The sequence below is a fragment of the Harpia harpyja genome, chromosome Z (assembly GCF_026419915.1).
Source record: "Harpia harpyja isolate bHarHar1 chromosome Z, bHarHar1 primary haplotype, whole genome shotgun sequence".
NCBI lineage: Eukaryota > Metazoa > Chordata > Aves > Accipitriformes > Accipitridae > Harpia > Harpia harpyja.
The window spans coordinates 91,900,034-92,009,568 of record NC_068969.1 but is presented as its reverse complement, the minus strand read 5'-3'; the positions used below and the strand labels follow the sequence as shown (position 1 = coordinate 92,009,568).

Here is a 109,535-nt window from a genome sequence, read left to right as displayed (position 1 = left end):
CCCTCCCCCCTGCCAGCCATGGACGCGCGGGCGCGTGCCAAGCGCTACGAGAAGCTCGACTTCTTAGGAGAGGGGCAGGTGAGCGGCCGTTGGGGCGCGGGGGGGGGGGGGGCGTGGAGGGAAGGCGGGGCGTGTGTGGGAGCCCCCTCGGCTTCCCCCCTGGCCCGCCGGGTGCGGGGGTCCCCTCTGAGAAGTACATCACTTAGAAAGTGGCAGAGGTCCTTTTTTGCATCAATTGCCCCAAGATCTCATTTAGTGGAAAAAATGAAAAAAATTATCCTCCCACATTTCTCTCAGCCTTTCTCTTCTGAGTTTCCCTTGGTCTCACTAGGTCGCAGCAACAATCAGGTTTATTGTTTCACAGGGACATTTCTTAGGCATGTGTTCTCCTTCTTACCATGTCACATTTGCATTGAGGAGTAACACAGATACCCTAGGACCACTGCTAACACTCCAACTACACCTTTTCCCCAGAGCTCCAACCTTTTAGATACTCTGATTTCACAACTCAAGTATTCAGGAGCATGCAATACAGGCTTTGCAAGGCTTCTCAAAAACAAACAAACAAACAAAAAAAAACCCACCTAAGCTTTATACACATTTAGAACTAAAAGAAACAATAGGTGTTCATACATGATTTTATGTCTTGATTTTCTCACCATTTCTCCATGTTTTGCAGGGTTTAAATAAGAGCCCTTTCAAACCCTATCCAAGAACCCCATATCTTCCTGCATATGACTTCTCTTTTCAATCATGAAGTCTCTGGGTTTGGGTCTATTCTTCCTAAGACTTCAGTTTCTCTCTCCTTCTCCTGTCCCTGTAGACTCCAACTTTGCTCTAGTCAATAGTCATTTGTTTTCACCATTCCCTTGAACAATCCTAACCAGTTTCACCAGGTGTTTTTTCTTCTACAATTGTTTTACCTACCTGTCCCCTGTCTTTATAGCAGGGCAGCAGCCATCTATGTGTGCTCCACTTGAATATATGACCATCCACTTTTAACAGCCCTCACAATGACCCTGGCAGGGTCTAGTAATGCATATTTTCACAACTAGTGGAGACATTATATGTTTTCACACATAATAGAGTTCACATGCTGACACCAAGACACCTCTTGGCCAAACCAAATACCACTGCACAAGGCTGACAAGCCAGGGGTGGATTTCCAGTATGTCAAGATCACAGGCAGATCCACTTGCACGTAAGCTCATCTCCTAGGTATGCTTCTGTAGGTACAGGTGAGGCAGGACAGCCGGTGTAGCGGGATACGTGTCCTCCTGGCGGGCTCCTTTGAGCCAGGTGTCCTGCCAGGGTGCACAGCCTGGGCAGGGGTGCCCTTCCACCACTCCAGCCCAGGACACCCAGCACCACCACCAGCCAAGAGGTTGCCACCAGGCACGGCTGCTTGACATCCGTGTTGAGGAGGCGTTCGGTGATGGCCAGCTGAGTAAATTGGCAGGCCAGCGTCTGGGACAACACAAGGCTTGTGCATGCTGTCACCACCCAGGAGTCACAGGCGAGCCACTGCAGGGCGGCAGCCTGCCCCAGCATGCCGCATAGTCCCACCCTTAAAAAGTGCTGAGGATCCATGCCTGCATCCCCCGGTCTTCACAATGCTGTCATTTAATTCACACGTCTATTTTTTGTGCTTCTCCCAGTTTTGGTCCCAGAAAGCTCTCCCCTGTGTCTCTCTAGCCTTCTTCTCTTCCCCCCTCTGCACGAGTCTGACCCAGCAGGTTGATTCTCACCCTCTGCCCGCTCCCACAGCACTCGGTCTCCCTGCTCGGTTCCCGGGCCACCCACCCACCCACCCCTGCCGCTGGTTTGCTGTCCTCTCCCTTGTGCTGTTTGCCAACATCTCCATCTCCCGGACGCAGCGCACACGGCATGTAACTAAACATCTTTTTTTTTCCTGTCTCCAAACGTTATCGACATCTTCTGGTTGATCCATGGGCTTCAGGGAACTTCAGGCTGTGAACTGAGGGCTTTTGGACAGGAGGCAGGACCGGTGGATTAAGCTTTGAAGGGGTCTTCACAAGGCAGCTGAAATAGCAGAGCCGGCATTTCTTTTAATAGGTTTATGCTTGCCATGCAGAGCTCCCCACCTGCACTGGGAACAATTTGCAAATCTCCAAATAAAAAAAAAAAATCTTTGACTTCTGACCAGTGAAATTCTGTGTCCTGGTTTCAGCTGGGACAGAGTTAATTGTCTTCCTAGTAGCTGGTACAGTGCTATGATTTGAGTTCAGTATGCGAAGAATGTTGATAACACTGATGTTTTCAGTTGTTGCTAAGTAGTGTTCAGTCTGAAGGATTTTTCAGCTTCTCAAGCCCAGCCAGCTAGAAAGCTGGAGGGGCACAAGAAGTTGGCACAGGTCACAGCTACGGCAGCTGACCCAAACTGGCCAACAGGGTATTCCATACCATGTGACATCCCATCTAGTATATAAATTGGGGGGAGTGGGGGCGGGGGGAATCGGCACTCAGGGACTAACTGGGTGTCGATTGGCGGGTGGTGAGCAACTGCACTGCGCATCATTTGTACATTCCAATCCTTTTATTATTGCTGTTGTCATTTTATTAGTGTTATCATTATCATTATTAGTTTCTTCTTTTCTGTTCTATTAAACCGTTCTTATCTCAACCCACGAGTTTTATTTCTTTTCCTGATTTTCTCCCCCATCCCACTGCGGGGGGGGGGGGGGGGGATGACTGAGTGGCTGCATGGTGCTTAGTTGCTGGCTGGGGTTAAACCACGACATTCTGAAATTTTCATTTGCCAGCAGCCATACTTCTCTGTGCTCCGACACCTCCACCTCTTCCCACTTAAAAGTTTACCCAAGCTCATTACTTCCAAGAAATCCCAACATGCAGCTGGCCATTGCTGAGACTCATTCAACACATGATGCTAGCAGAAGGGGACTTGAAATAGGCAAGGCCGGTATTTACAGTCCCCCTTCTTCTCACTTGTCCAGTCTCTCCTCTCTGAGACACTTGATCCATATCCCTTTCCCTGTGCCACCCCTCCCCAACTCCACCTCCCTTCAGATCAGTTGATTTCTGATTTCTTTGTCCTGCCTCAGTGCTGAACTAAGGACCAAAATCATGTGTTGGGATGTCCCTAAACCAGGGAGTTTGATACATGGCTAGAAGAAAGCTGCTATCTCACGATATGGGCATTTCCAACCTTCTGCCTCAATGTTGCCACTAGTTTCAGCTGGACATTTTAGTCCCCCATGCTCTTCTGTAGTATCTCCATGAACGGTTACACAGTTTGCATGTCATCCAGGATGTTGTTCCACTTTACCTGTGAGTGAAGCAATCTCTGTGCAGAGACCTTACTGGTACACTGGAGGTGGGGTGAAACCAGCTGGGTGTCAGGCACTTCACTGATAAATACTAAAACTCACCACTGTGGAAGATTTCCCAGCTTCGTGACCATTACCAGAAAATCCTGAGCAACCTAGCGCATGCATGAAGAACCAGCCATATAATAGCTTCACAAGCAAGATCAGGGTTGGGTAGAAGCATGGTCATGTTGATGCCGTCTCCAAGAAGTGGGGGCACGAACAGAGGGAGGCTGACTGTAAACACTGCCACAGGCAGGAGCACCAAGTATTGGTTATTCAAAGCAATGAAAGCTCTCAGGCAACTCACAAGGCACGATCCAAGGTTTCTGGCTCATTCACCAAATCACCAGGCTGCTGGTCTTAAACAAAGAATCTGATCCCAACAATCTGTGTAATTAGAAAATCATCTAGGAAATGAGGACCACACTATGCTTTTGTAGCGCAAGGAAAAAAGAAAAGATACTCGGTGAATGACGGGCAGCAATGGTCCTGAGGAAAAGCAAAAGACTGAATGTAGTTTTGGTGGAAGTACCTGGATGCTTGGAGCCGTCAGCAGGGAAATCCTCTCCTGCTGCTTGATCCTGAGAGTGGTCAGGACAAAAAGGCTTTGCACATAGTAATACAAAACAATACAAAATCGACAGGCTTGCATTAAAAAAAAAAAAAATTACAATTCCACAATTCGCCTCCCCTTCTAATGGAAAGAGGTTGCAATGCTTTACACGTCGAGCAGCTTCTTCAGACGGAAAGGGGTGATGTAACACACTGCAGCCAACTCCTGCTACCGGTTCCACCGGACTGGAACTGCCAGCACAGTGTCCTCCAAAAATGAGTTACTGGTCTATACCATTTTATTAGTGAGGACGGCTGCAGCATACATCTGGTATCAGCCGGCGCGATACAGCCCGGTTTCCAGGGCACCAGGAACACTGAAACCCGCAGAGCCCTGGCAGAGCCTTACCCTACAGCACCGCGTACGAAATTACCGTAAGGCAGGCTGCGTACGTCATGGGCGAGTTTTAAGGACAAACGTGCTTCCTTCACAGCACAGGAACAGTAAAGGAGAAAACTCGAGTATGGGCTGGGAGAGCAAGTCACAGAAAACGCGCGGCACATCCCTCTGTAGCACACATGCGGCGTGTGTTATCATTTTAAGGCTCCGTTTCACCCATGGGCCGTTCGCCCGTGCCCGTGCCCCCCTTGGCTCCCCTCCCACCCCGGCGCCACGCTGCCGGGTCACAGCGCCACGTACCGACAGCGCGGCTCCCTAAAGCGGGCGGGAGCGGGGGGACGGGATGGGACGGACACACGGGGACAGGGCTCGCCGGAACACAATCACCGGTTTTCTTTCCGCATCGGACACCCAAGGCACGCGGACCCAGAGGGGACACGCCCCATCCGCCGACCCCCGCCGGAGACCGACCAGCACGCCCCGCAGCCGGCAGCCCGCTAGGGGCGGAGGCCGCCCCCAGGGCAGCGGAACCCGCCCGGACCGACGGGCCGCGGCCCAAGGCTGGCCCGCCGGGAAAGGCAACGCCGCCGCCCTTCCCGCGTCCCCGCCGCCGCTTCCGGCGCCCGCCGCGGACGTGCCGGCCCACTCCGCTAGGGCGCCTGCGCACGGCGGACGGCGCATGCGCGCGGCGTGGCCTGCCCTCCCGCTCCCTTCCCGCTGCGGCGGCCCTACCGGCCGCGGAGGATGAGGTGCCCCCGCTGCGGGGGAGGCGGGCCGCGCCGCGCCTGAGCGCTCGCACCCCTTCCCTCGCACCTCTCCCCTCGCAGGGGCGTAGGGCCGCGCCCGCTGCCCTGCCCCGGCATGGAGGAGAAGTACAGCGGGCAGGCCTTGGCCGGCGGCGGCGTGCTGGGGCCCGTCGATGTGCCCACCGCCCGGTAACGGCGGCGGGGGGGGGGGGCGGGGGGGGGGAGCGGCCGCCCCGCTGGGTGAGGGGGGCAGCCCGTCGCCGTCCCTCCCTCTGGGGAGCAGCGAGCATCGCCCTTCAGCCTTCCGCGGGCGGCGGGAGCCGGCGGCCTCCTCCGCGTGAGGCGCAGGGCCGCCGGGGAGGGGGAGGGACCGGGACCGGGACCGGGACCGGGGGCGGGGCCTGGGCCTGGGCCTGGGCCTGGGCCTGGGACCGGGGCCTGGCCCGGGAGGCGGCGGCGTGTGCGTGGTGGCAGGCGCGAACGGCCCTTTCCGCTTTTGCAGGCTGACGCGGTACATCGTGCTGCTGTGCTTCACCAAGTTTTTGAAAGCCGTGGGGCTGTTTGAATCCTACGATCTTCTGAAAGCGGTCCACCTCGTGCAGTTTATCTTTATAGTGCAGCCGGGGTGAGTGTGCAGGGGGTGAAGCCCTGTCCGCCGCTGTTCAGGCACACTTTGTCCATGGTGTTCTCTGTCAGCGTCAAGCTTATACCCCGCCTTATGTTGTTATAGATTAATCGAGGAAGAGAAGGTGTACCAGTGGATCCAGGAAATACTCTGTTCATAGCAGTGTTTTTCTCTCATATCTCTGCTCACTATAATTTCAGAAATGTAGAATATCTCTAGTTGGAAGGGACCCATAGGGATCATCAAGTCCATCTCCCTGCTTCTTGCAGGACTACCTAACACAAAGCCACATGACTAAAAGCATCATCCAGACACTCCTTGAACTCTGACAGGCTTGGTGCCATGATCACTTCCCTGGGGAGCCTGTCCCAGTGACCGACCACCCTCTCAATAGAAAACCTTTTCCTAATGTTCAATCTGAACTTCCCCTGACACAGCTTCTTTCCATCTCCTCGTGTCCTATCGCTGGTCACCAGAGAGAGGAGATCAGCACCTCTGCTGCCCCCCTTGAGGAAGCTGTAGGCTGTGATGAGGTCACCCCTCAGCCTTCTCTTCTCCAAGCTGAACAAGGCAAGTGACCTAGGCCACTCCTAAGTCTTGCTCTCAAGGCCTTTCACCATCTTGCTCACCCTCCTCTGGACGCATTTAACAGTTTCCTATCCTTACATTGAGGCACCCAAAACTGCACACAGTACTCAAGGTGGGGCTGCACCAGTGCAGTGGAGAGTGGGACAATCACCTCCCTCGACCAGCTAGCTGTGCTGTGCTTGATGCACCCCAGGACACAGTCGGCCCTTTTGTCTGCCAGGGCACACTGTTGACTCATGTTCAACTTGCCATCAACTCAAACCCCCAGATCTCTTTCCACGGGGCTGCCTTCCAGCCTCTCCTCCCCAAATTTGTACGTGTAACCAGGACTACCCCGTCCCAGGTGCAGAATCAGGCACTTCCTCTTGTTAAATTTCATATGGTTGGTGATTGCTCAGCTCTCCAGGTCTATCCAGATCTTTCCATAAGGCCACTTTAGCCTTGAGAAACTTCAATGTTTTTGCTACTTCAAAATTGATCATGCTATGACAGTACTGATCATAGGAAACTCAGACATGTCCAAATTTTCTTAAGAAGGGTGTAGAAGACAAGCTTTCTTCCTTGTAATTTCTATTCCTCTAGTTCTTGTGAGCTTCAACTGCTGTTTTTCCTTGATTGAGATCTGAAGTGTAGAAACTGATAGCAAATATACAGAAACAATCTTTGCAGACACAATCCTGCTTCATGTTTACCTGATATGATGTGGAAGAGCATTTCTGTAATAAACCGGGCAGAGCTGGAACATTTGGAACCTCATTTTTGTCTTCTATTTCAAATTTGTTTACATTTCACCATAGTGTTTTTCCCCACCACTTACTCTTGATCCCAGTTGAGGAAGATGTGTGCTGTTCCTTACCATTTCTAACATGCTGTGTATTCACCATTCTGTATGTGAGTAAGCCTTCAGGTGTATGTATCTTGCTAATAAAAAACATAGTAGTATTTCTCCTCAAAATTTCTGAGATCAGTATTTTGATTTTTGTAAATCACAGGTAGAGTTCTCATTAGTCATTCTCTGAAGAACTTGCATTTAAAATTGACCAGAACTGAAGTTCACTTGTCATGACCTTTGTACTGATTTCTGACACAATGCAGCAGGGAAAATAAAACCAGTGGGTGTGGTCAGTGTGGCCTTTTAATGAAGAATGTAGAGAAGCCATGTTGTCAACTGAGCCTGATAGGAAAGGCCTAGTTATTTAGAGCTGGTGTGAATAAAAAGCTGACTGCTAATACACAAATAGAGAAAACTTTCTTCTTTTAACAGGTCTGCATTTTTTATGGTTTTGTTTCAAAAACCATTTTCTTCTGGAAAAGTGGTAACCAAGCATCAGGTGAGTTGACACATGTAATAATGATTCACGTCTTTGTAGATATTCTTGACAGCATGGCTCTTGCCAAAAATGAAAGGGGAACAAAGGTTGCTGCACTTGGAAGATGTGATAGCAATTCCCAGAAGCATGTAACTAACTTTGTGTCTAGTGCACTGTAAAAAACAATCAGCATTTTTAGCCATGTATTGTGAAAAGATTGGTCCTTGGCTCCATACAAGCATCTGTTCTGAGGACTGGATTTGCAAGAAGAGCTTAGTCTACTTGGCTGACTTTGACAGTTTCAGAGGGCAGTTTCTGGACTGCCAGAATGTTGAAATGCTCCAGTCATGTTCCCCATGCCAAAAGAGTGCTTTTGCGTGGTGCGTTGTGATGAGGGGCTAGTCTATGCTCTTCAAACCTGTGTTGAGTTCCCAGTATCCTGAGATGTCAGAGTAGGGCCAGGTTGGAACCTGCTGTTTAAGATATTTTCATTTGCTCCATATTCATCTTGGTTTTATGTAATTGTGTGCACAAAAACTTGATCCATGCACGATGTCATCAGTGTATGTGCTAAGTAGAGAGAATCTGAAGGATAGCCTGAGAAATGTTACAAATGTCAACTGCTTTCCTGATTAGACATGTATGGCAGAATTTTAAAGTGTGAACAGGCATAAATTGCATCTTTGATTTGTGTTTGGAAAAATCTGTGTGTGTATTGTTTTGCTCTTGTTTAAAATTTTTAAATTCTGCATTTTGAGGATGTGATGTTTGTTGTAGGTACTTTGTCTTGTTTAATGTATTTCCAAAATGAGTTACTTTTCTTTAAAAATTTGCATTTACAGTTAATAATGTATTGAATAGCTGAATTATAACCTGCATCCTGAAGAAAGAATTTAACACATGCATAAATGTATGTAGACTTAAGGTCTTAGTCTCTTTATCTTGGATGTTTTATCTAGTTCTATATATATTTATCAGATACATAAAATAGATTAGAAAACAAACAGCATCTTTGACAGGTAAATGGACTTGAATTTTTTTCAGCGTTTTTTCAGGCTTCTTATTAAAGAGATCTCAGACTATACTATAGAATCTAGTACTGTGGTAGAAAAGAAATAAGTAATTCTGGTTCATGATATGTCCAAAGAAACCTTAGTTGCCTGGCAAAGTAGTTAAGATAATCGTACTCTAAATTTTGCAGAACTTGCAGAGCGTATGTTTTCCCCTCTATTTCTACAGCTGCTGTGCTAGAAGAATGCTAATAGTGGGGTGTTTATTCTGAAACAGTGGAGAAAATTATAATGAAATACCTTTCTTTTGTAGTGGATCAAAATTTTTAAGCATGCTGTTGTGGGATCTATCATTTCACTCTTGTGGTTTTTTGGCCGTACTCTTTGTGGACCACTGAGGTAAATATATATTAACTGTAAACAATGTGTTATCTTTTTAAGCTAATTTTTGTGATCTTTCCCTGTCTTGTTCCTTTGGTTTTTTGTTTTGTATCCATTAGCTCATGACGCCAGCCTCTTGCTCTATTTTTTGAAATTTTAAATGGATCTTTATGCTTTTTCCAGTGAACTCTGTTGTGCTTGGGAAAAGCTACATGTAATTTTCTGTAGAATTTGTAATTTTCTTCATTCATTCTTTGACAAGATGCCAGTGGAAAGTCTTGATAGTGCTTGAACTATTGATGTGAATGATATGAGATCACTGACTGTGGATTTCATCATTTCCTAGTCTCATTAATGTAACCCCAATTGTTTATGTAACTGTTGGGAGTCCATGGCTTGACAGCTAGTGATAGCAGCTTGTATTCCTGTGCCAGGTAACTAGAATCAATTTCTGCATTTGTTGCAGGGCACTGCTTTATCTAATCATATGCCTGTGCTGTGTTGGAATTGGGTGGCATTAGTGCATATACTCTGAGTAAAATCACTTGTGCTGTTTGTTGGCAGTGCTGACTGAGTAACTAAAAAAGAATAACATTAGACTTCCAGAAATGAAGGTTAATGGATTAGTGTCGTGGTTTAACCCCAGCCAGCAACTAAGCACTGCACAGCCGCTTGCTCACTCCCCGCCGGGTGGGATGGGGAAGAGAATCAGAAGGCTAAAAGTGAGAAAACTCGTGGGTTGCCATAAAGACAGTTTAACAGGTAAAGCAAAAAAAGGAATTCATTCACCACTTCCCATCGGCAGGCAGGTGTTCAGCCATCTCCAGGAAAGCAAGGCTCTATCACGCGTAACGGTTACTTGAGAAGACAGACTCTATCACTCCAAACATCCCTCCCACCTTCTTCCCCCAGCTTTATATGCTGAGCCTGATGTCATATGGTCTGGAATATCCCTTTGGTCAGTTGGGGTCAGCTGTCCCGGCTGTGTCCACTCCCAGCTTCTTGTGCTGCACCCCCAGCCTACTCGCTGGTGGGGTGGTGTGAGAAGCAGAAAAGGCCTTGACTCTGTGTAAGCACTGCTCAGCAGTAACTGAAAGATCTTTGTATTGTTAACACTGTTTTCAGCACAAATTCAAAACGTAGCCCCATACCAGCTACTATGAAGAAAATTAATTCTATCCCAGCCAAAACCAGCACAGTTAGACAGCATCTTTCATTAGAGAGAGGAAGGTAAAGCCTTAAATAATACATTTTATGAAGTTGAAGTTTTATCCTCTACACAGAAGAAGGCACACCCGAGAATAATAGGAGTTCTTAATACTGTAGTGCCTTTCTGGGTGCTGGCAGTCTTCCCAAACAGAACCAGTAACGTGGACCCTAGCAGCCTGGATTGCTGTGTGGAGAATGGCAGAAGCATTTGGTAAACTTGACAGCGATTATTACTGTCATGTTCCACTCTGAAAAGCTGTCAATATAGCTTGTTAGTCAGCCTTTGCTATCTGAAGGAGATAGTGTGCAAGTTAGAATTTCTTATTTTCAGCAATTAAGATGTTCTGAGGTTGCATAAACTACTAGACCATTAACACCTCAATAAACAGGATACAGGACAGGACCTCTTTTTTCTGAGCGCCAGAAACTTTGGTTTAGAGGAGGTATTGTAATGGGAATAATAATTCCATTTTGAGTAAGTTAGTATCTTGTTGTGTTACTAGAAGAAAGTACAATTTAAAGTAATCTATAAATGAATAATTTTAATCTGTTCCTTGATTTAGGAAGTTCTTTGTTTTGTGATGCGTCTAGCTGTCCGCAGCTAGATCTATTGCTGGTGAAGGCAAATAGATTTGCATTTATCCTTTTGAATTGTTTAAACTTGCTATTGAAATCACAGGATAAATCTTTGACTGCTGTGTCATTGAATTTTAGCTGAAATAGTATATATTAAGCTTGTGAGATAAACTTATAAGTGGACATAAGTGTTTATTTCACGTTTTTCTAGGACATTGTTGCTGTTTGAGCACAGTGATGTGGTTGTGCTATCACTCCTTAGTGTCTTGTTCACGAGCTCAGGTGGAGGACCAGCAAAGGTATTTAAAAATTCATTTTACCAAATGTAAAAGATACTGAATGCTATAAATTCAAGTACTTTTCTACCTGGAACAAACAGTGTTTTGGACCTATGTTCATAGAAACTGTGCTTTTTTTAGTTTAATTAGTGGTAAAATTATAAAATGTACTACTTGAAATAATAAATATGACATTAAGAGAGAAACAGTGGGTGAAGCTGCTGGAGATCCATGGCAGATACCTGAGAATTTTTTCTGTTTGAAGGCGGAAAAGAACCTTGAGAATGATTTTTACACTTCAGCATTCTTTGTAACAGGATTTGGGGTCCAAACTGACAAAAGGACATATGTGCATGTCGTGGTCCTGGCCTTTAGGCACTGAAGTCCAGCAATACAGTCTCCAGATCCCTGCCTAGCCTCTTCAATGTCTGTAGCTTTTTCATGTACTTTGTTGGTTTTCTGCCAAAAAGTTCTCTAAGTACTTTAAGGTCTGCATGAGCCTGTGTGTGCTGAATACTTGGGCCCAGTCTTTCACTTAATTAGAGATCTGTACTTGAGACATCCTTTGTCTGAGTCCCATTACACACAATTTCGCAAGGTGTTCTCTAACTGTGCCTAATCAGCCCTAAGTGGAATGAGCTCGTGCCAGCACCTAGGAGTCTTCACCACTTTCACTCAAAAAAGTGGAGCTGGAGGAAGATACCTTATGATGTCATATGCCTGAGGCTAGAATACTTGCTGTGTAGGAGAAGGTCTGGTTTTGGTGCTGCCTCAGGCTGAGAGTTTTGAAAACTCTGAATCATAACTGCTGCTGGAGTCCCTTAATCACTTTTAGGCTGGCCTTAGAGTGAGTAGCACAGTCATCTGCTCTGACTCTCTATGCCCACCCCCCTCAAATTGAGATGCTTAGGGCATCCAGCATGAAGCTCTTCGTCTAGAAGACAAATTTTTTCTCCAGCCAGCCACCCAAGGGGTAGATGCAGAGCTTCAGAGAGGTTCTTTGTCAATCTGTGTTGTGGTGGGCCATGCTTGGCAGTTAAGCTGCATATCTAACGCAGCAGAAACAAGGGAGTGATAACGCTGTCCTTTGAGTATTTCAGCTTTATGAAGTGAACTGTGGCAAAGAGGTCAGCTGACTTTCCAAAACAAGAAGGTGATAGCTGTATTTGGCTTCAGAAGATGAATTGTAATAGTATTTTTTAGCTGTAGAGCTCAGTGTCTTGCCAAGATGATGAATACCAAAATTGCAGTGTCTTAAAACAGGGTGGTGAAAGCTCTGGGCGCTGGGATTTCATAGCTACCTCTGTACCATCCCTATAAAAGCACTGCAGAGCTCTGCTTTCTTAGAGCCTTTGCACAGTGCTCTAGCCTTCGCCTCCCCTAAGACAAAATTCTACAGTTTGTCCACTAGATCTTGTTTATGGCTCCTTGCTGCTACAAAATATTAAATCATCAGGCTAAAGTACCTGTGCACTCTGGCAGGCAGAAACACACCATGAAGAAGGAAGCAATCACACTTGAAGTTTGTAAGATACAGGCTTCTAGCTTGTTACAGTGGTGATTTGCCCTGAGTTATCTGGTAAATCTGAAAACCAGAATAAATATAAAATCATATTGTCCAGGTCAATTTTTTAAAAAAATTAAAAAAAAAAATATTTTTTTCCTCATGTTTTTCTTACTTAACAAAAATATGCTTAGATTGATCAGGAGGAGGGGAGGGAGAGGACTGATTTCCTGGATTTTTTTAGATTAATCTGTTTCAGCACATAAAAATATTTGGGGTGTGTTTTTGTGTTTTGTTTTTTTTACAGACAAGAGGTGCTGCATTTTTCATCACAGCTGTCATCTGCTTACTGCTTTTTGATAATGACGACCTCATGGCTAAGATAGCAGAACATCGTATCCTTTCTTGCTATGTGTAAGAGCAAGAGCAAGTGCCTATTATTACTGGGACAGAGAAAATGTGAAGTTGAGTGCACTGAATTAAATATGCTTGCATTTTTCCTAATAGGAATCTTACCTTTCAAGAATATTATAACATAAGATTTTACTTTTACATCTACATACTGATATTTACAGCGGAATGAATAGCATTGCTTACTTTCAGAACTTAGAACATAGCTATAGATTTTAAATTGTAGTTAAAGGCTCCCTGCCCATTTGCACATCTCAGACCACTTAGGATTGTTAGAAGCTTTTTTGATCAGCTCTCCTTTTTTTTAGAAATTCTAGACATAATGGCTGTAGCCTAAGTCTGTGTATTAAATGGTTGACAGCCTGGCTGGCAGTCTTCTCCATATATCCAGAAAGATTCGTAGAATCACAAAATCATAGAATGGTTTGGGTTGGAAGGGACCTTTAAAGGTCATCTAGTCAAACCCCCCTGCAGTGAGCAGGGACATCTTCAACTAGATCAGGCTCAGAGCCCCATCCAACCTGACCTTGAATGTTTCCAGGGATGGGGCATCTACCACCTCTCTGGGCAACCTGTTCCAGTGTTTCACTACCCTCATCGTAAAAAATTTCCTTATATCTAGTCTGAATCTACCTTCTTTTAGTTTAAAACCATTACCCCTTGTCCTATCACAACAGGCCCTGCTAAAAAGTTTGTCCCCATCTTTCTTATAAGCCCCTTTTAAGTACTGAAAGGCTGCAGTAAGGTATCCCTACAGCCTTTTCTTCTCCAGGCTGAACAACCCCAACTCACTCAGCCTTTCCTCACAGGAGAGGTGTTCCATCCCTCTGATCATTTTTGTGGCCCTCCTCTGGACCCACTCCAACAGGTCCATGTCTTTCCTGTACTGAGGACCCCAGAGCTGGACGCAGTACTCCAGGTGGGGTCTCACCAGAGCGGAGTAGAGGGGCAGAATCAAGTCCCTCAACCTGCAGGCCACGCTTCTTTTGATGCAGCCCAGGATACGGTAGGCTTTCTGGGCTGCGAGTGCACATTGCTGGATCACGTCCAGCTTTTCATCCACCAGTACCTCCAAGTCCTTCTCCGCAGGTCTGCTCTCAATGCCTTCATCCCCCAGCCTGTATTGATACCAGGGGTTGCCCTGACCCAGGTGCAGGACCTTGCACTTGGCCTTGTTGAACCTCCTGAGGTTCACAGGGGCCCACTTCTCAAGCTTGTCTAGGTCCCTCTGCATGACATCCCATCCCTCAGGCATGTCAACTGCACCGCTGAGCTTGGTGGCATCTGCAAACTTGCTGAGGGTGCACTCAATCCCATTGTCTATGTCATCAATGAAGATACTAAACAGTACTGGTCCTAATACAGACCCTTTGAGGGACACCACTCATCACTGATCTCCGTCCGGATAGTGAGCTGTTGACCACTACCTGCTGGATGCAACCATCCAGCCAATTCCTTATCCACTGAACAGTCTACCCATCAAATCCATATCTCTCCAATTCAGAGAGAAGGATGTTGTGGGGGACCATATCAAAGGCCTTACAGAAGTCCAGATGGGTGACATCTTCCCTTGTCCACTGAGGTAGTCACTCCATCATATAATGCCACTAGGTTTGTCAGGCAAGACTTGTCCTTGGTGAAGCCAGGCTGGCTGTCTGGAATCACTTCCCAGTCCTCCGTGTGCCTTAACATGGCTTCTCGGAGGATCTGTTCCATGATCTTCCCAGGCACAGAGGTGAGGCTGACAGGTTGGTAGTTCCCTGGGTTCTCCCTCTGCCCTTTTTAAAAATGTGTGCGATGTTTCCCTTTTTTCAGTCTCTGGGGACTTCACCTGACTGCTGTGACTTTTCAAATACCATGGAGTGGCTTAAAGATTGTTTTGTGCTTTTGCAAATGTGGTAGTCTCAGTTCATCTGCTAGGCTGAAAAGCGGTGTGAAATAGCCTGCGGTAGCTCCAACAACAATGGACTTTAAGCTGCAAGTGGAAGCTGGCTAACATGCTTTCAAAGGCACTGAGTAAATTGAAATTGATCGTGAAGTAAGTTTTCAACAGGTCGTCTCATCATAGTGAAGTGTACTGGCAAAAAGTGGTACATCTTGAGGATGGACAGTAAAAACAAATAAGGTGAAAGTAAACTTTCTCAAGGAGGGATGAAAACATGGAATTACAGATGCAGATGGTATATTCAGGAATAGTATTGATTAACCCACTGAGTTTTCAGTGAGTAAATTCATTGTTAAAGTGCCCTGTAGTAGTTTTCCCAAAAGCTATCATTATTTTAATATTTGCTGCATTATGCTTGTCAATTACTCTTTGTTTTCTAAAGTATAAATATTTAGAAACTGGAAAGATATAGACGATATTTCAGGCAACTTGCTGCTTTAGAGCTTTTAGTGAAAATCAATCTAATTTTTAATGCTGTTGAGTACATTTTTCAAAGTCTCATTGCCAAAATTAACATAAATCCTGTATCATGACTGCTGTACAGTATTTAACAGTGACTATGTGCTCATGTTTTAAAATACTCTTCCCCCTTGTCCTTAATATTTTTAACTATTTTCTGTGGAAATATTTTCATCTTTCCTAAATTTTAAGGATCTGACAAACCTTAAAGCTCAGTTTGCTTACTTCTGCTTTCTGTGGTTGTCTTCTACCTCTGTCTGTTCTTCAGTTAAAAAAAAAAAATCATCAAATGAAACTCTTCCTTAATTTTTTTTTATTTAGCTGAGGGGCATCATGACAGTGCTCTTACCCATGTTCTGTATACAATCATTGCTTTCCTAGGTGTTGCAGATCACAAGGTAAATAACTAAATAACTTGTATTTTAGTAGGTTAATATAAGGTAAGAATTTCACCACCTCAGAGCTAATCAAGCATAAATCAAAACCAAAAAGTTCAACATCTGCACCCCATATTGGAACGGAACTAGCACTTTAATTTTTACATCCTGATTGAGTATGAGCATCTTCAATATAGCAAACCAAACCATACAATATTCAACTTGTATAGCTGAGAAGGACTTTGCTGTAATGCGTAACCTAAAAAGTCTTATTAAAATTATCATAAAGTATTGTGTCATCAGTATCCTGGATGTTCATAATGCTTTGCATATAAGCTGTTTCTTGCTCACTTTTGGGGTCTGTGTTTTGTTGCTGCTTCTTTATCTTTCCCCAGTCTTTCCTTTATATTAGATGCTTGTATTTGAAGACACAGATTCTGATACTTCTCCATAGTATACTCCCATTATAATTGGTGGCATGAATAACTATCAAAATCTTACTATATGGGATTGACCTATCTGATTGATCTGTTCTGTTAGCTTAGTCTTGTTGCTAAAGTGGCTGCATTGAGGACTAAAACAGGAAAAAAAATATATGGAGCAGCTTAGAGAGACTGGTTAACTGTGCAAAGCAAGTGTGTTCTAAGGGAGATGAGATGCTGTGCGTGCATCTTGTTCATTTGTAGAACAATTTTGAAAGAAAATATTGTGAAGAAATATGGTATGGTGCAATTAAAGGTAAGGGAATGAAAAGGTTATGAAAGGCTTAGAGGCCAAGGTGACATCACACTTTGGGGCTTTACATATGCTTTCAGCACTTTTAATAATGGAAGATGGGAAACCAAGTTTTGTGTGATTTTTCTTTTTCTTCGTATGCTGTTTGCTACCTATTCACTGCTGTTGTATGTCAATTAACACTATTGAGAGTTTTAAACTTCAAGTCATAGTAGGCTGTTGTGAGTAGTGCTGAGGTATAACCATGTATACTATGTTACTGGTTTTAACTAGAGTAACAATTACAGGAAATACCTTGTCTTTGGCTTTTGTTGATAAGTTAAGGAAAGCATATTAATCTTTTTTCATGTAAGTGTCACTTTGTTTGGAGTGAGGTATCTGGCTCTTAAGAGATGCTAACGTGATCCTTCTGTGTTTCCAGGGAGGAGTACTGCTTCTGGTACTGGCATTGTGCTGTAAGGTTGGTTTTCACATGGCTTCCCGAAAACTATCTGTAGATGTAGGTGGAGCCAAGCGTCTTCAAGCTTTGTCTCATCTTGTTTCCGTCCTTCTGTTGTGCCCCTGGGTCATTGTCCTTTCTCTGACAACAGAGGTAAGATAGCAAGTACAAAAATACATCATTTTTTGTAATGCTTCTGCTTTTGAAGTACAATTTAAATCTTTCCTTTAAAATACCTTTACAATTACCAAAGTTGCCATCTTTATTTTTGTAGTAAGCTCTGTTTGAAATTTTTCCTCTATATTTTGATGTATATCTGTGTGATACCATAATTTCCTCTTCTGTGTGATAACTTTATTTCATCTTTCTAGCTCAGATATTATATCCTGGATTCATATACTAACATAGCACAAGTATTAATGACTGCATAAATACAGGGCTCTTTTATTCCTGAGGAGTAGATTATTAAAGACATGTTCGTGATGCCTGCATGCTTATGGAGAGTAGACCGTTGCAAACATGGCGTTGCATATGGCATTGCTTTTAAGCACACGAAAGTATTTAAAGTAAGGTACTGTAGTGCATATTAACTGTATGTCTCTTTCTATAGCTAGAGTGTTGGTTTTATGTGATAAATTTGAAGTATAAAAGTATTTATGTTTTGATGGATTGCTGAAAACATTTGTAATGAAAGTGAACTAGATTTAATGCTGTATATACACACCTAATGGTGAACAATCCTGTTTGAAATGTATTTTTTGTTGCAGAGTAAAGTAGAGTCTTGGTCTTCTCTCATCATGCCTTTCATAACAGTCATCTTTTTTGTTGTGATCCTGGATTTCTACGTGGAGTCCATATGCTCTGTCAAGATGGAAGCTTCCACGTGTGCTCGATATGGATCCTTTCTTATTTTCATTAGTGCACTGCTTTTTGGCAACTTTTGGACACATCCAATAACAGACCAGCTTCGAGCTATGAATAAGCCACCACACCATGAAAGCACAGAGCATGTTCTTTCTGGAGGTGTGGTAGTGAGTGCTGTCTTCTTCATTTTATGTACGTATTCTTATTTATCTTTTGATAAATCTATTGTCCGTGTGACTGGGAAGCCAATCAGAAAATGGATGTGTGCAGAATTCTTTTGGATGAGCTTTTACGGATTCTTTTGGATAAAAAGGGCCTGTAACTTTGTGCTCTTACTGTCTGTCTACAAAAAAAAGAATGCAATAGATCTGTTGTGAAAGTGATGATCTAATCTTACATAGCAATGAAATCTAATGATAAACTTCAAGATGAAGTTGACAATAACTTTGCTGCCTGCAGATTTCATGTAAGCTTTGACTGCTGATAAAACACATTATAAAATCACTGTGAAGCTTAGAAACAGCAACAAAAACTTCAATACTTTCCTTGCAGCTGCCAATATCCTGTCCTCCCCCTCCAGGAAAGGGCAGAAGGGTACCCTTATTGGCTATTCCCCTGAAGGCACTCCTCTCTATAACTTCATGGGTGATGCATTACAGCAGAGCTCTCAGTCATTACCCCGGTTTATTAAGGAGTCACTGAAAGAAATCCTTGAGGAGTATGATTCTAGGCAGATCTTCTGTTTCTTGTGCCTAAATCTGGTAAGTGCCTGTTGGTTTTTTTTGTCAAACCCAACCACAGTAGTACATACATAGTACAGTAAGAAGAGTTATTCTTTAAAAGGGCCTCATGATTGATTGTTTTTAAAGTGACCCTTGATAGAGTAGTTTCATTAGATGGAATGTTAAAATAGAAGATTCTTAACACTAATCTTACAGTAAGTGGCAGGTCACTTTGGTTTGTTGTCACACTGCGGCACTGGTTCTATGTGGTAACTATTATACCAGTAAGTAAATACTTGTATGATGGTACGTTTAAGGTGAGGTATCTCAATGTTACCAGCAGATAAGCTGAAACTAGTAAGGCCTTCAAGGATGGGGACAACAGAAGAGTAAGTGTGGGATTGCTTAGTGTCATTTTGGAGTAGGCTAGTTTTATTTCTAGCTTCTCTTTCGAACAGGAAAAGATCATACAGTAAGCAAGATTGATAGAACCTCATTTGCAAAGATCTCTCTTCATTCTTTGGCAATTATTCAATGAAACGGGGAGAAACTTGAAGTATCCGTGATAACTTTAACAAATTCCATTATAGAGTATAAAAGATGGAAAAGAACGCTTATAGGCAGACCAGTTAATAATAGTAAATCATACAGGGAAAATGCATGTATTAAAAATATTTCCTCGTGTACCGTTCTCAAAACTAATTCCTAAGGTTAAACACTCAACTAATTGGTGAAGAAAATTCTTACAGATACATAGACAGCATTGCTTTTACACTAATAATAGATCAGATCAGAGTTGTTACATTGTTTAATGACAAAATGCTGAAAATTTTGTCTGCACAATGTTAGTTTAAAATTCTAAATGAAAACTTAAATTTACTCCTGTGGAGGGTTGTTTTCTTAGGTCTAAGGCTTCTGGGAGTGTAGGTTCAAAAATGTCTCTTCATAGACTTGGAATGTATCGCTTTTGTTTTGTTGGAGGAGAGAGAAAATGGTCTAGAAATACTTCAAACAATACCTTTGAAAACTATCAAGTGTTCTATGATAAGAGTTTCCTGCTAGCTACCAAGACATTAAATTACAAGTTAATCTTTGAGGAAAAATTCAAACTCCCTTTTGTTTTAGGCTTCCACTTTTGTGGAGCTTTTTTATGGAGTATGGACCAATAGCCTTGGTCTCATTTCTGATGGATTTCACATGCTTTTTGATTGTTCTGCCTTAGTGATGGGGCTTTTTGCAGCTCTGATGACAAGATGGAAAGCAACTCGCATATTTTCCTATGGGTATGTATATTAGGTTCTTGAAGGACTATCTGAAAATTATTCTACTTGCTCATTTTCAAAATGTCCTGCTATAAAGATATGTTTGGGAAGTTTTAGTGTTGCATGCTTCTGTGGGGTTTTTGCTATGTCTCTTCCATTTGTGGTCATGCTATTCCCCTCTTACCCCTGCAAAAAAGTGTCTGAAATGTAATTTTCATTTATCTCTACAAATAAAACTTTATCACTGTGAATATTATTTAGAAATTGCCTCACTCTGTATATATATATGTATGTCAAACAAAAATATATGTTCAAAGTCAGTGTTTATATGAGGATTTCAATTCTGCTGACATAATCAAAATTTGTATGGCTAAATTGCATAGCAGTTTAGCAGTTTGAAGCCCTGAATGTGCACTATATATAAAAAAATACTTACATTATTATAGCTTTATACTATTGGTGTTTGGACAGTTGCAAACTAGCTTCCTCCTTGTCAGAAGTAAATAACCCAGAAATTAAGGCACAATTTTGTGGCATTGAGGAAAAAAATCAAAGCAGTCTTAATGCTGTATTAAATGTATTATGATTTTATTTATTATAACTTTGAAATTTGTTCAGAGTACCCATTCTTCACTCTCAAAAGTACATATGTTTGCTTTCAGGTATGGACGTGTAGAAATTCTCTCTGGATTTATTAATGGCCTCTTTCTGATGGTAACTGCTTTCTTTGTCTTCATGGAATCGGTGGCCAGACTGGTGGATCCTCCAGACATCGATACAAATATGCTAACTGTAAGTTTTGTCATTCTGTTTCAGTGTTGTTTGGCAGTTAATGGTTCATTTATGTTTGTCTTAATTAAAAAAAAAAAAAAAGTTAGGAGACTAAAGTTGCATACTCTAATCTAAACTGTGCCTTGACTTTTTAACATATTCTAATTTTAAAGTCCAAACTTCATCTAGTTTTAAAATATGAAAATATATAGGGGTGAATATAATTTAATTGTAACAGTTAAATTGAATTTTTTTCTAAGATGTTACAGCTGTAATCTTTTTAGATGGTTGTCTTTCTACAATAAAAGATACTGAGTAAATAATCTGTACAAGACTAAATTTGGTTCAGCTGTTATGTATACCAATGTCAGTTATTACAGAAGAGATTTTGTGTTAGTCTCTGAGAAACCTCAGAAATCAGGCAGAATTCATAACATAATGCTGAGTGTGTTACTATGGCATAAACAATCCTGAAGCTGTGCATAGCTAATCTTAACTACACCAGCGTCTCTCTACCTTCCACAGCCTCTTCAGGGGCTCCCTACTTAAATTTTCAAGCTTCCATCCATTTCTTTCAAATGCAATAGTTCATTTTCTTCAAACTAAATTTTTTTTGTTATGGAATTCTGCAAATCCATGCCTTCATTTATCACATTTCCAGCTTCACTTGTTTTCTTTCACACGCACACACAAATTTGTGCTCTCCTGCTCTCTTCGGTAACAAAGAGAAAGATTTTTATGTAGGCACAATTAGAAATGGGCACTGCTGGAACTGAGGCCTGATTTTTTTTTTTTTTTCTTTTTAATCTTCAATATTTGCTCCATTTTTACTACTGATTTTGTTTCTTGGTGGGGGGGGAAGGGTTGCCCCCTCTATATGAGCACAGTCTGCATAGCCAAGAAAAGGTCTAATAACACCTGAATAGGACTTGCTTAATTCCTCTATTAGCTGGAATTACTCTTATGCTTTGCTTGTTTTTCAAGAGAAGAGTAGAAAAATAGGCAGACAGATAAAAAGCACAACTCAACCAGTAAAGCAGCAGTTGCTGTCTTCAGTTGAGTACAATTTTAGATGAGTGTGCGTGTCCTACATACAATATAGAATTTGGGGGGGAGGGGGCAATGAAAGCGAAGCAAACCTTGTATTCGAACCACTTTACCTCTTTATGAAAGTAGATAAAATCAATCACCCCTTCTTAAAACTAAATTTGCTATCTTGTCCTAATTTGTGGATACCAGGTTTTGCATTTTGGGTGGGGTTCTTGGGAAGGTTGGGGAGAATTGGATTTTTTTGAGAGGGAAGGAAAATTCCTTTGAAACCAGCTTGTATACTGAAAGGAATATGATGAGGAATCCATATTAGAATAATCCTGTTGATGTTAATGCTTCCACAGTTTTTCTTAATTAGGTGCATAGTGTTTCTGATTACCATGTTCTAGAAAATAAACTTGAACTTCTGGGCAGATGTAGTGAAGTTTAAAACTTCTCTTCCTCTCACAGCCAGTCTCTGTTGGAGGGCTGATCGTAAACCTTGTTGGTATCTGTGCCTTTAGCCACGCGCACTCCCATGGGGTTTCTCGGGGAGGTTGTCACTCACACGATCACAGCCATTCTCACCACGGGCACAGCCACGGCCATGGGCACAGTCATGGACATTCCCACGGGACTTCTGGAGGAGGCATGAATACCAACATGAGAGGCAAGTACAGATTGTTGAATCGTAAATGATGTATGTGATTTCCAGCAGGCTTTGAAGATTCTCAGAATCAGACCCAATACTATGCATCATTCTTAAAATCTGTCTCCAGAAGTGATCTGACAGCCATTTAACACGGTATACATGAATTTCTCAAACTGTTTCTTCGTTAGTGAGTTCAACTTGAAGAAACACAACTTGAAACATTTCTTTGCATGGCTTTGAAGAAACATAACTTGAAACGTTTCTTTGCAAGGCTTTCTTAGGTGTGGGTATTACTTAAGGACCAATAAAAAGCATTAATCTACAGCCTTCACTAAGATTAATAAGTAGTCATTGTAAACCTTACTGAATAAGCTTAAAGTCCTTGTTTCTAAGTTCCATCTGGAAATGAAAGTACAAGGTCTCTATCTATAAAGGTATTACCATGCTTCTAGGTATCACATGATAGCTGGTTGTAAAAACACTGGAGGAGGGGATAAGAAGCAGAACAAATGCAGGCCAGCAACCTAGAATATGCTTCTATTTGTGATTCAGAAGATAACAGTGGTAAAGATGAAACTTTCTTTTTCAAATCTAAATTCAGAAGCTAACTGAGAAGGGCAATATATCTAAAATTTCAGCATAGCTACTTCTTAGAATTTTTTCCCCTAGCAGTTAGAAAGTAGTTATTTACCGACCACCTGGCTTATAAAAAAATCTATAAAGGAATGAGTTGTTCGTGTAAGCTTGTCAGAGCATAAGCATTTTAGCGAATAGTCTCATATTTCATTGGTTATATTACTTCCTAATTCAGTTGGCTATTCTGTTGTCTGGCATTTTTGTGAAGTCTGCCCATACTCTTAGCTGTTTCAGTATTCTTTCAAATCCTGACACTTAACTAGCACTAATCTTACAAAAGGTTAGAGATTATTTTTCTATGCCCGTTGAGTGTACATTGAGAATGCTACCCATCCTTAAAGCAGTATAAAGTATAAAATTCATAGCAGTAGCAGATAGACAGTCTTATAAAATTGGAGCAGAACTGGCATACAAAAACCAAATGATACATTAGTGTCTGTCCACATGAGCAGGCCAATGCATTTGCACTGATCTTATCCTCTGTTACGGATCAATGAGTCCCTCTATACGCAGTTAAATGATTATGCTATACAGTACAAATCCCACTAACAATTTAAAGACTCTTCACGTTTGGTTTAATCTGTGAATGCTTGCCTAGATCATTGCACTGCGGAGTAAAAATGGTTTTTTTTACATTGATTTGTAATTAAATTTTAGAAAAGCTAAATGTTTTGTTTAATTTTGCACCAGGTTAGGCAGCTAATTGCCTCTGTTTAGCTTGAGGGGCGTTTATTACGTTTAATAAACCCTACTGTGTTTCCGCTGTTGAACATGTATGTACATTTTAAACAGAGCTGTTCAACTTAATCACTCAGTTCATTTTGTTTTCAGGTGTGTTTCTGCATGTGTTAGCAGACACTCTTGGCAGTGTTGGTGTTACCGTATCAACGATATTTATTCAGCAATTTGGATGGCTCATAGCTGATCCACTCTGCTCTCTTTTTATTGCTACATTGATTTTTCTTAGTGTTATCCCACTATTGAAAGATGCCTGTCAAGTGCTTTTGTTGAGGATACCTCCAGAACAGGAGAAAGATCTGCATGCAGCTTTAGAAAAGGTCAGAACTACAATTCTAAATGTTTTTATACACAAACATACAAAGCTAAAACTTGTTAATAATTATTAAACTCAAGTAGTTCAGTCTGACAGCTTCCGTTGTCTTAGACAACTTAATGTCTTGGGTTGTTTTAATTCTATTTTGCAGATATGTGACAGGATTAGGAGTTCTACTGATGAAAGTTGTTTTGCAGCTAAAAAAACTTGTACTGTTTTTTGCTTTTATGGGTAGCTCATCATTTCAGACAATTATGGTAACAGTGCAGGAAAAGTACTTAGCACTAAGAAAGTAAGGTAGCAATTCCCAAAAGCTTGCGGCCTTTTTAAACTTGATGTGTACAGTTCAGGCTACAAGATTATATCTTGAGCCTGTAATTGCAGGTTTTCTTATTTGTCCATACCATGAAGGGCATGCTGGTTCACAGTAGGTGAGATGGAAAAAGTACAGCTTTTTTTTCTAATTACTTTTTCATTCTAGTCCATTCTTTTCCTGTCTGCTGCAGTACGGTATCTACTTTGAGGTTGTACTTAGTCTTCACTGTTGGCTCATTTGAAGTTCCTGCCCAGAATCATAGTGCAGACCTCAGTGTGGGAAACACCTCTCTGTCAAAGAACTAGTTACATGTTCGTTGAGGATGCCATCAACTAGAGGCAGCAAGGAACACTATCCTGATGTCCTGTCAGTTAGTAGAGAGGGAGATGTGTTCTTGTCTGCATGAGAAAGAAAAGAATGAATGGAAGTTGGCTGGGAGAGGCTTGCTTAGCGAAAGGAAAGTGAGGTGCAGAGTGGGGTTTCACTTTTTGACAAGGGAAGACAGCAATTCTGGGAGACCGAGGATGAAGAAGGCACTTTTTGAAAACAGTGAAAGAGCAATTCATTGAAAGATAATAGAAAAAGCCTTTTAAAAAATACATCACAGTAAAACAATATGGTTGCTGTAGGTTGACCCCACCCAGCAGCCAGGCATCCACACAGCCACTTGCTTGTTCCCCACTTTACCACCACCACTGCTGGTGGGACAAGGGAGAGAAAAGGAAGAGCAAAAGCAAGAAAAATCTGGGAGCAATACAAAGGCGGTTTAACAAATGAAGGAGAGAGCGAAAAAAAAAAAGCACTGCACCACCTCCCACAAGCACACTGATGCCCAGTCAGTCTCCAGGCAACAGCCACCTTGGAAGCCAAAAAACCCCCTTCTTCCTCTACCCCAGTTTTTACTGCTGAGCATGGCGTTATACAGCATGCAGTTTCCCTCTGGCCAACTTGGGTCAGCTTTCCCAGCTGTTTCCCCTCCCTACTTCTTGCCCACCCCCAGCCTACTCACCAGGGCATGAGCAGAGTGGGAAAAAGAAAGCCTTGACAGTGCCCAAGCACTGTTCAACAATAGCCAAAACATCAGTGTGCTATCAGAACTGTTTTAGGCGCAAATTCAAAACACAGAACCATACGGGTTGTTGTGAAAAGAGTTCACATCATCCCAGCCAGATCCAGTACAAAGATCAATTTAATAAAATGATAAAATTATGGGAAGATACTATGTCTCTGAATTAAGTGCAGCTATGATAACTAAATAGCTGCTTATCCTGGATAGTGAGGTAACAGATGCCCTAGAAATTGTTAAATGCCCAGCCAGCCTCCTGGTTGGTCTATACGTTGATGTTATTGTGATCTGTACACTAAATGACTTTTTTCTCTTCCTATTTAGCATTGCACTGTGCTCGGTTTTTCATTTAGTTTGACTTTTAGCTTCTTGTCTTTGACAGTAATAGCAAGGTGACCTTTCAGTACTACATACTTCTGAATAACAGCTTAGCTGGAAAGCTGCTTTGTTATACAGCTTTGTTTCCCTGTGAAATATTTGCCACCAACATCCATGTACGTACACAAGTTTAAAATGGGTTCTTAAATTAATTGTTGCTAATGTAATTTCTTTACAGATTCAAAAAATAGAAGGAGTCATATCTTAGAGATCCTCATTTTTGGTGTCACTCTGCAAGTGTTGTGGCAGGTACAATACATGTGCAAGTGGTATCAGATGTGATGGAACAGAGAATTGTACAGCAGGTAAGGTACAAGGTTTTTAGACCCTAACGTCTTGATTTCTTACTCTGTAGCCCTTTTTCAGAGGCTGAAGTTTGAAGCTGCTGTTTGTGATTATTTTTGTAGTTTTTAGTTAATGTCTTGGAGCTGGTCTCTAGTGCTGTACTTCCTCTTGCCTGCTAGCTTGGAATTAGCTGCATAAAGAGTTGTTTGCTAAAACATCTACCAAAAAAAAAAAGTATGGGCATTTTTTTCTCACTGTTGAAAGTGGCACTACATGTGCTCTGAGACAAGGAGGAGGAGGTGGATTTCGTGCTACAAAACAGGCACTAAACAGTAGGGATATCGGGATGCTAATCATGGGTTTATAACTGGCTTGCTAGTATCTGCCTGCCTTGGGGTTTTCTTTTCCTTAAAAAGGTGGTTATTTACTTATGCAAGACACTGAGAATTACCCATTATGCAGAAGTTGCAAAGCTATACCCTCTGAAGCTCAATTTTCCAGAAAATTGAATTCTTCATGATGATATTTTTTTAATCTACAGTATTTCAGAGCCAGAATACTACTGCAAGTTACTGTGAGATGCATATTAAGTGTAATACTAATGTTAACCATACTGTTCTATTCAGGTTACAGCAATTCTGAAAGATGCTGGCGTAAACAACCTAACTGTCCAAGTGGAGAAGGAAGCTTATTTTCAACACATGTCTGGACTCAGTACAGGATTTCAGGATGTCCTTGCAATGACTCAGCAACTAGAATCCATGAAATACTACAAAGATGGTACTTATATCATGTGATAGAAAGTTATGTTCACCAAAGGAGGTGCAAACGGTGAAGCTGTAGGATTCCATACTCGTATTTTTGACAGGAGATCTTGCACATACATGTACAGAAACAAATGTACTATATATTTGAATTTTTTTAAGCACTATATTAAAATAGGATCAAGGTGCTTTTATAAAGGAAATAAGGACTTGAATATTTGCTGTATATGTGAAAATAATGGAAATCTGTACTTGGTGTTTATTAAACAGAAGTCTGGATATGTTCCATGCTTAATCTTTTACGAATGGAACATCATGATTATAATTTCATGTTAGCAGTGGGAAATGGAAATAGTTTATATTGGAATGCAAACGTAATTGTTGTGGTTTAAGCCCAGCCAGCAAGAAGGCACCACACAGCTGCTCGCTCACTCCCCCCCCTCCCAGTGGGATGGGGAGGAGAATTGGGGACAAAAAAGTAAAACTAGTGGGTCGAGATAAGAACTATTTAATAACTAAAGTAAAATAAAATATCATAAAAACAATAATAATTAATAATAATAATTGTAATGAAAAGGAATATTAACAAAAAAAAGGGGGGGGGGACACAAGAAAAGACAAGCGATGCACAGTGCAATTGCTCACCCCCTGCTGACCAATGCCTGAGCAGTGATTGGCCCCTCCCGGCCAACTCCCCCCAGTTCATATAGAGAGCATGACGTTCTATGGTATGGAATATCTCTCTGGCTAGTTCAGGTCAGCTGTCCTTGCCATGCTCCCTCAGCAGAGCATGAGAAACTGAAAAAATCCTTAACTTAGGATAAGCGCTACTTAACAACAACTAAAACATCAGTTTGTTATCAACATTATTCTCGCACTAAATCCAAAACACACTGTACCAGCTACTGAGAAGAAAATAACTTTGACCTAGCTGAAATCAGGACAATAATCAATTGAAAAATATTTTTCTTTCTTTCAAATGTAGCTTGAAGACTTCTTGAATGAAAAATAATTACATGCTTATTACAGGGAGTAAAAAACAACATGAAGTCATGTTTTTTGCACACTTTGTTAGATAATAGAAATAAACAGTTTTTATATTATGTCTCAGCATACAAATCTGATTTCTAAACTTAATGAATCAGAGCAAATAGATGTTACTGTTTTAAATTTATGTCAAGTTATTTTTTTAAGGAGAGAAATCCACAGGTTAACAGTGAGAAATAGGGGAAAAAATTGTAGACACTTTTTTGTTTCCTGAGAAGACTTAAAAAACACACTGTAAAATAAATTTTTTGTACTTTTTATATGAATAACTGCAAACGCAATAGTTTGAAGCTTAAAGTAATTAATCAGTGAGCATCCTGGCACACAGGTAAACTTCACTTCTTCAAGATACATTATTCTGTCATTTACTTGATTTTTTTCATAATACCATAACACAGCTGTAGGTGTACTGTAGCCAACTATACCTTTTTGTCTTACCCAAGGAAGCAGTCCAGATTTAGAATGCTAAACTGTGACAGTAGTCTGGGACTTGGCACATTGCTGAAACAAACTGTAAATTGAGACTTCTTGACTGGAAAGAGAAAGAGTGTGTTTAAGAAAGAATTATGCGTGTTGGGGTCTTAATACTGCAAAGAAAACAATCTCTTGTCTTCAGTGAAAACCTGTCAACAAGGTAATAACATAGGTCTTCAGAGATAGTTACCTTACAGCTGTTTACAGTCTTCCTGTGCCCTCTTTTCTTCTTGTCTGAAGCCCTTAAATATTTTCCTTGGAATTCAGCAAATCAATTCAGTAGTTGGCAAGAAATGAGGACATCTTTCATCATTCCATGTATCGTGGCAGTCTTATTTTGTCATACTGTTTTCTCGTTCTGGTATTTAGGATCAGTACCTTTATCAGTATCATGATAAAGACTGGACTTGATGTTGGTGGAATTTGAGGATAGACCGATGTAGGAGTTACATGGTCAGATCAGATTTACCAGCAATGCCGTTTGAAACATCCTTGAGCAATTCTGCTTCTCTTGTGATCAGACTGTTTATGGAAACTGCACAGTTTCTTTTGTAACTGTTAAACAAGTTTGCATTCCATTGTCCCCCCACACTCCCCACGGTGCTGTGTTAAAACACTATCTGCAATACGGGGCTGACTTGAAAAACTGCAGCCAGAAAGTTTCTAGAAGTCGCATTGCTTTTACATACAGTAATGAAGATTGAGTGATCACAGTCCCTCATTTCTCGGGGTAATGCTGCAGAACCAGCAGTGTTCTTAAAGCTTGATCCTGTTTTCTTCCGATTTATGCCTTTGGCGGTGCTTTTCTCACCTTGCCTCCTCCAGAAGGCTCAAGTCACTTGAATAACAGTGCTACAATTACACTTGGCCTATAAGCAGGGTGATCTTTCAGTTTTGAAAACCATACTCGAACAAAAACCTTCAGTTAATATTTACACGTGCCACTCATGTTTGAGGTGATTGTACAGCGTTTCACCAAACCAAGCATTAGCCCCATTGTGATAGGTAGATGAAAACGGGGGTGATTTTTCTTTTCAAATCAAGTTAGCTTAACATAATGGAAAAGCCTTCACGCTTGCCACAACTTTCTGTGAGGAAAGGCTGATTTCCTACTTCAGCTGCTAGCAACAGGACCTGGAACCAGTGAAGGTGGCTGGGACCACGTTAGGTGATCCTGGCAGCGAAGGTGAGCTGGTACCTGGATACTTCAGGCAAGTGCAAACCTGCACCTTAACACGCGTTCAGCAGGTTTTTGTGTGTTGCTCAGCAGACATGCAGGGAGGACAATGGCAATAAGTGTTGTCTATCTTAAATTCGTCGAACAAGAACCGGTATCCGGCAGTAATCCTCCAAAGCAGCGTTCAGGCTTCCCCCCCGGCAAGATCTGTTAGAACCGTGCTGCCAGGGCGGGTTTTCAAATCGCAGGTGTGGGCCAGCTGATTTATGTTTTAATAAATACCGTGGTGGGGGAGTTTTTAGTCTAGTCACTTGATTTGCGTGCAGACAATTGCAACAAAACACTTTCGAAGATGGAACAAAGATGTAAAACGAACTGCAGCTATGTATGGTACATCTGGCGGCAAGCCACGTATCTGTGCATAACGAGTTAAAAAATAAACGCGTTTTTCAGCAACGCTGTAAGTGCATCTCGACTTCTCTGGTTCAAACGTCAGCTGGGATGTAAAGCGCAAAGTTGCCGGGGAAGAGCCTGCGTCAACAGCGCGCTCTGGGTCCACCTCCGGCTGGGAGCGCAGGAGCCGGTCGGGGGCAGGCGCCGCCGAAACAGGGGCTGCCGGGCCCTTCCTTCTCCTGGGCCCGAGCGCCGCCTCCCGGCGGCAGCCGGCCGCGGGGCGGGTGGTGGGCCTGTCACCGGCGGCTCGCCCGCACAGGGGCTCCCCGCCGAGGCCGCCGCCTGCCTGTCGCCCCCCGCGCGGGGAAGAGCCCCAACCGCCTCCGGGGCGCGCACGAGCAGGTGCGCCCGCCGCGGCCGTAGTCCCGCCCCCTTTCCAATGACCTTGGGCGTCCGTTTGGGGTCGCCACGGCAACGGAACGCCGGCAGCCAGCAGGGAGGCAGAGGGCGACCAATCAGCGGCGGCGGCCGAGGTGTTTAAACCCTCGGCGGTGGCACTGAGCTCTGTACTTGGCTTGCTGCTGCTACTGCGGCGGCATGTCGTTCAAGGTACGGACGGGACGGGACTGGGGAGCAGAGCGGAGCGGGGCTTCACGCCGCGGGTTTGGGCATCGCTGCTCGCCCTCATACGGGGCGGTGGGGGAAGCGGCTGTGAGGCCCTACGGCGTCCTGCTCCCCAGTTCCCTTCCCCTCTGCCCAAAAACCATCCAGCTTCGCGGGCGGAAAGGTCTGCGGCGGGGCAGACATCGTGACCTCTCCCACTCACTCCAGTTTCTCCCTGGTGGGGGGGATGGTGATGCGTGTGCACAATTCTCCTGGGGCACCCTTTCCGTTCCCCCCGGCTCCCCTTCAGTACTCAGGTCGGGGCGGGGGGGGGCAGCCGTGCAACCCCCCAGGTCCGCATCTATAACCCTCCAGCGCTGGGGCTATGTAGCCGTGCAACCCCCTGCCCCGGGCCCTCTTCTCCAGGCCACCGCTTTGGGGCATGGGGCGAGTGCCTGCAACACCCCCCGGCCCCTCTTCTCCAGACTGCTGCTTTCAGGTGAGGGGTGAATGCCTGCAACCCACTCCCAGCCCCTCTTCTCCAGGCCACCACTTTCGGGTGACGGGCAAGTGCCTGCAACACCCCCCAGTCCCTCTTCTCCAGGCCACTGCTTTTGGGAGAGGGGCGAGTGCCTGCAACCCCCGCCACCAGCTCTCCTCCTCTAACTCTCCAGTTTCGGGGCTGCAGCTGTGCATTCCCACCTGCGCCCCCCGCCCCCAAAGTCACCACTCGTGGGGTGCAGCAGCAGGCCCAGTGCCCCCCCTGTCATGCTGCTGCTGACCGCCCTCCCCTCTCCCCACAGCACACCCATGGGGCCATCCATACAGTGGCGAAGAGCAGACGGATTCCTGTCATGAAACGCAGGTCAGTGATGGTGGCTCCCAAGCTGGGGCTTTGTACCCGCATCGCCCTGGGAGACATCGGCAACTGCACCTCTGAGCCAAAGACACAGGCTGCCGCCAAAGTGATGGTCCTGGGCTGCAGGTGGAAGCGGGCCATCAGGTCCTTTCTCATGATCTCCCTGGGGAAGATGGCTACCAGGAGGACCATGCTGGGGGCCACCACCAGGCAGGTGCTGCCACCAGCCCTGAAGCCCTCCCAGGTATGGCCCGCCGCCTCCTCCCCAGCACTGCGGGGCTGCTGGATGCAGCTCACCCCACAGGAGCCCTCACTTGGCCTGGGCTGAGCTCTGGAAGGAGGTGCTACCCACACTGATCCCGAATTTCCTTGTAGTTGGCACCTCAGTCTCCAACCCCCATGGAGGTATCTGAATGTTCCCCATCAGACGATGCGCTATGTCAGGCTTTTTCTGATGTCTTGCTTGATATGGAAGACGTAGATGCGGAAGATGCTTCTGACCCAAGCCTCTGCAGCAGCTATGTGAAGGACATCTACAAGTATCTGAGACAGCTTGAGGTTAGTAGGAGTAGGTCAGAAGTGCAAGGGGCATCTGCTGACACTGACAGTGAACCTGTCATAGGCATGGCTTGCAGCTGGTATTCACTTTCACCTATTGATTTTCCTGAGGCACTAATAAGTCATCCCTTAACTTTAAAATACAAGATTAAACTGAGCTGATAACATAAACAGATGCTGGTTGTTAGACCAAACAACTAGTAGTACTAGTATCATGCTCTTTCTAGCCCATCTCTAGTAAACAAAGAAACCTGGTGCCCTATGGCCTACACCTATGGGCTATGCATGTACTGAACTCCTTGATAAGCCTTAAGATGCAACAGAGGCTAGGCATTACAAATCCTTCAGCTAAGTGACGAGATCTAATAACTGTATTCCTTCCACACAGCAAAAAAACCCAGTCAGACCCAAATACCTGGATGGCCAGAAAATCAATGGGTACATGCGTGCCGTGCTAATGGACTGGCTTGTGCAAGTACAGTTAAAATTCAGACTCCAGCAGGAGACCTTGTTCCTGGCAGTTGCTCTCACTGATCGCTTCCTGCAGGTGAGTGTCTCTTGCCCAGTGTCAGGCAATGCTTCTACCCTAAGCTAATGCATAACGAGCACTGATCAGTAACACCCTATGTGGGCATTTGATGTTGAATTGTGTGCACCACATAACCCTCTTAGCTATGAACAGTGACTTGATATATCAAAACTGCTTATGCCTCTCCCCGATTTGATCTCAAAGCCTTCTAAATACCCCTGCAGATACCAATAGAGGTAACAGATGATGTACAGTTATTCCGTATATGCCAGTATGATCATCCTGCTGTAGAACAAACTTCACACTGGCTACCTTTAAAAGCTGTGTTCTGAGCAAAGTCATTCAGATAAATCTCTACTGCTTCTTACTACAGGACAATCTTGTTTCCAAGAAGATGTTGCAGCTGGTTGGTACTACGGCTATGTTCATTGCCAGCAAATACGAAGAGATACTTCCCCCGCATATTGGAGACTTTACCTATATAACTGCTGACACTTATACAAAGCTACAAATCCGCCAGATGGAGGTGAAGATCCTGCAAGCCCTGGACTTTGGTCTGAGCCTCCCTCTCCCTCCGCACTTCCTAAGAAGGATTTCAAAGGTTTCAGAGGTAATGCTGGGAAAATGCATTACTGTAAGCAACACCTGGAAAAGTCAATACTCTACTGTGGCAGCTTGTTAAAATGGTTCAAAACCTTAGAGTACTGCAACCGTTGGCAACTGAGCCTGGTTGAGACCTGTCTCTTGTGTGTTTGTCTGCTTGTGGTCACATGAGCCTAACCCACCCAAAACCAGAGTTAAAATGTGTGCCTGCTACTGCAGGTGACTGCTAGCCTGCCATTGAAAGGAGTGTTCCTAGACTATGAGCAGCCTGTGATTAAGTTACTTGGATTTCAAGCCTATAGCTCCGAAAATGTTCGCTAAGGGAGTATTTCTTTCTGCTTGACTAAACAAAGGCTTGACAGGATGTTCTTGCCTTGGAGATAGCCAATACTTAACTCTGATTTCCTGCAGATGAACTTCCAACAGCACTGTCTGGCTAAGTACCTGATGGAGTTGTCCATTTTGGACTATGATATGGTTCACCTCCTTCCATCCAAGACTGCAGCCGCTGCCTGCTGTTTGGCTCTGCAACTCACTGGATGTGAGTGGGTAAGTCATGCTTGTCAGACCACCTCCTAGTTTGGAATTTGGTGTGCCTGTGCACCAGCTTAAAAGGCCACCCTGGGCCAGGTGCATGCCTTCTGCTTCCTTCACGGTATCTCAGCATGTCGTCTCCCTGTGGCCCATTACAAGGGCACAGCAGTAGAGCAGTAACTGTTAACCCTCCCCTGTGAGACAGGAGACTGCAATTGCCCAAGCCCAACAGAAGACAAAGAACCCAGTGTACTCAGATTGTTCTAGTAGGCTTGTCTAAAGACTTACCTTCGTTTCAGACACCAACTCTGCAATCCTGCATGTCTTACACTGAAAGCGACCTTCTCCCAGTTATGCGGCATATAGCAAAGAACGTAATCCTTGTGAATAAGGGTGTTACCATGCAGATGGTAAGCAGCATCTCACAGGGCAGTCGGGGAGTATGTGTGGTTAAGTGTCAATATGTGGTGCTTTGAAGCTGGCTTAGCTGAGCCACTGCTGTCAGGCTTGGATCAGACTGGCTCACTTCAGCTGAAGATCTCAATCTTGCCCAAGTGGCATGAGCCAGCTGTGAACTGGTGGTGTGTGCTAGGGTGGGCTATGGGCTTGGCTTGACCATCAAGCCTCAATTGAGCTGGAATAGTGTAGGTTTATGAACAGGATAAACTTAATAACACTTATCTCTCTGCAGGCAATCAGGGACAAATATGCCAGCAGCACCAATGGCAACATAAGCACCACTGGACAGCTGAACTCTTCTTGCTTGTGGGATCTAGCTCAGCCTCTGATTAAGTAGCAAATCGTATCTGATATCAAGCAGAATAATGACTCTCTGCTGTTGTGTATATAATGTACCTTATTTGTGTGTTTCAGCCTTTTAATAAAGTATTTCCACTTTGTGTTCTGTGGGGTAGCACAGATGACTTCCTACAGTGGAGGTGTCTGGCAGGGGGGGGCTAGCCCAGCTGGACTGGCTGATCCCCCATCTAGGGCTATAGGCACCTGCTGATGTAGTGGCAGAGACAGCATCTGCCAGGTTAGCCAAATTGGAGTGCAGCTCTATTTAACTTAGTATTTATTTTTTATAGGATATTTTTGTTAGTAGCTGTTGTGGTTTAAGCCCAGCTGGTAAGCCACTCGCTCACCAATCCCCCCTGACCCCCATCCCTGGCCATGGTGGGAGGAGGAGAAAATATAAAGGCAGGCTTGTGGGTCGAGATAAGGATCAGGAGGGATCACTCACCACTTATGGTCACAGGCAAAAGTCAGGCTCAACTTGGGGAAGAAACAAAATCCATTTAATTTACTACACATCAAAACAAGGATATTAGGAAGTAAAACCAAACTTTAGAACACCTTCCCCCCACCCCTGCCTCCTTCCCGGCTCAACTTCTCTCCCTCCTCCCCCACAGCAGTGCAGAGGATGGGGTCAGCTTGCCACACGTCTCTGCTGCTCCTTCCTCCTCAGGGGGAGGACTCCTCACTCATCCCCTGCTCCACCGTGGGGTCCCTCCCATGGGATACGGTCCTTCACGAACATCTCCAACATGGGTCCTTTCCACAGGCTGCAGATCCTCACAAACTTCACTGGTGTGGGTCCTTTCAAGGGGCTGCAGTTCCTCCTGAACTTCCCTGGCGTGGGTCCTTTCTGCAGGCCAATCTTCAGGCACAGACTGCTCCAGCGCGGGCTTTCCCACAGAGTCACGGCCATCTTGGGGGGCATCCCCCTGCTCCGTCGTGGGGTCCTCCCCGGGCTGCAGGTGGGCATCTGCTCCCCTGCTCCCCCCCATGGGCTGGGGGGGACAGCCTGCCGTCTCACCACGGGCTGCAGGGGCATCCCCTCCTCCCCCGCTCCTCCGCCCCCTCCCTCTTCACTGACCTCGCTGTCTGCAGAGGTGTTCCTCTCACATCCCACTCCCCTCTCTGCTGCAGGTTCCCCTTCTTAAATCTGTTCCCCCAGAGGCGCCACCACCGTCGCTGGTGGGCTCAGCCTTGGCCAGAGGCGGGCCCGACTTGGAGCCGGGGAAGCTTCTAGCAGCTTCTCACAGGAGCCAGCCCTGTGGCCCCCTGCCCCACTACCAAAAAAAGCCCCGTGCTGCAGGAACCCGTAACAGTAACTTGTGACTAGTCAGCTCTGCCTCTAGGAGAACACCACTGAGAGAGCTGTATCTGCCTTCACTTGGCAGCAATAACTTTTTTGTCGACCACTTCCCCCGTGGGTTTGTTTTTTTTAAATCTCTGTTACAAGTATTTAACTGTACTTCTCCTTCCCTTCTGTTATTTATCTGAAAAACACCCAGGAGAAGGGACTGCCTCCCTCCCTTCTTGCGCCTGCCACAGGTGAAGGGGCTTTTTACGGGAAGGGCCTGTGTGGGCAATAAGCTCCGCAACCACCACATGCCCTTCTGACGACCGCGGGCAGCCTGGGTCAGACACGGGGCGCTTGTTCGGGCCGGGGTGCCACCGTCCGTGTGCCCGCCCCGCCCCTGGCGGCGGGGCGCGCCCGTCCCCCCCTGGCGGCCGAGCGCCGAAACGCCGATGGGGAAGAAGAGGCGCGGGATTGGCTGGAGCGCCGCCGCACCAGGCAGAAACAACCGCTGGCCGCGCTGCCGAGGGCCGCGCGCGGGATTTTTGAAGAAGAGGCCATGGAGCCGATGCAGTGGGAGCCGGGCGCGGCCGACGTGGACACCGAGGCGGAGGCGGACACAGACACGGACACGGAGGTGGACGCGGACGCGGCGGTGGCGGCCGAGCCCGAGAGGAAGGCGGACGTCCTCATGCTGCTCCGGTCAGTGCCGGCGGGGGGGGGGCCGGGGAGTCGGCGGCGGCGAGCTAGGCCGCGGTGGGGTGGGCGTGAGGGGCGGCGGCTGCGGCCGGGCCCCCGCAGCGCCCGCCGTGCGGGGCCTGACCGGTGTCGCTTTGCTTCTGCTCCTGCTCCAGGCTGAGGGACCAGATCAAGCAGCAGCTCGCGGAGTACAGCACGGCGGTTCATGCCCGTAAGCTTCTCCCTGCTCTGACTCCCCCCGACCACCCCCGGCGCTTCCTCTTAATGTGATGTTACAGTAATACAGCATGTGGCGTGGCTGATAGGTGTATTCTTAAAAACTATTTATCAAAAGCGCTCCTCATAGTAGTGAAATACTTTTCTTGGCTGAGCATCTTACTGCATTTTCTAGACGGCTCTTGGAGACCTGTTTGCATACTTACAAAACTGCCTCGTGACTGTTGCCAGCTGCCCTTTCTCCTCTTGGGTTTTCGCTTTAGACCCAGGACTCTGACACGTGATGGTGGTTTTCAGGAATCTGAGTACTGGGGATGAAGTCGTACCAAAAGTCCGCCAAAGTGTTTGGCAGCAATACTGATGTAAAGTGTTTCTTCTTGTTTCCGTTATTTACGCCTTCTTCCACTGAACCAGGCAGCTGCATATATAGAGCAATGCTGTGAGCCAGCTCTGGCATGTCTAAAACATGCTAATGGAAATATTTTAAAGCCTAATTATTTCTCTGCTGCAGCTGATCGACAGTGTAGTCTCACTAACAGTGGAAGAGATGATAAGGCGTGGAGGTAGGAATAAGAAATACCTTGTTAGTATAGCCATCAAACTGCTAATCCTTTACGCTCTGTAGATAGTATTTAAAAGTCTTTGTTGTGCTTTTTTTAGTGACGTTCTTTCTTTGCAGGTCAAGTAATTTGCTGCGATTACGTCAAGAACCAAAACAAAATCAAGAAGTATGTCATTGCGTAACTTCAAGCTTTTTATGTATTTTAAAGTAAAGAGGAGAAGGGTTAAGAACTGAGCTTGGACGTTCTCTTCTAGTTATTCCTTCTTAGTAAATCTCTGGATTAACGATCAGTACTTTGTAGGAGTCCAGTGAAAATAAAGGAAACGAAGAGAATCATAGAACAGTTTGAGTTGGAAGGGACCTTAAACATCATCTAGTTCCACCCCCCCTGCCATGGGCAGGGACACCTTCCACTAGACCAGGTTGCTCAAAGCCTCAACCAACCTGGTCTTGAACACTTCCAGGGAGGGGGCATCCACAACTTCTCTGGGTGACCTGTTCCCATGCCTCACCACCCTCACAGTGAAGAATTTCTTATGTGTAATCTAAATCTACCCTCATTCAGTTTAAAGCCATGACCCCTTGTCCTATCACTATGTGCCTTTGTAAAAAGTCCCTCTGCAGCTTTCCTGTAGGCCCCCTTTAGGTACTGGAAGGCTGCTATAAGGCCTCCTTGGAGCCTTCTCTTCAGGCTGAACAAGCCCAACTCTCTTAGCCTGTCTTCACAGGAGAGGTGTTTCATTCCTCTGATCATCTTCGTGGCCCTCCTCTGGACTTGCTCCAACAGGTCCATCTTCTATATGGGGAAGAAATATTTTACTCAGTCTCCTAATGTAGTTCTGTATCTGATGTGTCTTCTAAACTTGCAGTCTTTCTTGTGATGGCTAGAATTCACTGATATAGTTCCACATGCTAAAATACTCTTGGCCTTAATAATTTGTGGTTTATAAGAAAAATTCTTGCTTTAGACATGTAGAGAGCCAGTTAAAAGTGTGACATTGCTTTTAAGTTTTTGTTATCTTCACATTGTTTGGGGTTGTGGTGTTTTTGTTTTGTTTTTTTTCCCTTCAGGGACACAGAAGATTGGGAAAGACGTCTGGAGGAAGTAACCATCTCTTTACAGAACAAGACGTTAGCCTTGCAAAGGTAGAATTTTCTTCTTGTTTATTTGGAGGTTTTCTGTTTGTTTATGTGTGCGCACGTACGTGCACATATACATTATTCTGATTAAAATAGGATTTCAAAGTGGTATGGTGTGTGTTACAAACATGAGAGATTTTAGTACCATCTAACCAGTAAGAATGCAGATGGAGATACTGTAGAGAACAAAAAAAATTACAAGTTGAAATGTGTAAATCCAAAGTTTCCTGCAAAATTGTGAAAGTCTGACTGTATAAATCAGAAAACGTATTTCTTGGCAGTATTTTGCCAATGCATATGAAAAGGTGGAAGTTTGATAGGTGTTATACATCTCCTGTGTTACATGGCAGTTCATTTGAATTCCCACCTTTGCCCAGCTTCCTTTCTGCAGACTCTGGGATTAATGGTGTCCGAGCATGTTTGGCAAGAAAGGAAGGAGTTGTCACTCTCACAAATAATCACTGGTACGCCTTTCTTGTCCTGAGAGTTATGCCCCCTTATTTAAGAAGTGTGATATTTAAAAGGTACTGAGTATTTTATACATATAATCCCAATGTGAAAGTGGACATACATACATACATGGAACCTTGGAAATACCTCTTCTGTTACTTAGCTAAATCTGCTTCTCTCAGTTTCTTACCAGTTCTTATCAGTTATATGTTTCTTCCCCACACTATGCAGGATCCAACTTACGTTTGCCCTGAGAAACAAAATGAAGCAAAATGATGATGACTCACGGTAAGGTGTTCTTGGGTAAAGAATGGCTAGAAAGGAATGGACTTTACACAGTTTAATGTGACATGTTTCTACATTACTTCATTGTACCTTGTTTAAAAGCAAGCTTCCTGCTTCTAGTTTTGACTGAATGATATACTGTCCACCTTCTGGCTAGAGTCAGCATGATCAGACCTCTTATACCTAGGGTGGATTTACATTGGGGCTCTGAATTAACCAACCTTTGGTTAAAGAGATCATAATTTTTGATTGACTATTGAGAACTGTTTGTAGTTAAGAGTTTTTTGTCTTTAATGCATGAGTTACCTGCATTTATAATAGCTGAGCACATATTACAGGCTTGTAACAGAGCCTTGCCTCTGCTTTGCTGCCTTCATTAATTAATCATGTAGGAGCTTAATGTCTTTGAAAAAGAACTGAAAGTTTCAAAGATGTTTAAAATTAGCTTTTAATTTCCTGCCCAATATTAATGGGTGTGTGCATGTGAAGTGTTATATGAGAAATTTAATTTCTGCCAGAAATACAGCCGAAAACATTGCATCTCCATGATGTCCCTGCCATGAGCCAGAATTCAGGAGCTTCAGTTCTTAGCCATTCTCAGGTGGCAAGGCTTCCTTGATGCCTTCCAGGCTCTGTGATTTGAAATGTTAAACAGACTTAACTGAAACATTACGGAAACTGAGAGGGAAGTAAGGAGACTCTTTGGCCCCCACAACAATACTTGGTATTAGGAAGGGTGCAGTGTGTCAAAAAAAAAAAAAAAAAAAAAAGGTATACTTTATTTTGGTGTTAGGGGAAATGGGGATTTTTTTCATTTAATACAAATAACCTTGATTAAAATATTTATGCTGGTGACTCATATTAGTGGTCTTAAAGTATGCAACTGTGTTTTCTTCCTTAGACTGATCACGGAAACTGTGAAACGCATAGTAACGCTCAGCCAGAGAATAATTAAATGTCAGCAGGTAAGTGGCAGTTGTAGCTTCTGTTGCAGTCGTGCAGGTCTACCAACCTTAACGTGAGCAGGAGTACAATTTGAAAGTAACAGGATCACACAAGTCATTTGAAGCTAAATGTGTGGCCCAAAGGGTGAGGTTTCTACTAATAGTAAAATTACCAAAATGATTACTGAAAGTGAGTATGTAAGAAAGTCTGCTTCTAGAGCCGCCCTTAACTGCTTTTGTGGATTGAATTAGCATCTTTCAATATTTTTTGGAGCCAAGAGTCTAGGAGATACTTTTTTTTTTTTCTTTCTTTCTTTCAGCAAGCACGTGAGAAGGAGCAGAAATTGATTGACATTAGAAGGAAAAGACTCAGTAAGTGTTAGCTGTATTGACTTTGTTTTATATTTGAATGTACAGTTCATTTTTTAAAGTCCTTGTAGCAATATTAATTTACATCTGAAGTAACTGCAAAACTCTCAACACAGTTATAAAACTTCTGAAAAGAGTAGGAAGTACTGTAAAAATGAGCTGGTGTGTTGTCTACTTGAGCATGAGACTGACGTGTTAGAATGAGAGATGCAAGAAACTCAGAAAGTGTGTGGTGGTGGTTTATTATTTAGTGGAAGCTCCCCAGAAAATTACACATCATTAGTAATTTAATAAGTCCTACAACACCTAAAGGATTTTATTTTTTGTCAGACTGTACCTTTATGAAATGTTTGCAGAATAGGGGAGGGGATTTACTTACAAAGAACTCTTGTAATAGTATATATGTTGGTATTCAGTAAGCTTGTTAAGAGTGGATCAAATTTAGATGTGAAGTCAATCTTCAGAACTTAATAAGGTAAATACGTTTTTTGAATGCTCCTAATGTCATATGACCAGGTTTGCCAACAGTTTTAACTGGTTTTTGTTTCATGCATAGGAAGTGGTGTATATGTTGACAGTAATGAACACAGACAATGAAATACCTGCCTTCATAGGAAAATGAACATCCCTAATATCTTCGGAAATAAAGGAAGAAATGCTCTGTCAGCATTCTTTCAATGTATAAACTGTCCCTAACTGACCTTATTCAGTCTAGTTTTTAGCCTGGTTTCCTATAAAAAACTAGTAATATTCACTGGTGTTGTCCATATGTCCCTTGTATGACTTCAGAATTTGGTTTCAATCAAATTTGAAAAAGGGGAAAGGGTCTTAAACACCACTGACTATACAAGTTGTGACAACTGAAGACAGGGTGTAGGACAGATGTTCAAATTACGGTCCGTGTCTGATGGAAATGCAAAGAGCATACAAAGTACTTTCTGTTTTGCTAGCAGCCAGGGATCAATGAGCTTTGACACCAGGTAGCCACAGCACGTGTTGTCTCTCGTGTGAAAGAATTATCTTGAGGTGTGTTGGAGGGAAGGGACAGAGTGTGAAGTTAGGGTTATTGCAGTGGAAGTGCCTTAGATGTCTCTGAGGAAAAAAGCATATCTTTAGTTCTATGGCTCACCTAACTACTTCTTAACACTTCATTTTCCTGATAATGGAACAGCACTAAAAACAGCTGGAAGGGAGAAACTACTGCAAGTTCATACCGTGATGAAAAAACAGAAGGAGGAACAAGCAAGGGTGAACATGATCGAAACACTGGAGGTGATACGTAATAAGTTGGAAAAAGAGATACAGATGACTACAGTAATTAAAAATGTATTTCAGGTAATGTGTTGTAGGTTTTAGTAGCAAGTTTGCGGTTTTGCATTACAGTCAAGATAACATAGTGTATGGTAAATGTAACTTCAAACAAAATTGTGTTTTCTAAAATCTTTAAGTAACTAGGGTGATGGAAAAACTGCTGTATGAAAGGAAAACTTTAGTGCTTTAAAAGCTAAAAGCATGAAATCATCACAAACTTCTTTGGAATAATTATTTACAGAGTTTAGAGATGGTCTGTCTATCTTTATTCCTTTGTTCCCTTAAAGGTACAAAAATAATCCATTTTCTCAGAGAATATCTGTCACAGAAGTGGCTGTCTTTCCTTATGCTGTCACCCTACACCCCTCCAGATCAGTTTCCCCATCTTATGGTTAGGAAAAATAAGTAGGTCTTAATCCCGTGATACCAGCAAGCCAGACTGCTGCTCTCAGTCTGCCCCTTCCGACCACATGCGCTTCTCTGTTTGCATCGCCCACTGCAGCCTTGTGAAAGCCTTGGCCTGCAGCCATGGCCAGTCTCGAAATACTTTCAGTGGTGTAGCCTTCAACCTTTTGGTTACCCACATATCAGAGGCTGCTGACGAGTGTGTATCCATGGAGCTGGCTGGCAGGTCATGTGGAGTGTGGAGTCATGCAAAGTGAGGAAGAAAACCTCATGATTTGGGGTGGGTGGAAGGGCCTCCTGCAGCATCCTCTGCTCCAAGGGGCTCAAGTAAAGCTCACATACGCTGTGCTGCAGTCTGGTACTCTGCGTCTCACTGTGTGACTTGTCCTGGCTTCCTTCACCTGGGTCCACAGATCAGTGGCTTAAGTAGAAAGATGGGAGGCACAGTGAATGGTAAATTGCAATTGCAGTACTCTTGAGTTTATCTGCAAATGGGTTATGAAATCCCGTTCAGTGCACACTAAGTTTATTTAAAAAATATAGGCTGGGGAAAAGAGAGAACATATTGGACAGCTTCAGGTAGAACACAGGATATAACCATGTCGTGAATTTGAATGATCGGAGAATTTCAAGGACAGAAAGTGAGCCACCGGTTTTCATATTACCTGTTATGTCTACTACTAGTTTGCATTAGTAACAATGTTATATCTCAAATTGAGAACGAGAAATTAAACATTTTAGTGGGTTTTAGATTAGATTCCTAGAATTATCTTCTGGTTTTGTATTCCTGAAATCTTCTGAGCTGTGAGTAGAGCAAATCTTCTTTGGTTAAATTTAGTAATTCCCATTTTCAATCCAGATTGGCAGGGTGAGAACATTAACTGTGTTATCTTGTGTTTGAGGCAAACTTTATTCCATGTGTTTAAAAAACAAAAAAAATATCCTCTAGGAAATTCAAAGCACTGCTTTTGCGGGTTTTTTGCCTATGTATTGACAATAGGATCTAAAACAATACTTCCCTTCCTCCTCTTTCCCTTCATCCCGCCTACTTCAAACACTGCTGTGAATTTCAAGGGCTTCTAAATTAAAAAATGGGCAGCTTTTGAGAGGTTTTACTAGGAATAATCCTTTTTAAGGGCTTTTTTTAACCAATAATCTTTCCTTCTTACAGAGTATCATAATTGCAAGCAGAGTTAACTGGGCAGAAGATCCATCTTTGAAGGCAATTGTTCTACAGCTTGAAGATGATGTCTATTTGCTGTGATTCAGGAGAGATACTGTTTAATCTTATATAGTGTATGTAATCAATGGACTAAACTTGATTGCTTTCATAATGCATATTAATCTCACTTTAGGAATTTGAAAATGTAACCTTTCTGGTAGTTGTTGTTCTCTCAAGAGACTCAGAACGTGGCCATGCAACTCTTTGAAGTGAAATTTAATTCTTGGCACACAATGAATGTTTGAACAGGTAGCGTAGCTGGTGAAACTACCTGAAGAGCCGCTTTGTAGCTGTCCTGTCCCAGGTGCTCATCTCCCTCTGCAAGGCAGCAGAAACACAAGAAGAATAATCCATATATCCACACAAGCTTTTTTGTAAAATTTGGCTTAAACCAAGGCCCTGTCATGTCTGTCCTCACTCCCTGGGCACCAGCAGTCTGCAGAGCTCAGACAAGATCCAGGACCCTGCTCTGCCCCTGGTGGAAAGCTCAGACTGGAAAAGTTAGTTAAGTCACTCTTTGGTGTTTTTTTTTTTTAAGCTTTTTTATTAAAGTATTATGTATAACTTTAAACAGCGAAAAGTTTGTAGTTCTTGATTGTAACAGCCACTTGTGACTGTGCTATATGCTGATTAGTGAAGCAGAGCATCCAGCTGTAGACGCAATCTGTAGGTGCCGTCCCACGTAGCAAAATATGACACCACTAGGGAAAATGCACGTGAAGTGGAAGCATTGAGTTCATGCCATTGAATACTCAGCTAAGCAGTATTCTAAATATGGTTTTGCATTGACAATTGTGTTTTCATTTTTTTGCCTGAAGAAACTCGTTCATGTTTTTATGCGTGTAATGTGTTAAAATATTTTTACTTTTGGCTTGGCACGTGATTATTAGCTTTAAAAAGGTGGATGGCAGGTCTCTTGATGGAATGAAAATAAAACAGGCTATCTTGAAGCGGGTTTTGTTGCCGTTGGTTGTTTTCCTTTTAAGGCGCCGCCCCTCAGGTTTGCCGTAGTCGGTTTTTGACACAGCCCTGCGCCGGGCCACGCCCCCCTGTGGGCGGTGCCGCGCCCTGTGGGCGTGGCCCGGCGCTGCCCCTCAGGCGCGGGTGGCGGGGCGCGGCGCGGCGGCGGGGGGTCACCACGGGCAGTAAGATGGCGGCCGCCACTAGGGTCGTTCAGGTAACGGCGGGGGGCGGACGGCCCGGGGAGGGGGTGGCTGGGGCCGGGAGCCCGGCTGGGGCGGCGGGCCTCGCCTCGCGTGCTGCCGCCCAGGCCTGAGGCGGCCGGGGCCTGAGGCGCCGCTGGGGGGGCCGGTGTCCTTGGCGCGGAGGGAGGAGGCGCGCGGTAGGGCCCGCCCGGTGTCGCCGGTCATTTGATGCCGGTGGCCTGGTTCTCTAGTACCAAAGGATGCTACAGGGCAGCCCGCACCCATCGGTGGGCTGTTCAAGAGGGGAGGGGGCTAGCCGGCAGCTCCTTTCTAAGCCATCCCTCTTCAAGGTGAAGGCGAGACGTGGGGTCTTCTTCAAAAGACGCGCTTGAAAAATAAGCAGTGTGGCTTCGACTCCCAAGCTTTATAATTTACAGTCTTGTCTTACCGGACCTCGTCAGTCCCATCCAGCCAGCTGAACAAACACGTACCGGCAGAGCACAGCTCGCCGTTCTTGTGCTGAAACTTTATAATTGTGTTTATGCCATTGCGGTAGCCGTTTCTGCGCACACACACGCTGACTGCTGTGAGAAAAGGAGGAGAACGCTTGTTCCTGCTCAGGACGTTAGGGTGGAGGACTGCCTTTAAGGGTGAAGTGTCTCTGCAGGTGAACATAGAATGTTAATAGGTAATAAGTTTATCAGAGCGGTGGTGCAGAAAGCAGTGGTATAGAAGTGGTTGTTTAATACGTTGTATGTTCCATTTTATTATTGCAAAGGTAATGTGTGTCTAGAAATATATTTTACTCTCCCTGTTTCTCCTGCTACCTTGCCTTGTTCTAGGTAGTCAAGCCACATACTCCGTTAATTAAGTTCCCGGACAGAAAAAGTAGTCCCAGACCTAAAAGTAAGTTATTTAATCTCTAGATACAACTTGTGCCGCCTTTCTTTGCATTAACTGTTTATATAAGAACCAGCACACAGTTTTTCTGCTTCAGCTACACGACTCAACTGATTTTGAGCAGGGTTTCTGAAACACAGTTGTTCTAGTTTGAAGGCAATGCTTTGACTCTTCAGACTCTATACAGCTGTGGGAATATACATAATACATGCATGGCTTTGTTTCTTGGTCAAGGCAGATTCACAAAGATTTCAAGTGTTGCTTTTCTACTCATATAAAGTCCCATTTTTCTGAATACTAATATTTGCTTGAAAGGATTGTGCCCAAGTCAGTTTGAAGCAGCTTTAGGCATTCGGTGGTACTTGCAGAAATGTTGCTGCATTTTCCTCGTCTCTTCTTTTTTTTAGTTGGAGCGTGTGATGTCTGTGGTATTTAAAACCCAGATTATAGCTGGGAGAGCCATTCCACTGTACATTTTAAGAAGCGTTTCCTTGTGCTACTAGTTAAGGCTGAGAAAAAATCAATTTCATTGCAATCTTTGACATTAATTTTTATACCCATAGCTATGTTGATATTTAGAGGATTCCCAATATGCTTACATTTAGACACCAAAGTTATATGAGTGGTATGTTGATACTCCTTTTGAGTCAACAAAACATTTGAAACTAAAGTAGGAGACATCTTAAGAAGCTGTTATATTATTCTCACTTGTTTAGAAATCGTACTGTACCACATTATTTGCTGCAGCGTTATCTCGTTTGTGATTCAGCTTTAAGTTTAGTTTATCCATTAACATTACAAAGTATCTACAGAGCACATCAGTGCCACTTCTGACTTACCTGTGAACTCTTCAGGAACTATTTTCTGCAATAACTTTCTGTCAGAATTCTGTATGTTGTGTACCGTTCAGCCAAATGCACCACCTCTCATGCCAGTGCTTTCTCAAAGCCTTGAAAACATGTTACTTACCTCGTTTATCTCTGCATCAGAAGATTTTTGTGACTGTATCTTTTAAGCATGTTAGACTTTTCTACCTTAATGAGGTTCTGTCATGTCATTAGTAAATTGCAATCTACCTCATCTTGCTTGAATGCTGTAGCAGTAACTGTGTTTCACTGTGCCAGACTGTTGCTTCTACGTAGCCAAACAGAGCTCTGCAGATCAAGACTAAGCTTTGAGGGGTGTGGGTGCTTGAAAGGCTAGCCAAATTCTTTTACCATATTACTACTGCAACATGACGGGTCTCGAACAGGGAAGGGAAGAATGTAGTAGAGACTGTATCTGAGCTAAAGCAACAGCAGTATTAAGTCTGGTACTTTGGAGTCTTGACTTCTGATGTTTTTAATTGGCTAATGCATCTACTCCAACTACACTTCAGACTAAAACATACAGTAGAGGAAAATCCTTGGCAATCTCTAGACATTTTTGTGGTGTATGAAAAAAACCTGGAGAAACTTTTCACATAGAAGGTGTGTTATTTCTTGAAACAAAAATAGTTTGCTCGCCCTGTTCAGAATATGCTCCTTCCAATGGACTCTCTTCCTCTTCACTCTGCGTGGGACCTTCCATTGTTCCTGAACCACCTGATCAACTTGGGACTTTCAGATACAGTCTTCAGACTGAGAACATCTGAATATGCCTCTCAATGGTGGCGTGGTTTTTTTTTTTTACCAATAAGGTTTGATCACATTGCTGTAGGTGTTTGATGTCCCAATACTGCCATTGACTCAGACTCACTGTGGCCAAAACTGGCTCCTCTCCTTTGTCCTCATTGGTCTTGTTGGAGGCAGGAGGGAGAGAGGCAGGCAATGCTGTGGTATTTTAACTTCTCACATTCTTTGACTCATCCAGTCTTGATGCTGCTTATTTTACAATTATATAGTCCCTCTGTCCCAGACGTTAGATGTTTCATCTGTCTTGCTCGTTTTTCAGGAGCACTGAGAGGGACTTGCTGCGGAAGCATTCTGCTTTATCAGGTGTTTTAACCTTATGTAGAGAGGTCTGAGTGCTCATGAAGTAAACATACTGCTGTGAGACTTGGTCCTGGCTGGTGGGGTAATTGCATACTTCCAGTGTAAAATCAGCCATGGTGGGACAGACCTAAGGTTCAGAATGCTGACTTTGACAACACTGCCCTTTTGTCATCTCTTCTCCTGTCCTCAAACTCAAGGCGACTTCTCTAATGGGAATTCCTTAAGCCTACCTTCTGGGCCTCACGCATAAAGTACTTGATGCACTCCTTGGTCTCTGCATTTCATAAACATTGATTGCTGATGCCCGATATTTGGTGGTCATTTTGCACATCATTAACAAAATTTGATATGGTGCCATTTTGTAATATTAAAAATGGGTACAATACTGCATTGCATGTTGTGATATGTCATAGCTGTGAGCTTTATTGTTCTGTAAGCCTCTACCTCTTTTTCACTTGTCTGTCTTTACAGTCGCAGTACACAAAAAGCATCATCTCAGTGGATCTTAGTGATTTATCTTTGTTTATCTTTCTACATAATTGCCTACACACACACATTTATGGTACTTTATGCTTCTTCTGTAAGTACAGCTTCCCAGTGAAAAAGCCTTTGTTAGGTTATATGCTGATTTATCTTCTGTTTCCACATCAGTATTTCTGCCACTTAAACATGCTTTCTCTCATTGTCAGAATTTTTTCACTTTGCTCTTGATATATTTAAAAACAATAAAAGCAGGTTGTGAGAAGCAGAGTGTCTCAATTCTTTTAGGTATTTGTTATAATGAAGAAAATTGTCAATAACTGGTAACTTTTATTGCCTGCTCATTAATTAATTTTACAGTCTTGTTATATTTCTGTAAATGGTCTTGCAATGTGGGTTTCGGTACAGGAATCTCTACAAGCAAGTGTGCCGTCTCTCCATGCTTCAAAAGCACAGGACTCTGTAGGAGGCAGATCACCGGCCTTTCAAAGTATTTCACCTGTTAGTAGAGTACAAGGTACACCAGACACTTCTGAATTAGCAAGAACCTTACCTCAGAAATACAGAAGGAAACTTATGTCAGACGAAGAGATTGAATATATTCAAGTAAGTTTCATTGATTGGTGTGTATTGTCTGTATTTACCTAGCATTTAGCTTGTATTTCTACACCTTCTTCAAAGTTTCAGACATGGTATTACATTGCAGTTCTTGCTAAGTGTGTGCTCTGAGCTTTCACTGCTTTGATGCACTACACCCAAGCTACAAATTCTTAATACAGAGGGTGCCCAACCCTCACTAATTAGTAGCTTGTGGTATTGCTAAGTAGAGAGATACGGACTTAAAACAGACATGCAGATAGCTTGCGATAGTCATAGCCTATGTTAATCACCGTCACTACCTGTTTTGTAACAGCTGTTTAATGTGTAATTTGAATGCGCTGGACAGGAGCACGGGAGTCTGCTCTTAGATGAGCAAAGGCTATTACCAGGTGATTGAAGTCCAAAATACTTCTCAAACTAGTTTTTATAAGTTATTTATTAGTAAGCTAACTCTTGTATTTCTAGTAGTGGAAACATTTTATTAAACTTCATACAATTTTTTTCTGCAGTATTTGCAAATATGGTATTGTACATGAAAGGCAAGAAGAACCTGCTTTTGTTCTCAACAGTGTTCAGTCATAAACACTGATGCTTTAAAAGGGAGAATGCACAAAATATGAAGAACTCGTGAGATAGTTGTGACCTGAAATGAAAAGACGCTTGCATGGTTTTGTTAAATGATAAGGACACCTAACAGTGTAACCATGTTAGTAGAGGAAAGCAGTTTTCCTGTGTGTGTGTGGGTAGGGTACTATAATTAGAAATAAAATGAGTTATTACCCATAGTAATACCCTTCTTGACCTCTAGCATAAATTTTCTCACGGTGAGGTAAGTTGTAAAATAATTTTCTTGGGAAAATAATGAATTGTGAATACTTTCTGATTTCTCATAAAGATTGTCATAGCTCACCTTGGCTTTGTTTTTACTTTGCACTTTGGAATTTGGGCAGTGAAAATAATTCTAAAACCTGTGTTCGCTACTGCTGCGTTTGTCAGACCTTTCTGAAGTGAGTAAGAGTCAGGTTTCTTCAGAGTGGGAGAGTGGAAGCATCTGTAATTGTAGGTCGCAGGTGTTGATCTTTTCGTATTCTGCCCTGAAAAAAGTAGGAGCTGTTGCTGGTAGATGTTGATACCTGACACTGTGCATGTTCTTGTATGGATTAAAAATCAATGTATAAATCAGAAAATAGAAGTCTCTTAGTCTGTAAAAGTGCAAAAGCAGCTTTGATCTCCATTTCCCTTCCTTTAGTGGAATGTATTTAACTGTCTGCTTGTCTTTTACAGCGTGGAGGTCCAGAATAAGCACGGAAGAGAGTTTGTTGGCCACTGTTGAAGTATTGTGTTCACAATAAAGGCATTTCCTTAATATTAAAAACAATTGCATAGTAATAGCTTTAATAAAAACCCATATGAAGAGTGAGGTTGACACAACACGCTACATACGAGTTTGTGATTGAGAAGGATTTTCTGTTGATGGCTGACTAGCAGTTGAATAGATTTGATGTCCACCCACCCCATTAAAATATTTTTCTAATGAGCCATTTGCAAACTTGACAATCTAACGGAGTCATTTTATTTTTCTACTTTAAAAGATTCGGGTGTCCCACGAGGAGCAATTTTGCGGGCGGGAAAGGGACACTGAAGCATTCTCTGAGACATGATGGAGGCTTTGTGGTTGCGACGCAGCCTCGGCCGGGCAGTTGCGTAGCAGCCTTTCTTCCCCGAATAGCCCATCTGAGGTCGGGAGCAAAAGAAAAACAGGTTCTTCTGGGATAACTTCGGTTGTCAGCTGTTTCAGCAGACAGCCCGTTGCCTCCGGTTGCAGGTAGGCGGCCACGGTACCCCTGATCTGAGCGCCGAGTTTGCAAGGGGCAGGGTAGCGCGTAGGCCTTCGCTACGCCCTCGGGCGTGTCAGAGGGAAGCGAGCCCCTGCGGCCAGAGGGCCCGCGCCGCGGGCAAGTACCGCCGCCGTTGGGGCCGCGCCGGGCAGCCCTCTCGGGCGCGGCGGAGACACCGCCCCGCCGCCCCCGCCCCGCCTCCCGCCGCCCCCGCCCCGCCTCCCGCCGCCCCCGCCCCGCCTCCCGCCGCGGGCTGCGACGACGCCCGCCCTTTCCCCGCCCCCGCCCCCTTCGCACCGCCTACGCGTCCTTGGCAGTGGGGGGCGGGGCCTCAGGCGGCTGCGCGCGCAGGGGGCGGGGCGAGGGGCGCGGTGACGCCGGCGGTTGCCAGGGGCGGGGCTGGCTCGCGCGCCGGAAGCGGCGCGGGGCCCGGCGCGGGCCGTTTTTAAAGCCCCGTCGCCGGCCTCGCTGCTGCTGCCGCTGGTGCTGGTGCTGGTGCCGGTGCCGGTGCCGCTGCTGCTGCTGCTGTCGCTGCCGCGCCAGCCGCCGCTGCCGCCCACACCCTCCCCCCTGCCAGCCATGGACGCGCGGGCGCGTGCCAAGCGCTACGAGAAGCTCGACTTCTTAGGAGAGGGGCAGGTGAGCGGCCGTTGGGGCGCGGGGGGGGGGGGGGCGTGGAGGGAAGGCGGGGCGTGTGTGGGAGCCCCCTCGGCTTCCCCCCTGGCCCGCCGGGTGCGGGGGTCCCCTCTGAGAAGTACATCACTTAGAAAGTGGCAGAGGTCCTTTTTTGCATCAATTGCCCCAAGATCTCATTTAGTGGAAAAAATGAAAAAAATTATCCTCCCACATTTCTCTCAGCCTTTCTCTTCTGAGTTTCCCTTGGTCTCACTAGGTCGCAGCAACAATCAGGTTTATTGTTTCACAGGGACATTTCTTAGGCATGTGTTCTCCTTCTTACCATGTCACATTTGCATTGAGGAGTAACACAGATACCCTAGGACCACTGCTAACACTCCAACTACACTTTTTCCCCAGAGCTCCAACCTTTTAGATACTCTGATTTCACAACTCAAGTATTCAGGAGCATGCAATACAGGCTTTGCAAGGCTTCTCAAAAACAAACAAACAAACAAAAAAAAACCCACCTAAGCTTTATACACATTTAGAACTAAAAGAAACAATAGGTGTTCATACATGATTTTATGTCTTGATTTTCTCACCATTTCTCCATGTTTTGCAGGGTTTAAATAAGAGCCCTTTCAAACCCTATCCAAGAACCCCATATCTTCCTGCATATGACTTCTCTTTTCAATCATGAAGTCTCTGGGTTTGGGTCTATTCTTCCTAAGACTTCAGTTTCTCTCTCCTTCTCCTGTCCCTGTAGACTCCAACTTTGCTCTAGTCAATAGTCATTTGTTTTCACCATTCCCTTGAACAATCCTAACCAGTTTCACCAGGTGTTTTTTCTTCTACAATTGTTTTACCTACCTGTCCCCTGTCTTTATAGCAGGGCAGCAGCCATCTATGTGTGCTCCACTTGAATATATGACCATCCACTTTTAACAGCCCTCACAATGACCCTGGCAGGGTCTAGTAATGCATATTTTCACAACTAGTGGAGACATTATATGTTTTCACACATAATAGAGTTCACATGCTGACACCAAGACACCTCTTGGCCAAACCAAATACCACTGCACAAGGCTGACAAGCCAGGGGTGGATTTCCAGTATGTCAAGATCACAGGCAGATCCACTTGCACGTAAGCTCATCTCCTAGGTATGCTTCTGTAGGTACAGGTGAGGCAGGACAGCCGGTGTAGCGGGATACGTGTCCTCCTGGCGGGCTCCTTTGAGCCAGGTGTCCTGCCAGGGTGCACAGCCTGGGCAGGGGTGCCCTTCCACCACTCCAGCCCAGGACACCCAGCACCACCACCAGCCAAGAGGTTGCCACCAGGCACGGCTGCTTGACATCCGTGTTGAGGAGGCGTTCGGTGATGGCCAGCTGAGTAAATTGGCAGGCCAGCGTCTGGGACAACACAAGGCTTGTGCATGCTGTCACCACCCAGGAGTCACAGGCGAGCCACTGCAGGGCGGCAGCCTGCCCCAGCATGCCGCATAGTCCCACCCTTAAAAAGTGCTGAGGATCCATGCCTGCATCCCCCGGTCTTCACAATGCTGTCATTTAATTCACACGTCTATTTTTTGTGCTTCTCCCAGTTTTGGTCCCAGAAAGCTCTCCCCTGTGTCTCTCTAGCCTTCTTCTCTTCCCCCCTCTGCACGAGTCTGACCCAGCAGGTTGATTCTCACCCTCTGCCCGCTCCCACAGCACTCGGTCTCCCTGCTCGGTTCCCGGGCCACCCACCCACCCACCCCTGCCGCTGGTTTGCTGTCCTCTCCCTTGTGCTGTTTGCCAACATCTCCATCTCCCGGACGCAGCGCACACGGCATGTAACTAAACATCTTTTTTTTTCCTGTCTCCAAACGTTATCGACATCTTCTGGTTGATCCATGGGCTTCAGGGAACTTCAGGCTGTGAACTGAGGGCTTTTGGACAGGAGGCAGGACCGGTGGATTAAGCTTTGAAGGGGTCTTCACAAGGCAGCTGAAATAGCAGAGCCGGCATTTCTTTTAATAGGTTTATGCTTGCCATGCAGAGCTCCCCACCTGCACTGGGAACAATTTGCAAATCTCCAAATAAAAAAAAAAAATCTTTGACTTCTGACCAGTGAAATTCTGTGTCCTGGTTTCAGCTGGGACAGAGTTAATTGTCTTCCTAGTAGCTGGTACAGTGCTATGTTTTGAGTTCAGCATGCGAAGAATGTTGATAACACTGATGTTTTCAGTTGTTGCTAAGTAGTGTTCAGTCTGAAGGATTTTTCAGCTTCTCAAGCCCAGCCAGCTAGAAAGCTGGAGGGGCACAAGAAGTTGGCACAGGTCACAGCTACGGCAGCTGACCCAAACTGGCCAACAGGGTATTCCATACCATGTGACATCCCATCTAGTATATAAATTGGGGGGAGTGGGGGCGGGGGGAATCGGCACTCAGGGACTAACTGGGTGTCGATTGGCGGGTGGTGAGCAACTGCACTGCGCATCATTTGTACATTCCAATCCTTTTATTATTGCTGTTGTCATTTTATTAGTGTTATCATTATCATTATTAGTTTCTTCTTTTCTGTTCTATTAAACCGTTCTTATCTCAACCCACGAGTTTTATTTCTTTTCCTGATTTTCTCCCCCATCCCACTGCGGGGGGGGGGGGGGGGAATGACTGAGTGGCTGCATGGTGCTTAGTTGCTGGCTGGGGTTAAACCACGACATTCTGAAATTTTCATTTGCCAGCAGCCATACTTCTCTGTGCTCCGACACCTCCACCTCTTCCCACTTAAAAGTTTACCCAAGCTCATTACTTCCAAGAAATCCCAACATGCAGCTGGCCATTGCTGAGACTCATTCAACACATGATGCTAGCAGAAGGGGACTTGAAATAGGCAAGGCCGGTATTTACAGTCCCCCTTCTTCTCACTTGTCCAGTCTCTCCTCTCTGAGACACTTGATCCATATCCCTTTCCCTGTGCCACCCCTCCCCAACTCCACCTCCCTTCAGATCAGTTGATTTCTGATTTCTTTGTCCTGCCTCAGTGCTGAACTAAGGACCAAAATCATGTGTTGGGATGTCCCTAAACCAGGGAGTTTGATACATGGCTAGAAGAAAGCTGCTATCTCACGATATGGGCATTTCCAGCCTTCTGCCTCAATGTTCCCACTAGTTTCAGCTGGACATTTTAGTCCCCCATGCTCTTCTGTAGTATCTCCATGAACGGTTACACAGTTTGCATGTCATCCAGGATGTTGTTCCACTTTACCTGTGAGTGAAGCAATCTCTGTGCAGAGACCTTACTGGTACACTGGAGGTGGGGTGAAACCAGCTGGGTGTCAGGCACTTCACTGATAAATACTAAAACTCACCACTGTGGAAGATTTCCCAGCTTCGTGACCATTACCAGAAAATCCTGAGCAACCTAGCGCATGCATGAAGAACCAGCCATATAATAGCTTCACAAGCAAGATCAGGGTTGGGTAGAAGCATGGTCATGTTGATGCCGTCTCCAAGAAGTGGGGGCACGAACAGAGGGAGGCTGACTGTAAACACTGCCACAGGCAGGAGCACCAAGTATTGGTTATTCAAAGCAATGAAAGCTCTCAGGCAACTCACAAGGCACGATCCAAGGTTTCTGGCTCATTCACCAAATCACCAGGCTGCTGGTCTTAAACAAAGAATCTGATCCCAACAATCTGTGTAATTAGAAAATCATCTAGGAAATGAGGACCACACTATGCTTTTGTAGCGCAAGGAAAAAAGAAAAGATACTCGGTGAATGACGGGCAGCAATGGTCCTGAGGAAAAGCAAAAGACTGAATGTAGTTTTGGTGGAAGTACCTGGATGCTTGGAGCCGTCAGCAGGGAAATCCTCTCCTGCTGCTTGATCCTGAGAGTGGTCAGGACAAAAAGGCTTTGCACATAGTAATACAAAACAATACAAAATCGACAGGCTTGCATTAAAAAAAAAAAAAATTACAATTCCACAATTCGCCTCCCCTTCTAATGGAAAGAGGTTGCAATGCTTTACACGTCGAGCAGCTTCTTCAGACGGAAAGGGGTGATGTAACACACTGCAGCCAACTCCTGCTACCGGTTCCACCGGACTGGAACTGCCAGCACAGTGTCCTCCAAAAATGAGTTACTGGTCTATACCATTTTATTAGTGAGGACGGCTGCAGCATACATCTGGTATCAGCCGGCGCGATACAGCCCGGTTTCCAGGGCACCAGGAACACCGAAACCCGCAGAGCCCTGGCAGAGCCTTACCCTACAGCACCGCGTACGAAATTACCGTAAGGCAGGCTGCGTACGTCATGGGCGAGTTTTAAGGACAAACGTGCTTCCTTCACAGCACAGGAACAGTAAAGGAGAAAACTCGAGTATGGGCTGGGAGAGCAAGTCACAGAAAACGCGCGGCACATCCCTCTGTAGCACACATGCGGCGTGTGTTATCATTTTAAGGCTCCGTTTCACCCATGGGCCGTTCGCCCGTGCCCGTGCCCCCCTTGGCTCCCCTCCCACCCCGGCGCCACGCTGCCGGGTCACAGCGCCACGTACCGACAGCGCGGCTCCCTAAAGCGGGCGGGAGCGGGGGGACGGGATGGGACGGACACACGGGGACAGGGCTCGCCGGAACACAATCACCGGTTTTCTTTCCGCATCGGACACCCAAGGCACGCGGACCCAGAGGGGACACGCCCCATCCGCCGACCCCCGCCGGAGACCGACCAGCACGCCCCGCAGCCGGCAGCCCGCTAGGGGCGGAGGCCGCCCCCAGGGCAGCGGAACCCGCCCGGACCGACGGGCCGCGGCCCAAGGCTGGCCCGCCGGGAAAGGCAACGCCGCCGCCCTTCCCGCGTCCCCGCCGCCGCTTCCGGCGCCCGCCGCGGACGTGCCGGCCCACTCCGCTAGGGCGCCTGCGCACGGCGGACGGCGCATGCGCGCGGCGTGGCCTGCCCTCCCGCTCCCTTCCCGCTGCGGCGGCCCTACCGGCCGCGGAGGATGAGGTGCCCCCGCTGCGGGGGAGGCGGGCCGCGCCGCGCCTGAGCGCTCGCACCCCTTCCCTCGCACCTCTCCCCTCGCAGGGGCGTAGGGCCGCGCCCGCTGCCCTGCCCCGGCATGGAGGAGAAGTACAGCGGGCAGGCCTTGGCCGGCGGCGGCGTGCTGGGGCCCGTCGATGTGCCCACCGCCCGGTAACGGCGGCGGGGGGGGGGGGGCGGGGGGGGGAGCGGCCGCCCCGCTGGGTGAGGGGGGCAGCCCGTCGCCGTCCCTCCCTCTGGGGAGCAGCGAGCATCGCCCTTCAGCCTTCCGCGGGCGGCGGGAGCCGGCGGCCTCCTCCGCGTGAGGCGCAGGGCCGCCGGGGAGGGGGAGGGACCGGGACCGGGACCGGGACCGGGACCGGGGGCGGGGCCTGGGCCTGGGCCTGGGCCTGGGACCGGGGCCTGGCCCGGGAGGCGGCGGCGTGTGCGTGGTGGCAGGCGCGAACGGCCCTTTCCGCTTTTGCAGGCTGACGCGGTACATCGTGCTGCTGTGCTTCACCAAGTTTTTGAAAGCCGTGGGGCTGTTTGAATCCTACGATCTTCTGAAAGCGGTCCACCTCGTGCAGTTTATCTTTATAGTGCAGCCGGGGTGAGTGTGCAGGGGGTGAAGCCCTGTCCGCCGCTGTTCAGGCACACTTTGTCCATGGTGTTCTCTGTCAGCGTCAAGCTTATACCCCGCCTTATGTTGTTATAGATTAATCGAGGAAGAGAAGGTGTACCAGTGGATCCAGGAAATACTCTGTTCATAGCAGTGTTTTTCTCTCATATCTCTGCTCACTATAATTTCAGAAATGTAGAATATCTCTAGTTGGAAGGGACCCATAGGGATCATCAAGTCCATCTCCCTGCTTCTTGCAGGACTACCTAACACAAAGCCACATGACTAAAAGCATCATCCAGACACTCCTTGAACTCTGACAGGCTTGGTGCCATGATCACTTCCCTGGGGAGCCTGTCCCAGTGACCGACCACCCTCTCAATAGAAAACCTTTTCCTAATGTTCAGTCTGAACTTCCCCTGACACAGCTTCTTTCCATCTCCTCGTGTCCTATCGCTGGTCACCAGAGAGAGGAGATCAGCACCTCTGCTGCCCCCCTTGAGGAAGCTGTAGGCTGTGATGAGGTCACCCCTCAGCCTTCTCTTCTCCAAGCTGAACAAGGCAAGTGACCTAGGCCACTCCTAAGTCTTGCTCTCAAGGCCTTTCACCATCTTGCTCACCCTCCTCTGGACGCATTTAACAGTTTCCTATCCTTACATTGAGGCACCCAAAACTGCACACAGTACTCAAGGTGGGGCTGCACCAGTGCAGTGGAGAGTGGGACAATCACCTCCCTCGACCAGCTAGCTGTGCTGTGCTTGATGCACCCCAGGACACAGTCGGCCCTTTTGTCTGCCAGGGCACACTGTTGACTCATGTTCAACTTGCCATCAACCCAAACCCCCAGATCTCTTTCCACGGGGCTGCCTTCCAGCCTCTCCTCCCCAAATTTGTACGTGTAACCAGGACTACCCCGTCCCAGGTGCAGAATCAGGCACTTCCTCTTGTTAAATTTCATATGGTTGGTGATTGCTCAGCTCTCCAGGTCTATCCAGATCTTTCCATAAGGCCACTTTAGCCTTGAGAAACTTCAATGTTTTTGCTACTTCAAAATTGATCATGCTATGACAGTACTGATCATAGGAAACTCAGACATGTCCAAATTTTCTTAAGAAGGGTGTAGAAGACAAGCTTTCTTCCTTGTAATTTCTATTCCTCTAGTTCTTGTGAGCTTCAACTGCTGTTTTTCCTTGATTGAGATCTGAAGTGTAGAAACTGATAGCAAATATACAGAAACAATCTTTGCAGACACAATCCTGCTTCATGTTTACCTGATATGATGTGGAAGAGCATTTCTGTAATAAACCGGGCAGAGCTGGAACATTTGGAACCTCATTTTTGTCTTCTATTTCAAATTTGTTTACATTTCACCATAGTGTTTTTCCCCACCACTTACTCTTGATCCCAGTTGAGGAAGATGTGTGCTGTTCCTTACCATTTCTAACATGCTGTGTATTCACCATTCTGTATGTGAGTAAGCCTTCAGGTGTATGTATCTTGCTAATAAAAAACATAGTAGTATTTCTCCTCAAAATTTCTGAGATCAGTATTTTGATTTTTGTAAATCACAGGTAGAGTTCTCATTAGTCATTCTCTGAAGAACTTGCATTTAAAATTGACCAGAACTGAAGTTCACTTGTCATGACCTTTGTACTGATTTCTGACACAATGCAGCAGGGAAAATAAAACCAGTGGGTGTGGTCAGTGTGGCCTTTTAATGAAAAATGTAGAGAAGCCATGTTGTCAACTGAGCCTGATAGGAAAGGCCTAGTTATTTAGAGCTGGTGTGAATAAAAAGCTGACTGCTAATACACAAATAGAGAAAACTTTCTTCTTTTAACAGGTCTGCATTTTTTATGGTTTTGTTTCAAAAACCATTTTCTTCTGGAAAAGTGGTAACCAAGCATCAGGTGAGTTGACACATGTAATAATGATTCACGTCTTTGTAGATATTCTTGACAGCATGGCTCTTGCCAAAAATGAAAGGGGAACAAAGGTTGCTGCACTTGGAAGATGTGATAGCAATTCCCAGAAGCATGTAACTAACTTTGTGTCTAGTGCACTGTAAAAAACAATCAGCATTTTTAGCCATGTATTGTGAAAAGATTGGTCCTTGGCTCCATACAAGCATCTGTTCTGAGGACTGGATTTGCAAGAAGAGCTTAGTCTACTTGGCTGACTTTGACAGTTTCAGAGGGCAGTTTCTGGACTGCCAGAATGTTGAAATGCTCCAGTCATGTTCCCCATGCCAAAAGAGTGCTTTTGCGTGGTGCGTTGTGATGAGGGGCTAGTCTATGCTCTTCAAACCTGTGTTGAGTTCCCAGTATCCTGAGATGTCAGAGTAGGGCCAGGTTGGAAGCTGCTGTTTAAGATATTTTCATTTGCTCCATATTCATCTTGGTTTTATGTAATTGTGTGCACAAAAACTTGATCCATGCACGATGTCATCAGTGTATGTGCTAAGTAGAGAGAATCTGAAGGATAGCCTGAGAAATGTTACAAATGTCAACTGCTTTCCTGATTAGACATGTATGGCAGAATTTTAAAGTGTGAACAGGCATAAATTGCATCTTTGATTTGTGTTTGGAAAAATCTGTGTGTGTATTGTTTTGCTCTTGTTTAAAATTTTTAAATTCTGCATTTTGAGGATGTGATGTTTGTTGTAGGTACTTTGTCTTGTTTAATGTATTTCCAAAATGAGTTACTTTTCTTTAAAAATTTGCATTTACAGTTAATAATGTATTGAATAGCTGAATTATAACCTGCATCCTGAAGAAAGAATTTAACACATGCATAAATGTATGTAGACTTAAGGTCTTAGTCTCTTTATCTTGGATGTTTTATCTAGTTCTATATATATTTATCAGATACATAAAATAGATTAGAAAACAAACAGCATCTTTGACAGGTAAATGGACTTGAATTTTTTTCAGCGTTTTTTCAGGCTTCTTATTAAAGAGATCTCAGACTATACTATAGAATCTAGTACTGTGGTAGAAAAGAAATAAGTAATTCTGGTTCATGATATGTCCAAAGAAACCTTAGTTGCCTGGCAAAGTAGTTAAGATAATCGTACTCTAAATTTTGCAGAACTTGCAGAGCGTATGTTTTCCCCTCTATTTCTACAGCTGCTGTGCTAGAAGAATGCTAATAGTGGGGTGTTTATTCTGAAACAGTGGAGAAAATTATAATGAAATACCTTTCTTTTGTAGTGGATCAAAATTTTTAAGCATGCTGTTGTGGGATCTATCATTTCACTCTTGTGGTTTTTTGGCCTTACTCTTTGTGGACCACTGAGGTAAATATATATTAACTGTAAACAATGTGTTATCTTTTTAAGCTAATTTTTGTGATCTTTCCCTGTCTTGTTCCTTTGGTTTTTTGTTTTGTATCCATTAGCTCATGATGCCAGCCTCTTGCTCTATTTTTTGAAATTTTAAATGGATCTTTATGCTTTTTCCAGTGAACTCTGTTGTGCTTGGGAAAAGCTACATGTAATTTTCTGTAGAATTTGTAATTTTCTTCATTCATTCTTTGACAAGATGCCAGTGGAAAGTCTTGATAGTGCTTGAACTATTGATGTGAATGATATGAGATCACTGACTGTGGATTTCATCATTTCCTAGTCTCATTAATGTAACCCCAGTTGTTTATGTAACTATTGGGAGTCCATGGCTTGACAGCTAGTGATAGCAGCTTGTATTCCTGTGCCAGGTAACTAGAATCAATTTCTGCATTTGTTGCAGGGCACTGCTTTATCTAATCATATGCCTGTGCTGTGTTGGAATTGGGTGGCATTAGTGCATATACTCTGAGTAAAATCACTTGTGCTGTTTGTTGGCAGTGCTGACTGAGTAACTAAAAAAGAATAACATTAGACTTCCAGAAATGAAGGTTAATGGATTAGTGTCGTGGTTTAACCCCAGCCAGCAACTAAGCACTGCACAGCCGCTTGCTCACTCCCCGCCGGGTGGGATGGGGAAGAGAATCAGAAGGCTAAAAGTGAGAAAACTCGTGGGTTGCCATAAAGACAGTTTAACAGGTAAAGCAAAAAAAGGAATTCATTCACCACTTCCCATCGGCAGGCAGGTGTTCAGCCATCTCCAGGAAAGCAAGGCTCTATCACGCGTAACGGTTACTTGAGAAGACAGACTCTATCACTCCAAACATCCCTCCCACCTTCTTCCCCCAGCTTTATATGCTGAGCCTGATGTCATATGGTCTGGAATATCCCTTTGGTCAGTTGGGGTCAGCTGTCCTGGCTGTGTCCACTCCCAGCTTCTTGTGCTGCACCCCCAGCCTACTCGCTGGTGGGGTGGTGTGAGAAGCAGAAAAGGCCTTGACTCTGTGTAAGCACTGCTCAGCAGTAACTGAAAGATCTTTGTATTGTTAACACTGTTTTCAGCACAAATTCAAAACGTAGCCCCATACCAGCTACTATGAAGAAAATTAATTCTATCCCAGCCAAAACCAGCACAGTTAGACAGCATCTTTCATTAGAGAGAGGAAGGTAAAGCCTTAAATAATACATTTTATGAAGTTGAAGTTTTATCCTCTACACAGAAGAAGGCACACCCGAGAATAATAGGAGTTCTTAATACTGTAGTGCCTTTCTGGGTGCTGGCAGTCTTCCCAAACAGAACCAGTAACGTGGACCCTAGCAGCCTGGATTGCTGTGTGGAGAATGGCAGAAGCATTTGGTAAACTTGACAGCGATTATTACTGTCATGTTCCACTCTGAAAAGCTGTCAATATAGCTTGTTAGTCAGCCTTTGCTATCTGAAGGAGATAGTGTGCAAGTTAGAATTTCTTATTTTCAGCAATTAAGATGTTCTGAGGTTGCATAAACTACTAGACCATTAACACCTCAATAAACAGGATACAGGACAGGACCTCTTTTTTCTGAGAGCCAGAAACTTTGGTTTAGAGGAGGTATTGTAATGGGAATAATAATTCCATTTTGAGTAAGTTAGTATCTTGTTGTGTTACTAGAAGAAAGTACAATTTAAAGTAATCTATAAATGAATAATTTTAATCTGTTCCTTGATTTAGGAAGTTCTTTGTTTTGTGATGCGTCTAGCTGTCCGCAGCTAGATCTATTGCTGGTGAAGGCAAATAGATTTGCATTTATCCTTTTGAATTGTTTAAACTTGCTATTGAAATCACAGGATAAATCTTTGACTGCTGTGTCATTGAATTTTAGCTGAAATAGTATATATTAAGCTTGTGAGATAAACTTATAAGTGGACATAAGTGTTTATTTCACGTTTTTCTAGGACATTGTTGCTGTTTGAGCACAGTGATGTGGTTGTGCTATCACTCCTTAGTGTCTTGTTCACGAGCTCAGGTGGAGGACCAGCAAAGGTATTTAAAAATTCATTTTACCAAATGTAAAAGATACTGAATGCTATAAATTCAAGTACTTTTCTACCTGGAACAAACAGTGTTTTGGACCTATGTTCATAGAAACTGTGCTTTTTTTAGTTTAATTAGTGGTAAAATTATAAAATGTACTACTTGAAATAATAAATATGACATTAAGAGAGAAACAGTGGGTGAAGCTGCTGGAGATCCATGGCAGATACCTGAGAATTTTTTCTGTTTGAAGGCGGAAAAGAACCTTGAGAATGATTTTTACACTTCAGCATTCTTTGTAACAGGATTTGGGGTCCAAACTGACAAAAGGACATATGTGCATGTCGTGGTCCTGGCCTTTAGGCACTGAAGTCCAGCAATACAGTCTCCAGATCCCTGCCTAGCCTCTTCAATGTCTGTAGCTTTTTCATGTACTTTGTTGGTTTTCTGCCAAAAAGTTCTCTAAGTACTTTAAGGTCTGCATGAGCCTGTGTGTGCTGAATACTTGGGCCCAGTCTTTCACTTAATTAGAGATCTGTACTTGAGACATCCTTTGTCTGAGTCCCATTACACACAATTTCGCAAGGTGTTCTCTAACTGTGCCTAATCAGCCCTAAGTGGAATGAGCTCGTGCCAGCACCTAGGAGTCTTCACCACTTTCACTCAAAAAAGTGGAGCTGGAGGAAGATACCTTATGATGTCATATGCCTGAGGCTAGAATACTTGCTGTGTAGGAGAAGGTCTGGTTTTGGTGCTGCCTCAGGCTGAGAGTTTTGAAAACTCTGAATCATAACTGCTGCTGGAGTCCCTTAATCACTTTTAGGCTGGCCTTAGAGTGAGTAGCACAGTCATCTGCTCTGACTCTCTATGCCCACCCCCCTCAAATTGAGATGCTTAGGGCATCCAGCATGAAGCTCTTCGTCTAGAAGACAAATTTTTTCTCCAGCCAGCCACCCAAGGGGTAGATGCAGAGCTTCAGAGAGGTTCTTTGTCAATCTGTGTTGTGGTGGGCCATGCTTGGCAGTTAAGCTGCATATCTAACGCAGCAGAAACAAGGGAGTGATAACGCTGTCCTTTGAGTATTTCAGCTTTATGAAGTGAACTGTGGCAAAGAGGTCAGCTGACTTTCCAAAACAAGAAGGTGATAGCTGTATTTGGCTTCAGAAGATGAATTGTAATAGTATTTTTTAGCTGTAGAGCTCAGTGTCTTGCCAAGATGATGAATACCAAAATTGCAGTGTCTTAAAACAGGGTGGTGAAAGCTCTGGGCGCTGGGATTTCATAGCTACCTCTGTACCATCCCTATAAAAGCACTGCAGAGCTCTGCTTTCTTAGAGCCTTTGCACAGTGCTCTAGCCTTCGCCTCCCCTAAGACAAAATTCTACAGTTTGTCCACTAGATCTTGTTTATGGCTCCTTGCTGCTACAAAATATTAAATCATCAGGCTAAAGTACCTGTGCACTCTGGCAGGCAGAAACACACCATGAAGAAGGAAGCAATCACACTTGAAGTTTGTAAGATACAGGCTTCTAGCTTGTTACAGTGGTGATTTGCCCTGAGTTATCTGGTAAATCTGAAAACCAGAATAAATATAAAATCATATTGTCCAGGTCAATTTTTTAAAAAAATTAAAAAAAAAAATATTTTTTTCCTCATGTTTTTCTTACTTAACAAAAATATGCTTAGATTGATCAGGAGGAGGGGAGGGAGAGGACTGATTTCCTGGATTTTTTTAGATTAATCTGTTTCAGCACATAAAAATATTTGGGGTGTGTTTTTGTGTTTTGTTTTTTTTACAGACAAGAGGTGCTGCATTTTTCATCACAGCTGTCATCTGCTTACTGCTTTTTGACAATGACGACCTCATGGCTAAGATAGCAGAACATCGTATCCTTTCTTGCTATGTGTAAGAGCAAGAGCAAGTGCCTATTATTACTGGGACAGAGAAAATGTGAAGTTGAGTGCACTGAATTAAATATGCTTGCATTTTTCCTAATAGGAATCTTACCTTTCAAGAATATTATAACATAAGATTTTACTTTTACATCTACATACTGATATTTACAGCGGAATGAATAGCATTGCTTACTTTCAGAACTTAGAACATAGCTATAGATTTTAAATTGTAGTTCAAGGCTCCCTGCCCATTTGCACATCTCAGACCACTTAGGATTGTTAGAAGCTTTTTTGATCAGCTCTCCTTTTTTTTAGAAATTCTAGACATAATGGCTGTAGCCTAAGTCTGTGTATTAAATGGTTGACAGCCTGGCTGGCAGTCTTCTCCATATATCCAGAAAGATTCGTAGAATCACAAAATCATAGAATGGTTTGGGTTGGAAGGGACCTTTAAAGGTCATCTAGTCAAACCCCCCTGCAGTGAGCAGGGACATCTTCAACTAGATCAGGCTCAGAGCCCCATCCAGCCTGACCTTGAATGTTTCCAGGGATGGGGCATCTACCACCTCTCTGGGCAACCTGTTCCAGTGTTTCACTACCCTCATCGTAAAAAATTTCCTTATATCTAGTCTGAATCTACCTTCTTTTAGTTTAAAACCATTACCCCTTGTCCTATCACAACAGGCCCTGCTAAAAAGTTTGTCCCCATCTTTCTTATAAGCCCCTTTTAAGTACTGAAAGGCTGCAGTAAGGTATCCCTACAGCCTTTTCTTCTCCAGGCTGAACAACCCCAACTCACTCAGCCTTTCCTCACAGGAGAGGTGTTCCATCCCTCTGATCATTTTTGTGGCCCTCCTCTGGACCCACTCCAACAGGTCCATGTCTTTCCTGTACTGAGGACCCCAGAGCTGGACACAGTACTCCAGGTGGGGTCTCACCAGAGCGGAGTAGAGGGGCAGAATCAAGTCCCTCAACCTGCAGGCCACGCTTCTTTTGATGCAGCCCAGGATACGGTAGGCTTTCTGGGCTGCGAGTGCACATTGCTGGATCACGTCCAGCTTTTCATCCACCAGTACCTCCAAGTCCTTCTCCGCAGGTCTGCTCTCAATGCCTTCATCCCCCAGCCTGTATTGATACCAGGGGTTGCCCTGACCCAGGTGCAGGACCTTGCACTTGGCCTTGTTGAACCTCCTGAGGTTCACAGGGGCCCACTTCTCAAGCTTGTCTAGGTCCCTCTGCATGACATCCCATCCCTCAGGCATGTCAACTGCACCGCTGAGCTTGGTGGCATCTGCAAACTTGCTGAGGGTGCACTCAATCCCATTGTCTATGTCATCAATGAAGATACTAAACAGTACTGGTCCTAATACAGACCCTTTGAGGGACACCACTCATCACTGATCTCCGTCCGGATAGTGAGCTGTTGACCACTACCTGCTGGATGCAACCATCCAGCCAATTCCTTATCCACTGAACAGTCTACCCATCAAATCCATATCTCTCCAATTCAGAGAGAAGGATGTTGTGGGGGACCATATCAAAGGCCTTACAGAAGTCCAGATGGGTGACATCTTCCCTTGTCCACTGAGGTAGTCACTCCATCATATAATGCCACTAGGTTTGTCAGGCAAGACTTGTCCTTGGTGAAGCCAGGCTGGCTGTCTGGAATCACTTCCCAGTCCTCCGTGTGCCTTAACATGGCTTCTCGGAGGATCTGTTCCATGATCTTCCCAGGCACAGAGGTGAGGCTGACAGGTTGGTAGTTCCCTGGGTTCTCCCTCTGCCCTTTTTAAAAATGTGTGCGATGTTTCCCTTTTTTCAGTCTCTGGGGACTTCACCTGACTGCTGTGACTTTTCAAATACCATGGAGTGGCTTAAAGATTGTTTTGTGCTTTTGCAAATGTGGTAGTCTCAGTTCATCTGCTAGGCTGAAAAGCGGTGTGAAATAGCCTGCGGTAGCTCCAACAACAATGGACTTTAAGCTGCAAGTGGAAGCTGGCTAACATGCTTTCAAAGGCACTGAGTAAATTGAAATTGATCGTGAAGTAAGTTTTCAACAGGTCGTCTCATCATAGTGAAGTGTACTGGCAAAAAGTGGTACATCTTGAGGATGGACAGTAAAAACAAATAAGGTGAAAGTAAACTTTCTCAAGGAGGGATGAAAACATGGAATTACAGATGCAGATGGTATATTCAGGAATAGTATTGATTAACCCACTGAGTTTTCAGTGAGTAAATTCATTGTTAAAGTGCCCTGTAGTAGTTTTCCCAAAAGCTATCATTATTTTAATATTTGCTGCATTATGCTTGTCAATTACTCTTTGTTTTCTAAAGTATAAATATTTAGAAACTGGAAAGATATAGACGATATTTCAGGCAACTTGCTGCTTTAGGGCTTTTAGTGAAAATCAATCTAATTTTTAATGCTGTTGAGTACATTTTTCAAAGTCTCATTGCCAAAATTAACATAAATCCTGTATCATGACTGCTGTACAGTATTTAACAGTGACTATGTGCTCATGTTTTAAAATACTCTTCCCCCTTGTCCTTAATATTTTTAACTATTTTCTGTGGAAATATTTTCATCTTTCCTAAATTTTAAGGATCTGACAAACCTTAAAGCTCAGTTTGCTTACTTCTGCTTTCTGTGGTTGTCTTCTACCTCTGTCTGTTCTTCAGTTAAAAAAAAAAAATCATCAAATGAAACTCTTCCTTAATTTTTTTTTATTTAGCTGAGGGGCATCATGACAGTGCTCTTACCCATGTTCTGTATACAATCATTGCTTTCCTAGGTGTTGCAGATCACAAGGTAAATAACTAAATAACTTGTATTTTAGTAGGTTAATATAAGGTAAGAATTTCACCACCTCAGAGCTAATCAAGCATAAATCAAAACCAAAAAGTTCAACATCTGCACCCCATATTGGAACGGAACTAGCACTTTAATTTTTACATCCTGATTGAGTATGAGCATCTTCAGTATAGCAAACCAAACCATACAATATTCAACTTGTATAGCTGAGAAGGACTTTGCTGTAATGCGTAACCTAAAAAGTCTTATTAAAATTATCATAAAGTATTGTGTCATCAGTATCCTGGATGTTCATAATGCTTTGCATATAAGCTGTTTCTTGCTCACTTTTGGGGTCTGTGTTTTGTTGCTGCTTCTTTATCTTTCCCCAGTCTTTCCTTTATATTAGATGCTTGTATTTGAAGACACAGATTCTGATACTTCTCCATAGTATACTCCCATTATAATTGGTGGCATGAATAACTATCAAAATCTTACTATATGGGATTGACCTATCTGATTGATCTGTTCTGTTAGCTTAGTCTTGTTGCTAAAGTGGCTGCATTGAGGACTAAAACAGGAAAAAAAATATATGGAGCAGCTTAGAGAGACTGGTTAACTGTGCAAAGCAAGTGTGTTCTAAGGGAGATGAGATGCTGTGCGTGCATCTTGTTCATTTGTAGAACAATTTTGAAAGAAAATATTGTGAAGAAATATGGTATGGTGCAATTAAAGGTAAGGGAATGAAAAGGTTATGAAAGGCTTAGAGGCCAAGGTGACATCACACTTTGGGGGTTTACATATGCTTTCAGCACTTTTAATAATGGAAGATGGGAAACCAAGTTTTGTGTGATTTTTCTTTTTCTTCGTATGCTGTTTGCTACCTATTCACTGCTGTTGTATGTCAATTAACACTATTGAGAGTTTTAAACTTCAAGTCATAGTAGGCTGTTGTGAGTAGTGCTGAGGTATAACCATGTATACTATGTTACTGGTTTTAACTAGAGTAACAATTACAGGAAATACCTTGTCTTTGGCTTTTGTTGATAAGTTAAGGAAAGCATATTAATCTTTTTTCATGTAAGTGTCACTTTGTTTGGAGTGAGGTATCTGGCTCTTAAGAGATGCTAACGTGATCCTTCTGTGTTTCCAGGGAGGAGTACTGCTTCTGGTACTGGCATTGTGCTGTAAGGTTGGTTTTCACATGGCTTCCCGAAAACTATCTGTAGATGTAGGTGGAGCCAAGCGTCTTCAAGCTTTGTCTCATCTTGTTTCCGTCCTTCTGTTGTGCCCCTGGGTCATTGTCCTTTCTCTGACAACAGAGGTAAGATAGCAAGTACAAAAATACATCATTTTTTGTAATGCTTCTGCTTTTGAAGTACAATTTAAATCTTTCCTTTAAAATACCTTTACAATTACCAAAGTTGCCATCTTTATTTTTGTAGTAAGCTCTGTTTGAAATTTTTCCTCTATATTTTGATGTATATCTGTGTGATACCATAATTTCCTCTTCTGTGTGATAACTTTATTTCATCTTTCTAGCTCAGATATTATATCCTGGATTCATATACTAACATAGCACAAGTATTAATGACTGTATAAATACAGGGCTCTTTTATTCCTGAGGAGTAGATTATTAAAGACATGTTCGTGATGCCTGCATGCTTATGGAGAGTAGACCGTTGCAAACATGGCGTTGCATATGGCATTGCTTTTAAGCACACGAAAGTATTTAAAGTAAGGTACTGTAGTGCATATTAACTGTATGTCTCTTTCTATAGCTAGAGTGTTGGTTTTATGTGATAAATTTGAAGTATAAAAGTATTTATGTTTTGATGGATTGCTGAAAACATTTGTAATGAAAGTGAACTAGATTTAATGCTGTATATACACACCTAATGGTGAACAATCCTGTTTGAAATGTATTTTTTGTTGCAGAGTAAAGTAGAGTCTTGGTCTTCTCTCATCATGCCTTTCATAACAGTCATCTTTTTTGTTGTGATCCTGGATTTCTACGTGGAGTCCATATGCTCTGTCAAGATGGAAGCTTCCACGTGTGCTCGATATGGATCCTTTCTTATTTTCATTAGTGCACTGCTTTTTGGCAACTTTTGGACACATCCAATAACAGACCAGCTTCGAGCTATGAATAAGCCACCACACCATGAAAGCACAGAGCATGTTCTTTCTGGAGGTGTGGTAGTGAGTGCTGTCTTCTTCATTTTATGTACGTATTCTTATTTATCTTTTGATAAATCTATTGTCCGTGTGACTGGGAAGCCAATCAGAAAATGGATGTGTGCAGAATTCTTTTGGATGAGCTTTTACGGATTCTTTTGGATAAAAAGGGCCTGTAACTTTGTGCTCTTACTGTCTGTCTACAAAAAAAAGAATGCAATAGATCTGTTGTGAAAGTGATGATCTAATCTTACATAGCAATGAAATCTAATGATAAACTTCAAGATGAAGTTGACAATAACTTTGCTGCCTGCAGATTTCATGTAAGCTTTGACTGCTGATAAAACACATTATAAAATCACTGTGAAGCTTAGAAACAGCAACAAAAACTTCAATACTTTCCTTGCAGCTGCCAATATCCTGTCCTCCCCCTCCAGGAAAGGGCAGAAGGGTACCCTTATTGGCTATTCCCCTGAAGGCACTCCTCTCTATAACTTCATGGGTGATGCATTACAGCAGAGCTCTCAGTCATTACCCCGGTTTATTAAGGAGTCACTGAAAGAAATCCTTGAGGAGTATGATTCTAGGCAGATCTTCTATTTCTTGTGCCTAAATCTGGTAAGTGCCTGTTGGTTTTTTTTGTCAAACCCAACCACAGTAGTACATACATAGTACAGTAAGAAGAGTTATTCTTTAAAAGGGCCTCATGATTGATTGTTTTTAAAGTGACCCTTGATAGAGTAGTTTCATTAGATGGAATGTTAAAATAGAAGATTCTTAACACTAATCTTACAGTAAGTGGCAGGTCACTTTGGTTTGTTGTCACACTGCGGCACTGGTTCTATGTGGTAACTATTATACCAGTAAGTAAATACTTGTATGATGGTACGTTTAAGGTGAGGTATCTCAATGTTACCAGCAGATAAGCTGAAACTAGTAAGGCCTTCAAGGATGGGGACAACAGAAGAGTAAGTGTGGGATTGCTTAGTGTCATTTTGGAGTAGGCTAGTTTTATTTCTAGCTTCTCTTTCGAACAGGAAAAGATCATACAGTAAGCAAGATTGATAGAACCTCATTTGCAAAGATCTCTCTTCATTCTTTGGCAATTATTCAATGAAACGGGGAGAAACTTGAAGTATCCGTGATAACTTTAACAAATTCCATTACAGAGTATAAAAGATGGAAAAGAACGCTTATAGGCAGACCAGTTAATAATAGTAAATCATACAGGGAAAATGCATGTATTAAAAATATTTCCTCGTGTACCGTTCTCAAAACTAATTCCTAAGGTTAAACACTCAACTAATTGGTGAAGAAAATTCTTACAGATACATAGACAGCATTGCTTTTACACTAATAATAGATCAGATCAGAGTTGTTACATTGTTTAATGACAAAATGCTGAAAATTTTGTCTGCACAATGTTAGTTTAAAATTCTAAATGAAAACTTAAATTTACTCCTGTGGAGGGTTGTTTTCTTAGGTCTAAGGCTTCTGGGAGTGTAGGTTCAAAAATGTCTCTTCATAGACTTGGAATGTATCGCTTTTGTTTTGTTGGAGGAGAGAGAAAATGGTCTAGAAATACTTCAAACAATACCTTTGAAAACTATCAAGTGTTCTATGATAAGAGTTTCCTGCTAGCTACCAAGACATTAAATTACAAGTTAATCTTTGAGGAAAAATTCAAACTCCCTTTTGTTTTAGGCTTCCACTTTTGTGGAGCTTTTTTATGGAGTATGGACCAATAGCCTTGGTCTCATTTCTGATGGATTTCACATGCTTTTTGATTGTTCTGCCTTAGTGATGGGGCTGTTTGCAGCTCTGATGACAAGATGGAAAGCAACTCGCATATTTTCCTATGGGTATGTATATTAGGTTCTTGAAGGACTATCTGAAAATTATTCTACTTGCTCATTTTCAAAATGTCCTGCTATAAAGATATGTTTGGGAAGTTTTAGTGTTGCATGCTTCTGTGGGGTTTTTGCTATGTCTCTTCCATTTGTGGTCATGCTATTCCCCTCTTACCCCTGCAAAAAAGTGTCTGAAATGTAATTTTCATTTATCTCTACAAATAAAACTTTATCACTGTGAATATTATTTAGAAATTGCCTCACTCTGTATATATATATGTATGTCAAACAAAAATATATGTTCAAAGTCAGTGTTTATATGAGGATTTCAATTCTGCTGACATAATCAAAATTTGTATGGCTAAATTGCATAGCAGTTTAGCAGTTTGAAGCCCTGAATGTGCACTATATATAAAAAAATACTTACATTATTATAGCTTTATACTATTGGTGTTTGGACAGTTGCAAACTAGCTTCCTCCTTGTCAGAAGTAAATAACCCAGAAATTAAGGCACAATTTTGTGGCATTGAGGAAAAAAATCAAAGCAGTCTTAATGCTGTATTAAATGTATTATGATTTTATTTATTATAACTTTGAAATTTGTTCAGAGTACCCATTCTTCACTCTCAAAAGTACATATGTTTGCTTTCAGGTATGGACGTGTAGAAATTCTCTCTGGATTTATTAATGGCCTCTTTCTGATGGTAACTGCTTTCTTTGTCTTCATGGAATCGGTGGCCAGACTGGTGGATCCTCCAGACATCGATACAAATATGCTAACTGTAAGTTTTGTCATTCTGTTTCAGTGTTGTTTGGCAGTTAATGGTTCATTTATGTTTGTCTTAATTAAAAAAAAAAAAAAAGTTAGGAGACTAAAGTTGCATACTCTAATCTAAACTGTGCCTTGACTTTTTAACATATTCTAATTTTAAAGTCCAAACTTCATCTAGTTTTAAAATATGAAAATATATAGGGGTGAATATAATTTAATTGTAACAGTTAAATTGAATTTTTTTCTAAGATGTTACAGCTGTAATCTTTTTAGATGGTTGTCTTTCTACAATAAAAGATACTGAGTAAATAATCTGTACAAGACTAAATTTGGTTCAGCTGTTATGTATACCAATGTCAGTTATTACAGAAGAGATTTTGTGTTAGTCTCTGAGAAACCTCAGAAATCAGGCAGAATTCATAACATAATGCTGAGTGTGTTACTATGGCATAAACAATCCTGAAGCTGTGCATAGCTAATCTTAACTACACCAGCGTCTCTCTACCTTCCACAGCCTCTTCAGGGGCTCCCTACTTAAATTTTCAAGCTTCCATCCATTTCTTTCAAATGCAGTAGTTCATTTTCTTCAAACTAAATTTTTTTTGTTATGGAATTCTGCAAATCCATGCCTTCATTTATCACATTTCCAGCTTCACTTGTTTTCTTTCACACGCACACACAAATTTGTGCTCTCCTGCTCTCTTCGGTAACAAAGAGAAAGATTTTTATGTAGGCACAATTAGAAATGGGCACTGCTGGAACTGAGGCCTGATTTTTTTTTTTTTTCTTTTTAATCTTCAATATTTGCTCCATTTTTACTACTGATTTTGTTTCTTGGCGGGGGGGGGAGGGTTGCCCCCTCTATATGAGCACAGTCTGCATAGCCAAGAAAAGGTCTAATAACACCTGAATAGGACTTGCTTAATTCCTCTATTAGCTGGAATTACTCTTATGCTTTGCTTGTTTTTCAAGAGAAGAGCAGAAAAATAGGCAGACAGATAAAAAGCACAACTCGACCAGTAAAGCAGCAGTTGCTGTCTTCAGTTGAGTACAATTTTAGATGAGTGTGCGTGTCCTACATACAATATAGAATTTGGGGGGGAGGGGGCAATGAAAGCGAAGCAAACCTTGTATTCGAACCACTTTACCTCTTTATGAAAGTAGATAAAATCAATCACCCCTTCTTAAAACTAAATTTGCTATCTTGTCCTAATTTGTGGATACCAGGTTTTGCATTTTGGGTGGGGTTCTTGGGAAGGTTGGGGAGAATTGGATTTTTTTGAGAGGGAAGGAAAATTCCTTTGAAACCAGCTTGTATACTGAAAGGAATATGATGAGGAATCCATATTAGAATAATCCTGTTGATGTTAATGCTTCCACAGTTTTTCTTAATTAGGTGCATAGTGTTTCTGATTACCATGTTCTAGAAAATAAACTTGAACTTCTGGGCAGATGTAGTGAAGTTTAAAACTTCTCTTCCTCTCACAGCCAGTCTCTGTTGGAGGGCTGATCGTAAACCTTGTTGGTATCTGTGCCTTTAGCCACGCGCACTCCCATGGGGTTTCTCGGGGAGGTTGTCACTCACACGATCACAGCCATTCTCACCACGGGCACAGCCACGGCCATGGGCACAGTCATGGACATTCCCACGGGACTTCTGGAGGAGGCATGAATACCAACATGAGAGGCAAGTACAGATTGTTGAATCGTAAATGATGTATGTGATTTCCAGCAGGCTTTGAAGATTCTCAGAATCAGACCCAATACTATGCATCATTCTTAAAATCTGTCTCCAGAAGTGATCTGACAGCCATTTAACACGGTATACATGAATTTCTCAAACTGTTTCTTCGTTAGTGAGTTCAACTTGAAGAAACACAACTTGAAACATTTCTTTGCATGGCTTTGAAGAAACATAACTTGAAACGTTTCTTTGCAAGGCTTTCTTAGGTGTGGGTAATACTTAAGGACCAATAAAAAGCATTAATCTACAGCCTTCACTAAGATTAATAAGTAGTCATTGTAAACCTTACTGAATAAGCTTAAAGTCCTTGTTTCTAAGTTCCATCTGGAAATGAAAGTACAAGGTCTCTATCTATAAAGGTATTACCATGCTTCTAGGTATCACATGATAGCTGGTTGTAAAAACACTGGAGGAGGGGATAAGAAGCAGAACAAATGCAGGCCAGCAACCTAGAATATGCTTCTATTTGTGATTCAGAAGATAACAGTGGTAAAGATGAAACTTTCTTTTTCAAATCTAAATTCAGAAGCTAACTGAGAAGGGCAATATATCTAAAATTTCAGCATAGCTACTTCTTAGAATTTTTTCCCCTAGCAGTTAGAAAGTAGTTATTTACCGACCACCTGGCTTATAAAAAAATCTATAAAGGAATGAGTTGTTCGTGTAAGCTTGTCAGAGCATAAGCATTTTAGCGAATAGTCTCATATTTCATTGGTTATATTACTTCCTAATTCAGTTGGCTATTCTGTTGTCTGGCATTTTTGTGAAGTCTGCCCATACTCTTAGCTGTTTCAGTATTCTTTCAAATCCTGACACTTAACTAGCACTAATCTTACAAAAGGTTAGAGATTATTTTTCTATGCCCGTTGAGTGTACATTGAGAATGCTACCCATCCTTAAAGCAGTATAAAGTATAAAATTCATAGCAGTAGCAGATAGACAGTCTTATAAAATTGGAGCAGAACTGGCATACAAAAACCAAATGATACATTAGTGTCTGTCCACATGAGCAGGCCAATGCATTTGCACTGATCTTATCCTCTGTTACGGATCAATGAGTCCCTCTATACGCAGTTAAATGATTATGCTATACAGTACAAATCCCACTAACAATTTAAAGACTCTTCACGTTTGGTTTAATCTGTGAATGCTTGCCTAGATCATTGCACTGCGGAGTAAAAATGGTTTTTTTTACATTGATTTGTAATTAAATTTTAGAAAAGCTAAATGTTTTGTTTAATTTTGCACCAGGTTAGGCAGCTAATTGCCTCTGTTTAGCTTGAGGGGCGTTTATTACGTTTAATAAACCCTACTGTGTTTCCGCTGTTGAACATGTATGTACATTTTAAACAGAGCTGTTCAACTTAATCACTCAGTTCATTTTGTTTTCAGGTGTGTTTCTGCATGTGTTAGCAGACACTCTTGGCAGTGTTGGTGTTACCGTATCAACGATATTTATTCAGCAATTTGGATGGCTCATAGCTGATCCACTCTGCTCTCTTTTTATTGCTACATTGATTTTTCTTAGTGTTATCCCACTATTGAAAGATGCCTGTCAAGTGCTTTTGTTGAGGATACCTCCAGAACAGGAGAAAGATCTGCATGCAGCTTTAGAAAAGGTCAGAACTACAATTCTAAATGTTTTTATACACAAACATACAAAGCTAAAACTTGTTAATAATTATTAAACTCAAGTAGTTCAGTCTGACAGCTTCCGTTGTCTTAGACAACTTAATGTCTTGGGTTGTTTTAATTCTATTTTGCAGATATGTGACAGGATTAGGAGTTCTACTGATGAAAGTTGTTTTGCAGCTAAAAAAACTTGTACTGTTTTTTGCTTTTATGGGTAGCTCATCATTTCAGACAATTATGGTAACAGTGCAGGAAAAGTACTTAGCACTAAGAAAGTAAGGTAGCAATTCCCAAAAGCTTGCGGCCTTTTTAAACTTGATGTGTACAGTTCAGGCTACAAGATTATATCTTGAGCCTGTAATTGCAGGTTTTCTTATTTGTCCATACCATGAAGGGCATGCTGGTTCACAGTAGGTGAGATGGAAAAAGTACAGCTTTTTTTTCTAATTACTTTTTCATTCTAGTCCATTCTTTTCCTGTCTGCTGCAGTACGGTATCTACTTTGAGGTTGTACTTAGTCTTCACTGTTGGCTCATTTGAAGTTCCTGCCCAGAATCATAGTGCAGACCTCAGTGTGGGAAACACCTCTCTGTCAAAGAACTAGTTACATGTTCATTGAGGATGCCATCAACTAGAGGCAGCAAGGAACACTATCCTGATGTCCTGTCAGTTAGTAGAGAGGGAGATGTGTTCTTGTCTGCATGAGAAAGAAAAGAATGAATGGAAGTTGGCTGGGAGAGGCTTGCTTAGCGAAAGGAAAGTGAGGTGCAGAGTGGGGTTTCACTTTTTGACAAGGGAAGACAGCAATTCTGGGAGACCGAGGGTGAAGAAGGCACTTTTTGAAAACAGTGAAAGAGCAATTCATTGAAAGATAATAGAAAAAGCCTTTTAAAAAATACATCACAGTAAAACAATATGGTTGCTGTAGGTTGACCCCACCCAGCAGCCAGGCATCCACACAGCCACTTGCTTGTTCCCCACTTTACCACCACCACTGCTGGTGGGACAAGGGAGAGAAAAGGAAGAGCAAAAGCAAGAAAAATCTGGGAGCAATACAAAGGCGGTTTAACAAATGAAGGAGAGAGCGAAAAAAAAAAAGCACTGCACCACCTCCCACAAGCACACTGATGCCCAGTCAGTCTCCAGGCAACAGCCACCTTGGAAGCCAAAAAACCCCCTTCTTCCTCTACCCCAGTTTTTACTGCTGAGCATGGCGTTATACAGCATGCAGTTTCCCTCTGGCCAACTTGGGTCAGCTTTCCCAGCTGTTTCCCCTCCCTACTTCTTGCCCACCCCCAGCCTACTCACCAGGGCATGAGCAGAGTGGGAAAAAGAAAGCCTTGACAGTGCCCAAGCACTGTTCAACAATAGCCAAAACATCAGTGTGCTATCAGAACTGTTTTAGGCGCAAATTCAAAACACAGAACCATACGGGTTGTTGTGAAAAGAGTTCACATCATCCCAGCCAGATCCAGTACAAAGATCAATTTAATAAAATGATAAAATTATGGGAAGATACTATGTCTCTGAATTAAGTGCAGCTATGATAACTAAATAGCTGCTTATCCTGGATAGTGAGGTAACAGATGCCCTAGAAATTGTTAAATGCCCAGCCAGCCTCCTGGTTGGTCTATACGTTGATGTTATTGTGATCTGTACACTAAATGACTTTTTTCTCTTCCTATTTAGCATTGCACTGTGCTCGGTTTTTCATTTAGTTTGACTTTTAGCTTCTTGTCTTTGACAGTAATAGCAAGGTGACCTTTCAGTACTACATACTTCTGAATAACAGCTTAGCTGGAAAGCTGCTTTGTTATACAGCTTTGTTTCCCTGTGAAATATTTGCCACCAACATCCATGTACGTACACAAGTTTAAAATGGGTTCTTAAATTAATTGTTGCTAATGTAATTTCTTTACAGATTCAAAAAATAGAAGGAGTCATATCTTAGAGATCCTCATTTTTGGTGTCACTCTGCAAGTGTTGTGGCAGGTACAATACATGTGCAAGTGGTATCAGATGTGATGGAACAGAGAATTGTACAGCAGGTAAGGTACAAGGTTTTTAGACCCTAACGTCTTGATTTCTTACTCTGTAGCCCTTTTTCAGAGGCTGAAGTTTGAAGCTGCTGTTTGTGATTATTTTTGTAGTTTTTAGTTAATGTCTTGGAGCTGGTCTCTAGTGCTGTACTTCCTCTTGCCTGCTAGCTTGGAATTAGCTGCATAAAGAGTTGTTTGCTAAAACATCTACCAAAAAAAAAAAGTATGGGCATTTTTTTCTCACTGTTGAAAGTGGCACTACGTGTGCTCTGAGACAAGGAGGAGGAGGTGGATTTCGTGCTACAAAACAGGCACTAAACAGTAGGGATATCGGGATGCTAATCATGGGTTTATAACTGGCTTGCTAGTATCTGCCTGCCTTGGGGTTTTCTTTTCCTTAAAAAGGTGGTTATTTACTTATGCAAGACACTGAGAATTACCCATTATGCAGAAGTTGCAAAGCTATACCCTCTGAAGCTCAATTTTCCAGAAAATTGAATTCTTCATGATGATATTTTTTTAATCTACAGTATTTCAGAGCCAGAATACTACTGCAAGTTACTGTGAGATGCATATTAAGTGTAATACTAATGTTAACCATACTGTTCTATTCAGGTTACAGCAATTCTGAAAGATGCTGGCGTAAACAACCTAACTGTCCAAGTGGAGAAGGAAGCTTATTTTCAACACATGTCTGGACTCAGTACAGGATTTCAGGATGTCCTTGCAATGACTCAGCAACTAGAATCCATGAAATACTACAAAGATGGTACTTATATCATGTGATAGAAAGTTATGTTCACCAAAGGAGGTGCAAACGGTGAAGCTGTAGGATTCCATACTCGTATTTTTGACAGGAGATCTTGCACATACATGTACAGAAACAAATGTACTATATATTTGAATTTTTTTAAGCACTATATTAAAATAGGATCAAGGTGCTTTTATAAAGGAAATAAGGACTTGAATATTTGCTGTATATGTGAAAATAATGGAAATCTGTACTTGGTGTTTATTAAACAGAAGTCTGGATATGTTCCATGCTTAATCTTTTACGAATGGAACATCATGATTATAATTTCATGTTAGCAGTGGGAAATGGAAATAGTTTATATTGGAATGCAAACGTAATTGTTGTGGTTTAAGCCCAGCCAGCAAGAAGGCACCACACAGCTGCTCGCTCACTCCCCCCCCTCCCAGTGGGATGGGGAGGAGAATTGGGGACAAAAAAGTAAAACTAGTGGGTCGAGATAAGAACTATTTAATAACTAAAGTAAAATAAAATATCATAAAAACAATAATAATTAATAATAATAATTGTAATGAAAAGGAATATTAACAAAAAAAAGGGGGGGGGGACACAAGAAAAGACAAGCGATGCACAGTGCAATTGCTCACCCCCTGCTGACCAATGCCTGAGCAGTGATTGGCCCCTCCCGGCCAACTCCCCCCAGTTCATATAGAGAGCATGACGTTCTATGGTATGGAATATCTCTCTGGCTAGTTCAGGTCAGCTGTCCTTGCCATGCTCCCTCAGCAGAGCATGAGAAACTGAAAAAATCCTTAACTTAGGATAAGCGCTACTTAACAACAACTAAAACATCAGTTTGTTATCAACATTATTCTCGCACTAAATCCAAAACACACTGTACCAGCTACTGAGAAGAAAATAACTTTGACCTAGCTGAAATCAGGACAATAATCAATTGAAAAATATTTTTCTTTCTTTCAAATGTAGCTTGAAGACTTCTTGAATGAAAAATAATTACATGCTTATTACAGGGAGTAAAAAACAACATGAAGTCATGTTTTTTGCACACTTTGTTAGATAATAGAAATAAACAGTTTTTATATTATGTCTCAGCATACAAATCTGATTTCTAAACTTAATGAATCAGAGCAAATAGATGTTACTGTTTTAAATTTATGTCAAGTTATTTTTTTAAGGAGAGAAATCCACAGGTTAACAGTGAGAAATAGGGGAAAAAATTGTAGACACTTTTTTGTTTCCTGAGAAGACTTAAAAAACACACTGTAAAATAAATTTTTTGTACTTTTTATATGAATAACTGCAAACGCAATAGTTTGAAGCTTAAAGTAATTAATCAGTGAGCATCCTGGCACACAGGTAAACTTCACTTCTTCAAGATACATTATTCTGTCATTTACTTGATTTTTTTCATAATACCATAACACAGCTGTAGGTGTACTGTAGCCAACTATACCTTTTTGTCTTACCCAAGGAAGCAGTCCAGATTTAGAATGCTAAACTGTGACAGTAGTCTGGGACTTGGCACATTGCTGAAACAAACTGTAAATTGAGACTTCTTGACTGGAAAGAGAAAGAGTGTGTTTAAGAAAGAATTATGCGTGTTGGGGTCTTAATACTGCAAAGAAAACAATCTCTTGTCTTCAGTGAAAACCTGTCAACAAGGTAATAACATAGGTCTTCAGAGATAGTTACCTTACAGCTGTTTACAGTCTTCCTGTGCCCTCTTTTCTTCTTGTCTGAAGCCCTTAAATATTTTCCTTGGAATTCAGCAAATCAATTCAGTAGTTGGCAAGAAATGAGGACATCTTTCATCATTCCATGTATCGTGGCAGTCTTATTTTGTCATACTGTTTTCTCGTTCTGGTATTTAGGATCAGTACCTTTATCAGTATCATGATAAAGACTGGACTTGATGTTGGTGGAATTTGAGGATAGACCGATGTAGGAGTTACATGGTCAGATCAGATTTACCAGCAATGCCGTTTGAAACATCCTTGAGCAATTCTGCTTCTCTTGTGATCAGACTGTTTATGGAAACTGCACAGTTTCTTTTGTAACTGTTAAACAAGTTTGCATTCCATTGTCCCCCCACACTCCCCACGGTGCTGTGTTAAAACACTATCTGCAATACGGGGCTGACTTGAAAAACTGCAGCCAGAAAGTTTCTAGAAGTCGCATTGCTTTTACATACAGTAATGAAGATTGAGTGATCACAGTCCCTCATTTCTCGGGGTAATGCTGCAGAACCAGCAGTGTTCTTAAAGCTTGATCCTGTTTTCTTCCGATTTATGCCTTTGGCGGTGCTTTTCTCACCTTGCCTCCTCCAGAAGGCTCAAGTCACTTGAATAACAGTGCTACAATTACACTTGGCCTATAAGCAGGGTGATCTTTCAGTTTTGAAAACCATACTCGAACAAAAACCTTCAGTTAATATTTACACGTGCCACTCATGTTTGAGGTGATTGTACAGCGTTTCACCAAACCAAGCATTAGCCCCATTGTGATAGGTAGATGAAAACGGGGGTGATTTTTCTTTTCAAATCAAGTTAGCTTAACATAATGGAAAAGCCTTCACGCTTGCCACAACTTTCTGTGAGGAAAGGCTGATTTCCTACTTCAGCTGCTAGCAACAGGACCTGGAACCAGTGAAGGTGGCTGGGACCACGTTAGGTGATCCTGGCAGCGAAGGTGAGCTGGTACCTGGATACTTCAGGCAAGTGCAAACCTGCACCTTAACACGCGTTCAGCAGGTTTTTGTGTGTTGCTCAGCAGACATGCAGGGAGGACAATGGCAATAAGTGTTGTCTATCTTAAATTCGTCGAACAAGAACCGGTATCCGGCAGTAATCCTCCAAAGCAGCGTTCAGGCTTCCCCCCCGGCAAGATCTGTTAGAACCGTGCTGCCAGGGCGGGTTTTCAAATCGCAGGTGTGGGCCAGCTGATTTATGTTTTAATAAATACCGTGGTGGGGGAGTTTTTAGTCTAGTCACTTGATTTGCGTGCAGACAATTGCAACAAAACACTTTCGAAGATGGAACAAAGATGTAAAACGAACTGCAGCTATGTATGGTACATCTGGCGGCAAGCCACGTATCTGTGCATAACGAGTTAAAAAATAAACGCGTTTTTCAGCAACGCTGTAAGTGCATCTCGACTTCTCTGGTTCAAACGTCAGCTGGGATGTAAAGCGCAAAGTTGCCGGGGAAGAGCCTGCGTCAACAGCGCGCTCTGGGTCCACCTCCGGCTGGGAGCGCAGGAGCCGGTCGGGGGCAGGCGCCGCCGAAACAGGGGCTGCCGGGCCCTTCCTTCTCCTGGGCCCGAGCGCCGCCTCCCGGCGGCAGCCGGCCGCGGGGCGGGTGGTGGGCCTGTCACCGGCGGCTCGCCCGCACAGGGGCTCCCCGCCGAGGCCGCCGCCTGCCTGTCGCCCCCCGCGCGGGGAAGAGCCCCAACCGCCTCCGGGGCGCGCACGAGCAGGTGCGCCCGCCGCGGCCGTAGTCCCGCCCCCTTTCCAATGACCTTGGGCGTCCGTTTGGGGTCGCCACGGCAACGGAACGCCGGCAGCCAGCAGGGAGGCAGAGGGCGACCAATCAGCGGCGGCGGCCGAGGTGTTTAAACCCTCGGCGGTGGCACTGAGCTCTGTACTTGGCTTGCTGCTGCTACTGCGGCGGCATGTCGTTCAAGGTACGGACGGGACGGGACTGGGGAGCAGAGCGGAGCGGGGCTTCACGCCGCGGGTTTGGGCATCGCTGCTCGCCCTCATACGGGGCGGTGGGGGAAGCGGCTGTGAGGCCCTACGGCGTCCTGCTCCCCAGTTCCCTTCCCCTCTGCCCAAAAACCATCCAGCTTCGCGGGCGGAAAGGTCTGCGGCGGGGCAGACATCGTGACCTCTCCCACTCACTCCAGTTTCTCCCTGGTGGGGGGGATGGTGATGCGTGTGCACAATTCTCCTGGGGCACCCTTTCCGTTCCCCCCGGCTCCCCTTCAGTACTCAGGTCGGGGCGGGGGGGGGCAGCCGTGCAACCCCCCAGGTCCGCATCTATAACCCTCCAGCGCTGGGGCTATGTAGCCGTGCAACCCCCTGCCCCGGGCCCTCTTCTCCAGGCCACCGCTTTGGGGCATGGGGCGAGTGCCTGCAACACCCCCCGGCCCCTCTTCTCCAGACTGCTGCTTTCAGGTGAGGGGTGAATGCCTGCAACCCACTCCCAGCCCCTCTTCTCCAGGCCACCACTTTCGGGTGACGGGCAAGTGCCTGCAACACCCCCCAGTCCCTCTTCTCCAGGCCACTGCTTTTGGGAGAGGGGCGAGTGCCTGCAACCCCCGCCACCAGCTCTCCTCCTCTAACTCTCCAGTTTCGGGGCTGCAGCTGTGCATTCCCACCTGCGCCCCCCGCCCCCAAAGTCACCACTCGTGGGGTGCAGCAGCAGGCCCAGTGCCCCCCCTGTCATGCTGCTGCTGACCGCCCTCCCCTCTCCCCACAGCACACCCATGGGGCCATCCATACAGTGGCGAAGAGCAGACGGATTCCTGTCATGAAACGCAGGTCAGTGATGGTGGCTCCCAAGCTGGGGCTTTGTATCCGCATCGCCCTGGGAGACATCGGCAACTGCACCTCTGAGCCAAAGACACAGGCTGCCGCCAAAGTGATGGTCCTGGGCTGCAGGTGGAAGCGGGCCATCAGGTCCTTTCTCATGATCTCCCTGGGGAAGATGGCTACCAGGAGGACCATGCTGGGGGCCACCACCAGGCAGGTGCTGCCACCAGCCCTGAAGCCCTCCCAGGTATGGCCCGCCGCCTCCTCCCCAGCACTGCGGGGCTGCTGGATGCAGCTCACCCCACAGGAGCCCTCACTTGGCCTGGGCTGAGCTCTGGAAGGAGGTGCTACCCACACTGATCCCGAATTTCCTTGTAGTTGGCGCCTCAGTCTCCAACCCCCATGGAGGTATCTGAATGTTCCCCATCAGACGATGCGCTATGTCAGGCTTTTTCTGATGTCTTGCTTGATATGGAAGACGTAGATGCGGAAGATGCTTCTGACCCAAGCCTCTGCAGCAGCTATGTGAAGGACATCTACAAGTATCTGAGACAGCTTGAGGTTAGTAGGAGTAGGTCAGAAGTGCAAGGGGCATCTGCTGACACTGACAGTGAACCTGTCATAGGCATGGCTTGCAGCTGGTATTCACTTTCACCTATTGATTTTCCTGAGGCACTAATAAGTCATCCCTTAACTTTAAAATACAAGATTAAACTGAGCTGATAACATAAACAGATGCTGGTTGTTAGACCAAACAACTAGTAGTACTAGTATCATGCTCTTTCTAGCCCATCTCTAGTAAACAAAGAAACCTGGTGCCCTATGGCCTACACCTATGGGCTATGCATGTACTGAACTCCTTGATAAGCCTTAAGATGCAACAGAGGCTAGGCATTACAAATCCTTCAGCTAAGTGACGAGATCTAATAACTGTATTCCTTCCACACAGCAAAAAAACCCAGTCAGACCCAAATACCTGGATGGCCAGAAAATCAATGGGTACATGCGTGCCGTGCTAATGGACTGGCTTGTGCAAGTACAGTTAAAATTCAGACTCCAGCAGGAGACCTTGTTCCTGGCAGTTGCTCTCACTGATCGCTTCCTGCAGGTGAGTGTCTCTTGCCCAGTGTCAGGCAATGCTTCTACCCTAAGCTAATGCATAACGAGCACTGATCAGTAACACCCTATGTGGGCATTTGATGTTGAATTGTGTGCACCACATAACCCTCTTAGCTATGAACAGTGACTTGATATATCAAAACTGCTTATGCCTCTCCCCGATTTGATCTCAAAGCCTTCTAAATACCCCTGCAGATACCAATAGAGGTAACAGATGATGTACAGTTATTCCGTATATGCCAGTATGATCATCCTGCTGTAGAACAAACTTCACACTGGCTACCTTTAAAAGCTGTGTTCTGAGCAAAGTCATTCAGATAAATCTCTACTGCTTCTTACTACAGGACAATCTTGTTTCCAAGAAGATGTTGCAGCTGGTTGGTACTACGGCTATGTTCATTGCCAGCAAATACGAAGAGATACTTCCCCCGCATATTGGAGACTTTACCTATATAACTGCTGACACTTATACAAAGCTACAAATCCGCCAGATGGAGGTGAAGATCCTGCAAGCCCTGGACTTTGGTCTGAGCCTCCCTCTCCCTCCGCACTTCCTAAGAAGGATTTCAAAGGTTTCAGAGGTAATGCTGGGAAAATGCGTTACTGTAAGCAACACCTGGAAAAGTCAATACTCTACTGTGGCAGCTTGTTAAAATGGTTCAAAACCTTAGAGTACTGCAACCGTTGGCAACTGAGCCTGGTTGAGACCTGTCTCTTGTGTGTTTGTCTGCTTGTGGTCACGTGAGCCTAACCCACCCAAAACCAGAGTTAAAATGTGTGCCTGCTACTGCAGGTGACTGCTAGCCTGCCATTGAAAGGAGTGTTCCTAGACTATGAGCAGCCTGTGATTAAGTTACTTGGATTTCAAGCCTATAGCTCCGAAAATGTTCGCTAAGGGAGTATTTCTTTCTGCTTGACTAAACAAAGGCTTGACAGGATGTTCTTGCCTTGGAGATAGCCAATACTTAACTCTGATTTCCTGCAGATGAACTTCCAACAGCACTGTCTGGCTAAGTACCTGATGGAGTTGTCCATTTTGGACTATGATATGGTTCACCTCCTTCCATCCAAGACTGCAGCCGCTGCCTGCTGTTTGGCTCTGCAACTCACTGGATGTGAGTGGGTAAGTCATGCTTGTCAGACCACCTCCTAGTTTGGAATTTGGTGTGCCTGTGCACCAGCTTAAAAGGCCACCCTGGGCCAGGTGCATGCCTTCTGCTTCCTTCACGGTATCTCAGCATGTCGTCTCCCTGTGGCCCATTACAAGGGCACAGCAGTAGAGCAGTAACTGTTAACCCTCCCCTGTGAGACAGGAGACTGCAATTGCCCAAGCCCAACAGAAGACAAAGAACCCAGTGTACTCAGATTGTTCTAGTAGGCTTGTCTAAAGACTTACCTTCGTTTCAGACACCAACTCTGCAATCCTGCATGTCTTACACTGAAAGCGACCTTCTCCCAGTTATGCGGCATATAGCAAAGAACGTAATCCTTGTGAATAAGGGTGTTACCATGCAGATGGTAAGCAGCATCTCACAGGGCAGTCGGGGAGTATGTGTGGTTAAGTGTCAATATGTGGTGCTTTGAAGCTGGCTTAGCTGAGCCACTGCTGTCAGGCTTGGATCAGACTGGCTCACTTCAGCTGAAGATCTCAATCTTGCCCAAGTGGCATGAGCCAGCTGTGAACTGGTGGTGTGTGCTAGGGTGGGCTATGGGCTTGGCTTGACCATCAAGCCTCAATTGAGCTGGAATAGTGTAGGTTTATGAACAGGATAAACTTAATAACACTTATCTCTCTGCAGGCAATCAGGGACAAATATGCCAGCAGCACCAATGGCAACATAAGCACCACTGGACAGCTGAACTCTTCTTGCTTGTGGGATCTAGCTCAGCCTCTGATTAAGTAGCAAATCGTATCTGATATCAAGCAGAATAATGACTCTCTGCTATTGTGTATATAATGTACCTTATTTGTGTGTTTCAGCCTTTTAATAAAGTATTTCCACTTTGTGTTCTGTGGGGTAGCACAGATGACTTCCTACAGTGGAGGTGTCTGGCAGGGGGGGGCTAGCCCAGCTGGACTGGCTGATCCCCCATCTAGGGCTATAGGCACCTGCTGATGTAGTGGCAGAGACAGCATCTGCCAGGTTAGCCAAATTGGAGTGCAGCTCTATTTAACTTAGTATTTATTTTTTATAGGATATTTTTGTTAGTAGCTGTTGTGGTTTAAGCCCAGCTGGTAAGCCACTCGCTCACCAATCCCCCCTGACCCCCATCCCTGGCCATGGTGGGAGGAGGAGAAAATATAAAGGCAGGCTTGTGGGTCGAGATAAGGATCAGGAGGGATCACTCACCACTTATGGTCACAGGCAAAAGTCAGGCTCAACTTGGGGAAGAAACAAAATCCATTTAATTTACTACACATCAAAACAAGGATATTAGGAAGTAAAACCAAACTTTAGAACACCTTCCCCCCACCCCTGCCTCCTTCCCGGCTCAACTTCTCTCCCTCCTCCCCCACAGCAGTGCAGAGGATGGGGTCAGCTTGCCACACGTCTCTGCTGCTCCTTCCTCCTCAGGGGGAGGACTCCTCACTCATCCCCTGCTCCACCGTGGGGTCCCTCCCATGGGATACGGTCCTTCACGAACATCTCCAACATGGGTCCTTTCCACAGGCTGCAGATCCTCACAAACTTCACTGGTGTGGGTCCTTTCAAGGGGCTGCAGTTCCTCCTGAACTTCCCTGGCGTGGGTCCTTTCTGCAGGCCAATCTTCAGGCACAGACTGCTCCAGCGCGGGCTTTCCCACAGAGTCATGGCCATCTTGGGGGGCATCCCCCTGCTCCGTCGTGGGGTCCTCCCCGGGCTGCAGGTGGGCATCTGCTCCCCTGCTCCCCTCCATGGGCTGGGGGGGACAGCCTGCCGTCTCACCACGGGCTGCAGGGGCATCCCCTCCTCCCCCGCTCCTCCGCCCCCTCCCTCTTCACTGACCTCGCTGTCTGCAGAGGTGTTCCTCTCACATCCCACTCCCCTCTCTGCTGCAGGTTCCCCTTCTTAAATCTGTTCCCCCAGAGGCGCCACCACCGTCGCTGGTGGGCTCAGCCTTGGCCAGAGGCGGGCCCGACTTGGAGCCGGGGAAGCTTCTAGCAGCTTCTCACAGGAGCCAGCCCTGTGGCCCCCTGCCCCACTACCAAAAAAAGCCCCGTGCTGCAGGAACCCGTAACAGTAACTTGTGACTAGTCAGCTCTGCCTCTAGGAGAACACCACTGAGAGAGCTGTATCTGCCTTCACTTGGCAGCAATAACTTTTTTGTCGACCACTTCCCCCGTGGGTTTGTTTTTTTTAAATCTCTGTTACAAGTATTTAACTGTACTTCTCCTTCCCTTCTGTTATTTATCTGAAAAACACCCAGGAGAAGGGACTGCCTCCCTCCCTTCTTGCGCCTGCCACAGGTGAAGGGGCTTTTTACGGGAAGGGCCTGTGTGGGCAATAAGCTCCGCAACCACCACATGCCCTTCTGACGACCGCGGGCAGCCTGGGTCAGACACGGGGCGCTTGTTCGGGCCGGGGTGCCACCGTCCGTGTGCCCGCCCCGCCCCTGGCGGCGGGGCGCGCCCGTCCCCCCCTGGCGGCCGAGCGCCGAAACGCCGATGGGGAAGAAGAGGCGCGGGATTGGCTGGAGCGCCGCCGCACCAGGCAGAAACAACCGCTGGCCGCGCTGCCGAGGGCCGCGCGCGGGATTTTTGAAGAAGAGGCCATGGAGCCGATGCAGTGGGAGCCGGGCGCGGCCGACGTGGACACCGAGGCGGAGGCGGACACAGACACGGACACGGAGGTGGACGCGGACGCGGCGGTGGCGGCCGAGCCCGAGAGGAAGGCGGACGTCCTCATGCTGCTCCGGTCAGTGCCGGCGGGGGGGGGCCGGGGAGTCGGCGGCGGCGAGCTAGGCCGCGGTGGGGTGGGCGTGAGGGGCGGCGGCTGCGGCCGGGCCCCCGCAGCGCCCGCCGTGCGGGGCCTGACCGGTGTCGCTTTGCTTCTGCTCCTGCTCCAGGCTGAGGGACCAGATCAAGCAGCAGCTCGCGGAGTACAGCACGGCGGTTCATGCCCGTAAGCTTCTCCCTGCTCTGACTCCCCCCGACCACCCCCGGCGCTTCCTCTTAATGTGATGTTACAGTAATACAGCATGTGGCGTGGCTGATAGGTGTATTCTTAAAAACTATTTATCAAAAGCGCTCCTCATAGTAGTGAAATACTTTTCTTGGCTGAGCATCTTACTGCATTTTCTAGACGGCTCTTGGAGACCTGTTTGCATACTTACAAAACTGCCTCGTGACTGTTGCCAGCTGCCCTTTCTCCTCTTGGGTTTTCGCTTTAGACCCAGGACTCTGACACGTGATGGTGGTTTTCAGGAATCTGAGTACTGGGGATGAAGTCGTACCAAAAGTCCGCCAAAGTGTTTGGCAGCAATACTGATGTAAAGTGTTTCTTCTTGTTTCCGTTATTTACGCCTTCTTCCACTGAACCAGGCAGCTGCATATATAGAGCAATGCTGTGAGCCAGCTCTGGCATGTCTAAAACATGCTAATGGAAATATTTTAAAGCCTAATTATTTCTCTGCTGCAGCTGATCGACAGTGTAGTCTCACTAACAGTGGAAGAGATGATAAGGCGTGGAGGTAGGAATAAGAAATACCTTGTTAGTATAGCCATCAAACTGCTAATCCTTTACGCTCTGTAGATAGTATTTAAAAGTCTTTGTTGTGCTTTTTTTAGTGACGTTCTTTCTTTGCAGGTCAAGTAATTTGCTGCGATTACGTCAAGAACCAAAACAAAATCAAGAAGTATGTCATTGCGTAACTTCAAGCTTTTTATGTATTTTAAAGTAAAGAGGAGAAGGGTTAAGAACTGAGCTTGGACGTTCTCTTCTAGTTATTCCTTCTTAGTAAATCTCTGGATTAACGATCAGTACTTTGTAGGAGTCCAGTGAAAATAAAGGAAACGAAGAGAATCATAGAACAGTTTGAGTTGGAAGGGACCTTAAACATCATCTAGTTCCACCCCCCCTGCCATGGGCAGGGACACCTTCCACTAGACCAGGTTGCTCAAAGCCTCAACCAACCTGGTCTTGAACACTTCCAGGGAGGGGGCATCCACAACTTCTCTGGGTGACCTGTTCCCATGCCTCACCACCCTCACAGTGAAGAATTTCTTATGTGTAATCTAAATCTACCCTCATTCAGTTTAAAGCCATGACCCCTTGTCCTATCACTATGTGCCTTTGTAAAAAGTCCCTCTGCAGCTTTCCTGTAGGCCCCCTTTAGGTACTGGAAGGCTGCTATAAGGCCTCCTTGGAGCCTTCTCTTCAGGCTGAACAAGCCCAACTCTCTTAGCCTGTCTTCACAGGAGAGGTGTTTCATTCCTCTGATCATCTTCGTGGCCCTCCTCTGGACTTGCTCCAACAGGTCCATCTTCTATATGGGGAAGAAATATTTTACTCAGTCTCCTAATGTAGTTCTGTATCTGATGTGTCTTCTAAACTTGCAGTCTTTCTTGTGATGGCTAGAATTCACTGATATAGTTCCACATGCTAAAATACTCTTGGCCTTAATAATTTGTGGTTTATAAGAAAAATTCTTGCTTTAGACATGTAGAGAGCCAGTTAAAAGTGTGACATTGCTTTTAAGTTTTTGTTATCTTCACATTGTTTGGGGTTGTGGTGTTTTTGTTTTGTTTTTTTTCCCTTCAGGGACACAGAAGATTGGGAAAGACGTCTGGAGGAAGTAACCATCTCTTTACAGAACAAGACGTTAGCCTTGCAAAGGTAGAATTTTCTTCTTGTTTATTTGGAGGTTTTCTGTTTGTTTATGTGTGCGCACGTACGTGCACATATACATTATTCTGATTAAAATAGGATTTCAAAGTGGTATGGTGTGTGTTACAAACATGAGAGATTTTAGTACCATCTAACCAGTAAGAATGCAGATGGAGATACTGTAGAGAACAAAAAAAATTACAAGTTGAAATGTGTAAATCCAAAGTTTCCTGCAAAATTGTGAAAGTCTGACTGTATAAATCAGAAAACGTATTTCTTGGCAGTATTTTGCCAATGCATATGAAAAGGTGGAAGTTTGATAGGTGTTATACATCTCCTGTGTTACATGGCAGTTCATTTGAATTCCCACCTTTGCCCAGCTTCCTTTCTGCAGACTCTGGGATTAATGGTGTCCGAGCATGTTTGGCAAGAAAGGAAGGAGTTGTCACTCTCACAAATAATCACTGGTACGCCTTTCTTGTCCTGAGAGTTAAGCCCCATTATTTAAGAAGTGTGATATTTAAAAGGTACTGAGTATTTTATACATATAATCCCAATGTGAAAGTGGACATACATACATACATGGAACCTTGGAAATACCTCTTCTGTTACTTAGCTAAATCTGCTTCTCTCAGTTTCTTACCAGTTCTTATCAGTTATATGTTTCTTCCCCACACTATGCAGGATCCAACTTACGTTTGCCCTGAGAAACAAAATGAAGCAAAATGATGATGACTCACGGTAAGGTGTTCTTGGGTAAAGAATGGCTAGAAAGGAATGGACTTTACACAGTTTAATGTGACATGTTTCTACATTACTTCATTGTACCTTGTTTAAAAGCAAGCTTCCTGCTTCTAGTTTTGACTGAATGATATACTGTCCACCTTCTGGCTAGAGTCAGCATGATCAGACCTCTTATACCTAGGGTGGATTTACATTGGGGCTCTGAATTAACCAACCTTTGGTTAAAGAGATCATAATTTTTGATTGACTATTGAGAACTGTTTGTAGTTAAGAGTTTTTTGTCTTTAATGCATGAGTTACCTGCATTTATAATAGCTGAGCACATATTACAGGCTTGTAACAGAGCCTTGCCTCTGCTTTGCTGCCTTCATTAATTAATCATGTAGGAGCTTAATGTCTTTGAAAAAGAACTGAAAGTTTCAAAGATGTTTAAAATTAGCTTTTAATTTCCTGCCCAATATTAATGGGTGTGTGCATGTGAAGTGTTATATGAGAAATTTAATTTCTGCCAGAAATACAGCCGAAAACATTGCATCTCCATGATGTCCCTGCCATGAGCCAGAATTCAGGAGCTTCAGTTCTTAGCCATTCTCAGGTGGCAAGGCTTCCTTGATGCCTTCCAGGCTCTGTGATTTGAAATGTTAAACAGACTTAACTGAAACATTACGGAAACTGAGAGGGAAGTAAGGAGACTCTTTGGCCCCCACAACAATACTTGGTATTAGGAAGGGTGCAGTGTGTCAAAAAAAAAAAAAAAAAAAAAGGTATACTTTATTTTGGTGTTAGGGGAAATGGGGATTTTTTTCATTTAATACAAATAACCTTGATTAAAATATTTATGCTGGTGACTCATATTAGTGGTCTTAAAGTATGCAACTGTGTTTTCTTCCTTAGACTGATCACGGAAACTGTGAAACGCATAGTAACGCTCAGCCAGAGAATAATTAAATGTCAGCAGGTAAGTGGCAGTTGTAGCTTCTGTTGCAGTCGTGCAGGTCTACCAACCTTAACGTGAGCAGGAGTACAATTTGAAAGTAACAGGATCACACAAGTCATTTGAAGCTAAATGTGTGGCCCAAAGGGTGAGGTTTCTACTAATAGTAAAATTACCAAAATGATTACTGAAAGTGAGTATGTAAGAAAGTCTGCTTCTAGAGCCGCCCTTAACTGCTTTTGTGGATTGAATTAGCATCTTTCAATATTTTTTGGAGCCAAGAGTCTAGGAGATACTTTTTTTTTTTTCTTTCTTTCTTTCAGCAAGCACGTGAGAAGGAGCAGAAATTGATTGACATTAGAAGGAAAAGACTCAGTAAGTGTTAGCTGTATTGACTTTGTTTTATATTTGAATGTACAGTTCATTTTTTAAAGTCCTTGTAGCAATATTAATTTACATCTGAAGTAACTGCAAAACTCTCAACACAGTTATAAAACTTCTGAAAAGAGTAGGAAGTACTGTAAAAATGAGCTGGTGTGTTGTCTACTTGAGCATGAGACTGACGTGTTAGAATGAGAGATGCAAGAAACTCAGAGAGTGTGTGGTGGTGGTTTATTATTTAGTGGAAGCTCCCCAGAAAATTACACATCATTAGTAATTTAATAAGTCCTACAACACCTAAAGGATTTTATTTTTTGTCAGACTGTACCTTTATGAAATGTTTGCAGAATAGGGGAGGGGATTTACTTACAAAGAACTCTTGTAATAGTATATATGTTGGTATTCAGTAAGCTTGTTAAGAGTGGATCAAATTTAGATGTGAAGTCAATCTTCAGAACTTAATAAGGTAAATACGTTTTTTGAATGCTCCTAATGTCATATGACCAGGTTTGCCAACAGTTTTAACTGGTTTTTGTTTCATGCATAGGAAGTGGTGTATATGTTGACAGTAATGAACACAGACAATGAAATACCTGCCTTCATAGGAAAATGAACATCCCTAATATCTTCGGAAATAAAGGAAGAAATGCTCTGTCAGCATTCTTTCAATGTATAAACTGTCCCTAACTGACCTTATTCAGTCTAGTTTTTAGCCTGGTTTCCTATAAAAAACTAGTAATATTCACTGGTGTTGTCCATATGTCCCTTGTATGACTTCAGAATTTGGTTTCAATCAAATTTGAAAAAGGGGAAAGGGTCTTAAACACCACTGACTATACAAGTTGTGACAACTGAAGACAGGGTGTAGGACAGATGTTCAAATTACGGTCCGTGTCTGATGGAAATGCAAAGAGCATACAAAGTACTTTCTGTTTTGCTAGCAGCCAGGGATCAATGAGCTTTGACACCAGGTAGCCACAGCACGTGTTGTCTCTCGTGTGAAAGAATTATCTTGAGGTGTGTTGGAGGGAAGGGACAGAGTGTGAAGTTAGGGTTATTGCAGTGGAAGTGCCTTGGATGCCTCTGAGGAAAAAAGCATATCTTTAGTTCTATGGCTCACCTAACTACTTCTTAACACTTCATTTTCCTGATAATGGAACAGCACTAAAAACAGCTGGAAGGGAGAAACTACTGCAAGTTCATACCGTGATGAAAAAACAGAAGGAGGAACAAGCAAGGGTGAACATGATCGAAACACTGGAGGTGATACGTAATAAGTTGGAAAAAGAGATACAGATGACTACAGTAATTAAAAATGTATTTCAGGTAATGTGTTGTAGGTTTTAGTAGCAAGTTTGCGGTTTTGCATTACAGTCAAGATAACATAGTGTATGGTAAATGTAACTTCAAACAAAATTGTGTTTTCTAAAATCTTTAAGTAACTAGGGTGATGGAAAAACTGCTGTATGAAAGGAAAACTTTAGTGCTTTAAAAGCTAAAAGCATGAAATCATCACAAACTTCTTTGGAATAATTATTTACAGAGTTTAGAGATGGTCTGTCTATCTTTATTCCTTTGTTCCCTTAAAGGTACAAAAATAATCCATTTTCTCAGAGAATATCTGTCACAGAAGTGGCTGTCTTTCCTTATGCTGTCACCCTACACCCCTCCAGATCAGTTTCCCCATCTTATGGTTAGGAAAAATAAGTAGGTCTTAATCCCGTGATACCAGCAAGCCAGACTGCTGCTCTCAGTCTGCCCCTTCCGACCACATGCGCTTCTCTGTTTGCATCGCCCACTGCAGCCTTGTGAAAGCCTTGGCCTGCAGCCATGGCCAGTCTCGAAATACTTTCAGTGGTGTAGCCTTCAACCTTTTGGTTACCCACATATCAGAGGCTGCTGACGAGTGTGTATCCATGGAGCTGGCTGGCAGGTCATGTGGAGTGTGGAGTCATGCAAAGTGAGGAAGAAAACCTCATGATTTGGGGTGGGTGGAAGGGCCTCCTGCAGCATCCTCTGCTCCAAGGGGCTCAAGTAAAGCTCACATACGCTGTGCTGCAGTCTGGTACTCTGCGTCTCACTGTGTGACTTGTCCTGGCTTCCTTCACCTGGGTCCACAGATCAGTGGCTTAAGTAGAAAGATGGGAGGCACAGTGAATGGTAAATTGCAATTGCAGTACTCTTGAGTTTATCTGCAAATGGGTTATGAAATCCCGTTCAGTGCACACTAAGTTTATTTAAAAAATATAGGCTGGGGAAAAGAGAGAACATATTGGACAGCTTCAGGTAGAACACAGGATATAACCATGTCGTGAATTTGAATGATCGGAGAATTTCAAGGACAGAAAGTGAGCCACCGGTTTTCATATTACCTGTTATGTCTACTACTAGTTTGCATTAGTAACAATGTTATATCTCAAATTGAGAACGAGAAATTAAACATTTTAGTGGGTTTTAGATTAGATTCCTAGAATTATCTTCTGGTTTTGTATTCCTGAAATCTTCTGAGCTGTGAGTAGAGCAAATCTTCTTTGGTTAAATTTAGTAATTCCCATTTTCAATCCAGATTGGCAGGGTGAGAACATTAACTGTGTTATCTTGTGTTTGAGGCAAACTTTATTCCATGTGTTTAAAAAACAAAAAAAATATCCTCTAGGAAATTCAAAGCACTGCTTTTGCGGGTTTTTTGCCTATGTATTGACAATAGGATCTAAAACAATACTTCCCTTCCTCCTCTTTCCCTTCATCCCGCCTACTTCAAACACTGCTGTGAATTTCAAGGGCTTCTAAATTAAAAAATGGGCAGCTTTTGAGAGGTTTTACTAGGAATAATCCTTTTTAAGGGCTTTTTTTAACCAATAATCTTTCCTTCTTACAGAGTATCATAATTGCAAGCAGAGTTAACTGGGCAGAAGATCCATCTTTGAAGGCAATTGTTCTACAGCTTGAAGATGATGTCTATTTGCTGTGATTCAGGAGAGATACTGTTTAATCTTATATAGTGTATGTAATCAATGGACTAAACTTGATTGCTTTCATAATGCATATTAATCTCACTTTAGGAATTTGAAAATGTAACCTTTCTGGTAGTTGTTGTTCTCTCAAGAGACTCAGAACGTGGCCATGCAACTCTTTGAAGTGAAATTTAATTCTTGGCACACAATGAATGTTTGAACAGGTAGCGTAGCTGGTGAAACTACCTGAAGAGCCGCTTTGTAGCTGTCCTGTCCCAGGTGCTCATCTCCCTCTGCAAGGCAGCAGAAACACAAGAAGAATAATCCATATATCCACACAAGCTTTTTTGTAAAATTTGGCTTAAACCAAGGCCCTGTCATGTCTGTCCTCACTCCCTGGGCACCAGCAGTCTGCAGAGCTCAGACAAGATCCAGGACCCTGCTCTGCCCCTGGTGGAAAGCTCAGACTGGAAAAGTTAGTTAAGTCACTCTTTGGTGTTTTTTTTTTTTTAAGCTTTTTTATTAAAGTATTATGTATAACTTTAAACAGCGAAAAGTTTGTAGTTCTTGATTGTAACAGCCACTTGTGACTGTGCTATATGCTGATTAGTGAAGCAGAGCATCCAGCTGTAGACGCAATCTGTAGGTGCCGTCCCACGTAGCAAAATATGACACCACTAGGGAAAATGCACGTGAAGTGGAAGCATTGAGTTCATGCCATTGAATACTCAGCTAAGCAGTATTCTAAATATGGTTTTGCATTGACAATTGTGTTTTCATTTTTTTGCCTGAAGAAACTCGTTCATGTTTTTATGCGTGTAATGTGTTAAAATATTTTTACTTTTGGCTTGGCACGTGATTATTAGCTTTAAAAAGGTGGATGGCAGGTCTCTTGATGGAATGAAAATAAAACAGGCTATCTTGAAGCGGGTTTTGTTGCCGTTGGTTGTTTTCCTTTTAAGGCGCCGCCCCTCAGGTTTGCCGTAGTCGGTTTTTGACACAGCCCTGCGCCGGGCCACGCCCCCCTGTGGGCGGTGCCGCGCCCTGTGGGCGTGGCCCGGCGCTGCCCCTCAGGCGCGGGTGGCGGGGCGCGGCGCGGCGGCGGGGGGTCACCACGGGCAGTAAGATGGCGGCCGCCACTAGGGTCGTTCAGGTAACGGCGGGGGGCGGACGGCCCGGGGAGGGGGTGGCTGGGGCCGGGAGCCCGGCTGGGGCGGCGGGCCTCGCCTCGCGTGCTGCCGCCCAGGCCTGAGGCGGCCGGGGCCTGAGGCGCCGCTGGGGGGGCCGGTGTCCTTGGCGCGGAGGGAGGAGGCGCGCGGTAGGGCCCGCCCGGTGTCGCCGGTCATTTGATGCCGGTGGCCTGGTTCTCTAGTACCAAAGGATGCTACAGGGCAGCCCGCACCCATCGGTGGGCTGTTCAAGAGGGGAGGGGGCTAGCCGGCAGCTCCTTTCTAAGCCATCCCTCTTCAAGGTGAAGGCGAGACGTGGGGTCTTCTTCAAAAGACGCGCTTGAAAAATAAGCAGTGTGGCTTCGACTCCCAAGCTTTATAATTTACAGTCTTGTCTTACCGGACCTCGTCAGTCCCATCCAGCCAGCTGAACAAACACGTACCGGCAGAGCACAGCTCGCCGTTCTTGTGCTGAAACTTTATAATTGTGTTTATGCCACTGCGGTAGCCGTTTCTGCGCACACACACGCTGACTGCTGTGAGAAAAGGAGGAGAACGCTTGTTCCTGCTCAGGACGTTAGGGTGGAGGACTGCCTTTAAGGGTGAAGTGTCTCTGCAGGTGAACATAGAATGTTAATAGGTAATAAGTTTATCAGAGCGGTGGTGCAGAAAGCAGTGGTATAGAAGTGGTTGTTTAATACGTTGTATGTTCCATTTTATTATTGCAAAGGTAATGTGTGTCTAGAAATATATTTTACTCTCCCTGTTTCTCCTGCTACCTTGCCTTGTTCTAGGTAGTCAAGCCACATACTCCGTTAATTAAGTTCCCGGACAGAAAAAGTAGTCCCAGACCTAAAAGTAAGTTATTTAATCTCTAGATACAACTTGTGCCGCCTTTCTTTGCATTAACTGTTTATATAAGAACCAGCACACAGTTTTTCTGCTTCAGCTACACGACTCAACTGATTTTGAGCAGGGTTTCTGAAACACAGTTGTTCTAGTTTGAAGGCAATGCTTTGACTCTTCAGACTCTATACAGCTGTGGGAATATACATAATACATGCATGGCTTTGTTTCTTGGTCAAGGCAGATTCACAAAGATTTCAAGTGTTGCTTTTCTACTCATATAAAGTCCCATTTTTCTGAATACTAATATTTGCTTGAAAGGATTGTGCCCAAGTCAGTTTGAAGCAGCTTTAGGCATTCGGTGATACTTGCAGAAATGTTGCTGCATTTTCCTCGTCTCTTCTTTTTTTTAGTTGGAGCGTGTGATATCTGTGGTATTTAAAACCCAGATTATAGCTGGGAGAGCCATTCCACTGTACATTTTAAGAAGCGTTTCCTTGTGCTACTAGTTAAGGCTGAGAAAAAATCAATTTCATTGCAATCTTTGACATTAATTTTTATACCCATAGCTATGTTGATATTTAGAGGATTCCCAATATGCTTACATTTAGACACCAAAGTTATATGAGTGGTATGTTGATACTCCTTTTGAGTCAACAAAACATTTGAAACTAAAGTAGGAGACATCTTAAGAAGCTGTTATATTATTCTCACTTGTTTAGAAATCGTACTGTACCACATTATTTGCTGCAGCGTTATCTCGTTTGTGATTCAGCTTTAAGTTTAGTTTATCCATTAACATTACAAAGTATCTACAGAGCACATCAGTGCCACTTCTGACTTACCTGTGAACTCTTCAGGAACTATTTTCTGCAATAACTTTCTGTCAGAATTCTGTATGTTGTGTACCGTTCAGCCAAATGCACCACCTCTCATGCCAGTGCTTTCTCAAAGCCTTGAAAACATGTTACTTACCTCGTTTATCTCTGCATCAGAAGATTTTTGTGACTGTATCTTTTAAGCATGTTAGACTTTTCTACCTTAATGAGGTTCTGTCATGTCATTAGTAAATTGCAATCTACCTCATCTTGCTTGAATGCTGTAGCAGTAACTGTGTTTCACTGTGCCAGACTGTTGCTTCTACGTAGCCAAACAGAGCTCTGCAGATCAAGACTAAGCTTTGAGGGGTGTGGGTGCTTGAAAGGCTAGCCAAATTCTTTTACCATATTACTACTGCAACATGACGGGTCTCGAACAGGGAAGGGAAGAATGTAGTAGAGACTGTATCTGAGCTAAAGCAACAGCAGTATTAAGTCTGGTACTTTGGAGTCTTGACTTCTGATGTTTTTAATTGGCTAATGCATCTACTCCAACTACACTTCAGACTAAAACATACAGTAGAGGAAAATCCTTGGCAATCTCTAGACATTTTTGTGGTGTATGAAAAAAACCTGGAGAAACTTTTCACATAGAAGGTGTGTTATTTCTTGAAACAAAAATAGTTTGCTCGCCCTGTTCAGAATATGCTCCTTCCAATGGACTCTCTTCCTCTTCACTCTGCGTGGGACCTTCCATTGTTCCTGAACCACCTGATCAACTTGGGACTTTCAGATACAGTCTTCAGACTGAGAACATCTGAATATGCCTCTCAATGGTGGCGTGGTTTTTTTTTTTTACCAATAAGGTTTGATCACATTGCTGTAGGTGTTTGATGTCCCAATACTGCCATTGACTCAGACTCACTGTGGCCAAAACTGGCTCCTCTCCTTTGTCCTCATTGGTCTTGTTGGAGGCAGGAGGGAGAGAGGCAGGCAATGCTGTGGTATTTTAACTTCTCACATTCTTTGACTCATCCAGTCTTGATGCTGCTTATTTTACAATTATATAGTCCCTCTGTCCCAGACGTTAGATGTTTCATCTGTCTTGCTCGTTTTTCAGGAGCACTGAGAGGGACTTGCTGCGGAAGCATTCTGCTTTATCAGGTGTTTTAACCTTATGTAGAGAGGTCTGAGTGCTCATGAAGTAAACATACTGCTGTGAGACTTGGTCCTGGCTGGTGGGGTAATTGCATACTTCCAGTGTAAAATCAGCCATGGTGGGACAGACCTAAGGTTCAGAATGCTGACTTTGACAACACTGCCCTTTTGTCATCTCTTCTCCTGTCCTCAAACTCAAGGCGACTTCTCTAATGGGAATTCCTTAAGCCTACCTTCTGGGCCTCACGCATAAAGTACTTGATGCACTCCTTGGTCTCTGCATTTCATAAACATTGATTGCTGATGCCCGATATTTGGTGGTCATTTTGCACATCATTAACAAAATTTGATATGGTGCCATTTTGTAATATTAAAAATGGGTACAATACTGCATTGCATGTTGTGATATGTCATAGCTGTGAGCTTTATTGTTCTGTAAGCCTCTACCTCTTTTTCACTTGTCTGTCTTTACAGTCGCAGTACACAAAAAGCATCATCTCAGTGGATCTTAGTGATTTATCTTTGTTTATCTTTCTACATAATTGCCTACACACACACATTTATGGTACTTTATGCTTCTTCTGTAAGTACAGCTTCCCAGTGAAAAAGCCTTTGTTAGGTTATATGCTGATTTATCTTCTGTTTCCACATCAGTATTTCTGCCACTTAAACATGCTTTCTCTCATTGTCAGAATTTTTTCACTTTGCTCTTGATATATTTAAAAACAATAAAAGCAGGTTGTGAGAAGCAGAGTGTCTCAATTCTTTTAGGTATTTGTTATAATGAAGAAAATTGTCAATAACTGGTAACTTTTATTGCCTGCTCATTAATTAATTTTACAGTCTTGTTATATTTCTGTAAATGGTCTTGCAATGTGGGTTTCGGTACAGGAATCTCTACAAGCAAGTGTGCCGTCTCTCCATGCTTCAAAAGCACAGGACTCTGTAGGAGGCAGATCACCGGCCTTTCAAAGTATTTCACCTGTTAGTAGAGTACAAGGTACACCAGACACTTCTGAATTAGCAAGAACCTTACCTCAGAAATACAGAAGGAAACTTATGTCAGACGAAGAGATTGAATATATTCAAGTAAGTTTCATTGATTGGTGTGTATTGTCTGTATTTACCTAGCATTTAGCTTATATTTCTACACCTTCTTCAAAGTTTCAGACATGGTATTACATTGCAGTTCTTGCTAAGTGTGTGCTCTGAGCTTTCACTGCTTTGATGCACTACACCCAAGCTACAAATTCTTAATACAGAGGGTGCCCAACCCTCACTAATTAGTAGCTTGTGGTATTGCTAAGTAGAGAGATACGGACTTAAAACAGACATGCAGATAGCTTGCGATAGTCATAGCCTATGTTAATCACCGTCACTACCTGTTTTGTAACAGCTGTTTAATGTGTAATTTGAATGCGCTGGACAGGAGCACGGGAGTCTGCTCTTAGATGAGCAAAGGCTATTACCAGGTGATTGAAGTCCAAAATACTTCTCAAACTAGTTTTTATAAGTTATTTATTAGTAAGCTAACTCTTGTATTTCTAGTAGTGGAAACATTTTATTAAACTTCATACAATTTTTTTCTGCAGTATTTGCAAATATGGTATTGTACATGAAAGGCAAGAAGAACCTGCTTTTGTTCTCAACAGTGTTCAGTCATAAACACTGATGCTTTAAAAGGGAGAATGCACAAAATATGAAGAACTCGTGAGATAGTTGTGACCTGAAATGAAAAGACGCTTGCATGGTTTTGTTAAATGATAAGGACACCTAACAGTGTAACCATGTTAGTAGAGGAAAGCAGTTTTCCTGTGTGTGTGTGGGTAGGGTACTATAATTAGAAATAAAATGAGTTATTACCCATAGTAATACCCTTCTTGACCTCTAGCATAAATTTTCTCACGGTGAGGTAAGTTGTAAAATAATTTTCTTGGGAAAATAATGAATTGTGAATACTTTCTGATTTCTCATAAAGATTGTCATAGCTCACCTTGGCTTTGTTTTTACTTTGCACTTTGGAATTTGGGCAGTGAAAATAATTCTAAAACCTGTGTTCGCTACTGCTGCGTTTGTCAGACCTTTCTGAAGTGAGTAAGAGTCAGGTTTCTTCAGAGTGGGAGAGTGGAAGCATCTGTAATTGTAGGTCGCAGGTGTTGATCTTTTCGTATTCTGCCCTGAAAAAAGTGGGAGCTGTTGCTGGTAGATGTTGATACCTGACACTGTGCATGTTCTTGTATGGATTAAAAATCAATGTATAAATCAGAAAATAGAAGTCTCTTAGTCTGTAAAAGTGCAAAAGCAGCTTTGATCTCCATTTCCCTTCCTTTAGTGGAATGTATTTAACTGTCTGCTTGTCTTTTACAGCGTGGAGGTCCAGAATAAGCACGGAAGAGAGTTTGTTGGCCACTGTTGAAGTATTGTGTTCACAATAAAGGCATTTCCTTAATATTAAAAACAATTGCATAGTAATAGCTTTAATAAAAACCCATATGAAGAGTGAGGTTGACACAACACGCTACATACGAGTTTGTGATTGAGAAGGATTTTCTGTTGATGGCTGACTAGCAGTTGAATAGATTTGATGTCCACCCACCCCATTAAAATATTTTTCTAATGAGCCGTTTGCAAACTTGACAATCTAACGGAGTCATTTTATTTTTCTACTTTAAAAGATTCGGGTGTCCCACGAGGAGCAATTTTGCGGGCGGGAAAGGGACACTGAAGCATTCTCTGAGACATGATGGAGGCTTTGTGGTTGCGACGCAGCCTCGGCCGGGCAGTTGCGTAGCAGCCTTTCTTCCCCGAATAGCCCATCTGAGGTCGGGAGCAAAAGAAAAACAGGTTCTTCTGGGATAACTTCGGTTGTCAGCTGTTTCAGCAGACAGCCCGTTGCCTCCGGTTGCAGGTAGGCGGCCACGGTACCCCTGATCTGAGCGCCGAGTTTGTAAGGGGCAGGGTAGCGCGTAGGCCTTCGCTACGCCCTCGGGCGTGTCAGAGGGAAGCGAGCCCCTGCGGCCAGAGGGCCCGCGCCGCGGGCAAGTACCGCCGCCGTTGGGGCCGCGCCGGGCAGCCCTCTCGGGCGCGGCGGAGACACCGCCCCGCCGCCCCCGCCCCGCCTCCCGCCGCCCCCGCCCCGCCTCCCGCCGCGGGCTGCGACGACGCCCGCCCTTTCCCCGCCCCCGCCCCCTTCGCACCGCCTACGCGTCCTTGGCAGTGGGGGGCGGGGCCTCAGGCGGCTGCGCGCGCAGGGGGCGGGGCGAGGGGCGCGGTGACGCCGGCGGTTGCCAGGGGCGGGGCTGGCTCGCGCGCCGGAAGCGGCGCGGGGCCCGGCGCGGGCCGTTTTTAAAGCCCCGTCGCCGGCCTCGCTGCTGCTGCCGCTGGTGCTGGTGCCGGTGCCGCTGGTGCTGCTGCTGCTGCTGCTGCTGTCGCTGCCGCGCCAGCCGCCGCTGCCGCCCACACCCTCCCCCCTGCCAGCCATGGACGCGCGGGCGCGTGCCAAGCGCTACGAGAAGCTCGACTTCTTAGGAGAGGGGCAGGTGAGCGGCCGTTGGGGCGCGGGGGGGGGGGGGGCGTGGAGGGAAGGCGGGGCGTGTGTGGGAGCCCCCTCGGCTTCCCCCCTGGCCCGCCGGGTGCGGGGGTCCCCTCTGAGAAGTACATCACTTAGAAAGTGGCAGAGGTCATTTTTTGCATCAATTGCCCCAAGATCTCATTTAGTGGAAAAAATGAAAAAAATTATCCTCCCACATTTCTCTCAGCCTTTCTCTTCTGAGTTTCCCTTGGTCTCACTAGGTCGCAGCAACAATCAGGTTTATTGTTTCACAGGGACATTTCTTAGGCATGTGTTCTCCTTCTTACCATGTCACATTTGCATTGAGGAGTAACACAGATACCCTAGGACCACTGCTAACACTCCAACTACACTTTTTCCCCAGAGCTCCAACCTTTTAGATACTCTGATTTCACAACTCAAGTATTCAGGAGCATGCAATACAGGCTTTGCAAGGCTTCTCCAAAAAAAAAAAAACAAACAAAAAAAAACCCACCTAAGCTTTATACACATTTAGAACTAAAAGAAACAATAGGTGTTCATACATGATTTTATGTCTTGATTTTCTCACCATTTCTCCATGTTTTGCAGGGTTTAAATAAGAGCCCTTTCAAACCCTATCCAAGAACCCCATATCTTCCTGCATATGACTTCTCTTTTCAATCATGAAGTCTCTGGGTTTGGGTCTATTCTTCCTAAGACTTCAGTTTCTCTCTCCTTCTCCTGTCCCTGTAGACTCCAACTTTGCTCTAGTCAATAGTCATTTGTTTTCACCATTCCCTTGAACAATCCTAACCAGTTTCACCAGGTGTTTTTTCTTCTACAATTGTTTTACCTACCTGTCCCCTGTCTTTATAGCAGGGCAGCAGCCATCTATGTGTGCTCCACTTGAATATATGACCATCCACTTTTAACAGCCCTCACAATGACCCTGGCAGGGTCTAGTAATGCATATTTTCACAACTAGTGGAGACATTATATGTTTTCACACATAATAGAGTTCACATGCTGACACCAAGACACCTCTTGGCCAAACCAAATACCACTGCACAAGGCTGACAAGCCAGGGGTGGATTTCCAGTATGTCAAGATCACAGGCAGATCCACTTGCACGTAAGCTCATCTCCTAGGTATGCTTCTGTAGGTACAGGTGAGGCAGGACAGCCGGTGTAGCGGGATACGTGTCCTCCTGGCGGGCTCCTTTGAGCCAGGTGTCCTGCCAGGGTGCACAGCCTGGGCAGGGGTGCCCTTCCACCACTCCAGCCCAGGACACCCAGCACCACCACCAGCCAAGAGGTTGCCACCAGGCACGGCTGCTTGACATCCGTGTTGAGGAGGCGTTCGGTGATGGCCAGCTGAGTAAATTGGCAGGCCAGCGTCTGGGACAACACAAGGCTTGTGCATGCTGTCACCACCCAGGAGTCACAGGCGAGCCACTGCAGGGCGGCAGCCTGCCCCAGCATGCCGCATAGTCCCACCCTTAAAAAGTGCTGAGGATCCATGCCTGCATCCCCCGGTCTTCACAATGCTGTCATTTAATTCACACGTCTATTTTTTGTGCTTCTCCCAGTTTTGGTCCCAGAAAGCTCTCCCCTGTGTCTCTCTAGCCTTCTTCTCTTCCCCCCTCTGCACGAGTCTGACCCAGCAGGTTGATTCTCACCCTCTGCCCGCTCCCACAGCACTCGGTCTCCCTGCTCGGTTCCCGGGCCACCCACCCACCCACCCCTGCCGCTGGTTTGCTGTCCTCTCCCTTGTGCTGTTTGCCAACATCTCCATCTCCCGGACGCAGCGCACACGGCATGTAACTAAACATCTTTTTTTTTCCTGTCTCCAAACGTTATCGACATCTTCTGGTTGATCCATGGGCTTCAGGGAACTTCAGGCTGTGAACTGAGGGCTTTTGGACAGGAGGCAGGACCGGTGGATTAAGCTTTGAAGGGGTCTTCACAAGGCAGCTGAAATAGCAGAGCCGGCATTTCTTTCAATAGGTTTATGCTTGCCATGCAGAGCTCCCCACCTGCACTGGGAACAATTTGCAAATCTCCAAATAAAAAAAAAAAATCTTTGACTTCTGACCAGTGAAATTCTGTGTCCTGGTTTCAGCTGGGACAGAGTTAATTGTCTTCCTAGTAGCTGGTACAGTGCTATGTTTTGAGTTCAGTATGCGAAGAATGTTGATAACACTGATGTTTTCAGTTGTTGCTAAGTAGTGTTCAGTCTGAAGGATTTTTCAGCTTCTCAAGCCCAGCCAGCTAGAAAGCTGGAGGGGCACAAGAAGTTGGCACAGGTCACAGCTACGGCAGCTGACCCAAACTGGCCAACAGGGTATTCCATACCATGTGACATCCCATCTAGTATATAAATTGGGGGGAGTGGGGGCGGGGGGAATCGGCACTCAGGGACTAACTGGGTGTCGATTGGCGGGTGGTGAGCAACTGCACTGCGCATCATTTGTACATTCCAATCCTTTTATTATTGCTGTTGTCATTTTATTAGTGTTATCATTATCATTATTAGTTTCTTCTTTTCTGTTCTATTAAACCGTTCTTATCTCAACCCACGAGTTTTATTTCTTTTCCTGATTTTCTCCCCCATCCCACTGCGGGGGGGGGGGGGGGGGGAATGACTGAGTGGCTGCATGGTGCTTAGTTGCTGGCTGGGGTTAAACCACGACATTCTGAAATTTTCATTTGCCAGCAGCCATACTTCTCTGTGCTCCGACACCTCCACCTCTTCCCACTTAAAAGTTTACCCAAGCTCATTACTTCCAAGAAATCCCAACATGCAGCTGGCCATTGCTGAGACTCATTCAACACATGATGCTAGCAGAAGGGGACTTGAAATAGGCAAGGCCGGTATTTACAGTCCCCCTTCTTCTCACTTGTCCAGTCTCTCCTCTCTGAGACACTTGATCCATATCCCTTTCCCTGTGCCACCCCTCCCCAACTCCACCTCCCTTCAGATCAGTTGATTTCTGATTTCTTTGTCCTGCCTCAGTGCTGAACTAAGGACCAAAATCATGTGTTGGGATGTCCCTAAACCAGGGAGTTTGATACATGGCTAGAAGAAAGCTGCTATCTCACGATATGGGCATTTCCAGCCTTCTGCCTCAATGTTCCCACTAGTTTCAGCTGGACATTTTAGTCCCCCATGCTCTTCTGTAGTATCTCCATGAACGGTTACACAGTTTGCATGTCATCCAGGATGTTGTTCCACTTTACCTGTGAGTGAAGCAATCTCTGTGCAGAGACCTTACTGGTACACTGGAGGTGGGGTGAAACCAGCTGGGTGTCAGGCACTTCACTGATAAATACTAAAACTCACCACTGTGGAAGATTTCCCAGCTTCGTGACCATTACCAGAAAATCCTGAGCAACCTAGCGCATGCATGAAGAACCAGCCATATAATAGCTTCACAAGCAAGATCAGGGTTGGGTAGAAGCATGGTCATGTTGATGCCGTCTCCAAGAAGTGGGGGCACGAACAGAGGGAGGCTGACTGTAAACACTGCCACAGGCAGGAGCACCAAGTATTGGTTATTCAAAGCAATGAAAGCTCTCAGGCAACTCACAAGGCACGATCCAAGGTTTCTGGCTCATTCACCAAATCACCAGGCTGCTGGTCTTAAACAAAGAATCTGATCCCAACAATCTGTGTAATTAGAAAATCATCTAGGAAATGAGGACCACACTATGCTTTTGTAGCGCAAGGAAAAAAGAAAAGATACTCGGTGAATGACGGGCAGCAATGCTCCTGAGGAAAAGCAAAAGACTGAATGTAGTTTTGGTGGAAGTACCTGGATGCTTGGAGCCGTCAGCAGGGAAATCCTCTCCTGCTGCTTGATCCTGAGAGTGGTCAGGACAAAAAGGCTTTGCACATAGTAATACAAAACAATACAAAATCGACAGGCTTGCATTAAAAAAAAAAAAAATTACAATTCCACAATTCGCCTCCCCTTCTAATGGAAAGAGGTTGCAATGCTTTACACGTCGAGCAGCTTCTTCAGACGGAAAGGGGTGATGTAACACACTGCAGCCAACTCCTGCTACCGGTTCCACCGGACTGGAACTGCCAGCACAGTGTCCTCCAAAAATGAGTTACTGGTCTATACCATTTTATTAGTGAGGACGGCTGCAGCATACATCTGGTATCAGCCGGCGCGATACAGCCCGGTTTCCAGGGCACCAGGAACACCGAAACCCGCAGAGCCCTGGCAGAGCCTTACCCTACAGCACCGCGTACGAAATTACCGTAAGGCAGGCTGCGTACGTCATGGGCGAGTTTTAAGGACAAACGTGCTTCCTTCACAGCACAGGAACAGTAAAGGAGAAAACTCGAGTATGGGCTGGGAGAGCAAGTCACAGAAAACGCGCGGCACATCCCTCTGTAGCACACATGCGGCGTGTGTTATCATTTTAAGGCTCCGTTTCACCCATGGGCCGTTCGCCCGTGCCCGTGCCCCCCTTGGCTCCCCTCCCACCCCGGCGCCACGCTGCCGGGTCACAGCGCCACGTACCGACAGCGCGGCTCCCTAAAGCGGGCGGGAGCGGGGGGACGGGATGGGACGGACACACGGGGACAGGGCTCGCCGGAACACAATCACCGGTTTTCTTTCCGCATCGGACACCCAAGGCACGCGGACCCAGAGGGGACACGCCCCATCCGCCGACCCCCGCCGGAGACCGACCAGCACGCCCCGCAGCCGGCAGCCCGCTAGGGGCGGAGGCCGCCCCCAGGGCAGCGGAACCCGCCCGGACCGACGGGCCGCGGCCCAAGGCTGGCCCGCCGGGAAAGGCAACGCCGCCGCCCTTCCCGCGTCCCCGCCGCCGCTTCCGGCGCCCGCCGCGGACGTGCCGGCCCACTCCGCTAGGGCGCCTGCGCACGGCGGACGGCGCATGCGCGCGGCGTGGCCTGCCCTCCCGCTCCCTTCCCGCTGCGGCGGCCCTACCGGCCGCGGAGGATGAGGTGCCCCCGCTGCGGGGGAGGCGGGCCGCGCCGCGCCTGAGCGCTCGCACCCCTTCCCTCGCACCTCTCCCCTCGCAGGGGCGTAGGGCCGCGCCCGCTGCCCTGCCCCGGCATGGAGGAGAAGTACAGCGGGCAGGCCTTGGCCGGCGGCGGCGTGCTGGGGCCCGTCGATGTGCCCACCGCCCGGTAACGGCGGCGGGGGGGGGGGGCGGGGGGGGGAGCGGCCGCCCCGCTGGGTGAGGGGGGCAGCCCGTCGCCGTCCCTCCCTCTGGGGAGCAGCGAGCATCGCCCTTCAGCCTTCCGCGGGCGGCGGGAGCCGGCGGCCTCCTCCGCGTGAGGCGCAGGGCCGCCGGGGAGGGGGAGGGACCGGGACCGGGACCGGGACCGGGACCGGGGGCGGGGCCTGGGCCTGGGCCTGGGCCTGGGACCGGGGCCTGGCCCGGGAGGCGGCGGCGTGTGCGTGGTGGCAGGCGCGAACGGCCCTTTCCGCTTTTGCAGGCTGACGCGGTACATCGTGCTGCTGTGCTTCACCAAGTTTTTGAAAGCCGTGGGGCTGTTTGAATCCTACGATCTTCTGAAAGCGGTCCACCTCGTGCAGTTTATCTTTATAGTGCAGCCGGGGTGAGTGTGCAGGGGGTGAAGCCCTGTCCGCCGCTGTTCAGGCACACTTTGTCCATGGTGTTCTCTGTCAGCGTCAAGCTTATACCCCGCCTTATGTTGTTATAGATTAATCGAGGAAGAGAAGGTGTACCAGTGGATCCAGGAAATACTCTGTTCATAGCAGTGTTTTTCTCTCATATCTCTGCTCACTATAATTTCAGAAATGTAGAATATCTCTAGTTGGAAGGGACCCATAGGGATCATCAAGTCCATCTCCCTGCTTCTTGCAGGACTACCTAACACAAAGCCACATGACTAAAAGCATCATCCAGACACTCCTTGAACTCTGACAGGCTTGGTGCCATGATCACTTCCCTGGGGAGCCTGTCCCAGTGACCGACCACCCTCTCAATAGAAAACCTTTTCCTAATGTTCAATCTGAACTTCCCCTGACACAGCTTCTTTCCATCTCCTCGTGTCCTATCGCTGGTCACCAGAGAGAGGAGATCAGCACCTCTGCTGCCCCCCTTGAGGAAGCTGTAGGCTGTGATGAGGTCACCCCTCAGCCTTCTCTTCTCCAAGCTGAACAAGGCAAGTGACCTAGGCCACTCCTAAGTCTTGCTCTCAAGGCCTTTCACCATCTTGCTCACCCTCCTCTGGACGCATTTAACAGTTTCCTATCCTTACATTGAGGCACCCAAAACTGCACACAGTACTCAAGGTGGGGCTGCACCAGTGCAGTGGAGAGTGGGACAATCACCTCCCTCGACCAGCTAGCTGTGCTGTGCTTGATGCACCCCAGGACACAGTCGGCCCTTTTGTCTGCCAGGGCACACTGTTGACTCATGTTCAACTTGCCATCAACCCAAACCCCCAGATCTCTTTCCACGGGGCTGCCTTCCAGCCTCTCCTCCCCAAATTTGTACGTGTAACCAGGACTACCCCGTCCCAGGTGCAGAATCAGGCACTTCCTCTTGTTAAATTTCATATGGTTGGTGATTGCTCAGCTCTCCAGGTCTATCCAGATCTTTCCATAAGGCCACTTTAGCCTTGAGAAACTTCAATGTTTTTGCTACTTCAAAATTGATCATGCTATGACAGTACTGATCATAGGAAACTCAGACATGTCCAAATTTTCTTAAGAAGGGTGTAGAAGACAAGCTTTCTTCCTTGTAATTTCTATTCCTCTAGTTCTTGTGAGCTTCAACTGCTGTTTTTCCTTGATTGAGATCTGAAGTGTAGAAACTGATAGCAAATATACAGAAACAATCTTTGCAGACACAATCCTGCTTCATGTTTACCTGATATGATGTGGAAGAGCATTTCTGTAATAAACCGGGCAGAGCTGGAACATTTGGAACCTCATTTTTGTCTTCTATTTCAAATTTGTTTACATTTCACCATAGTGTTTTTCCCCACCACTTACTCTTGATCCCAGTTGAGGAAGATGTGTGCTGTTCCTTACCATTTCTAACATGCTGTGTATTCACCATTCTGTATGTGAGTAAGCCTTCAGGTGTATGTATCTTGCTAATAAAAAACATAGTAGTATTTCTCCTCAAAATTTCTGAGATCAGTATTTTGATTTTTGTAAATCACAGGTAGAGTTCTCATTAGTCATTCTCTGAAGAACTTGCATTTAAAATTGACCAGAACTGAAGTTCACTTGTCATGACCTTTGTACTGATTTCTGACACAATGCAGCAGGGAAAATAAAACCAGTGGGTGTGGTCAGTGTGGCCTTTTAATGAAAAATGTAGAGAAGCCATGTTGTCAACTGAGCCTGATAGGAAAGGCCTAGTTATTTAGAGCTGGTGTGAATAAAAAGCTGACTGCTAATACACAAATAGAGAAAACTTTCTTCTTTTAACAGGTCTGCATTTTTTATGGTTTTGTTTCAAAAACCATTTTCTTCTGGAAAAGTGGTAACCAAGCATCAGGTGAGTTGACACATGTAATAATGATTCACGTCTTTGTAGATATTCTTGACAGCATGGCTCTTGCCAAAAATGAAAGGGGAACAAAGGTTGCTGCACTTGGAAGATGTGATAGCAATTCCCAGAAGCATGTAACTAACTTTGTGTCTAGTGCACTGTAAAAAACAATCAGCATTTTTAGCCATGTATTGTGAAAAGATTGGTCCTTGGCTCCATACAAGCATCTGTTCTGAGGACTGGATTTGCAAGAAGAGCTTAGTCTACTTGGCTGACTTTGACAGTTTCAGAGGGCAGTTTCTGGACTGCCAGAATGTTGAAATGCTCCAGTCATGTTCCCCATGCCAAAAGAGTGCTTTTGCGTGGTGCGTTGTGATGAGGGGCTAGTCTATGCTCTTCAAACCTGTGTTGAGTTCCCAGTATCCTGAGATGTCAGAGTAGGGCCAGGTTGGAAGCTGCTGTTTAAGATATTTTCATTTGCTCCATATTCATCTTGGTTTTATGTAATTGTGTGCACAAAAACTTGATCCATGCACGATGTCATCAGTGTATGTGCTAAGTAGAGAGAATCTGAAGGATAGCCTGAGAAATGTTACAAATGTCAACTGCTTTCCTGATTAGACATGTATGGCAGAATTTTAAAGTGTGAACAGGCA

General features: G+C 44.5%; 6 protein-coding genes and 3 pseudogenes across 6 annotated transcripts; all 9 read left to right on the top strand.

Annotated features, from left to right (window-relative positions):
• Positions 1-4,995: 4,995 nt before the first annotated feature.
• On the top strand, positions 4,996-29,848 carry LOC128137124 (zinc transporter 5-like; annotated as a pseudogene).
• A 534-nt stretch (positions 29,849-30,382) lies between these two features.
• Positions 30,383-34,267, top strand: LOC128136690 (G2/mitotic-specific cyclin-B1-like). Its single transcript, XM_052776627.1, has 9 exons — positions 30,383-30,394; positions 30,780-30,887; positions 31,192-31,491; positions 31,623-31,805; positions 32,194-32,352; positions 32,708-32,944; positions 33,349-33,486; positions 33,771-33,881; positions 34,163-34,267. The coding sequence occupies exons 1-9, from the start codon at positions 30,383-30,385 to the stop codon at positions 34,265-34,267; spliced, it is 1,353 nt and encodes a 450-aa protein (XP_052632587.1).
• A 751-nt stretch (positions 34,268-35,018) lies between these two features.
• On the top strand, positions 35,019-43,965 carry LOC128136689 (centromere protein H-like). Its single transcript, XM_052776626.1, has 10 exons — positions 35,019-35,061; positions 35,854-36,259; positions 36,412-36,467; positions 37,152-37,200; positions 38,106-38,180; positions 38,856-38,912; positions 39,811-39,874; positions 40,174-40,225; positions 41,394-41,557; positions 43,110-43,965. Exons 1-10 carry the CDS (start codon positions 35,019-35,021, stop codon positions 43,200-43,202), a joined length of 1,059 nt encoding a protein of 352 aa, XP_052632586.1. The 3' UTR covers positions 43,203-43,965.
• A 263-nt stretch (positions 43,966-44,228) lies between these two features.
• LOC128137632 (alpha-ketoglutarate dehydrogenase component 4-like) lies at positions 44,229-49,636 on the top strand. Its single transcript, XM_052778741.1, has 4 exons — positions 44,229-44,337; positions 45,148-45,211; positions 48,062-48,264; positions 49,543-49,636. Exons 1-4 carry the CDS (start codon positions 44,311-44,313, stop codon positions 49,558-49,560), a joined length of 312 nt encoding a protein of 103 aa, XP_052634701.1. The 5' UTR covers positions 44,229-44,310; the 3' UTR covers positions 49,561-49,636.
• Positions 49,637-55,652: 6,016 nt separating this feature from the next.
• LOC128137134 (zinc transporter 5-like) lies at positions 55,653-80,504 on the top strand (annotated as a pseudogene).
• A 1,394-nt stretch (positions 80,505-81,898) lies between these two features.
• On the top strand, positions 81,899-84,923 carry LOC128137016 (G2/mitotic-specific cyclin-B1-like). Its single transcript, XM_052777572.1, has 7 exons — positions 81,899-82,147; positions 82,279-82,461; positions 82,850-83,008; positions 83,364-83,600; positions 84,005-84,142; positions 84,427-84,537; positions 84,819-84,923. Exons 1-7 carry the CDS (start codon positions 81,899-81,901, stop codon positions 84,921-84,923), a joined length of 1,182 nt encoding a protein of 393 aa, XP_052633532.1.
• A 751-nt stretch (positions 84,924-85,674) lies between these two features.
• On the top strand, positions 85,675-94,620 carry LOC128136688 (centromere protein H-like). The gene is made up of 10 exons (XM_052776625.1): positions 85,675-85,717; positions 86,510-86,915; positions 87,067-87,122; positions 87,807-87,855; positions 88,761-88,835; positions 89,511-89,567; positions 90,465-90,528; positions 90,828-90,879; positions 92,048-92,211; positions 93,764-94,620. Exons 1-10 carry the CDS (start codon positions 85,675-85,677, stop codon positions 93,854-93,856), a joined length of 1,059 nt encoding a protein of 352 aa, XP_052632585.1. The 3' UTR covers positions 93,857-94,620.
• A 263-nt stretch (positions 94,621-94,883) lies between these two features.
• On the top strand, positions 94,884-100,291 carry LOC128137622 (alpha-ketoglutarate dehydrogenase component 4-like). The gene is made up of 4 exons (XM_052778734.1): positions 94,884-94,992; positions 95,803-95,866; positions 98,717-98,919; positions 100,198-100,291. The coding sequence occupies exons 1-4, from the start codon at positions 94,966-94,968 to the stop codon at positions 100,213-100,215; spliced, it is 312 nt and encodes a 103-aa protein (XP_052634694.1). The 5' UTR covers positions 94,884-94,965; the 3' UTR covers positions 100,216-100,291.
• A 5,998-nt stretch (positions 100,292-106,289) lies between these two features.
• LOC128137137 (zinc transporter 5-like) overlaps positions 106,290-109,535 on the top strand; it is a 22,801-nt pseudogene continuing 19,555 nt past the window's right edge.

What these genes read in the sequence shown, in the direction of transcription:
- LOC128136690 (XM_052776627.1), top strand. An exon ending in CAGCCCTGAAGCCCTCCCAG is followed by an intron (nt 31,492 to 31,622) that starts GTATGGCCCGCC and finishes ATTTCCTTGTAG; the next exon opens with TTGGCACCTCAGTCTCCAAC. An exon ending in AGTATCTGAGACAGCTTGAG is followed by an intron (nt 31,806 to 32,193) that starts GTTAGTAGGAGT and finishes CCTTCCACACAG; the next exon opens with CAAAAAAACCCAGTCAGACC.
- LOC128136689 (XM_052776626.1), top strand. Translation starts at nt 35,019, where the DNA reads ATGGGTCCTTTCCACAGGCTGCAGATCCTCACAAACTTCACTG. An exon ending in CAAAATGATGATGACTCACG is followed by an intron (nt 38,913 to 39,810) that starts GTAAGGTGTTCT and finishes TTTCTTCCTTAG; the next exon opens with ACTGATCACGGAAACTGTGA. An exon ending in TAATTAAAAATGTATTTCAG is followed by an intron (nt 41,558 to 43,109) that starts GTAATGTGTTGT and finishes TCCTTCTTACAG; the next exon opens with AGTATCATAATTGCAAGCAG.
- LOC128137632 (XM_052778741.1), top strand. Translation starts at nt 44,311, where the DNA reads ATGGCGGCCGCCACTAGGGTCGTTCAG. An exon ending in CCGCCACTAGGGTCGTTCAG is followed by an intron (nt 44,338 to 45,147) that starts GTAACGGCGGGG and finishes GCCTTGTTCTAG; the next exon opens with GTAGTCAAGCCACATACTCC. An exon ending in AAGTAGTCCCAGACCTAAAA is followed by an intron (nt 45,212 to 48,061) that starts GTAAGTTATTTA and finishes TGTGGGTTTCGG; the next exon opens with TACAGGAATCTCTACAAGCA.
- LOC128137016 (XM_052777572.1), top strand. Translation starts at nt 81,899, where the DNA reads ATGAAACGCAGGTCAGTGATGGTGGCTCCCAAGCTGGGGCTTTGTATC. An exon ending in GGATTTCAAAGGTTTCAGAG is followed by an intron (nt 83,601 to 84,004) that starts GTAATGCTGGGA and finishes GATTTCCTGCAG; the next exon opens with ATGAACTTCCAACAGCACTG. An exon ending in AGGGTGTTACCATGCAGATG is followed by an intron (nt 84,538 to 84,818) that starts GTAAGCAGCATC and finishes ATCTCTCTGCAG; the next exon opens with GCAATCAGGGACAAATATGC.
- LOC128136688 (XM_052776625.1), top strand. Translation starts at nt 85,675, where the DNA reads ATGGGTCCTTTCCACAGGCTGCAGATCCTCACAAACTTCACTG. An exon ending in CAAAATGATGATGACTCACG is followed by an intron (nt 89,568 to 90,464) that starts GTAAGGTGTTCT and finishes TTTCTTCCTTAG; the next exon opens with ACTGATCACGGAAACTGTGA. An exon ending in CATTAGAAGGAAAAGACTCA is followed by an intron (nt 90,880 to 92,047) that starts GTAAGTGTTAGC and finishes ATAATGGAACAG; the next exon opens with CACTAAAAACAGCTGGAAGG.
- LOC128137622 (XM_052778734.1), top strand. Translation starts at nt 94,966, where the DNA reads ATGGCGGCCGCCACTAGGGTCGTTCAG. An exon ending in CCGCCACTAGGGTCGTTCAG is followed by an intron (nt 94,993 to 95,802) that starts GTAACGGCGGGG and finishes GCCTTGTTCTAG; the next exon opens with GTAGTCAAGCCACATACTCC. An exon ending in AAGTAGTCCCAGACCTAAAA is followed by an intron (nt 95,867 to 98,716) that starts GTAAGTTATTTA and finishes TGTGGGTTTCGG; the next exon opens with TACAGGAATCTCTACAAGCA.